This window comes from Echeneis naucrates, chromosome 7 (assembly GCF_900963305.1).
Source record: "Echeneis naucrates chromosome 7, fEcheNa1.1, whole genome shotgun sequence".
NCBI lineage: Eukaryota > Metazoa > Chordata > Actinopteri > Carangiformes > Echeneidae > Echeneis > Echeneis naucrates.
The window spans coordinates 17,518,019-17,662,197 of record NC_042517.1 but is presented as its reverse complement, the minus strand read 5'-3'; the positions used below and the strand labels follow the sequence as shown (position 1 = coordinate 17,662,197).

General features: G+C 39.9%; 4 protein-coding genes across 5 annotated transcripts in view; 1 reads left to right on the top strand and 3 right to left on the bottom strand.

Annotated features, from left to right (window-relative positions):
* opn7b (opsin 7, group member b) overlaps nt 1–4,376 on the bottom strand; it is a 13,986-nt gene extending 9,610 nt beyond the window's left edge. The window contains exons 1-3 of the mRNA XM_029507200.1: nt 4,289–4,376; nt 4,049–4,211; nt 3,063–3,190 (exon numbers count right to left, since the gene is read on the bottom strand). Coding sequence (XP_029363060.1) covers nt 3,063–3,190; nt 4,049–4,211; nt 4,289–4,376 — 379 coding nt within the window. The remainder of the gene's footprint in view (nt 1–3,062; nt 3,191–4,048; nt 4,212–4,288) is intronic.
* Nucleotides 4,377–74,234: 69,858 nt separating this feature from the next.
* Nucleotides 74,235–92,312, bottom strand: slc9a8 (solute carrier family 9 member 8). The gene is given in 17 exon segments (XM_029505772.1): nt 74,235–75,583; nt 76,263–76,409; nt 77,266–77,486; nt 77,818–77,929; nt 78,033–78,115; nt 78,228–78,344; nt 78,456–78,561; nt 78,667–78,808; nt 80,825–80,968; nt 83,408–83,442; nt 83,674–83,775; nt 84,131–84,214; nt 88,434–88,492; nt 89,315–89,334; nt 89,336–89,393; nt 90,759–90,937; nt 91,955–92,312. Coding segments are annotated over 17 exon segments (2,025 nt in total). The 5' UTR covers nt 92,257–92,312; the 3' UTR covers nt 74,235–75,469.
* A 1,056-nt stretch (nt 92,313–93,368) lies between these two features.
* Nucleotides 93,369–121,443, top strand: b4galt5 (UDP-Gal:betaGlcNAc beta 1,4- galactosyltransferase, polypeptide 5). 2 transcript variants are annotated; one of them, XM_029505774.1, is made up of 10 exons: nt 93,369–94,046; nt 113,654–113,783; nt 113,845–113,849; nt 113,970–114,083; nt 114,673–114,800; nt 116,114–116,230; nt 116,406–116,593; nt 116,678–116,800; nt 117,061–117,162; nt 117,715–121,443. In XM_029505774.1, the coding sequence occupies exons 1-10, from the start codon at nt 93,938–93,940 to the stop codon at nt 117,860–117,862; spliced, it is 1,164 nt and encodes a 387-aa protein (XP_029361634.1). In that variant the 5' UTR covers nt 93,369–93,937; the 3' UTR covers nt 117,863–121,443. The 2 variants fall into 2 exon arrangements, with proteins under 2 accessions (XP_029361634.1, XP_029361633.1); XM_029505773.1 differs by lacking the exon at nt 113,845–113,849 and having other exon boundaries at nt 113,654–113,773.
* A 5,030-nt stretch (nt 121,444–126,473) lies between these two features.
* On the bottom strand, nt 126,474–139,478 carry emilin3b (elastin microfibril interfacer 3b). Its single transcript, XM_029506870.1, has 6 exons — nt 138,828–139,478; nt 130,734–130,856; nt 129,581–129,903; nt 129,026–129,372; nt 128,569–128,919; nt 126,474–128,350 (listed from the first exon to the last, which is right to left on the bottom strand). Exons 1-6 carry the CDS (start codon nt 139,010–139,012, stop codon nt 127,208–127,210), a joined length of 2,472 nt encoding a protein of 823 aa, XP_029362730.1. The 5' UTR covers nt 139,013–139,478; the 3' UTR covers nt 126,474–127,207.
* Between the last annotated feature and the right edge of the window lie 4,701 nt (nt 139,479–144,179).

Genomic DNA, 144,179 nt, shown 5'->3' with positions numbered 1-144,179 from the left:
GCACATGTAAAATTTCAGCTATGTGCATGATGATGTTCGGATGGGAAGGTCTGCCGTGACCAGTGAAATGTCTTACTACGGTTTCAAGCTGCAGAGGCACCATCAGTGCCAGTATACTTTGTAGCAAGAGAGCCAGACAGAATGAATTATTACACAATTTAATCCGGAGTGGAAAGCAATCAAAACTCAATGATTACCTAACCATTTTAATGCCTATGAACAGCATTTGATTTCATTTGCATGTTAACACAGATGTCCACACGCAGCTGCTATTCAGTAGGAAATCTACAAAAACACAAATATCTACAGGGCAAGTCTAGATGACTTTAGAAAACATTTGGCTTGCTTCATTAGAGCTCGCTTAGTCTCTGTAGTCTACTACAGCTTCAACTACTGAACATTTGATTTAAATAAACACACAATCCTGTTAATTGGGAATAAAGAGGATTTCATTATATATCAAATGAAGGCCAAGCTAACATTAAATGCAAAGAAATAAACATGCTTTGACAGAATATTTACTGAGCACAAATTTTAGCTCCATGTGCGAACATGCAAACGACAATAAATAAACCTTGAACCTGATTCACACTTTGCATTGATTATTCAGTCTACTTCCTGCTACGACTATCCATGCAGGGTTGCAGGGGACTGGATCCGATTCCAGCTGACACTGGGTGATGGCGGCGCACCCTGACAGTTTGTCAACCTATTGCATGCCCAACGTATAGACAAACAGTCACATACAGAGTCATGAACTGACCTAATGTGCATGATTTTGGATGATGGAGGAATACAGAGTATCCAGAGTGAACCCAAACTGGAACAGGGCGAACAAACAAACTCTGTGCACTGAAGTCCAATCCCATATTTTACTCATATATATTTATATTTAACTTATTTTATTGTTTCCCTCTTTTGACCCGTGTATGTTGATCATTGCCCGTGGAATATAACTAATAACCGGTGAGTTTTGAAGTTGCATATATGAGCTGAGTAACTGCAAAGGAAATGTGCCTCTAGGGATTAATAAAGTTTGAAACCAAATGCCAACTCCACATTTATGTAATTGGTAAATGTCCGGCCCTTACAAGAGCATGATGCAAACAGCAATGTATTTAAACAGATCCATCTCTATAAAAGTGAGCAACCTGCGGCTCTTAGAAAAGCCTGCAATGGAGTTCAAAAGTCATAAAGAAAGTAGGTGGACCAGAAAATGCACGCTGAGATACAAATGGTTTGTTTTTCATCCTTTTGTTTTTCTTCATCAGGTGTAAAAAAAAAAAAAAAAAAAGCATTTCAGATTCTTCCCCTCTGTCATTGTACTGCTCACTCTGTGGAAGAAGCCTCTGCTGCTTCTATCCTTTGTGATAACGGCAGAGAAATTAGCTGCCACTCTCCGAGCATTTTCATTAATGCCAGGGTAAATTCTCAGCAATTTCACACCAGACAGTCATACAAAGGGACCATCGAATGCTTGAAGCAGTCCTTTGATCCCCCCATCAGTTCAATCACCAACTGATATGTTTGTGGAAGAAAGTGGTATAAAGGAGAGACATGAAGATGATAAATCTTTGTCTCATATTAGCCTGTTGTTGTCACTGTACTGTCTGTTTTTTTTAAAGTCCAAGTCAAGTTTCAAGTCTCTAAAAAATAAAAGTCTCATGTCTCTTCTGGTTGCAATGAGCGTTATATCATCTATCATCCAGTGTAATGCTAACCTGTAACATTAACGTTATGTGGTCAATAATAAACCTGGAACTATAACTATGTATTCTTATCCGTTTAACGTGTCAATTGTTTTACGTCAAGTCTACGCCACTCAATGCAAACAAGTGTGACAACTAAACACTCACTCATCTTCTCGAATATTCAGTTACAAAGCTACTAGCATGTTGCATAGCTGACGTTAAGCTAAACATGTTTGCTAACCGTTCATATATGCTAATGATTTTATGCAAGTTGCCGATCCGCGATGAGTTTTCAGGTGCCTGATAAAAGTATTTGATCCAGCATCCTTAATTTTGGTACTCTTTTGTTAATGCCCTCTTTTTTGAAGTTTGTAAAACCAAACGTAAATACAAAGGGTAGCGTTTCAGAAGCAGTCCCCATTTCTGCACGGAACTGCTTGAGTTTTACCAACATCTGGATTTGAGCCAACGAAAACCAACAACAACAATGGAAATGTGGGTATAAGTGGAAAAAGTGTTTCAAGACAATTAGAGTTCATCTGGCCTGAGACACTTAAAATGACAAGCTTTAAAACGGCCATAACCGTGCTTGATTTCATTTCTATTCTGATGACGTACAGTATTTGTAAACTGAGAACATCTTACCTCAAACTCCACCGGATGATAAAGAGAATGAAAAAGAACTCTTTCACTTTGACATCTCTGTGAACCCTTCAAACATCACATAGTATTCGCATAGAAAAAGAATTTGAGTTGTACAATATAGCTACTTTAGTTGTGCTTGACTTCTGAACACCAAATATAAACCGTACATTCAGCCACACTATGACCTCTTGTCAAATAGCATCACACCTCTTCCCTTGAAAGTGACCTAGATCACTATGAACAAATGCTGAAATTAGTCTTTAGATGCATACATAGATCTTATTCATAGTTCTTCTTAACGTGCTCAGTGTTGTTTCACTCTGGCCCTCTTTAAGAGAAATGGCACAAAATTCATTCCTAAACAGCCACAGTATGGTTCAAGCCAGAATGTGCAATCAGTTAATTGTGCAATCCCAAGAAATTGGATAGTTTGTGTGCTCTTCAAACTCCAGACCCTGCAAGGGGGATACATTAAAATGGGAAAGAAGCACACGAAAAGGCTTTCTAAACATTCCCTTATTTGGATGGGTTTTGTTTAAAGAGCTTTAAACGTTACAGATTACTGCAGCAGGACCACTTTTAGTTTATAGCAGAAACTGGCCACAAGCTGTAATATTTCTCCCTCTTAAAGGACAAAGGTGCATTCTAATTAACCACTATCAATAAACGAATATTCATATCACACAAAAACTAAGCTTAAAGTAGCTTATAAAATAGCTGTCTTACCGTAGTTTGGGCAGCAAACTTTGAGCCAGCAGACACAGGAGAGCACCGTAAGGTTGGTCAGACTGGACAGACCAAACAAAACGCCACAGAAGGCGTAGATGGTACAGGCCATCTTATTAAACAGCCACCTGGACAGAGTTTAAAAAATATATATATACACGATATAGCCTTGACAGAGAAAATTAAGATTTTGACTCAGACATCCATGATTCAAAAACACAGAAAGACCAACTAGTGCGAAAGTAACTGTTCAATAATGAAAGTATAATATAAAAGTTGAAATGTGAAATTGTGGTGTTGATATAAACTCATATTGTCCTGCCACAAAGAGAATGATCCTCCAAAATCCTCTACAATGACATTCAGTCACATCATTGAGACCATATTACTGTTACAGATGAGCTGGACATTTTTTTCAGCCATGAGAAGATTCTTCGTGGCAGCAATAAAACGTACCCACTTTATGATGCCTGAGAGGCAAAGCCTGGGTTAGAGACTAACGAAATTACTTAATGGTACTTGTAAATGTCACAGCAGCAATAACAGTTTTTTGTTTTTTTTTTTTTCCCACATAATGTATTCACTGACAATATAACTGGGTCATGCTCATGATGAACCTATGAGGGAACGTCACTGAAATAAACTGTTCCTTTCAGCTTTTCTGAATCTCATACTTTCTAGCTCATAGTTTGGCTGTCTGGCATGCTGCTGTTTAGGATTTTGACAATGAGAGGGAGGTGCGACATCTGATATGTATTTCTAATGGAATTTTCTTTTGTATGTATTCTTTCATTTATTAATTTCCAATGCAGTTCATTCATCCGGGTTATGGGGGTGTTGGGGTTCACCCTGGACAGGCCACCAGTCCATCACAGGGCCAACATATCGAGCTCAACAACCATTCGCACCTACCAGCAATTTCTCTCTTTGTCCTTCAGGAACTGATTTAACGTACACATAGCATAACAGATGAAATGGCCACTCACATGTGAGCGTAGGCTGAGGGGATGGCCAGTGGGAACAGGGTTATTGTCATGCTCAGGTCGCTGATGGCCAGGTTAACCACAAAGAACTCTGCTGGCTTTAGGGAGGACTTCTTTCTATAGGCCACAAACAGTAGGATCCCATTCCCCAGCACCGACAGGACACCTAGAGCAGCAGGGTGAACAGACTGACTCATGTAGTTGTAAGGTACGAACCGACAGGAAAAACAAAAAAACACTCACCAAAAATAGTGTACAGTGTTCCCATGAGGATGTCATTGTCTTTTGATATGCTGGACATAAGCAGAAATGTTTCCGAGGCATTTCCCATCTGTAACAAAATGAAGAGGCAGAGAAATCAGGAAGGGAAAAGTGAGGATAAGAAAAATTGCCTTCAAGCAGTGTAAAAAAAAAACAAAAAACAAAAAGCAAAACAGTAAGAACAAAACGAAAGTTGAAACATTTAGATAAGACATAACTGAAGGTGATGTTTGGATCAGCTAATGCCACAAAGCTCTGATATAAAGTTGTATTAACACACACACAAGCTTCACCAACTTAGCCTCGTAAATAATGTTTTGAAGAAGACCAGGACAAACCAGATTTATGCTCACAGAACTTCCTTTGTGCTACAGCATACATGAGCTCATGATTCAGGCCAGAGAAAAAACATCAAAGTCCAGCAGCATAGAGAGATGTACGCATCTTTCGTTCAGTTGTTTTTCTCTACGTAGTGTACAGAAGTTGTACACATGCAAAGAGCAGCTGGTTATTACCGCATACAGCACAACATGTTGTCACCGATGGCAACCATGACCGTGAGTTGCAGAGAAAATCTTTTTCCCAGTAATATATGGCCAGAAGTATCATGAAAATAGCCTCTCTATTTACTGAACGCCTCAGTGCGTCAAGAACATTGTCTGTTCACTGAGTTCGAGCTGTGTCTGTCCGGCCATCCGGCAATGTCCAACAGCAATAAACAAGTTCATAATGAAGTATTTTTCCATTAATTGTCAGTGTGTTACGTTTTGAATCAACACAGTTTAGTCATAAGTGGCACTTTGTTTTCACATTACAGTTACATTTGCCCTTCTGGGTACTGTGAGAATTAGCATCATAACAGCATTCTTTGAGTCATTTGATACATTGTGTTTTCCTTTTCCCTTTTCAAATGATCATACTGATTTTCAAATTGGTTGAGGTCTGGTGACTATTGCGGAAAGAAACTGGATGTGGTAGAGTTGTTAAGCCCCAAGTAAAGGCCAAGATGTCACATTAGCAGATGAGCACACAGATAAGATCTATGCACTGATGAAAGAAGCATTTGTTTTAAACAGAGAGTCCAAATAAGAGCATTAATTTTATGAGAACAACATTTAGCATGTACAAAAACGACATGAAAGCATCAGCTTAGCAGCTAATTTAATAAAATGCATATAATAAAGTAAAAACAGATAAAAAAAATACAGTTGTCAGATATTTCAAATACTTACAAATTAAAATATACAAAGCTTTGATCCGTGGTAGTGGATTTAGCCTTTTGATAATTTTGATAAATGACTCACACCCAGCAGCTCTTAGCCCTGCAGCAGCCCACGTCAATATACCAATACACTGTGTCTTTGTATACAAATATGTGGAAATACATTACCATGCAGACATTTCAAATGAATTTGCTCTATAAAAGCATCTTTATGTTTTTCAATCACGCACTGACGACGATTTAAACCGGTTTGAGACCTGAGCAACATTTTTTAAATCGCCTTGCCGTGCTTTCATGAGCCCACAAAACTCGGAGGACCATTTGTCAAAACACATCAGTTTAGTACCTCCAGATGTTGCAGTGTGCATCTGGCTGTCTGATGGCTGACATTATTATTCAAGTCGCTCACCTCGCAGCAGCATCAGTGCAAGGGGTGAGATTGGATTAACAGTCTGTCTGAGAGGCTGGAGTCAAGCGAGAGACAATGGAAATGAGACAGGCAAAAGAGGGAGGCAGAGGCAGGATAACAGGGGGAAACCCAGGTCCGCTCTCCTCCCATCAATGTCAAAGGGTGTTGAAAAGTCAAAAGCTGAGTTATCGTTCTGGAAGACACCAGTCATCCAACAGTCTACACCCACAAGATGCAAGATTTTTAATGCAAACTGTTTAATAGTATGGCAGCGTGGTTAGCGCTGTTGCCTCAGACACAGTTCTGGGTTTGTTTCCCAGGACTGGGGCCCCCGAGAAACATATCACTGCAGTCCTAGATATGAATGTGTCTGGGTGGGTTTCCTCCAAGTACTCCGGCGTCCTCCCGCCGTCCAAAGACACGTTTAGGTTAATTGGAGACAGTAAATTGCCTGTAGGCGTGAATGCGCGTGGTCGTTTGTCTCCCAGTGTCATTTATATGATAGGCTGGCGGCCTGTCCAGGGTGTACAGCGCCCTATCCCAATGTCAACTGGGATTGAGGTGCTGGAACCAATAAAACTGTGCTGAAAAGCCAGACACCAGAGACACACTGCAGAAATTGAAGTTGCATGCCTTTTTCATAATAACAACAACAACAATAATAATAATAATAATAATAATCATAATAATAAAAAGATGTTTGGTACATATACATACTGGGAAAACTAAAAAAGGGAGTCAGATTTCCTACAGTGATAAGAGCAGGACTGGGACAGCGTAGAACAGCAACTTGGAAACGGTTTATGGATGACAAATGAAACAGAAAAACACCTAATGAAAGCAATTCTGCAGATAATTCTGCTTTTTTTCCATTCATATTTCACTTTTGGTGTGACTCTGCCCTTTTCTATGTTCTTCAGTAGCGTTGCTGAGCATTGTGATGAGCGAGAGCAGCAATGGGCAATTTCTTTTCTTTCAGAAGAAGAATAATAAGCAGAAAGAGAACAGAAGCAAAGGAAACATCTTGAAGAGCTACAGTAAGAGCTGATGGAATCGTGGCTCAAAGAAAAGATACGGTGGGAGCCAATAATAATAAATAAGCATGGTTATGTAAAGAGGACATGAATGATTATCTTGTTTCTCCAGATATTACTGATGAGAACGATATGGAAGACAGAAAGCGCTTTTCCCCGTTCCTACTATCTCCTCCAACCTATTTTTCTCTTCCTCAGTATTGTCTTTTAGCTTTGCACGAGCAAAACTCACTCATCCTTCACTCCACAACCATAAAGAAAACGTGCTGGTGCATGTCTTTGCTGCCCTGTAGCAAAAAGAAAAGAAGCGATGACTCAGGCGCCTTTGACAGTGAGACACACAAAACGACCCAAACTGTGGGCAACATATTACAACAGCAACTGGAAAAAATGTCCCAGCACTAAATTAAATTTATGGGAAGTGTCTGGGTACCGTTTTAAGTCGTAACAGTGCTATTTATGTGTAGGCAGTTGTATTTTTAGCCTTGGCTCTGATTCAGATATTGTACTTAGTCTACATCACTTTTGGCAGCCCCACTTCATCAATACAGTGTCCTGTTTCAGTGATGAAGTGGAACATAAACTGTCCCAAATGGCCTCCATTGCAGCTTACTTCATTCTTCAGCTCCGCTCCTGCTGTCACTTCTTGCAAGTTGCTACTTGGTGAGCGCGAAAAATATTATTGAGGGGGGGGGTGCTTTCAGATCCACCCCGTCTTCTTTTTTTTTTTTTTGTCATCTTAAATCATGTCTCATGTCTCCATTTTTTATCCTTATGATCTCCATATGGGTCGTCATCTATCTCATCTCTCTGGACTCATTGCTTTAGCTGTGAAAGCAGATTTCCCTCAGGGGTTTACAAAAATACTTCTATAGGTCTTAATTCTGCCTCCCTGGGATGGCAATTATAGGTTTTTATTTTCAGTCGTTGAGCACCTGTTTGTATCTCAGAGAATGTTAGCTCAATAACTTGCAGCATGCTTTTATGTTAATATATAGTTTCATAAGCCATTGCCCTTCATGTACAATGTAGCTAATTCATGTTATATTTCTATTCAACTTAAATAATTCACCTTTCTCTTTATTTGTCTAAAAACCCTACATTGCAAATATCCAAAAGCCTTTATATTTTTCTGAACTTTGAACATCAATTTATTTGTTTCTTCAGATACAATCTCCTTATGAAAGCCAAACTATTCACGTCTCTCATTTGAATTCAGTGGAAATATATAAAATGAGAAAATAGAGCAGTTTTTCTGCGTATTCCATAGAACATATAAAATGAGGAATATCTTCCCATGCCGAAAAAAAAAAAAAAAAAGTAGACGTCTGCAGTGTGCAGTGAAATTTTGTTTAAAATTGACATGGAACAAGACAACATGACTTGATATAAGGCCACATTAAGCTGAAATGTACAGACCCGCATTACTTGGCTCTGTTTGTCAGGACTCATGTGAAAACTCAGATGAGTCCAGGAAGATCACTGGACCATCAAATTCCCTTGGACACTGGATATTCACTCTGATTGACACGTCCCCCAAGATTCACCTCAAGAGAAGAGGATCAAGCTCATGAATAGCAATGTTGAAAAATGAATCCCTTGTCTTGGAGGTTGAACAAGTAGACAATGACAAGACAAAAAGGTCTTAAATAATGGAAGAGCGTGGTGTCACTGCAGTCTCCTCTCCATTCAAATAAAGGCAGATGAGCGTTAGTTTATAACATCCTGAAGCCTCGCCTTTTCCCCCCTGGGCTTTGAATTGTGAATTGCGTTTCAAGTTTGAAATTATAATTGAATATCACAGTGATGTTTTGATTTAGTTTTCAAAGCAAAATTTCTCATTCTTTCTTTGTTTTCATTGTGTTTTCTATACCTATATATTCTCTCTGTCGCCGTCTTTATCTTACCTTACCTAGTTGTTCTTGTGCGCTTCTTTCTCTCATATTTCTGATGCTGCTGTAATGTGCAAATTTCCTCGCTGAGGAACGAATGAAGGATTATTATCTTATCTTATTTTGTGGCATGAGTGAAAACACTCTCAGACGTAAACAGTGACAGTGGCAAAAGGCCCAAAGGTGCATTTTTTGGATTGCATGTGACTAAACATACATTTTGCATCACGGCCATCCTCCCAGCCAGGTGGGAGGTATAGAGATTTAGGTCATGAATCATCTTGCTGTTCTTTATCTGTTAGCCAAAAACCCATTTTAGTCAGAACACTAACACCACTGTGTGCAAATTACACTTGATGCTGTGTGTCTCCTGCTTTCCCTCCATGGCCCATCCGTCCATCACAAACACCTCTAATGTTCACACTTTGGCATTTTCTTGGTGCAAGTTTGTCCACTCACTCAGCCCTACCGCTCGTATCTGTTCACTTCAAGCTGTCAACTCAGGCCTCAGACATTCACATAGTTTAGCCTTTGTTGTTTGGATGGGCTGATGCAGATGAGTGTGTATCAAAACAAAATCATTATTCAATATGCACTTACTCTGCAGCAGATTTTTCTAACTAAAAACAAAGCAACATTATGTAAGACTTGCAAATTTTGCCATGTTTGCTGAAGAGTTGGGAATGAAAGAAAACAAGTTTTGTTTCTCCCAACTCTTTCTGCACTGCGAATATGTTTAATTTATTCTTCACATTTGCTTTGTGGGCTGGGGTTTTGTGAAGCAGCATGTTTATTATGCCAATTATGTTATCCATTCATTGAGTCATACATTCAATGTTGATCGGGACAAAAGCAATAGGCACAGGGAAGCTTTATGAATGAAGGAATAACTTCCTGTATTTACATATAGATATGACAATTTAAATATGGAGGGTGGATAGCACTTCACTTTGATGGGAAATTCTCCAACCAGCCAACGCATCAGCATGTGTCACAAACCAGGCTGATGTTTGATAAATAACGACGCTCAGATCGGAATCGTATTACATGGTGGGAGACACACATACAGAGAATGCTAATGAGAAAGACATAAATGTCACAGGGGGAAGCAACCATAATGAATTCCTAGTTCTTAATCTGAAATTCTTACCATCATTGATGAGAGCCTAAGCTTCGCTCTTACTCAGATCCTGGTAGTGCTGCAAACTTAGTACCACGCAGCATTTAAGAGGTTATATTTTATGTTAAGTGTGTTTCTCTCGGAAACAGTCCGTCACATTATCCTTGTATCTCATTAAAATGCAAAGGTTGTGATATTTGTTGATTAACTGATTAACTCTTGATTGAAATTTTCACTCCTCCGATGTGCAGGGTGGTGTCAGATCCGAAAAGCTGTAATAGTAAATTACAATAATTATCTTGTTTATCTGAAAAACAAGAGGAGCATTAATATCAATGTTGCAAAAATCAATCTTTCAAAAAAAAAAAAAAAAGACGTATTACTTTTTTATTTACTCCAACGTGATTACCCACAATTACATGGGGTGCATTACTATAATTGAGCTTATGAAACTTTTGTCACTACCTGTTATCTTAGCGTAAGAATTACTGCAACGCTTGTTTTTCATTTTTTTTATTTTGTGGGGAGTAATGCAATAGCTACTTCTCCTGGTAACTTGTTATTTTAATGAGGCTGTAACTCAATGACACAATGACTAACTGTTATTTTTTGAGTTACTATAACTAGTAACTGTAACTAATTAGTTTTTAAACATACTGTGCCCAGCGCGGTCACAAACATAGTGAGGATAGAACAACTTGGTACATCAGAGTGTCCTCTGACGAGAACTACAAAGCAAGTATTTCCATTACATCTCGCATCACAGCATTGTCACACTGCATATATTCTTGATGGAGTCTTTTTTAGAAAAAAAGGTGAAGCTGAACATCATCCAACATTCATATTTGTGTGGGTGTCTTTGCACTGAAGAAAGTAAATGTACTGCACGTGTGTGTGTCTCTAATGAGGCTGCTAAGAAAAGTTCATAAAAAAAAAAAAAAAAAAAAAGTAGCAGGTTTGAAACAGAGGAAAAGATGCTCTGCTTGTTTCTTTTGCACATCTCTCTATAGTACAATCAAATGCTGACCTCACGCAGATCCAATTTACTTCTCCATGCCCTGCCTGAGAGCTCCCACGAGGCAAACAGACGGAGCATTCAATGTAGGAAACGAAGAGATTCATTACTTCGCCCAGGCCTTTACCATCTCCCCAGGACCTGCCTGCTGCTCACAGCAGGTTATGGCAGAAGTGAATGGATTACATGTGGGCAGAAAACCGGCTATATCTCATAGCAACATCGTAGCAACATGTCATAATTTATGTGCTGTGTTAGAAAGATGTGCCAAACACTTAAACTTGACATGAATTTTTCTTTGAAAAGGTCATATTTCAAAGACGGTTGAAAGATAAATGTAACTTATCTCAAACACAGGCATGTCTTAAGCAGTGATTTGAATGAGGTGAGGTCAGTGCGGTCACGGAGGGGTTTAGGGAGTGACTGCCAGGGGGTGGGGGGCAGTAAGTGAAAAGTCACTGTGCTTCCAGGTCTGGTGCTTGGCCCTGAGAGGGGCTCAAAGGAACTTAGGCTACGAGAGGGAGTGTACGGGTGGAGCAGAGATGTAGGTGGGGGTGACGTTGTTGTGCGATTTAAAGGTGAGGAGGAGCAGTTTTTATCGGATGCAGTGATGGATGAGGCGCCAGTGGAGTGGAGGTTCGGGAGGACAGAGGTTACGGGTTAGAGCAGGTATGAGTGAAGAGACGGGCAGCAGCATCTGGATGTATTGTAGCAGATGCAGATCCATGGATGTGGATCAAAAGAGGATGTTATTGGAGTAGTCCAGGCAGGATGTTTCAGTGGCTGGAAAGGGGAGAAATGGGCAGACACAAGCAATATTGTGGAGGTGGAAAAAAGCAGATTTGGTTAGTTGGTTGATGTGGAGTTCAAATGTCAAGTTGTTGACCAAAATCACATGGATGTGAGGGGAGGGAGACAGGGTGGAGCTTTCAATGATAATGGACAGGCGGGAAGATTTGGGGCCGATGAGGATCAGTTCACATTTGTTGCTGTTGAGTTTAAGATGAGTTTCATTCCGGCCAGGCATTCGATGGATCTGGTGGAGATGTAAAGTTAAATGTCATTGGCATTAAAAAAAAAAAAGAGAGAAAAAAAAAAAGAGAGTGCAGCGATTTCGATGTGGCATAAAAGAGCCTTCACTGTCTTGAGTGTAAATGGTTTTGAAATGACTTGCTGATGTATCTGGCCTCCTACCAATTCCTCCATTCTGGAATTATAGTCAGAAAATATTTGATGGACTTGAAGGCTTCATTTCTGGCGGGGCACTTGTGCCAGACGCCAGTCGGCTGTGACCCAGAGTCAAACCTGAGTGTTTGTTTGGGTCTTTACTCTTTTGCTGTCACTTTAGAATTGAGTTGCATAAAAAATACAACCACAGCATTGCAAACTTGTGTAAATCTATCCACAAAGGCAGGGGAGAGCAGCTGTTTGAGCAGTGATAATCTTTGAAATGATGGGTGTGGAAAATGATGTGGCATGTCTAATGAGGCATGGGGTTAGGGTTAGCTATGACTGAGATCGGTATCGGTGATTTTAGCAGCTCCACAGTAATTATATTCCCTTGCAGACAAACACATGGAGAGCTGCAGACACACACACACACACATGCTGTTAATCTTATATCACATGAAGGATGCATATGCAGCTTCTGCTGTGGTCTGGGGGATACACACAGATCACACATGTTTAGCTTCTGAAGAAATTTTCAATTCACTGTGTGAATGAATTTAAATGCGACAGAAGGAAACAACTGGCTGTCTGCGTGTGCGCTGTGCAAGTTGCTGGCAGTCACTCCGACAGGACTCTTTCTTTTGGAACTGGGTTCTGTTGGCCACATCATGTGCAGCGGCGAAACAGCCTGTCGTGGCAAAATTCACTTGGCAAGTTGAGCAGTTAGACGCAAGCGAGTCAAACCAAGCGACATGTGCAATGCTTCGGATGAACCGTCACACACATTGTTGGACTTATAATATCGCCTGTCTTCCACGGCGACGTATAGTCCTTACATTTCCTTTGGTTGATGCTGTTAGATAAACCCATTCTTTAATCCTGATAACGGGACTATAATATAGTGTACAAGTGGCAGGAAAGACTTTTAAGGGAAAAATTTTTAAATTGAAAAAACAAACAAACATCGCTTCAGTATTTTGTTTAGGGTAATTGCTTTCAATACTCCTTTTTACAGGCCCTGTTATTCTGACATTTCAGAACTTGAAACACGGAGATAAGGCAGATATAAATAATAAATAATAAAGCAGGTGGCACAGCTGATAACACTTTACAGCAAACTTAAATTTGATGTTATTCGCAGCATGCTGTTTGAGAGGAGCAGTGTTTTCTGCCTGCAGCTACTCTCTTTCTAATCACGCCCCCCGTCTGCAGTACATCCACTTCACTTTCATTGAAAGATTCTGTTCTTTAGGAGTTGTATACAATCTTTTACACCATATTAAGCTCTGTCACATGAACCTCATGTGCGTTTGTGAGTGTGCGTTTCAGAGTTTCTGCTGAGTTTCACCCACACTTTGGTTCTTCCATATAACATCTGACACTTCTTTAAACACACAAAAGAACTTTGCCTTTACTCCTGTGTACATGTCTGGGTTTGTAGTCTGTAGTGCCCTTGTACAAAATTCACTTGAACTGCTGTGAAAGGTGTGTCGGTCTGTGTGTGTCCTTGTAGATTAATCATTGACCACATCAAGGCAGCATTAACAAAAAGCTATATTTTGCTTTTACTATGTTTATAGACATTTGACAGCTTTTCATCTCAACAAATAGAAGTTAGCAGAACTAACAGTACTATAGAGGACAGTGATGAATATTTATTGTTCATACTGCTGAACAAATGTTGGATGGCTTTTCTCCCAGTATGACATTTTTCCCTATACGGACAAGAAAAGGCCTGCGGTAACATAGTATTGTTCTGAATGATTTGTCAAGGATATCTGTCTGTCTATCTATCTATCTATCTATCCATCACAGTGGTAGGACTTTCTGGGCTGCGTATGTGCTTTGCATGTGTGACGGAGCTCTTGTCTTCCATTGAGGGTCAAGCAGTTTACAAAGTCACAGAGCCTGACATTTTAAAGCCTCGAAAGATTAAAGGGGATTCAAAAATAATTCTGGATTTAATACACAATTGGAATTGATAACATGCTATTAAACCTCATCTCACCAAGTAATTCCTTTCTTGTGAGGAAAAAGGAATGGGATATTAAAACTGAATTAGTAATAAAAAAAAAATTATACATGACCACCTTAGTGAAAGACCTTCAGACTATGATGGCCATAATCCATCCATCATTTTTTGTGCTGAAAATCAAAAGCACTCTATGACCGACAAATGTACCTTTGAAGGTACCTTTGAGAAAGAGCACATACAGTACTTGTTTAAAAGAATTAGCATTTTAAAACACATGTATTATATTATATTGTGGGTTAAGGCAGGCACAGGCCTGGTTTTGCATGTTCTCCCTGTGCCTGCATGGGTTTGCGTTCAAAGACATCATGTTTGGTTTAACTGGTGACTCTAAATTGTCTGTAGGTCTGAGTGTGAGTGTGAGTGGTTGTTTGTCTGTCTCTGTGTGTCGAGCCTGTGATGGACTGGTGACCTGTCCAGGGTGTACCCCGCCCCCACCCAGTGTGAGCTGGGATTGGCTGGATGTATTGTAGCGGATGATTGAATATGAATGAATACATTTACAACCAGAGAACTGTGTTGAAGAATGGGAGTCTTATACAACTGTTAAGTCATATTATGTTGAAGACTTGGTTTGGTTTGGATTGGTTTTTCTCCACATGGCTGACATTGACTGAAGCTGACAACCAATGTAATGAACTAAATTGGAAAAAGCCACCACACTGGAATAATTTTACACAAGCTTCCCATACCCCAAGTGGGGCCGCAGGTGAGGTGATGAACTGTTCAAATCAATACAGTCTTCTAATCTCACGGAATCCACAAAATATTAAACATCTGAGCTGGCGCTCTGCACGAGGATGTCACTGAGAGCAAATAAAAAAAATACAAACAGTGGAGCTTTTGTTTCTCTTTTAATTGAGCTGCTGAACCGGCCAATGAGACAGGAGAAATAAAGCCAACTGTTTTAATGCTTCCATACAAGACCAGGGGCCATGGCCATAATGAATAAACTGTTACACTCAAACCAATTCTAACACTTTATTCCACTGATTAAGAAAAGTATAAATTTGAGTCAAAGTTTTTGTTAAATAAAAAGTAGAAATTTTCTTTGACAGTACTTTATGTTACCTGATGTCAAATAAGTTACGTAAGAATCACAGAGACTTGAAACCTCACCTTCATATGAGGTTTAAGCTTAGATTTTACAAATTATACAAAACACATTCATCCATTAAACTAGCCCTTTTTACATCCATATACTTTTAAATGAATCAACTGCATAATATAAGAAGGCAATGCTTGAAATGAACATATGTAAGATGTTGTAAGTTGTCAGAAAGGGATAGTAAAGTGTCAATTTGGGTAGCATTTTATTTTGAGTTTTTTTCTTTCACTGTATTGTATTTCATTTATAGTTGAACCACTAATTAGGGATGAGAAAGTTAACTTGTCTAACTTGGCAGCATTAATGGAAACCAGGCATTTCTTAAATTGCAAAACATGTTTAAGCTCAAGTCTCCTCCATTTAAACTCAAATCTGTGAAAAAGCCTAAATCAAAAATATCAAAACATGTCCTGACTGCCTGTGTGTGCGTTGTGTGAAAACACGCTTTAGTGCACACACAGGCTGTGGCGCTGCTGTGTGCTGTTCCTGCCTTTCACCGTGCTTTTGTACATTATGTATGACAAAAGCCGGCAAAAACAAGCAGGTTTCCACCATGGAGCAATTCGAGGCGCAATACACGGTCCAATCGATATGTCACAACTGTTATAAAATAAATTACTTTTATTACGTGCTGTTGAAACACACCGGACGTGATATGACATTGATATCCATTATGGATTATTGATGGTATTGTGTCTATATGACTCTGAACAGGTCAATACTTTGCACGCATTGCATACTGCTTTTCAAGTGTCTTCTTTCGAAACCCCGAAAAACGTCCACATCGCTGACATTGCTTCGGTTAAACATCCCACAATCTTGTTTTGCGTCACTGTCACGTGCCCAAACTAATTCCGCATGGCCAAATCCCCCTCCCCTTCCCGAAACCTACACACAGTCGCCAACTGCACAGAAATAGACATTGGTTGTTAATATCGGCCTAGTTCTACTCATCGGACCGATCCCGATATGTTAAAAAATGACCAAAATCAGCCGATACCAATAGTAATGCCGATATATCGTGTGTCCCTACCACTAATTTATCAACCACTGCTTCCTTTTCAGTTGGGAAAATTGTGCTTCTTCTTCAGTTACTTCTTTAATGAATCCACCATTTCTCCCCAAATCTAAGCTAAAATTGCCTCGTTTATCTGCAAACCAGGCAACTGGGGATGTCTTAAAAGCCATTTGTAGTCAATCGCCAGCCAGCAGATAAGACAAATAATAGGTAAATAAGTATATTTCAGATATTATGCGACAAAAGCCTCAGATGGGGGTATTATGCTACCTTGTTTGTGCCTAATAAAGATGATTTCAGATTAAATAAATAGATCTATATGATGCGGATTGCCCGCTTGTGTCAATGTGCAAAAGGTTTAGCAAAAACACTGAAATACCCTCCAGAAATCACAACACAACACAGAGAGAAGAGAATGAGGGGAAGAGAAAAATTCCCAACAGTGACAAACAGGTCATGGAGCCCCCCGCGGGATCAGCTCTAAACCCTGAGCATTTCGCACACACAAACTCAGAGTTAATAGCTTTTGTATTGAACTAGAGAATGACACAGGAAAATGAGCGATGAAAGATGTGTTTGACGTGTACCTTGAAGTGCTCTCTTTCTCTCTCTCTCGTTCTGCCTTAACAAACCTGTATGATGCATTTGTGTAACAGGCCAATTGTTTAACTCCCATGTGGGAGATGACAAACCTGCAGTGTCAAGTCAGTTCAGGTAAGCAAATACTCAAAGACATGTCGTGTAATAATTCAACTGATGTCATAAGACGAAGACAATCCTTTACAGTGTCCCGCTTCGGCATGTGGAATAGCTTTATTGGCAGCTTTGATTAGCTCAGTGTCTCATTTGGTGTTATACCAACATCACAGTGTTCAACCCTGGTGTGTACTGTACGTTAATGAACCCCAGGATATTTCATAAAAACGAAAAAAGAGGATTTTATCATATGAAAATCCTAATTAAATCGACTATTTCAAATTAAACAACAATTTCTTATCATTTTAATTTGTTTTTCAGGCTACCGAGCCTTTTTTCCTTCACTGAATGCTTCTGAGTTAACTAACCAGCTCCGGGGCTCATTAAACTGGATCAACAAACAAGCTAATTCTAATTCATTTCGCAAGAAAGAGAAGAGATGTGTGTTGGCCGACTGTTGAAAGGAACATCCCGGCTGTAGTAGTGAGCATGTGTTGAAGGATTGTGTTGGTGCTGGGCTGTAAATTACTGGGAGCAGACCTCTGTGAGTTTTCATATAGCTGACTTCAAGTCTGTAGTAATGAGCCTGTCAAACTGTATTGCGTCACATGGTGGGAAAGTGTGATCTCTGACCTTTACCTTGATTACCTTGATGAGAATGCTCAGGAGTCTTACATGAGCATCATTGTAATGCCATGATTTGTCCCCTATATATCTCCTTGAAGCTTTGGTGGAAGAAGACCGCTGTTCAAGATTGTTGGTCAACTTTTGACTGGTACTGAGTGTTGTTTTTTTGTTCGTTTTTCATTATTCTCCAGTTCACTGTGTTGTTCATTCTCTGTTGTTGTACATCTTAAAATAATAGTTGCGCAAGCGCGCTAGTGGCTGTGGGACTAAAACTGAATCACCGTACTAGAATGGCATGTCGATACTTTACAGGTATGATGTGCAGCCTCTTATAGTCGCAACTCACTTTGGACATGCCTTTAAAGTTGGCTGATTTATTTTACTGTGAAGAACATATGGACCAAAATTTAAAACATGGATGACTGAGGACATTTTAAATTTACCCCAATTTGCTTGTGAAGCAAATATCACATACATTTCTGTATCAGCTATAAGCGGTGAATAACACCTTTGCCCTGGACACCGAAGAGAGACTGATTATTAAATAATCCACAATAAATACAGTTACTTTCGAACCTCGATATAAAATGTAGTCTTTGTTTTTAGATTTATGAAGACACAGCCAACTGCAAACTTGGTTTTATTGTCTCACAGTTACGCTCAGACTAATGTTATGTTCTCAATAAATGTCAGTCAATGTGATGTACAGATATTACATTTGGGAAGAAGATAGTTCGGTACTGGACAGGAATTGTTGGCAGACAGCTTGAATTCAAACATCAAACTCACTAACAGGATCCATTTCCTTCACTGTGTGTTCTTAACCGTACCTCAATCCATATTGTAGTTGCTAGACCATGTGAGGATTACAAAAGAAGAGGGTGAAAAACGTGAGGAATAAACATAAAAAATCCAGTCAGTAAACATAATCCTGAGGTTCCCTGGTCCTCTCCACCCGTCTACATTTCCATTTGTAGCTGATAGTCTCGGTGAGATAGAGAACAGCATTGTGTTTGTTGAGTGGGTTACATTTTCAGCACGCTGCAGATTATTGTTTTGGCAGTTCATTTCCAGCGTGGGTGATACTGGAGTAAAATGAAATGGGACAGCCACGTCGTCCTTGTGGTGTGAAATGAAACAATTGTTTACGATTTTTCCCAGCAAGGCACAATTCTCCGGAGGAAGGCTTATTCTGAGGAAACTAAAGCCACCATTGGTTTGCTGGAAGAAAGATGAAAGACAACAGATTACACTGCCCTCCTGATAGTTTTTCTTTTCTCCAATTCCAGATCTCATTTACTTGCGACGCCTGTGAGATGAGCTACAGTGATGGATTATGAGCAGAAAAACATGCACATGCTAAAAGCTTGCAGGGCAGATTCCACTAGACTTAGGCAACATGCCAGTACCCATGAAAGCTTGCCCACTAAATTAATTTACATCCAGCTGTAATGAAGGTCACAACCGTCGAACAATATACTGTATTCGTATTCATACATATTCCATTCTAGTTTGTTTTTTTGTTTTTTTTTTCCCGAGCAGCGATCTGAATCAGGCTGCTCCAGACTGAAGAAAAGGTTTTATGTTTACTTACTCCGCTGACAGCACGAAGTAAATTTTCAATTTGGAAGGAGGATCAGGGAGAGGATAGGCTCATTAATTCTTGGATGGATTAGAAAAAAAGGTTCAGCCCTACAGCAAATAAATAATTTATTTCCGTGGCACCACTGTTAATGACCAAGAGGAGTAAAATACACTGTGGCATTTAATTTGTGGCATTGTTTACTCTGGAAATGTCCAGACAAGAGAAAAATATTACAATCCTACAGAGCCCCAGAGGAGTTTGTGTTATACAATTTTTCTGCCCAACCTGAACCAGTATAGAACTAATATACAAAGTTTTAGCTTACAGGTGGGTCAATATTCTTTGTACAGCTCTGTCATGGAAGCAAATTCATCCTATTTTCATCAACTAGGCTTAATGAAGCACCAAATCTTCAGGCTTAAGCCCTGTGATGAAGAGAGCACACTCGCAATCCTGATACATGTAGCCAAGCAAAGTTTCATGCAGTCAGACTGTGGCATGCTTGTCCGGTCTTACGAGAATAATCCCTTTAAGGCAGAGTTTTTCCATTCAGCTAGTTATTATCATATGGAAGCCTCCAGGCCCACAGAAACCAACAACACAAAACCAAAATTCAATTAATTTGTTCACCTTGTTTGGAATTTGTGTGCCTTCTGGCGTCAAGAAGGGCAGCACGGCGGCATAACCCCACAGCAAGAAGGCTGCAGGTTCAGTTCTCCCGGTACTCCGGTTTTTAATCCCACCGTCCAAAGACATCATGTTTGGGTTAACTAGTGACTCTAAATTGTCCGCAGGTCTGAGTGTGAGTGGTTGTCTGACGCAGTCTGTCGGCCCTGCGATGGACTGGCGACCTGTCCAGGCTGTGAGCTGGGATTGGCTCCAGCAACCCCCGCAACCAAGAAACGGATAAGCGGTATGAAGGTGTCAGCAGGTTCATGCTTGCTATTGAGAGTTTCAAACCACGTGAGTTGAGTGATTTTTCACAAACACTCAAACCAGAAGCTTCTTTTTACAATCCAGCTGCTACATTCGGAAAGGCCACTGAAAAGGCAGTAAAAATGCAATGCATGCATCATTAAAAATGACCTTACATTTAATAAGAACTCAAATGACGAGGCTGAGTAATGTGCGACATTTGCTGGAATAAAGCAGGTTTTTTGAGGGAACTGCAGAATCCTAATATCTTCCCATAAATTATGGCTGAATGGGTGAGCCTTTTAAAAACATTGTCAGTAGCCGATAGCAGCGTTATTAACTCCAGAGCGCTTGAAAGCAGCTCTTCAAATAGCTAATGTCACAGGTTTCATCTGTCCATATTTATTTACAGTCTATGAGTCAGACGCACCTCTCGTTGTTTTCCTAATTTGGTTGTTGAGGTCCTGTACGGTGGTTTAACTGAATTCAATTCTCCTATGAGAATAAGACCAAGGTAGTTTAATATTTGGAGAGAGATGAGTTTTAAGGTTTAAAGTAACCCATGATTTTTGTTTCTTTTGTCATAATTTTACACCTCACCTTAACCTAACAACTTTTGATCCAAGCATTGTTACCGTCAAAGCAGCCATTAGGATCTGGCAATCGTGGCCAGAAAGGGATGCACGTTGTCAGCAACAATACTCAGATAGGCGGTGGTATTTAATGCATGCCTCATTGGTGTTAATAGGCCCAAAGTGTCCCATAAGAACTGAAACACTGGGAAAAGCGTTACGGCACCGTCAGGACTGATCGTCTTTCCAAAGGACTGCTTCAATAGGGAACTGTGGGTTTGTTAGGCCAGTTTTGATGAGCCAGTACAAAATTGCAGTCTTGAATTTTTTGCTGTTGTTTCTCTGAATCTGATGCAGTCCGCTGAAGTTCAGGAACCTCAGGGTTTTTCATTTTCAGATGCTTCTCTGCTCGTTAAAGATTTTTCATACAATTCTGAGAAAAACTGTTTCTTGGAGGCATTTTTATGTACAATTAGAATGAAAACTTGTGGTTGTCTGTGAAAATTGAATTAGATCAGCATCAGAGTTATGATGCTCCCTTCTGTCGCCCTTCTCCTCCTTGGTCCCTCCTTTTATGAAACTGTTCCTCCTCCTTTCACGTGTAAATGGGCCCCGTTTATAGTTATAAACTCAATTATTGAATTTAATACACAAACACCCAGTTATTCATCCACACACACAATCATGCTCTACCCTTTTAAGACTTTGTACTTCAGTCTGTTGCTTACCCAGTTAAATTGTGTTGCATGCCAAAACGGTCTTCATTGTTATCTAGACAGCTTCAATCCATTTCCCATCAGCCACTGAGGATGTGGCACTTCATTCACCCGGCCGTTTGCTGAAGGACACTCTATCTCTTTTCTCTCTTTTGGCTTATTGTGCTGTCAAGCTTCTCTACACCCCCTCAGTTCATTCATCATCTGCATCCAGCCAAAGATGCCTCCTAAATCTGGCCCAACGACTTTCAGCACCACCACAGTCTTTCTTATCTCTCCATTATCTTTTTCCCTTTCATTATGATTATGATATTTAAGGTAATGACTTATACTGGCTTTGTATGGTGTTTAATCTTTATATAGATCATATATATTTGGATATGATGGCAACAACAACAACAACAACAAAAGGGGAAAAGAGGCAGTAGGGTGTTCACGACAAAAACATTCATCTCGGCTCATTAAGAAGTGATGCAACAATATGGTTAAAAGGATCAGTGCAGAGTGTGTGCGCCTTTATCATCAGACTCATCTAAAGTATCGACTGCCATTTAATTATTACGCTTATACATATTTATATTCAATGTTATGATTGCGTGTTTATTTACGATATCCTTACATCATTTTGAAATTCCTTTGTTTCAGCTCTTAAAAATAAGAGAGCACTGAAATGCTGAATGAAAGCTGTCAGCTCTCTTTCTAGGTTTAAGTGTTTCTTTCTATAAACCTATGCAATTTATAGGTTCCTGCAAGCTTTTACAATAATTACATTTATTTTATTTTCTTGACTATCGTAATTCATTTTTGCTGCACACACAACCGACCTGTCAAGATTTCTTCATAAAACTTGGCTGATGATGTATGACTCCACCGAACTGCAGGCGCCAGCGGGGCTCGTGTCTTATCCCGACGGTTTTTCCACTTAGGGTGAACATCAGACTTTCAGTATTTTGTGTAACTGCCTCTTTGACCCTTTTGTCGTTGCATTTTTCATTCCTTCTCAATTTGCAATTCAGTTGATGAGTTCTGAGCATCCTTCTTATTGCACCCCTTAAACAACTTGCTCTCTCAGCAGCTTGGGTCATGCTCAGAGCGGGCACAATGGCATTATTGTAGGTGTTCCAGTCGGGGTGTGGGAAAATATCTTAGGATCTGTCACACATGAGAGGCAAAAAGCTGTAGGCAGAGTATCACACTGTGTTAAAGCGATAAGAGGAAGTTGGGTCTTTAACAGACAAATAAAGTTGTGTTAGGAATAAAAGCAAGGAACAACAAGGGATGTAGTCTTGTCTTTTAACTCCAAGTTAAAATCTATAGAGATGCTTAAATTTTGGACTTAATGAGATTGGAGGGTTTTGATGCATAATGTGGTGTGACTGTACAATGTGTGAATGTGCAAAGATATTAATGTGTATATTTGTTGAAGCAAATGTGCGCTAAAAGTTGTTCAGTGACAATTGCATGCAGTTGTTTGAGATTTGTTATGGAGAGCTGAATGAAAATTCCAGGCTTTGTTGCCATGGATGCACCTTGGGACCATCTTCGGTGGCCGCAAATTGAATTCAATCAGTTACGTATTTCTTGATGACGGCAAAGTGTCCAGTATGATGCAGACGAGGAAGCAGCTAAACAATCATCACAGCAATATAGGATGGCAACAATCAGACAGACCACTTCAATTTCACTCACGCATTTAAATCTGTTTCCTCCACTATAAGGCTGCAAGCACCTGACATCACCTTATAGATTTCATGACCAACAGCAGCAAACACAAAGCAACATTAGAATTCGTTTTTCATTTAATATTACTGGCTAAAGGAGCTAAAGATGCAATGATGCTACATATTGGCTGTGCTGCAGAGATTTGTTTTCACTGTGATATGAAAGAGGTTTCCGTTTTTTAAATGCTTGTCCAAAGAAATGTTGACCATAACTTCATATAAAAGCAATAAAACGGGAAAACATCAGAGGAGGCAAATACTCTGAATAAGTATACCGAGCCATGGGCTGTTTATAGGAACTGTGGTGTTTGAAGCCGGTACGCTGCTCTCAGTACAGTCAACGTGTTTATTATTGTAACCATGAAATAACCGAGGTCCAGCACGCCTGCTGCTGCCATTGTGCCACTTTGATGGCTCGTGGAAAATAATGGTCTGTATAGTTCAGGTTGGAGAATATTGGAGAATATTTTGCCTATGTTGTTTTCACCATTGTAACTTACTAGCTAAAGCAGCTTAACAAGTCCACAGGAGATACATGGCATGGCATTTTTTGTTATAATATCCAACTAGACTGAAATGATTAGTCATTTTAAAATCATGAATTCAGATACAAATATGTGGAACTGTTTGGTCGTGAGAAAAGTGCTTTCTTCTTGCCTAGCCGGTCCGAAACCATGTAGACAAATAAAAGCTGGAAAAGGAAAAGAACACAGGAAAATAAGGTAACCAGGCACCCAGTTCACCGTCTTAAGAAAATGTCCGCGGCTCGGCATCCTCACTGCTGTCTACATATGGTAATTGGTGATTTTCAGTAAACAATTCAGTTGAATTTTGGCGTGTGGTACTGATCAGTGGTTGTGCTTCTTCTGTAGGATGTTTTGTGACTGACATGTCATACCTGTAGAGTGTCGGGGCGCCTCATAATGTTCAAATGGAGTTGACATATATAAACACTACATGATCCCTTCAACAATACCACCAACAGCAGGTGTAGTTTGTTCAGCCTGGAAAATAAGCAATTTTTCAACGGAGCACAACCAACTAACAGCGACACAGTACTGTTAGAAACACACTAATTTGATGGCAAGATGCATAAAAACTGTGTGTTTTTATGCATTTATTAACGCAGTGCCTGTGTGTAAGAGAATGTTCATGTTGTTCTTTCAGTAAGCTGGGAGTGACAGCCTCATACATATTGCATGTACTACGTGAGGATAAGCATAGCTGACATTTGGCTGCTTGTCATTCAGGATATATCTATCCTGGGGGAATGACCGCGCTCGCAGATAATCACACACGGGTATTTATACACAAACGCATGCATACACACTGTACAGAGGCTAAAGCGTATTTCTCTTAAGGGTGCTGTAAATGGCAGATGTCCGTGTCTGAGTAAGAGGCTCTGCTAACTTTATAGAACAATCTCTGTGTAGCATCATTAAACAATTGTTCAGCATTCTCAAAGTTATTATGCAATTCCCTGCACACTTGCATAACGGTTTTCAAACATTTCTCAGCTTGATATGCGGAAAAAAGAAAGGTAAATTCAACAAGCAATCTCATGGTAAAGCTGTTTGTACCATTCTAATGAGGAACAAATGCAGCAGACAGAGCACAGTCCTAATCCTTTTTGACCAAAGTACAGCCGCTGACTGCCATTTTAAATGACTACCTGAAGAACTGGCTGTTAACTGTGATGTACTGCACAGCTTTAGGTGTAGTTTCATTTTCAATTAATATGCTACCTCTCTGCCAAGACATTCAAAGAGCTCAAAAAAAAAAAAAAAAAAAATGCCATTGATGCGTTCATATTAATGTAACATCCACCCCTGATTTTTGTTCTGCCTTTGACTCGTTCAGAACACAGCAGCTCAACTTCTTAGTGGTTTTAACAGGCAGCTTTGCACTCACCAATCTTCGCTTCCTTCATTTTTAAGATTTTACCAATCACTTTAAAGCCGGCCAGGGCCTGAATTACAATTACATAACTGAACTACTGAGCCCTTATGAGCGAGTAAGCAAACTTATATCCTCGGGTGGAGCCCTTCTAGCCATTCCAAAATCGAGGCTTATATTTAGAGGTGACAGCGCTTTTTCCACCAGGGCCCCTCAATGAGGAAGATAAGGTGGGCAGAAACAGACGCTGCCTCTTCCCTTCTTCTGTACTTCTTTCTTTTCATTTTTTGCTGTTTACATTTTACTATTAAGTTGTTGATACAGTTGCACAAAGCACAACAATACCAGCCTATCTCACACATCCTGTGCAGAAACACACGCAGCATTTTCCATGCCCTGAGTTATGGAAAAAGCTGCTGCTCAGATTCGGCTAATCTTGTATAGTCATCTGATCCTTTTTCTTAATTATGTAGCTAGACTCAGCTTGAGCATATATTTGGTCTTCCCTACTGCTGTGCAAGCAGGAGGGAATTTTGTTTTGATAAAAATTGTGCTGGCAAAGACGTTGAGTTTGTTTTAGCTTGAACTAATACAGATTTAATGGGTCAGGATTTAATGAGCCCGAATGTTATACCACTTCCATATTACCAAGCAACTGTCAGCCTAATTACACTGAATAGGCAAATCATTCGCAAAAAAAAAAAATCCAGTCAAAGGCAGCAGCCATGAAATGTCTAATATAATGTTCGGTTTGGAAGCTACACTTTATCGGACTGTTTAAGTGCATTACATTACACTCTTCATATTCTTTGTATGATATAATACAAATGGTATCCTACAAGATGATCATACAATTTACAGACTGCCAATTGAGTGAATATCCACCATTTAGCAGAACCTGTCAAACCCATGTCACTTCTGAGAATGAGAATGTTGCTCCGTCCTTCTGAATACATTCAATTTCATTCAATTTTTCTTCGATAATATGTGTAACTACGACAACATGACAAGCTGTTAATTGCAAGGAGGCCTGGGGGGAGGGAGTTGGATGGATGGGCAGCAAATGACTGTGAACATATAGAGTTTTGTCATAATAAGAATGAACTGGTGCCCCTTTTGTCAGCCATATCTGTGGCATCCTCATTTAATATATGGCAAAAGGAAGAAGCATGAAAGTTATTGCTAAGTGGTTTTATACTGAGACTACTTTAAGTAGTTAATTTTACATAAAGAAATTCCAAAGTTATGGATGAAACCATGCGAATTAAAGTAACGTCCTTTTTTGTTAGCATGCTAGAAATTAATCCACACCTGCCACAACACAAATAGTTAGAGAGTGCAAGCAAAAGTGTGCGGTTGCAAAAACAACCATTTAGGAATAAAAGCATGAATTCCAGATTTCAATTATTTGTGACAATAAGACAATGTTAACACCTATTAGCGTTTAATGATAGACAAGCAAAATGTAAACACTTTTGATGTTGAATTGCTACACATCATAGACGTGGAGCAGAGTGCTGAAAAGTAACACACATCTCCGCTCATTTTGGACCACGGTAGTTTAAGTTATTGTGCGATTGGTCATCATAAACCTGGTTTTAGGTCACTGGCACAGTATTTAAGTGTTATTTTAAGATTGCATTATCAGGAAAGTAAAGTCAGCAGGCACATGACATTCACTCAGTCTGTCGGAGTCTGAGCTGAGTCTGCCCAAAATACACTTCAGGTGTTTCGAGGCGTAAGATACAGCCTGAGAGGGTCAGAGCATTCTTCGTGTCATGTTGCGTGGCCTACATCATTGCCATGCGTCCTTGATGTCATTTTGACATAAATAAAGACCTGCAGATGATTGTTCTTTCTCACTCCCCAGTAAATATGCCAGCGTTTCCCTTTAGTGAACTAAATTTGTCCATAACAGTGTCATTACAAACCCAAGATGGAGCCACACTTACTCTAACCGAACACATGAAATATTTCTACTGTGATTCTGTGTTTCTGTGGTGATTTGTGATGTTTCGTCCTGGGAGAACTGTGAGCAGAGCATTGATTCACTCTGCCCCTCTCTTGCCCCTCAGGGCAGGCAGAGCTGCTGCGTGGGTGTACCAGGTCTGGACCAATGGCTAGCCACAATATGTTATCAACTCGCCACAAATAGAAGCTCATTCTGTGAGTAACATTGCACCATTATAATAACAAGGCGAATGGGAGAAGCCAATATACTTCAACTATGTGTGTGTGTGTGTACAAGGATAGATAGATGCTCACCAACACACACGTATATATAAATATAAACATACATAGAGAGAGAGAGCAATAAATTGGAAATGTGAGTCCCAAAACATGCACCCAGTGGGCTCCCATGTGTACCCTCACCATTAAACACACACACACATAAAGCTGGTAACAGGACACACGTGAAATTATAAAAAAAAAAAAACCCAAAAAAACGCACTGCTCAAGTCAAGTCAGTCATCTGATCCTTCTTCAAAAGGCAGCAGATTTAATAATATATTTTTTTCATGATTGTCCCAAAGACCTTTAAATTTCACCATCAGAGCAGATAGTTGAATGTAAGGCATACCCCAGGATTAGTAATTAAATGTTTTTCCTCTCTCATGGAGGAAAAATTTTCAAAGGTTCCTGAGTCCAGATCCTTAGTCACAGCCAGGATTGTGGGAAAAGAGGCTGGAGAATATTTTAGGGTTCTAACCTACCCAGTAATATAAAAATATAATCTTCTAGCCATATTTCATTTTTTGCTTTAAGTAGTTTGACTAAATATTTTAAAGCTCTATGAACTATAATAATTTAATTTCAAATTTATCTTTCTACAACACACTAAAGTAGAGGATTGGACTGATTAAGACAGCTTTTTATACTCGCTTACTGGTCATAAGAATTTCATCTGACTCAGCAAAGACAATTTGATACAGTGACGAATTGATCCTATAAAGTAGCTTAAACTTTAATGATTAGTCATCTGTTTGGCAATCAACCAGTGCAAACAGACAGCCCTGATATAATTCCCATTAGCAAGATATTCTCACCGAAAGTCATTTATCAAATTTTTATCTTCAAATGGTACAGTTCATTGATTTTCTTAAAATGTTTCACACACGTGTTTAATGTGTTTTTTGTTATACATTCAGTAAGCATGAGAGTCCTTTTTTGTGTGTTACCTGTGTGTAAGTACAAAGTTACATAAGGTGTCCACAGCTTATAATTCACAACTGTCACTTGGATCACGAAATTATAGGACATTTTTTAGATTCGACTCACAGAAATGTCACATTTATTGGTATAAAAAGGGTTATTTTGTTTTGAAAGCTGAATAGTCTATTGTCAGTTATATAATGCTAATGGCAACAATTAGTCACATACAGTAGGCCCCTGTTGCTTAATGAGCCGAATATAAAACAAACCTCAAGACATTAAATCAAATTCAAACCAAATGTAGCTCAGCTGTTATTTTCCATTTGCCGTTTTTAATACCTTTGTTGCACAGTATTTTTTTGAAGGACAGACAGCACGCTGATCAAACTTGGCAGAAAAACTAAAACAAACTCCGGGGTCCTTTTCCTTGTTTTTTTTTTTTTTTCACTTTTTTCCTTTTCTCAATGTTCCCTCTAAGTTGAGAACAACACTGTTTCCCTCTCTAATGATTAAACAAACAATGTTTCAATCTAAGCAACACAAGCTGAAACTTTGCCGTTAATGTCCCAGTATACATACATATTCACACACACACACACACACACACACACACACACACACACACACACACACACATGCACGATGAAAGCTCTCCGTGCATGTGTGAATTCACCCAAGATGCATCAACACAAACACAGCCAAAGGTGGTCTGGGTTGCACATGTCCTAGTTCCTTTGACAGAGTACAGATGTTTGGTGATGGAGCGCATGCTCAGTTTGTTCCACCGATTTCATAATACACCCAGAATACTTTTTACATTTCTCACTCTGTTTCTCAATATATTCATTTATTTGCTTCAACGAAACATAAGATTAGCACATATTTTTTCCACCTCCCCGTCTCTGTGTATCTCTCTCTCGCCCCCATGGACAATGGACCTAACCTGGAGTAAAATGACATCTCACGGCTCCATCAGTGGAGGACTGTGCACGCTGTTAGCGATCACATGGGCCACTCAATTCAAAATGTACAAAAAAGGCCTGCAGATGAGACTCTGAGCTGTTGCCAGTTTTATTTATTGATCTGTGATTTCTTTGGGAAAATTACAGTAATTCTTGTCAGTGTTTTAAGGCCAGATAATTAAGAGGCTGCTCAAATTATAACTGACACTTTCAATTCTGTCAATTTCTCAATCACCAGATCAGCCAGTCTTCATATTGGGTGACATGCGAACTACCTCACCTCCCAACTGGGCGTACATTTTAACAGGTAAGATTGGAGTTGGCAAAGTCAATTTCAATTCATCTTTAGCAACAAGATCATTCTGAGTTAGCAGGTGCTTAAATTTACATTTTTGTAGTGATATTACTTCAACTACAGCTTCATTCTTTTATTTTAACTGGTCTTTTCATATCTAACATCTAACTCTAATCACCATGTTTTGAAATAATAACTGGTAACAAATGCCTGATTACACTGGCATCTACATGTTCATTTCATCCACACACACACACACACACACACATTCCAAGAACATCAGCCTTCAATTTTCCCCGCAGAATGTGACAAATTGGACAAGATGGAGATGAGTTAAAGTGGATGAATCAAAGGAAACCCAACTAGATCCACAGTGTGGGAAATGGATTGTTTCATGAGTCACCCGATAAATGACCTTGAAGTCGCAATGATAAAATCAATCATTTAATCATTGATCAAATCTGTATTGAGCTACTAGGTTTTTAGGTGTGATCTACCTTTATTGCCACTATAATGAATGATTAATCATTACTATGCAAGTGACCTTTTCCATTCATGTTTTGGTACAAAGATGGATAATTAAGTAAGTGAGTGTTGAGATGTGCTTGATTGCAGGTCCTCCTCAATGTAGAAGGTTTTTTTCCAAGCAAATTAGATGGATGGATGGACAGATGGATAGATAAACAGATACGTTATTTATCCTGACTGAAATTCAAATCTTAGTATATTTCAGCGGCACATGTTAAGATTTTGTTGATTTACTACAGCAGTGGATTGTTACTATTCTTTTTTTTTTTTTTTTCTCACATGCATATGACAAAAAGCAAAGAAAAGGGACAAGGATATTATCTGCAGCACAACGCAAACATGATGCAACCACCATAGATCAAGAACATGCACAGCCAGTGGACTTATCCAACATCACCATCCTACGCCACAGCCACAGAGGAGCTCCCCTTTGTCTGCTCCATAAACCTGATTAATTGTGAACTCAGCTTCTCATCCTCACTGACATCTCCCTGCAAAACGCCTTCCCTCCCACACGTATGTGGAAACTGCCGCTTACAGTATCCCCTCAACAGTGTCACACAGTAGGAGTAAGTGTGTTATGACACAAGCAGATGCAGGCAGGCAGTCATACATATGCACCAAACGTACGTGCACTATCTCAGTCGTATTCCATGCCGCTTGTTTTGCCAGACCAAGTATTTAGCAAGGATTCAAAAGAGAAAAGCAGAAAGTCCTCACATTTGCAAAACAGGAACCAACAAATGTTTAGCAATTTGGCATTTTCTGGCAAACATGGTCCAAGGTTCTGTGTTTAATCTTGAAACTAATTGATTAATTAGTTTTCTGTATTAGAAGTATGTGACAAACACCACACAACTGTAATGTTGCCATTTATAGCTCTACATGAATCCACTTTCATGCTTCTTAATGGTTTTGATGGCAAATAATCTAATGAAGGGTAAGACACACACACACACACACACACACACACACACAAACCCAGAATTAATTTCCAATACAGTACCTTATGCTGCTTCTATACCATTGATTTGATATATCATTTTGCCCGTCTTTGCTCCCGCTGCTAATTTATTAGACAGGGCTTTTGTGGACCTCATGTGAACGAAGAGGACATTTGGCAGAGAGCAGTGGACATTACAGATTTCCTCCAGCAATGCTGGCAGCAGAGCCTGCTCTCTTATGTTGCATATTGGACGTGGGCTGCTTAATTATTATTACGGCTGGTCTGGCCAGTGTAGAATATCAGCAGGATGTTTGTACTGTACGACTGGTCTTAAACCTAATAGGGGAATTAACCTCTTCTTCAAATAATCCAATGCCTTTGTATTCACAGTGTCGGTAAACTCTCCTCCTGTCACTTATTAGAACTACGCAAATTTTGTTGTTATTTGTTTTGTTTCGTTGTTTTTTTTTTTTTTTCCATTTAGAGCTTGAACACAAATCAACTTGGACAAATATTTATTTGTATTGAGACATAATCAGAGAGCCACCATCCTTAAAGGCAATTAGATAGAAATCTGATTTTGTAACTTGCGTGATAATCAACATGGTTTGTGGTTCACGCAGTTCTTCTTAGCAGCAATATGACTGAGCAGAACAGATCAGATAAATCAAATTAGCATTTGTTCAATTCAGGCAGCACTAATGTTAGCTAATCTACTAGAGTGCCTTTCTAAAATGAAATAAATATCCTTGTAATGACTAAAAGAGCACTCAAATGTTCAGAATCTGCTTCACACAAATTAGCTTGATGAGTCAAACACCACTCTAAATGGCATGTTCTTGTTTAGCAATTTGCTCATGTGACCCTTGGGTTCAAATAGTTTGTATGACCTAATATGTAGGTCACATGGACCAAAAGCTGACCCAGTCAGAAGACAGAGTGTTATCAGCCCTTCCAAGATTTTTTGGGCTTTTTTTTTTTGTGATTGCTGCGGGAGAAAAAAAAGTTGCACCTAGACTCAAACTCTGTTATTTTGGTAGCCGGTTAATCTAACGTTGTGATGTTCCTATCAGAAATCATGCATGGGACTCAAATACAGAATACTCTTGGTTGCTGTGCTACAGACCACAATGCATTTTTGTCTGTTAATTAATTAATTAAAAACTATAACTTTGGTTGGAAAATTTCTTATTGACTACTCATTTTCAGTGAAGTTGCAAATTTCTGAATTCCTGGAGGGACTGCACCATGGGGTATAGCATGTAGGACAGACACACAGACAGCATTTCATTTTCTTTGTTTGACTCATTTACAAAGACAACATTCATTAGAAACCTCCTGCTCGTCTTAGTGGCGGAGGAAAGGGCAAAAGCCGGTCACAAGCATGTGGAGCAAGAATCGCTAATTGCTTTGTGTTAACGTTTCAACTTTTTTTAGAACTTAAAAAACACCTCTGATGCCTCACACCTGAAATTAATTTGTACGGTACCATTAAAAAGACACCTTAAAGTCAATCGGATACCAGTTGAATGTATACTAGTGTATACTGTTGCAAAAGGACTGTTGTGTCTGAACTAACACAATCCACATGACAACTTCTAAAAACTTAAACGTACCATGTAGCATGCACAAACTGGCCCGATTCGTTTAACCTTCAGCACATGTGGGCTCAACAGATGTTGAGGCTTAAGGACTAATAAAAAACTCATTATCAGAATCTGTCATAGCCCTAAGAAAACAATCAGCCATCTGCTTTCTAGTGCTGTGAGAAACCGACAGATAGTGGAATAATGTTACATGGAGTAATTACACTGACACAAGAGCAGAGAAGAGATAGCATGGGGGTCAGCACTTAATATAGGCAAGTCCATCAGAGTGTTTATACACACAAAGCAGGTCAGACCAAACACAATAAACAATGAAACAAGATCCTGGGTAAAACACAATGTGAGCCACTGTGATATGCATTCATTTTCAAGCATGTTCTTCTCAAATAAACCAGCATGCCTAAATATTAAAACTTTTTTTTTTTTTTATATATATCCTCCATCCTACAAACAAGAGTCCTCTTTAGATACAGAGCAGAGTCAATGTAACACTTCATCTCCTTACCTTAATGAGAGGGTATGCCAGACTTGGCTGAGGATCATGGGTGTTGAGTGAAGTCCAGAGTGAAAATGGTCAAATCTTCAGTCGTGTGTGTGTGTGTGTGTGTGTGTCAGCAGCATAACCTGAATGGCTAAATGCAGATTGGTGCGTAGCCACTGGGAAACTCTGCTGTATACGGTGCGGACTCCGGCGCTTTGTCACACATGCAGCCACTCCACTCGCAGCCTGCCTGGCAACTGAACTCGGGGAGATCCAAGAGGCAACAGATAGAGACAGACATGCTGCTGCAGCTGGTCTCTGCTCTCCTCCTCTTCCTCTCTGCCTCGATCAGTCTGCAGATTGTACTCTCTCCCCCTCGTCCCTGCTCTGCCGCTCTGCTCTCTCCCTCTCAACTTAAATCTCCTTCTTGTACACACATGCATTCTCACTCTGATCCTCACTCTCTTCACCCTCGTTCCCCCTCTTCCCTCTGTCCCTAACGCGCGCGCGCACACACACACACACACACACACACACAAACACTCAAGCAGACACACCTCTGTCAGTATCAACCTTTTATGTTTCACATTTTTATCCTCCATTTTGCACTCAGGATAAGTCCCATGTGTTCGAAGGCTTCTATTCTCTCAACCCGCCTTTTCTTTCCATTGTTACACTTTTTTCAGGTGACCATCTAATAGACCACAGTCTTTTTTTTAATCCAAATTTTCACCTCCAACCCTGGACATAACACACTCTCCTCGTGTTCTCCACACTGCACACTTCTCCACATTCAAATGTTGGGTTAGATGAGATACAGTAGAAAGATAAAGGAACTAAAGAGGAAAACACCAAGATGGTGAGACAACAGAAGAATGGGACATCTGGACAGTGACATGGCATAAATGAGTATCTGAATGTGGAGTGTTCTCTGAGTTGGGTTGAGACCGGGGCAATGGCTTGGCTTTGAAGTGCAAGTGAAAGCAAAATGTCATGGTTAATCTTTTCAGTTTGTTGCCACCAGCAAAGACGCACTGGTGTGTGTGCCACAGCTCTCTAGTCTGTTTGAATGCATTTCAACAGTGAGCTGAAGGATCCACTTGTATCAATACAAAGTGGAAGCGAAAGTGGAATAAATGGGGGTGGGGGAAACGCAGCAGCCAATGATCATTCATATAACCCTGGCTGTTGTTTATCACATTTTCATAGCTCTAATATCAACCTAAAAAGTCCACATCAATATTGGTAACATAAGGAGTAATATATGGTTTATATATCTGGTAATATTACTAGTGAAGTCAACATTGTTTCATGCTTGTAATTGTCTTACAGATTGAAACTGAAAATAAATCAACATTGTTATTGGTGCCATGTGTGAAGGAGAAATAATTTATGGAGGATTTTGTGAAATTCAAAATCCATTACACACATCCAATTCTCTGTCTGCCTGTGATTCCTTTGTGTGCCTTCTGTTCCACAGGACCATCTGCTAAATCCTGGGCAGGATACGATGTTTACCTCATTCAGCAATAAATATGCCGAACAGCAACAAAGCCCACCTGGTGAACGGTCAGACTGCTGCCCAGCACCTGGTTCCAGTATCTCATTAAAAAGAAGGCAAGACAAGATAAAAAAGGTTGTGATCAGAAAACAACATCCAATTTAAATTTTCCTCAACTCTGACATAGATAAAATTGAACAGCGCCCAGAGAAAAGGGAAGAGATTTTGGTGTTTGGCAAAGACGCATTCTAGCTATACATGCCGTGTGTTATTAAAACAAACCTGGATTTTATCAGCTCATTTCTTAAATACGGATATCTTAATCAGGTTTTTCTGGCCCTGAACTTCAATGAGTCTTTAAACCTTAGAGGTCTGCCCTTTCCAATTCAGATTAATGAACACAATGCTAACATATAGCCAAATGCTGATCATCAACAAGGCACTGAACTAAAAGCTGTGACCAACAAAATTTGGCAGACCCTTTTATCAGACTAAAGCCACACATAAAGGTGCATGCAAAAACATTCACATTCACACAATCTAATCCATGAACCGAGTGCTTCATCGCAGAGGCTCTCTCTGAACAGCCATGTTTTCAGTGGACAATTTGATTTGGCCATTTTGCCCGCTGTATGTCACATTAAAAATTTTTAATGTGACAAGGGAACAGACCGTGGTTTCATTCACTTCAGTTGTGTCTCTATCTCTGCCCTGTTCGCTTTTCACCATAGAAGCAGTCACACGTAGATATTCATATGTGGGAGTCCCAAAATTTTCTTTTTGCATGTAGATTTTTAGAACTAATGCTGTTTCCAATATTAACAGCATATAAACAACTTCCTTATAGAAGTGATTATAGAATTGGACCATCCAATGCAGGACAACCTACTGTTGCCTTCAGGTAATGTAAAAACACAAAAAGCCCCTTCTGCAGGTGTTGGTGTGTTGGTGTGTTGGTGTGTTGGTGCTCTCAGAGGAGCTACTATATCATGGCAATGCACCATGACAGCCTCTGTGGCAGAGGAGCCACTCCATATAACATGAAGGGCTCACTCAGAGCTTGTGAGGACACAATGATTCATACTTTCAGGAGATTATACACCAGCGAAAACATAAATTACTACTACTTCATATATTTTCTTCCAATCGATGCCCTATTTTCTCGTCAAATTATTTGATTTACACGCATCATTCTCATAGCTGCACATTGTCAAGGTCATCATAATACAGATGCATGCAGAGGAAACACTAGTGACCACATCTAACATGAACCTCAGATGATGTATAACACATGACATTTTGTTACAGAATGCATGTAAGAGGAAGCTTAAATAGTATGGTAAGTAGTCTTTGCACATTGGACACATCTGGGCTCAATGGTTAATAAAAAAGTAATGATATACATAACATTTAGCATACGGACCATAAATACCTTGGTGGATACAATTTGAGCTGCTTTGGCTATATGACCCAGATTGGGGCATCTTTACAGTTGAATTGTAGTATGTACCATCTTTATCCTAAGTCCCAATAATAACACAAATACAGAATGAAGCTGTTTGTTTTTTTCATTGACTTATCGTTTTATCTTGATCTATGTGAGTGGGAAATGTCATTAAGACCAACTTAATAGCATTGTTATCATGGATTTATGCAAAAACTACAACATAGGCCAAGTTGCCAACTCTCATCAACTATCACAACTATCAAACTGTCTGAATTAGTGTTATTATTATTTTATTTGTCGTATTTCAAATTCACTCCTAGGAAGACTGTGATTTTGTTTTTCTTTAAGTCCAATTCTATACTGCTTCAACAAATAACCTGCATAAGGACTCCATTATTTTAAACTAAGGATATCAATAGGATATCAATAGTCAACCAGTGCTTGTAAGCCTCAGAATGAAACCGTTTATTTTAGTCTCCATAATGTCATAGAAGATCTAAGAAAAGAAAAAAAGAGGGAAATCACATGTTTGCCCATATTGTACTGTTACTAATCAGTCATCCTTGTCTAGCTGGTCCTCCAAGAATTCAGCAGGATACAAGCAGGGAGACTTCCTATGATATGATCATGAGGTTATTTAGTCGTCGCCGGGACTTCAAAGGGTTCTCAGATGATATATGTGAGAGCACAAGGTCCGAATGTACTGCACATCTGCACATATGGACAGATCAAAGCTTCTTTAAATCATTATTCAAATACGTCAGATGTGACTACATTTTTTCATTTCATGCCCATGTATATCTCAGGATTCAAATAATGAGAGCTAATCGTGAATGTGAGAAATTTTAATCTTTTTGATTTAATTGTATCCGGTGCCCTCTCTTCAATGACTACTGGAAAGCAATGATGTTGCTGATGAAGTGTCATGCATCACTTCAGCTGGGTCTACCTCTCCAATCACGCGGCTAAATCATACGATCGATTTCTCTCATCTACTTTCTCATTGTGGCATACCTTATGCGATAGTTAGTACTTCCTCTGTGTACAGCAGGTCACAGCACCACAAACTTGTAACCTGATTACCTTGGACAAGAATAACTTTCGAAATCAAAAAGCAGCCTTTTAGCATAACAGACATGCAGTGGAAATTTCAAACACTAAAAAAGTCGTCAGATCTTTCATTATAACGTAATAATGCAACCAAAACAGTTATCTTATGCTGCTATTTAAAGTGTAATAATGAACTGCTTCACTGTGTTCCCCTTTGAGAACTGTTACTTCCTCTCACATACCGTGCTGCTGCTGTCATTTTGTATTCTCTTTTACACTTTCATCTAACAGACAGCAGCAACTGTCACAGCACAGTATAAGTCTGCACTTACAGTGCAGACAGGTCTCAGAGTGGCGGCTTAAGCAGTTAACTTTTAACAATGGTTCTAAATTTAGGGAAATCTGGCACCAAATCCTGATTCTTGAGCATGGAGCTAGAAAGTGGACAGAGGGCAATAAGGAGCTTTACAACAAGTGACACATTTCAAACAGGCAATCTAATGGTTTGTAGCAAAAAAAGAATTTCAGAGTAAAGGGAAGGACCCCTGTCTGCATTGGAATGCTCCTAAACGCCTTTATAAAACAGCTGCAAAGAGCAGAACTGACGACAAAATTTCTTCACTGCTGCAGAACCTTGGCTTTTCATATGGTGACCTGAATGACTTTCCATCCTTATAGAGAATACATCAGAGAGATCAAGGCTCCAGGGAAAGTTAACAACTCCGCTTTAAACTCTGATTGTAGAGAAGTTTGGTGGAAAATATGTCAAAGGTCAGTGATTTGCCCGAAAATGCGTGTAATGTTTTCTCAAAGATATGGTCTCTGACTCAATCTTGTACTTAATGGCTGTAAATCCTGAGGTGAAACTTATGATACCATACTGCACACAAGGACAAAAAATGCTGTTAAGCCGCAGACTTCATTTATCTGTTGAACACAGTCAGCTCTCTGAATGCTAAGTGACGATTAATGCTGCTGTACACATAATAACAATAATAATAACAACAATAATAAATTATATTTGTAACTGCCTTTCAAAGCCCACAAGGATACCAAGGGTTAAAACAGATGTAGAGAGAACGGAAAGAAAGAAAGAAACAAATCAAAAAGGCAATAATACATCTGCTGAACTGATTTAAAAGTTAAAGAGGAGTCAATGTTTCAATGGTAGGAGGGCGTTCCAGAAGCCAAGGGCAGAGTGGCTGAAGGCTCTGGATCCAAAGGAGGACAGACTGGCAGAAGGAACACTTCTGAACTGAGGATGAAGTGCTGCGCATGTGGGAGTGTGCATTGATGTGAAGGAGCTCTGGGATGTATGAAGGAGCAAGGCTGAGGGTGAAGCGGGAAGCAATCTTAAAATCAATCTGGAAGTGGAATGGCGGAGTTCCTAAAGAACTGGGGTGGGGGGGGTGATTCATAGATGGAACTCTGGAGTTGACACGAGCAGCAGATTTCTGAAGTTTATGGAGGGAGTTGGATATTCCACGCAGTTTTCACCCAAATGTGCTGTGCATTCAGAGCGATTTATTCATCACTTAACATTTTCATTTTAAGGGCCAAAGAACTTGACTACAAATTGACTGTACTATGTACTATGGCTTTATTTGTCCCAAAGGTACTTGAGTTTTCATTTGGTTCAGCTATTCAATTGGCGTATTGCTCCTGACACACAGAACATGTTTTTTCTCTGTGATCAACTTTACATCCGATACATTATTCATTCTACAGCTGTGATTGCTATTGATGTCACTGCACCTGATACAGGCTGACATTAACCTCTTCAAAGTAAGCAGAAGAAATGGTGCGTCTATGCAAAGCCAGGAAAAGGAACTCTATCTCAACAGCACATCTGCTAGGACATCTCAAAAGGGAGGCTTGATTCCTGTAATCTATAAATCCAAAGTGCTTGCACATCATCAACAAAAAACATGAATTATGAATATACTTTATTTGCCGGAGTTGATGGGCTGTCCAACCCACTCAGCAGTAATAGCCCTTGAGCTCCACTCAACTGAAAAATGTGTGCGAATGTATATAATGTATGTGTCAGCACCACTACGCTACCACAACATAAATTCATTGTCATTGGGTCTATTGTGGACAGCATTGCAGCATAGTAGAATTACCATGTTCTCCCCGCACATATGAAGGTTTCCTCCCTCCATCCAAAGACATCATGTTTGGGTTAACTGGTGACTCTAAATTGTCCGTAGGTCAGAGTGTGAGTGGTTGCTGGTCTCTGCCTATCTTATATTTGACATCTGAATTGAAGGCCTTTATGAGAGCAGTCTGCTAAAACACTGTAGTCCTCTGTAGAAGCTGTACACCCACATCAAATCTACCCATTCAGAATTAATAGAAATGGGAAATGATTAGGGTTGTGCCGAAAAATCGATTCATATAAGAATTGCGATTCTCATTTACTACGATTCAGAATTGATTTAAAATGTCCCAAAATTAAAAAAAACTAATCCACAGGCTGTCTGCCTCCATTTTGTGTGGGGGACGTCCTGATGTCACCACAGAGCCAGTTCTGGAACATACTGCTTTTTTTTTTTTGGTTTTTAATTTTTGAGAATTCCGTTTTTAGCATTTTACGCAAATTTAACCCAGAGGCAGTGTTTTAGGTAATGACGTAGACAACTTCTTCAGTTATAACTGAAAACCTTAATGCTTCCACACATTTAAGCAAAAACATAACAATAAAACAATGAGACATACGTTCCACAACTTTGGTGGAAATATCAAATCCACTGTAAACTTTTTATTTTCTTCTACTCCCATGCTCTTTGGTTTTCCACCAATTACTGACATCTCCGTTGAAATACATGATAGTCAACCTCTTTGTGTTGAGCTCAGTGAGTGACTCTCGTTTGACTTAGTACTTAGCACTCAGACGGCTGCTTCACTGGTGGGGGGCGTGCATTATTAGTGAGCCCCACGGAGAATTTTCCCGACAGATACATTTCTTTTTTTTCTGAAAAAAAGACATGGGCAGTCTCTGGGGGGGAAGGTCCAGCGTCTCGTTTAGTCTGGTCTGCTCTCTGGAGGGGTCCAGTCTCTGGTCTGGTCTGGTCTGGTCTAGTCTCTGGTCGCTGTTCCTCACTAATTACCAACGAAATTAGCCAATTGGTAACCGATTGGTGTTCAGGTGCCCCAACATGGAATCAAACCACGGCCTTCTTGTTACGGGGCTACAGCATTAACCACTATGCCACTGTGCTGCTCAGGTCACCAAAAACATTTATATCAAGTCACCATTTAACCTAGAGATGTTCAGGCGCCCCCACCGGGAATAGAACTGCACCCACTACGCTCAAGTCACCACATTCATTCATCCATCCATTTATTTATTGATTTATTTATTCATTCATGGGTAGGGAGGCGTGCATTATTAGCAACCCACTCTGAGCATTTTCCAACAGATGCATTCCTTTTTATTTTGGGAAAAAAACAAACAATCAAACAAAAAAACAAAACAAAAAAAAAAAATATGTAAAATGTCAACCAGTTCCGTGTTTATAAAATATTGTTTATAATGAATTGTTTTTTATGTCTAATTCTGTGATTCCATGATCGCTGATTTTATAGGACCCTATTTACTGAATTCCCGGGAAGACCAAGCTTGACATGAGCTTTACAGTGTGCAAGGTTTGCAAAATGAGGAACCCATGTTGAACTGCACTATTTTATTTATTTTTTTATAAAGAGACACTTTTATTTTTGTTACTTAAGCAATATGTGATATTGCTTTTGTGCAACAGCTGCAGCAATTCCATCTAAGCATGGAAAAATCTTTCAAACTTATTAAATGTGAAAAAGACACTTTAATGTCTCCATTTGTCATTCTGTCTTGCAAAGCAGACTGGAGTAGATCATGAGGATCCTTTGCACGCCTATAGACTGAAGCAGGAATCATTATGAATCAAATCGTTTTGAATAGAATTGAAGCCCCAAAAATTGGACTGAAAGATTCCCACCCATAGAAATTATGTATACCAACAACTTCAACTACTCACATTCAGGTTGTACATTTGCAAATCTACCTATCTGCAAGCAAGCGTGACATCTATGAGTGCCCACTCGGCTGAATAACGCAAAAGAACATTGTTTAACACAACTATATGGATGACACTCATTTATAATCTGCCAACAAGCAATTAGTTATCAAAGTAATGTGCGGATGTGTAAAACCTTCCTCCTACTGAACAAGGCCAAAACAGATACCTGTTTTGCTTCACTAGATGGAGAGGTAAAATTTGTGGAACATTTAAATATTCCTTATCTCGTTCTTTATCATATCTGATTTTATGCTTCTGACATACTTTTATACTCTTTCATGATTATATTGCTTGAATTTAACGAACTGCTTATGATGAAGTAAAGAGTGACATTTACACGAATAAAGAAAGTAACAGCCACACAATGTAATGAGAATGTACAGACATGAGTGAAAAACAGCTTTTATAAAATATCCATATACGGTATATGATGCAACTGTGACCTTCTACTAATAACTGACTGAAGGAAGGAGATACACTGGGATTGTGGGGATTCTTCGCAAGGGGCTGATCGCGAGAGTGGAGCCAGATATCACGATCAGAGTTCGTGAACTGTCGCTGGAGTTGTATGCTGGTCAGGGAGACATAGTCTGGTCCAGAGCTCTGTAAACAATCTCTTTTACTATAGTCTATTTTGCTGTTAGATCTTTTAATAAAGCATGTGAAGCTGATTTGGACGTCTCCTGCATCCTTCATCAAACAAATGCGTGAGTTCACATAGGGAACTCAAGAGTTTAAACATCAGTCAGGGACTTGAATCCCATAGAAGCGGCTTATCTGCTCAGCCAACTGCACACCAACAAAGCGATTAACAGCTAATTAAGTTCTAAAAACGTACAAAATTGGCAACAGTGACTTTGGACTGTGGTGAACAGGCAGTACTCTGGCTCTGATGTGGACAAACAAATATACCTTATTTTTCGCACTATGTATGAGAATAGACCCGTTCATTGATATTGTACCTTATAATACGGTGCGCCTTATGGGCCGCAAAATACAGTACTTCAATACTCATCAACATGAAAGCACACACCTACAGCGCAAATATTACACAGTTCTATTGTTCAACACCTTTCAACATGAATGCATGTTTAAACTTCTCTTTCACTTTATTGCAATCGCTTTTCTCAGGGTTTCATATACTTGATAATTTAAATTAAACAGTTTGGATGGTAACTGATGTCACTGACTCAGTTTTTTCTTCATACAAATTTTAAAGAAAATTGCAGGCTGAAGTTTAAATGCTTAAATCTATACATGAGTTGGTTTAAACCTTTGGCGTGTGAGATTGATTTATCAAATTTTCATCTGAGTCAAGCTTTTATGAATAATTTTCTTTTATTGTGCGACTTAAAACCAGTTAGAAAAAACAACTGGATAAAACAAGAAAGAAAAGATTCACAGTTTTTCCTTCTGTGAAGACAACACACCATCCATTGTGTAGCTGCACAACTGTAATCTTCCCTCCATTTCATTTCATTTGACCATGTTTAATTTTTCAATTCTGCTGCACATGTAAATTCTCTTTTCACGGCTTGTCTTGCACCTCAGGCAGAGACTACTGCATCGTTTCATGCTTGCCATGTTCGCATGCTCAATATATTACTCCTCTCTCTTCTGCCCCTCATGTTTTATATCACTCAACTTTCAGTGAGAGAGTACAACTTTCATCATAGGATGGCTCAGTTCACACTTTGGCATCCTTTATCTCAGGATGTGACATATTAAAAGGAAGAAAATATGTGTGCGCGCGTTGGAATCTAACCTCTATGCTATTAAATTTGGGTTTTTTTGTATTTTACTATCCCATGTTACGCAAACTGTGTGACAGTGAACAATGGTCAAGTTTAAGTTTGGGTTCCAAACGAGTCGTCCCTGTCTCTTAGCTCTCTCTCTCTCTCTTATTGCTTATTTGACTAAATCTCTTGCTATCCTGTCATCCAGTTTTCCTACTGTTGAGGGAGTTAGCCATCCTCCTGAATGCCAATCTGTCAATGTCCTCCAGTTTTCAATCATTCTCCCCAGGAGGTGGGGTCCTTCCCAATAATCTGAACCTGCACTTTTCTTATCCTCCTGCTTTAGGACCCACAACCTTAATCTTCCCTGTCTGGCTGTCAGCCTGCCTTTCCAGACTCACCCCTTATGTGTGCACAATTTTGTTGCAGATTGTGTTTGTGTACATACTTACACCCCTTCACTTCTTAAAAGACTATTTTGTGGAGTACGCCTTGAACAATGTCCCACTTTCACACAAAGTCCTCTGCTCTTCAGAAATATCTGTTATCACCATTATCCCGTCCTGTGAAAATTATAGGCTGAACCCCAGGGAGCATTTACAAAGAGTGGCCTTTCCAAATTGGTCTCTCATTTGATTTTGTTTAAATTTTTCACATTCTGTCCTTCAATGTGTGATGGAGGTGTGTGCGTGTGTGTGTGTGTATGTACTGTTTGACCTTTATATTTGAAAACATGGTTTACACATCCTTTTAGTAGACTACATTTATGGACAGTTTCATTTGAGCTGTTTGCAAAAAAAATAATAATAAAATAAATAATCTGTAAGAGTCCTTATAGTTTCCTACGTTGCTGTGTACTGCCTATCTTCGCATTTTGTTAGAATTTTCTTCATAAATCATTATTGGTCCCTGATCTGAGATTACACAGACTTCTGAATTTTGGCTCAAAATTTTACCATCTCACACTAATAAAGATGGCATGTTTCTGAACTTGGAATAGTTGATCCCTGGTCTATGTAAAATGACATGTAGTCGTTGCAGGTCATAAACTGAAACAAAGTTTCCTGATCTTATTAATTTTAACCTTTTTGTCATTTAAAATAGAACAGACTTCTATCCACCCATCTTCTACCACTTTTCCCTTTCAGGGGCGCTTGAGCCAATCCCAGCTAACAGACAGTTACCCTAAACATGATGTCTTTGGACAGTGGGAGGAAACCAGAGTACCCGGAGGAAGCCCACGCAGACACGGGGAGAACATGCAAACTCCGCACAGAAAGGCCCCAGGCTGGGAACCGAACCCACGACTAACCACTACGTCACCGTGCTGCCCTACTGTAGAAAAGACTTATTTTTCTTTTTTTGTGTTGATTGAATGAGCAGTTACGTATTTTTCCAGTTGACAGCAGAGCCAGGGATCACTCATTCAGAGACCGAAGCGTGACCTTGCTTCAACTCTGCCTTTGTTATAAAGGTCAACCAATGCAAATGCCATCACAGGGCAGAGGGCTCATTTTATGGATCTTTTGTGAGACAGCTGAGCAACCTTCATGTCCACCTACATGCCCCTGCAAAGGTTAATGAGTCCATACTGTAATTACTCACTTTCCACTGAAGCAGCATCCTGTCTATAATGTATATTTATCCCCAGACTAGGTTTGAAGAAAAACGCAATGTAATATCAAACAGCAGTCTGCAGAGCTAATAGCTTACAGCTATTTCAATAAACCCTGAGATCCATCAGGAATAGTTATTCGACACTGTCAAAACACAGACAGATGTCCAGAGAAGATCTAAATTTTGCTTTATAAAAATAGCTGGCAGCTATTAGCTCTCCATGCAAATCGTATGATTATTCCTTGCAGTCAATTAGATTTTTGATCGGGCACCTATTTTTCTGGATTTGCATGCTTTACTGTAGTGAAGGAAGCAAAAGGATGTCTCCCCTGCCAACTCTTTTCTCCACTTGTATGAATGAACTAAACTTGGGACTTTCTAGTTCTAACAGAAAACCTGGGTGACCTAGATACAGTACCTAGTTGTTTTAAGAAGAGACTGAGGTAGGGAAGACATCATTTTCTATAGAATCTTAAAATTAGTGAATAGTCACAATAACACAATAACACTGAGCTTTGTCTCGTCTGCGTGATAGAGCTGGCCAAGATGATGTATATACTGTACTATACACTGCTAAAAATCCAAGATCACAGATTGGGCGATTATGTTTCCATCATTGTACCTATGCCTTGTGTTTCTACTATACATTTGTCACAGGCAGTCATCTTGCAAATCCATCTGCCTCAGAGGATATTGTTATTGGAGCAGCAGAATTGCCTGTCATTTTACAATGACAGCAATAATGGGTGGCAATAATGTACTACCAGGCTGGTTAGCTTAGTGGTGCATTAGAGACTGTAAATACAAAACAGGAGGCAATCCAACCAATACAACAGAGAAAAATCAATAATTTGAAAGGGTGTGACATCTGTCAGGTCAGTGGAGTTTGATTTGATCCAATTGTGTATATATGAATTTACAGCATTTATTTGTCATGTTTTTCTATTGGAAGATTTTGTTAATTAATACTGCACAACAACTAATAATGCTAATGCTAACTAATAATGCAATCTATCTTGGTGCTCATCATTGACATATTAGGGTTTGGAAGTGGACATTGCTGTCCTTTAACGATTTAAGAGGGGAGTGAATTTATACCAAGTGTGTTATTGAAATTTGGACTGCAGGCAGTGAAAATGTAATAATTCATGTTACTGATGACATGCAGTAAAATTTGTCAGATCTGAAAGTAGAACACAGCCTCAAGGAAAGGAACGGGCCCGTGCTGGCAGGGGTCAGAGTTCAGGGCAGGACAAAGCAGGGCATTCAGTTGTCAGGGAGTAACATTAAAACTGATGTTTGCATCATTTAAATATCACTTTTTATTCATCTTTGCAGATTTCTGCATATTAAAAACAAAAATGAAATTCAAAAGCTATACTTTTTCACTGTCTGCACAGTATTCAGTTGTCTGAGCTGTTTCACAGGCAGTCCTTGTTGCAAACTCAACTGTAAGATATCATCATACACATATGCTGTAAGAAGGAAAATCTGTGAGGAAACTATGGCTCTTTTCTTTTTTGCTCATAGCTTTAGCTGCGATATTGTTGCTGTGTTACTGATACAATGTTGTTACATTGTCCTAATACCACAATTTCAATTAAAAGTGACATCTTCCTTGTGCGATGCTTGTCAGAAAGAGTTTTGAGAGGTGGGGGGCGGCATACATTTTGCTGAAGCGTCTTAATTTGGTACGCAGGAAATCCCTGTTATCTCAAATGAATACACATTAAAATACAAGAGAAAAACTTAAAGATTGTATTCAATCAAACTTATGGCAAGTTCATATATTACTTGTAGGCATATGTGCATGTATCTACATTTCTATTTGCCAGATAAAGCTGTGACTACAAAGAATGATTTCCAATCTCCTGCAAATAGACTATTTGAGGACTTGCGTCTGTGTGATGGCCCACTTGCTGACTTGAATTGATACTCTTGATTTGATATCCAGTATTTACATTACAATGGGTATATATTTCAACGGCTGCAAACAAAACATTTCTCTATTTTCCATTCCTACCAATAGATACGTTTCCATACATCAAGAAAAGGTCTGCAGGATTCTTTCAGCAATAGCAGAATGTATTTACACAATGAAAAATATTGTCAGGACATATCACATAGGCCTGATGGGATAATTGGCTGATCCAATCATATTCATCACAGTAACAGGCATCAAAACTGACCCCACCGACACACTGTACTCTATAAGTGAAGGAGAAAACATACATACTGAGACATGAGCATGTGGAGAGCGCAAGCATTCGACCTATAGCCCATAAATGGTGCAAAACCAGCTGCACGAACTAAGTGATTAAGGCGATTAATATGAAGATTAGTGCACCTTACTCTCTAAAGGAGTTGAAATCTCTTGCATGTTGATGAAAATCCCACATTGTATTTGTTGGTTATAGTGTGGCATTGTAGATTACCATCTTCTTTGAGCGGCCTGGCTACTTAGTCACTGTGCAGTACGCAACAAACAGGAGAACAAGGTTGAGCAAATATATTGACAAATTAAACGATGAACTATAGACGTTCTCTTTGAATTTGACCTCACACAATATCCTTCTGTCACTGAAATACCTGATTCCAAAGATAATCCTTATAACCAATCAGAAACACACACCCGCCTTATTTCCATGTTGCATTGGATACAGTCTATATCCTTTTCTTAGGGCTCATATGTAAAATGCAGTCCATAGAACCTGCTATTTCTAGTCACACAGGAAGTCAGCAGTTATTGTAAGAAAGTACAATTTCGAATCGTCTGCTACAATGTACAAGAGCGCATACTGCTTCTGTTGTATACAACATGCAGAGCCAGCAGGTTGGCACTGGCACGTTTTCCTATCTGGCTGGTTGGATTCAAATGGAAAATGTGCTATAATTGAATTGGCTGTGCTATGAAAAGATCCTGTGAGCTGAAAGAGAATGGTGCAATTCCATCAAGTTTTTACTATATTTTTGTTTCATCTATTAGTCACAGCAGAGTCCTGCTTGGTGGCTAAAATGAATCCCTTGAGTCAATGCCTGACACAATTCATCTGGAGATGCATATGATAAAAATGCATACTAAATTTGTAAGCATGTTTTGAAAGCATCATAGTATTTGAGACAAAATGAGGAGGCCAATGAAATTTGTCAAACAAACGTATTCCCCAGCCAACACCTATACAGTTGCATGATTGACGTTGCTCTTCTGAGCAAACTTTCAAAGACTGCTAAATATGCATGACAGGACACCAGTCGTGTCTGGGCTTCACGTACACAAGGTTTTGATTTAAAAGCTCAAAAGTCACACACATAAAATTACCATATTTCAAAAACCTTGGGCAAATCCAATCTCTTCTCATTAAAATTACACTTAGCTTGTACAATACCCAATATGACACTTCATCAGCTTCAATCCACTATCTCACTTAGATTCTCCAGAGAACTATGAAATTAAGCATTCCCCACAGTGGTTGGAATACTATTTCCCTGGTTGATTTGTACTAATGCAAGTCATACCATCGTTCCCTCCAAGGAAGATAGACAATAAGATGTTTCCAAACGGTCGCAAATTATGATGCTGCTGGTGCAAAGCTCTCCTATGTGGACATGAAAAAGGTTTAGGGTATGAAGATGTTTGTGAAATTATTATAACTGTGGCATAGAAAGTCTCATATACAATATATTGTGTAATTTTTTTTTTTTCTTTTGTTACCCAAAGGCTTATTGGTATTATCACATTTCTCACTTTTCAAACCCTACAATAGCACAGTACATCTCTGTACCTCTCACTTAATTCACACCGCAAGCCTTTCTCTACCCAGTCAGTGAGGTTTATTAAAGAGAGTTACATCACCATGTTTATTAAATGTCTAAAAGTAAGCACAGGATGATGCATCACTGCATCGGTCACATTGGCTCTGATGCAACAATGCAAACCTATTACTTTTTATGCAACTAACCACATAATATCATATAGTGATCTTATCATACATAGATGGCATTTCATACACAGTATATGCTCTCACCCTGTTGGGTCAGATTACATGGTGTCAGTTCACATTTGCCACTGTCGCATTGATCATGCTAATGATGTCATTAAATAGAAGCTGGCAAACGCCATGGGGCAGATCTTTAGTAGTGCATCGTCTTTTTTTTAAAGTGTCTGAATGACTGACAAATAACATACACAAAGCAACAGTAAATAATGGTTAGATAATCATGTCTTTTCATCTTAGAATTGCGCAGTCATGCACAGATGATTAAAGATGCAGCATAGTCCTATGGCGTGATTGAGTTAGAAGCAGAAATTGCGGAGAAAATATTAATTCTTAAAGCTGAAGCAGTTTAGGTGTAACTTCATGCAGGAGACTCACAGCGGGATCTGCAGAATGTGCTCTTTACCTGGTGTAGCACACAACAACAATCCAATAATTAGTTGAAGCAAGGCTGTTTGTCCTTGTTGCAAACTCAACTGTAAAATATCATCCTACACATATGCTGTAAGAAGGAAAATCTGTGAGGAAACTGTGAGGATTACTGTTGTATATTGCTGTTGGCTGTTGTAACCGGCCAGACCCTCACCTGTTTATTTGGAGGCCCTTGTTCAGGTCAGCAGTGGCCTGTATACTGGTGTAAATATCACAGTGTGCTGTTGAAAGCTCCTTTTATGGTGGTGTGTATGTGGTACCGCAGGTTAGTGCCCATTGTCACAAAATCCACATCTTGGTAGAAGGTAAGGAAAACTTTATGTTTGCCCGCTTGAAAAAAGCTCATTTGGGATGAAATATTCTGATTAAGCCGTGAACTCAAAAACAGGAACGTTAACATATGTGGTAATATTTCAGAGACTAAAATTCAGCTCTGAGGATAAAATATATATACTGGAAATAAATATGGTGTTGCATCAATTGAAAGTATAACTTTGAAATATACATAACGAAAATTCAGAAAGATGGTTTTCAAAGATTTTAGTGAAATAAATTGGGGTACAGTGTTTATAATCATTTGAACTGTAGCCTATTGTTTGGGCTTATCACCCTTATCTGACATATTCCATTAATGATGTGCAACTACAATATGTAAAGTTGATGCACCAAGAGTGGAGTAATGCAAACTTTGCAAACAGAGTTCCTTTCACCATTTAACCCAATGTTTATACTGGACGTGGGTTTGTGTTGTGTTTCTGCATTCTAGTATGTCTGTTAATGTGTGAATATCCTCAGCAGGATGTCAGCACAGACCCTTTAGGGGGTCCTCTTAGTGCGAAACATCACAAAAAGGGCATTTATAATGCTTTCACCCTGAGGAAACTCAGAAAATATATCACAAATGGCTTGAGTGTTCCTCTGGTCACGGTCATCAAAGGCAACCATTTATGACTTAAAATTTTGGTAGATTAGGGAACAAGGGAATGTCTTTTTGAGGGACATGTGAAATGTACGCATGAGATCAGAGAGAGACTTCGAGACTGATGCGTGACTGGAGCGTAGTGGGCGTGGTCATATTCAATCTAACCAAAATCTAACGCTTTTGAGAAGTAATGCCAGCTGTAGCCACTCTAAGCTTTATAGTCAGTGTGATGAAACTCATAAAAGTACTGTGTTGTGATGTTGGAAGGAAGTAAAGAGCTGAATAAAGCTGGTCCATGTGTTCAACTCGCCTCTCCTCTTCTGTGTGTGCGAAATTTTGATAAATAAGTGAAACAGTCACTCACTGAGCTCAACACAAAGAGGCTGACTGTCATGCACTTCAATTCGTAGCCCCTAGCCCTCGTTACGCCCACTACCCTTATGTGAAAAAAGTAATTGGGACACCACTACCCTCACGGGAATGCGCAAAAATTTAGGGGTAGGGCTAAAAAGTAGGGGTAGGGGGTGTATTGGTAAAATAGGTGTTTTATTGTTATGTTTTTGCTTAAATGTGTGGAAGCATTAAAGTTTTCAGTTATAACCGAAGAAACTGTCTATATCTCAATACCTAAAACACTGTCTCAGGGTTAAATGTGCGCAAAATGCTAAAAACTGAATTCTCAAAAATTAAAAACCAAAATGAATAAATAGATAAATAAAACAGATTTTATAGGGCTCTGGGTAAAAACCAAAATGAGTCCAGATCTGTGCCTTCAACGAGGACAGGTTTTGGCGCTTACTGCACATGCGCATGTTGCAGAGCCAACTCTGTGGAGACGTCAGGATGTCCTCCATACAAAATGAAAGCAGACAGCCTGCGGGTTTCTTTTTTAAACAATTCTGAATCGTAGTAAATGAGAATCATGATATGAATGAATGAATGATTTTTTGCCGCACCCCTACTAATCAGTATATCCATAACATCAATAGTGTATCATGACTTGTACAGAGAGGTATGCAGAAACAAGCTGTCTAAATGATACAAAATTAAAATAAGATTTTCTGGAAGCTTTCTCACAATAAACTGCCATTTTGTAAATTGGTAAGTATGAAAATTTCTAGTCTGAAAAGTTTCTGGCAGGAAACAAAACACACTGTCCACACCAAGTCATTGTGAAAGAACAAACATCAATGGAGAACACTCCAAAGGCCAAACATTGGTTTAACTTCATCATTCAGTCAGTCGCAAACATGCAGTTTTGGGCTGACCTTGATGTTGTGGTTCAGGCGCCACACTGTTTGCAGACGAAAAGGAACAAAGTTTCATATTGAGGGAAACTTTAACTTCTGAGCTGTGTTCAAACTACTTAATTAGTCTGGTCAGGCGAAGGAGTGCGTCCTGCCTGAGGAGATGACCTCTTTGGAAAATAACATGAAGCATGCACCACTCAATTCATCCATTGTCTCCGTCTATCCCTCTGTGCTTCATTCCCATTTCTAAAATGCCACTTTTTCATGTATTTGTGTCTTTTCCTTCTCATTTTCAATCGCATTCCCTTTTTGAATATATTGATAGTACCAGATTATCACAGGCACAATATATGCGGCTATTTCAGGGTAATCACTATGTGATTATGATACAAAATGCAATACTTTTAACGTATTGAGGTAATATTGTTGTTCACACCAATAAAAAGCTTATCCTATGCCACAGAGGACAGTCAACTTAATCATATTACAATTTAAACAAAATTCAGATGGAGAAAAAAAAACCCAAATAGCAGTACAGTTTCTGTTTTCATGAGCCAAAGCCAAGGAAATATCTGACAACAATAAGCAAGCACTTTGTGCGAGACTATGTGTGTATCCCAGAACACACAAGCTGCATGTGAAAATGTATTCATGTGCATGCATATGTGTGTGCATTTTCTTGCATCTGTGCCTGTTACTGCAAGTCATATCTCTCTCTCTCTGTTCCTGTGAACATAGTTACATAATCAAAACACTGAGAGAGAAGAAGAAGAAGGAAAAAAAAAAAAAACAAAACGAGAAGACATTACAGAAGTCATTACAGTGAATGGGTTTGCTCTCCTCCTGCCTCACATGCTATGAGTTACTTAATATAGTCTCCTGTTCTGTTATCCAGTCAGCAGCCTGATGTGGGACATGAAAATTATTTGTGGTGCAATGTCTAACTGGAGAACTGCGGTATGGATAATGGATTAATGTCGGGCAGGACACTAATATGATATCATATATATTGTAAAATATTTGAATAGCGGTTTGTCACTGACTGAGGTTCACTACAGAGTGCTGCTGTCACTTCATTTAAGTAGAGCAAAGAGAGCAGAAAACAACAGGCTACGTCTGTGGATCATGTTGAACACCGCAGGCATGCAGCTAGTGCTCAGTAGTATTAGGCTTGGCTCAGAACAGTCACTTCCTCAAAGCCTTCCGTGCACTTAATTCGACACAGTGACACACCAACTTCTGATGGTCCTGAACTGGCAATCTAAGAAATACGTGCAATATCTCCCAGTATTGGTGCAATAATGCTTTTCAGGATGTTTTCATGTGTTTTTAATGATTTTAGATGTTTTAATGTATAATGTCTACCTGGTTTTTGTGTGAGTGATATTTCAGGTAATGAGTGAGTGACATTGAGTGCCATTTTTATTTGCTGTGATGAGCATTCGCTATTTTGTTGTGTCTGACAATAAAGGCTTCTAATCTAATCTAAAGTTGAACACCACAGGCAAGCAGCTCGTGCTCAGCAGTATGAGGCTCAGATGTGGGAAGTTTTTGCTGCTAAATGTTTACCTCTGACTGCAATTCAAATCTGACTGAGCGCGCTTCCAGAAGTCATAATAAAGCAGATTAAATAGTTGATAAAAGAAATTAGACTACTTCAGTGGTGTGCAGGAGCTGACTAGCAGCAGGAGCACATCAAATCTGTCCACCATCTGAAGCAGTTACCTCCATAAAGTAATATATATATATAATATATATATATATAATAATAAATATATACATTTAAGATAGCCTGTTACTAAAACATCATCACCACCACCTCTCATGTGTTTTTTATGTTACACAGTCTTTTTTTTCTGTATTCTGTGGCAACTTTGAGGAATTTTCATTCTCTTTATCATGGCTGATGCACTTTTGTTACAATCTATTTAAACAAGAATTAGATTATCTGCCTATTTTGCAGGGAGATTATTAAATTAGAGCAAACAATTGATTTCAGTACAAAATTTAGTGGCAATCCAGTCGATAATTGTTGCGGTGTTTCATTCTAGACTGGAGTGGCATCGTGGCTAAAATGTTGAACAAATGGATGTTTCTCAGCATAAGGTATTTAAAATATATTATTTTGATTCTTAGCCCTGACGATGAATATTACGGGGAAAAATTGGTGCAATAATGCCAGAAATAAAGCAATGCTAGCTCAGCAAGGGCACGGGAATAAAACAAGGATGTGAGGAGGTGAAGCCACAGGGAGGAGAGAGGGAGCAGAGTGCAGTCCTTGTTCTGTCTGATATCCTTCTCTGTGACACCTTCTCCCTCAGGGTATTCTGACATCCAGAGGACATGTCTAAGCAACTCTTATCAGCCTTTGCAACACACAGACACACACAAACAAACACAGGATGATCCTCACTCAGGTCCCAGTTTGAGGAAGGTGCGCACCGTGTAGGTGTGCAGTGACAAAACTTTTCTGAGAGATAACCTTTCAGCGCTGATCCATTTCTGTTATGGTCCTAGACACAAGCGCATGGCCGCTCTTCAATTCCAAGAGACAATTAAGTAACAAAGATAATGGCATTGATGTGAGTGCTACAAGAGTTGAGCAGACATGCGTATGTGCAAGGAGTCATTAGGAGGCCACTGTATTGTCAGACCTCCAGTACACCAGGCATTGTTCATGGTTCATTTAAAGGGGGACTATTTCTGTCCTGCATGTCATGCGGAAAGCTCTACACTAATATGTATGAGGTGACACTTCACACGTGTGGCTCATAAACTCCATCCGTATGACACTTACAGAACGTGGCACTATGAGGGCTAAAAAAGGATGAAGCTGCAGCACAGATATATTATATAATAGCACAGACAGATATACAGTTTTTTGTTTTTGTTTTTTTTAAATGCACATGGTCATGTTGAAGGAGAATCTATAAAATACTACACATATTTTGACCAAGAAACTACATGTATTGTCTTTTCTTTTATATGTGAAAAATAAAATTGCCAGTGCGCTCTTTTGATCATGAATGTATCATGTGTCTTTGGGATTTCTGTGTTTTGTTGTTGCTTATCAGCCAACACATGTGCTCATATTTATCAGTCAGGCTCAACCTGTGCTCAATGAATATATAATAACCCGTACTATATCCTGTAATGCTGGACAGTATTATTGACTGGTAGGATAAACTGCTTTATAAATTAAGAAATGGATCTGTTAACTCCCTCTAGAATAACACATCTGGGCAGATCAACCTAACAAGCTGCATCACGCAAACAAGACTGCAATGCTAGCTGTTATTCTGAACTAGACTGGCTGACCATGTCTGTACCCTCGATCACTTCAGGGGAAACGTTCATATCCTTTACTTGAGGCTGCGTTTACCAATGTTCTTTTTAAAGGGTGAAACACATTGCTTCTAGTGAAAAATCTGCATGGAAAAAACCTATTGCACATTCACCTTTTTATATGTCACAGCAGAAAAAAAGTTATGTAATTATTGTTATATTTATGATTGCATTTAATAACAATATTTATGATGCTCTGACATCCCTTTCAGCTGACTGAATTTCTGGGACAGTGGAATAAAACAGTCGCTCATCTCGTTGCTTTGGTTTTCCGGTCTTTATAAGAGAAATTCAGCCACTGATGAACCAAATATTTCCCACAGTATGACAACACAGAGCTAAGAGAGTTTATGTTTGACCTGCAGACTTATTTCTATTAATTACAATCCTCAGCGAAATAACAGGAAGAAAAACAGTTGCTCCTGATCACACAAAGTATCTTTAAAAGAGCGCACTTGACCAAATATACCAATTACTTTCTACAACTTTCCACAGCAAAATCATAATCACTGCTCATGCCCCTCCACTGCAATCCTCTGTTAATTGGAATGAGGATTCCTTCAGCGCCCTCAGGGCTTGACTTCTGAGCAGTGTCAAGTAAATAGAAATATACAAATACCAAAGACAATGATCTCATTATAAAAGTACATATTTACTTTGGTCTGAAAAGTTTACTTTGCATCTGCATTCATGCGTATTCTGCACACACATTCGTGCACACAGCTGCATTTGCAAATGCAACACCATCAGACTTTCTAGTGTCTGTGCATTAGTGAGATTACAACAGCTGGGGAGAGCAGATGCTTCATGGTGTCCTGGGGATAACAGAGGCCCCTGAACCAACTCACCCTCTTCCAGTGCTTTCACAGACACACTGGCTTAGGTTAAAGACTACAAGTTAAGACCTGCAGGGGGCCAGGGCTGAGAAACCCACTCGTCACTGATGTAAATTACTGTAAAATACTGTGGGAAGTACTCTCATACTTCAACTGCAGTTTAAAAATGCCTACCTTCTATTTGGTCTCATTTATCCTTTCTCTCTCAGGTAATTATCAACCTTTTAAACGTATTCGAAATGATCCTTCAAAAATGCCACGTCACATGCGTCATACTACGAACAACGAAGCATTTGACAGAGCATGCTAGCTGTAGATAGGGCTAGATCCTATACTCCATTTATGCATATGACTGCACGCCATCTCACTCCTCCAATAGCCATCTCTAACTTTGCTGATGCTGGTGGGATTCATAACAAAGGGTGCTGAGTGTGCCAACAGAGGTGAAGTACTGTGACTGACAGAGTGTTGTTCACTGGACAATCTCTCACTGGAAGTCCAACAGCACAGTCAAAAAGGCAAATCAGCAGCCCCACTTCTTAAGAAACCTCAGGAAAAAAAAAGAAAGATGCCTATGGCAATCGATTGCTTTGCAATAGATTCTATGGTAAAACTCATTCATTCGTTCAACATGGATGTTAACATTAAAAAAGGAAGCAGTAAATGCCACTGTGGAGACTGCTGCAGCTTTTCACAAATGCACTTCTCAGAACTCAAACAATATGTCTTTCTTTGTCTGTCAGTACTCTGTCATGTCCTACCCATCGGTCTGTTTAGACTGTGTAACGACGGGCCGCCGTTATGATCCAGTAAGAGGAAAGACATAACATATGACGCTAATTGTAACTTATTAAAGCATACAGGGATGTATGGTAAACACACGTAGCTATTTCTAAGTCGTTTATTGATTTATTTGAGTATTTATGTAAATTGATGTTACCCGAGCATAAAACTTACGTTTGTCACTTCTCTTCCTCTCAGGATGTCTGGACAAAAGAGACCCTGGGGGCCCGTGTACCTATTTATTAGTTCCGACTGATTAGAGGGAGGCACTAAGTGAGAAGTGGACAGAGGGGGGTTAATTGCTTATTTTAATAGTGTATATATTTGTAAATTATTAATGGTTATTTATGCGGGTGTTTTGCATTGGTGTATATTTATTGTATTTATATGGGATGTGATAGTTATAACATTTGTAGAGGTTTATGTGTCTATTTATGTATGTATTTATTAGATGCATATATTAGGCAGGTGTGTAGATAAATGGTATGGGCCAGGCATAAGGGACTGACTGTTGGAGGGGTAAACGTGGCATGTCATGTGTTGCTGAAAAATTAAACAAAGAAAGAAATCCCTTGCCAAGGATCACATCTGGGTTACCACCCAGTTAAAAAGTGGCGTCAGAAGAAAAGGTTTGACATATTGAGGAGGAAAATGACCAGAGGAAAGAAAGGGGAGGTAGAGCCAGATGATGCACCATGCTTTACAGCTGATCAGCATGGAGCAGCAGCAACCAGTAATCTGGACAAGCTGGAAGAATTGACACGCCTGGTAAAGCCCCTGGTAAAGTCACAGGCATCTAGAGACCAGCTGATGGAGAAAGAGTCTGCACGCCAAGACCCGAGATGGAAAAGCATGCAGCACCAGTTCCTGCGGATGCAAGCACAGGTGAAAGATTTGAAAGATGAAGCTGAGAACAGACTAGGAAATAATGATGGTGATGATGATGATGATGATGATGAGGAGGAGGAGGAGGACACTGATGGTGGAAACCAAAGGGGGATGGCCAGCCAAGCCAGCCAGCAGAATGAGCCGCAACCACCACCACTCAGGACGCCACACATCCATCACAAGGCTAAGCTGATGCCACTCTCTCCTGGTGATGACACTGAACATTATTTAACAACATTTGAAAGAATGGCTGCAGTCTGTCGTTGGCCAAAAGAAGAGTGGGCTATTCAGTTGATTCCTCTGCTCACAGGCAAAGGATTCATGTTCTCATGGACATTGCTGATGCAGAAAACGATGAATAAGTCAAAGAAGTAATATTGGCTAAATATGAAATCACAGCCGACACTTACAGAAGAAGGTTTCGTTCCCTCGACATCAACCAAGGTGAAACCCCATGTGAGCTGTATGTGCGCCTGAAAGACATGTTTAATAAATCGGTCAAAGCCCCATCATATTGGTTCCCTAGAAGGATGGTTCACTGTGGTTATGCATTGATTTTAGATATCTAAATGCAGTTTCAAAGTTTGAGTCCTATCCAATGCCCCACATCGATGAGTTGTTGGAGAGAGCCAGACCTGGAAGGAGCATGTGGTTCACCTCCGGAGGGTCCTCCAGCTGATCAAAAAGGCTAGGCTGACCATCAACTCACATAAGTGTGTGGAAGTGTGTAACAGACTGCTATGGGCAGTTTTCCATGACAAAAGAAATTTCTAATAGACAACTCATTTCTGTCATTCACAAATCTTATAATATGCATTTTACGTAAAATCTATATGTGGTGGAAATTTTCTATTTCCTAGGTGAGAGAATGAACGTGTTCAACGCGGCCAAGCTTGAGCGATTTAATACAAAAACCTTAAACAAAACGACACAGATTACAAAGAAAAAAGTCAGAAGCGAGAAACAAATCAGAGTCATATCTAACTATTCAGCTGAGTAAGGACAGAGATCTTCCTCCCAAATGGGATAGGCAAGTCTGACAATTACTCTGCTGCTTCAGTTTAATTTTATACATACAGTATCTGGAGAGATTAACGGGTCTTGGTAGGTGTTTGGAAAGTCATGTCCTGTGGTCATGTTTATGGCTTCCTGTGACAAATGCCACTTCCTGTCTATCTCCACAGAATCTTGAATAAATGGGCTCTTTAAAGACCAGGTAAATCAACTGAAGGAATCAGTCAGGAGCTGCATATCTCTTAACAAAACGGGGCATTTGTGGTCACGCAGTTAAGATTTCCCTCACGCTATACATAGCTGGGAATCTGTCACAGCCCTCTTTAAACACTCCATTTGTCTAATTAATCTTACAGTCCAAAACCATCTCACGCAGATGCTTAAGCAGCCTAATTAAAACAGTTGTAAGTCTAAACACGGTGCACTCATAAATCAAAACCCAACTCCTTAATACAGGGACTGCTCAAATATACATTGGGTAAAGCATTATGCAGACTATATGCAGAGTCCATACATTTTTATTAGACTGGATGACTAAGGCACAACCCATCCTTGTAATATATGAGCAGCGGCTCATTTCACACCAATTCTCGACACTTAGAGCATTTCAGTTCCAGAGTGCAATTCATAAACAAATCGTCTGTGCATTGCATGATGAATCGGAGTGCAACTACGACGGGAGAGGTACAACCACTTGACTCTCTGTTCACCTGAGTTGTAGCTCATTGTAAGTCACATCACACCTCAGAGTACTTTAGTGAGCCAGCACCCCGCACTCACGGTCAATTACGATTCCTGTTGTTTTATGGGGTGCTGTTTTGTAGAAATGCAAGGTGTGTTTATGTTCAAGGTCAAGTCCCTATAGAGTAAATGACCCATCCACCCCTTCCCCATCCTTCTTCAATGTCCTCCTCTTTTCCATGTTCATTCATCAACAGTAGAGAGAGCAAACAGCCCTTCTTATTCCTGTCTGTGTAGACTGAGAACATCCAGGTATAGTAAATTCTGTGGACGATGATTTGGCTTCAATGTTTATATGAGTCCTGTAATGGTCTATAAGAAATTTCAAAATGCATCAGAGCATAATTATCAATGTGCATGTTGCTGTAGAGATGACGAGAGCATACGCCACTTTGCAAATACCTGGCATGAGCTTTGATAAGTATTGTTTGCAAATTCACACAGCTGCTTTACTTTAAAAAGAAGCACTTCAACAGTTTTGCTCAGAAGTTTACATTCCCTTGGAAAATGCTTTCCATTTTTTAGAAAAGTCAAGTCAAATCAGGTCATCAGGCAAAACATATTTCATTTATTTTAACAGGGATTAAAATTGAATTATTAGCACAAACATTAAATAAAATAGAAGCATTAATAGTCAGAGCAGCACTGGATGAAATGTGCAGGGGTCTGTCAAAAGCCCTGAAACTCACTAACAGTTTATTCACAGACACAGATCACAGATGTGGACTGTTACCTTCAACAGCCATTTAGACCTGTGTGTGTGTAAACTTTTGATCATGGCCATTTTGGTTTCTCCAACAGTCATTAGGATTTTAAAAGAACAAATACAATTGTGTGATAATGAATAGCTTCCTTTGATCATTAAACAAGAAACAATGATAAGCTTCTTGCAAAGTCAATGATTTTCCAAAAATTGACAATTTTTCACAAATTCTGCCAGGGTATACAAACTGTGTAAATCTGTGCTTTTTGATATGCACAGACGTAGTCAGGCTTCTTACATCCATCACTTGCATCAAACTTTGCCTGTTTGCACACAGCTTTTCCAGGAAAAGCTATAAGACTGCAGTGATAACCATAGTCCTACCTACCTTTCTTTCATTGGGAGTCCTTTCTGTTACTTACAATCATTGCCTTAATATTATATTACAAAGCCACAGTACAAATCAAAGACATTAGGGTGACCTTGGAGAGAATTCATACCCTTGTTACTCCAAAAAGATTAAAGTTCAGTGCCATTGCCCCACTTCAACCACGTAACAATTTGGTTCTCCATCCCAAACGGGTCACTGCTTACACCTTACGACGGTTAATTTCCTTTGCATTTGGAGTGCAAAATAAAGGAAAACAATCCCAGAATGTGGCATCAGAATTCATGGTAAAGTCTGTTTCATTTCATAAAAGCCAGTGCCCTCTACATTCCACTTTCGTGTTCAGTGTCGTGCTCTTGAATGTAAGCAGTAACAAAGAAAAATGTGTTGCTCAGATGCATATTGTCACACGTTTTTCAGTAAAGAGAGGGCTAGCTGGGGCTTTTGCAGATTTTTATAGAATTGATCTACTATTCAGACCATGTCCATAAATACTTCTGAAAGCAGGGTGAGAACCTCATTCGGGAAAAAAAATGACTTGAGCTAACCAATCAATTCAATTCAATTCATTTCACGCTCTTCAAGTACCATGTAAAGTGCACCATCTTTTTGGCTGAAATATTGAGGACAACTGGTGAATTATTACTTTCCCTATTTGCAGGAAAATTTCAGTGAGATTGAAGCAGTGATCTTGTGGTGAATTATTACTTTCCATATTTGCAGGAAAATTTTTGTGAGATTGAAGCAGTGATCTTGTGGTGAATTATTACTTTCCCTATTTGCAGGAAAATTTTTGTGAGATTGAAGCAGTGATCTTGTGGTGAATTATTACTTTCCATATTTGCAGGAAAATTTTTGTGAGATTGAAGCAGTGATCTTGTGGTGAATTATTACTTTCCCTATTTGCAGGAAAATTTTTGTGAGATTGAAGCAGTGATCTTGTGGTGAATTATTACTTTCCATATTTACAGGAATATTTTAGTGAGATTGAACCAGTGATCTTGTGGTGAATTATTACTTTCCATATTTACAGGAAAATTTTAGTGAGATTGAACCAGTGATCTTGTGGTGAATTATTACTTTCCATATTTACAGGAATCTTTTAGTGAGATTGAAGCAGTGATCTTGTGGTGATATCTTGCAGTGCAGTGTGGCAAAGAACAATAAGACCATAGTTAAGGTTGCAGAAATTTCTCTGACACAACTGCATAGCTAATCAGGCAATAGATCAAAGATATAGTTTACTGATAAAGGTTCCCTGGATGTAAGGAGAAAATTGAACATATGCATACGTAAAACCTCTATAAACACTGAACAAATCCACAATGAATTTCTATACTTGATGTCAGTCGCCAAGGATCCCTTAGTGCAACCCACAACCATAAAAATCATTTATCGTTGACAGTATATAACACAGAAAATATAGTTTATGGGGAAATGATCTTGTGACTCCAGCAAAAAAAAAAAAAAGCTTAAAGTACAAATGAAGAATGAATGAATGAATGAATGAAATGAATAATTGAAGCCAAGCATGGAAGATGCTGTCTCCTCAAAATGCTTATTTCAACCCACAATCAGATCACACACACCATGTGCGGTGCGATATGCTCGACAGCCCTCTGGGGGATAGCTAGTCAACGTAAAGGCACAGACTTAACTTCAGAGCCATGGACACTGCCACCTTTGTATGATAGAGCGGTGGTTTGTGCATGTGAGCGGTTGTTTGTCTCAATATGCAAAGTGTATCATAGACTGATATCCACCCCTCCCTCACCCAACGTCATCTGGCACTGCTCCAGCCATCTTTGTACAACCAACATCACCTAAACCAGGTAGTCAGAGACGCCTAAACAGGGTTTCCCAAAACAAACTTGTACAAAATAATGCCTAGTGGTTTCTGTTAGAATAAATGTACATAAAATGATTATCACAATATTGCTAAACTCTTACTAACCCTGCAAGAATGCAGAAACTTGTGTTTTTCTCACAGGAGCTGAGATCATACCTCCGGAAGATAAGCAATGACCTTCGAAGAGGACCATGAAGACAGGGAGGAGACGGAAACCAGATTACTTCGGTTATGAACTAGCTTCTCAAAGTGTTTGGTGTGTCATGTTTCAGAGGTGTACCTTGAATATGATTATACAATAAGCATCTATCCACTACGTTGCAGCTGTGTGTTCCCCACCCTTTAGAGCTGCAACGTCATGTAACTAGGGACCACCCTAAGGAAATAAAGATGGGAGAACAGAGGAGATACGTCAGAGCAGGTAGAGAATGTAACTGAACATATCTCTGTCTGTTCTCCTTGCAAGTAAAATGAGCACTTATGTCCTTTGTCTTTCTTCCCTATGTGTTTAATAATGTTCTAGGTGGCTTAAACCTGACTGTTTCGTGTCTGGTATACTTATCTGCTTTACTTTAAACATACATTTTTCAACCAATAGAAAGTTTAGGATCTCTAGTCAGTGTACAACCCTTTGTGGCAGTCCACCTGCTGCTTTTTCACAGACAAACATCATTTGAGGTTCATAGGAATATCGCCTCGTCGGCATCATTAAATTCGACTGAAAACTGAATAACTTCAGAATTTTTACTGATCTGATGACCAGAATCTTTGGTTTTGGGAAAAGGCAATGGGTTCGCCGGTTTTTTCCCCATTTTATAGACCAAATAAACAAGTTAACATCAAAACCAAATTATGTACACATCACAGATATTTACTCTATTGCGCATCCTTGTATCCTAAACATACTCTGAACAAGGACACAGGTCCATACTGAGAATGTCAATGAAAAAACTACCAACACGAATTACAAGCAAAACAACACAAACGTGAAGAAATTTTCCAAGAAAGTACCATCCATGCCCCTAACCCAAGTTATCCCATGATACCCCACAGCATCACGGTCACAACGCAACCTTCACAACAACAACAACAACAACAAAAGCAAACATTTTGCTAACCCTTGGCAAACAGGAAACCACAGAGCTCAGAGTGAAACAAACAGAAGCACAGACGCCTGCTGACTTACTTTGTCCAAGATCATTTCTTCTTTTTCTTGTAATGTCCAGCTACACTTGTTATCTTTTTTTTTTTTTTTTTAATTTCTCGCTCTGTGGCTAGTTTTCGTCCGAAATGTTAGTTGTTACCATTAGCACCAGTCTGTTCCATTTGAATGAACTTTATTAGGAGCAGCAAAAAGGTGCAACACTTCTCACTCACTTTACTTTTGTTATAAAACACGAACGCGTTGGTGTCGCTCTTCAGGCTGTTCATTTAATCTGTTTTGTTTTGGGGTGCACAGCGCAGCATAGACTTGCCTGATAGTTGTCATTTATTTTCAGGAACTCAATTAAAAACAAGGAGTATGTGGAAACGGCAATTAAATGTCTAAATGGCAAATGTTAAGCAAATGTTGGCCTTATAATATATAACTAATTATTCTTTCCTTACCACCTACCAAAAGGCAATGGTCCACCACAATTCACGTAGATGATTATTGCAATAAATAGATAAAGTAACATTTTACTTGCAGTACTTATAATTGAGTATTTTCATTCTAATCTAGTTATGCTTTGTTCAAATAACTCTATTCTGGTTCTGAGACAAGAGACAAGAGCATTCAATCTCACTAGGCCACCGCCACTATGGATGTCATTTCCCTCTTTCTTTGGATGTGAACAGACAATCGAATCAGTGCCTGTAGCAGAGCACGTTTTCTTTGTCCTTGTGATTTGACAGCATACATCTATGAACTGTAAAGGCAAGGCTATGGTCATGGTCTCAGTTCAGTCTTCAGTGCCCGTTTTTAGTAGTGGGATGATGGGTGTTATGATTTTTAGCAGCAGGATGATGTGTGTTATGATTCATTACCAACGTACACTTCAGTCCGCACCACATGACAAGAGAAGAATATACTGGCTACAGAGCTGATTTATTGTTCTGAAAAGCAACAAATTCATCTCAATAACGTCGCTTGTAATTACAGCTATGAAGGCATCTGACACCTTGGCCTTCAGAAAAAGAAAATATCCTTCCCACTCAGTGTCGCGCTCTCTCTCTTTGTCTTATTGGATTTTTCTTTACTCCTCATTCTGTCACCCGTCATATTCCTCTCTTCCCCACCCCTGCCTCCCACTGACTCAGATAGTTCTGCTGTGATGCACACCACAGCACTTTGTCACCGTGTTGGATAAGGACAATTTGTTGATGATGCAAATTCCAAGGTTACTTTACCTCACCAGATGCATGTCAGAGAATAATTCAAATATTCAGCTGAGACGCCGCTCTGGTAAAATCGTGGATGCACACATCTCTTAATTTATTTACAGTGCAGTCATGCTGCATATTTACACTCACATTCTGCTTTATGTTGTGGATGTGAAGATAAACATGCAACCCCCAGCACTGCGAAACACAATATCTCAGAGGTGATGAAAGTTTAACATATATTGTAAATGTGTGGATGCATGATTATAAGTTTGTGCACAATCGCTCGGCCAGAGTTGCAGAAATTGTGTTGCTTTATTCATGTGCAACCATGTATGCTTTGCTGCTTATACTCACAGATGGGGGTCGATGACCTTTGGAGCAACCATGCATGCCGATAGTGGGTAGAAATTGCGTCCTAATCAATGCCTTATTTATCTGTTCATGCTTAGAGAAAGATACAATAAGGGAAATTTAATTAGAAACTGGAGATCTGGTGAGAGCTGGATTTCGAAATACAGACTCAATTAATGTTTTCTATCTGCCTTTATTTTTGATATCTGTGCATGTGTACAATAAGCCCCCAACTGCATCACCAACACAAACAGCACAAAACACACCAATCACTGCCACACCCATTGACCTGTGTTGTGTGTAGCATGTCTTCACCCAATGTAAACTGGGATTGGTTCTGGCCTCTCCGTACACTGATAGGCAGAGTAGATAATGGATGTTTTGGAATGGATAGAAAATTGCTGATGACACCATACAGTGGCCCAGATGTACTCCCTGAACTACCCTATATTTTGAAAATGAAATTGTGAATCATTTCTAAAATCACGTGTTCTCTGAAAGTAAGCTGCAGGAGCCCATGAGAAGCTCAACGTGTTGTGAGCTCATATTTTTCTATCCACTGTAAATTAAAAAGGATCATTTCTATATAACCCCCCCTGGAGTTTTTGAGAGTGCCTCGGGGGGGCTGTTGCTGTGTGTATATGTGTCTGTATTTGTCTGTGTGTCCTTCGTCATGTATAAACAAAGTGAGCAACATGGACTTTAACCCTGTCTGTGTGTGTGTGTCTGTGTTTGTGTAATAGTTGATAGACTATTTCCATATCAAGGGAGCCGCTCATTACATCATTACCTGTACTTACAACTCTCCCCTGAAGCTGTGGGGTAGCCACGGTGACCTCTGGGATTACCATGACGATGAGCTGATTTCTGGCTCAGCAGAGTCCTTACACGAGGGCTAGTTTTCATAAAACTGTAACTCATATCAGAAAATGATTGGACAGTTATGGCTTCAAGAAGTCCCTGAAGCTGTGGATGTCTTTTGGTGTTTTTTGAGCATAAAACATAGACAAAACAGCAATGTAAAAAAACCAGAGACAGTTCTACTTTTCACCTGAGAATTGGGATTGGGCCAGTGGATGATGGGCAGGTCCTATAGAGGCTCGCATAGCTAATTCTGTTCCGTCTCACTGTTAAAGTAGACACATTGTCTGAAACAGGACAAAAAATCTCTAACAATACGGAAAAAAATACTGTCTTGCACAAAGGACGTATCCATGAAGGCGATTTACACATTTTTTTCATATCAGCTCTCCACTCCGATGAAATCACCAACGTGACTCTGAACATTCACTGCCAAACACACATATAAGAACATTTCTGAAAATTCAAGAAACTCTAACAGTTACTGTTCAAAATCTATACAATTTCAAACAGATGAATGCCTTAATTAATAGATGAGACTTTCATCAACATTTTAAAGTTTGAATGGATTGAACTGGTAGTGTGCAGTATGTATTATGCTGCGACTATGCAGTATGAGTAGTGGCTTGAAAAGGCCCCAAAATCTCTGACTCGAACTGCACACAAATACAAAAACATAACAGACACCCTCAGTGCATTGCCCCATATGAAAGTGCAACTTAAAATAGGAGTCGAGGACCATATCATTTTCAGTATATGTTTAAACCTTCAGGATACTGTCCTATGTCCTTTTACATTGTCTGTTTTCCAGGTTTTGTTCAATTACAAAATAAACAAAGAATAAGCTAGGATTAATATAGTTCCATTCTTTAAATGTGGTTTTAATTGACTTTTTCCTCCATGCAATAAACAGTGGAAATGAAGGAAATAATTTTTTGTGTTGCATTATTTCTCAATAGTCTCTCTGAAAAATCGAATTATTCATGTGAATTTAATTGTTTAACTGTCTTTGTGTACTCAGACATCTACTCAACCGCACAGCCTTGGCTTCCTTAGAATCATATCCCTATGTTGATACTCAAAAAATGTATGGCATTGATATATACTCATAATCGTGCCTCTCGTTTACATACATATGTAAGCCATTGATTGGATACAACATTTATTCATCATTGGCATGTGGCATCAGTGGCTTTGAAGACAGTGACCCCTCTTTGAGAATAAAGTTAGGCGTTGCGCATCAAATCATTATGAGAAACAAATTTCTCTATGAATATAGAATTTTACTCACGCAAAACAACAGACAACACATAAATCCACTTTCTGTCTCACAGCCAATCAGTTGGAGGGGGTTTGGCTTGATATATTAATGCAATTCTCTTTAATTCTTGAGGGAATTCTTCTGAACTCCTGCCCTAAGGTTAGTACCACAAAGCAGATTTCAACTTGGCAAGGTCACTTCAGCTTTAAGTCTCTTACTGGGCTAAATCACCATGATAATTTATGCTGAACTCTTAACCTGCTCTGAAGCAGGTTAACCTCATAGGAATAGATTGAAGGTCCAGCTGCCTCAGATAGGAGTAAAAACTGAGTTATCATTTCTACAGGATCCTGATTGGAAATGTTTACCTGTATCAACTCTGGTTTTAAACAGCACTTCTAACACCAAACAGTGTTTTACTCCATTATCATAAGAACCATTTTTATGACTTTCATCATGTTGCATTTTTCACATATGCTATTTAGAAAACAGAACCAGCTGTTAACCACCTTCATACTACAGATTATACTGTTTAATTTTAGGCTAATTCAATCTCGATAGCAAAATAGTTTCCTGGTTACATTTTCATATTTTATAATTTCATTCATTCATTATGCAGGGATCTGACCTTTAAGTTGTATAATGGCTGCTTGCGGCGGTTTTTTCTTCAGAGAAGTACTCGTGGTATTTACTTCAAATCCTGTTTATCAGATAGACATCAGTTTGTTCATGCTAAAAAAATGCTCCTCCTCATGCACTGTAGCCAATTATGGAGTCCAACAGGGCTCGGTACTGGGACCAGTCCTCTTCATCCTATATCCGCTTCCTTTAGGCTACATTATCAGGAAATACACTGTTATGCAGACAATACTCAGCTGTATTTATCAATGAAGCCAAATGAAGTTACTCAGTTCCAAATGCCAAATGCTTGCTCATCTGAAGATCTGTTGGGTCTCTTAAAATAATTTTATGAAGAGTTTGGTCTAGACCTGCTCTCTATGTAAAGTGCCTTGATGTAACTTTGTTATGATTTGGCGCTATATAAATAAATCTGATTTAATTTAAATGAATCTGGTCCTGAATTTGATCTGGGAAATGACAGTTGTAATTTTTCCTAACCCATAACTCATAATTAAGACAGTTGATTTAACACAAATATGGGCCAATAAGGACTCTGCTGTTTTTTGAAATTAGTTAAATTGTGGTATTTTATTTATGTGTTAGAAGTAGACATCCTCATCTAGTGCATGTACTCACTATATTAAATTAGCTAATTAGGAAGAAGATTAATTATTTTGGGGTTTGTCTTTAACCAGGAGATATAAGTAGGCCCTATTAGCTGGGAGCTAAGCACAGACAGATGCACCCCAGTGAGCTTCATGACCAAACTTCAGAGACCCACAGGAGATGTCAGGGAGGCTACATCCATCTTTATTTACAATCTCTGGTGAATATGCTGACTTTTCCCATGTTCTTGCCGTGTGGTGACATTTTTCAGAACGTACAATTACCATGACAGACCTGTCACCTACCCAGCATGGGTGTGGTCAGCTGGAAACACAGCGGCTCCACTGAGCTAAGGGACACAAAGGGAGCACAATCCTGAAATGTTCTGTCTCTCACAAAGGCATGATCCCAGATGGAGGCCAGATTTTGTCTGCATGTCAGCTTATAGATAATTCTTTCTGCCGTATATGCACATGTCTCTATGTGCAATTCTCTATATGTGATGACTTGCTCCCTACAGTTTTGCAGTTTAAAACTGACTGAGGTTTATCTGCTTTTTAAAAAGCTGTTTATTAGTTATGATTTTGTTTTTAGAGAAAAACCTGCAAAAGCAGAACATCTGTTTTTTCTTGGCAATATAAAACTCTTTTTACAACTACATTTGTGTAAGAGCTTACATTTTTAAATCTATGCATGTATATGCTCTGTAACTGCATTTGATGATGTTTGTCCCTTAGTTGTGTGTGGCCTCTTCAAGAGAGAGAAGGCTCATGGGAGCCAAGTGATCATTTATTAGCAGGTTTACTTGTGTTTAGACTCTAAAGTCTCAGATCTAATTAGATCTTAATTTGTCTTAAATTTGTCTCACTCATTTAACCTATAAATATACATTTCTCCACAGATCCAAAGATTACATGAGTTACTTTACTGGTTTAACAAATGATCACAGACACCTTTCATTATAATGCAATGAAATGCTGAACAACAAACATTTCTGAAGATTTCTAACTGCATCTAATAATTTACCCTATTTATTCAGACTTGCTTATCACTCAGAGAAATAGAACATTAGATTTAAATAATAAGATTACGTCAACCAGTCCCACTAAACTATTTTATTTAAATTGGAAGTATAATAGATTACTAAATTTCAGCAAAACATCTTAAGTGCTACATCATAGTTATTTTGAATTCACTAAACATCATTGTGTTCAATTTATGAAACACCATTATGTTCCGTTTACTAAAATCAATTATGTTAAATATCCAAAACACAAATTAGTTGTATGTTGTTGTACTTGAAGAAATACCACTACAGTCAGTTCACATTATTCAGTTTATTCATTTAAAAAAACAAATTCAAATGACTGGCCAAAATGAGGCATGTGCCAAATGTGCTGAACAAAGGGCCCAAGTGCTTTGAGCATGTGTCTGTCCGTCTGTCTATTTTTGTGTCTGCCTGTGTCTCTGTCTGTCTTTCAAATAGTCAATTGTAAACAAATTAGAAATTGAAATTAAAAACTTAAAGTGCACCAGCAAGGTGTTATAGAACAACGAGCCACTAGATTGTGTAAATGATGGCATTAAGACACCCAAAAAATGGTAAACCCCTTTACTCATACAATATACCTTTGAGGACCTGTACCCTCCGTGACAGCTTCTGTCCATCCATATCCATCAACGCCTTCTGAATAAACTCGAAGGTGTATTTGAGGTCGCTGGGGTACTCCAGATTTAGGGAGTAGATGAGACCATGGAGAAGCGCTCATCCCTCCCTGCAGGACTTCTACCGCATCAGGATCAACATCCTAAAAACGGATTTGTGAAGATCTGTTTTAACAGTCAATGTCTCAGATTGTGTTACTGTAGCACTATTTTCAAAGATATTCATATTGGTATGGAAAGAAAGAGTAATTTATAAATATTTTGCTTTTTTTGTTGTTGTTGTTGTTGTTTTTGCTTCTTTATGTTTCCAAGGTAACTGCTCCACTGTGGCAAAACAGTATGGGTGCACAGGGGTTACTATTTTTTTTTTTTTTTTTTAAATTTAGGATGGACCACAAACATTGATATACTGGTCAAAACACTAATCTTAACAAACATCCCCATTTCAAGGTTAATTTCTACTTTGCCTTATAGCTAACATAGCTGATATACTAGCCCACATCGGACTAAAGCAATGACAGGAACTGCTTACCTGACACCGTCACAAAGTGGGAAGATGGGCCATTTCTAAGTTGTGTAACTCTGTCGGTCGACCGTACAACAGGAGGGGATTGCATACACTGGCGCATGCGCGGCCATAAATTAGCATGGAGCAGTTGCTACGCTAACGCTAACCGCTAGCCAGTAAAAACCGAGCTGAATTAAAATGGGAAACGCGGCCTTCATTCCGGGAAAACACTACCGCTTTTGTCTACAAACCCCAACTCAACGCAAAATGAAAGTCCTTTGAGGCTGCTTAAATATATGCAGACTGTTATTCATGAAGTGTTTTTATGAATGAAAAATTCCCGCAGTTTTTTGTTTTTTTCAAAATTGGACACTGTATAACACTGCAATTGACCGCAGACAAGTAACAATCACCATTTTATGTAGTTTATACATAGTTTTCATTTGTATGGCTATAATAATTGATGCACTTACCAGGTAATCGAAGAAACCTTACAGAGCAACAAGCAGACGAAGTAGACAGGAGAATCATTCAGAGCTGCCGCTCACTTCTTGCCACTGTTATGCAGTGCGCAAATGCTAGATGGACGGAAAAGGCGTTGGGACAAACTTAATTTTTTTAAAATAACTGTGTCGATAAATTTTATGAAACAATATTGAATATTCCCAAGAGTTCTGTTATTATTTAGATGCAACGCAACTCTCTTGTTTTTATTACTGAAATTGAATTCATTTATTTTCAGCATAAATTCATTATACGAGGTATACTACATCACTCTAGATTATGATACTTTTTCCGTAAGTAAAAATGTGCTTTCTGCTGAAACACACGGCAGACCAAAATTCCTTTTGTGCTTTTGCCAATGCTTGGCTCATTATGCAGACCTCACCCAGAGCTCGGTGAGAGGCATAGTGAAGCCTGGTGGTATGTTACTCTACCTTTCAGCATTAATGTGGCTTGAAATAGACCCGTTAACTCAACTCCTTACCTGCATTTCTGATAATGATCGAACAAGTGGCATTGTTCATAGTCATGGTAAAAACAGTGATGCACCTGGTCCACAGCTTTGGTCCAGATTGAAATCACTCTATTTGATGGTTTGCCATGAAATTTGGTACAGATATCTGTAGTATTTAGTTATTTATTTGGTGCTTTATTTGTGTGACTGACTGTAATTTTGTATTGTTTTCACTTAGTGGTGCTTTGAACAGATACTGGATCAGTCCTGATGCATAGTTTTTGTAAATGTTAACCAGCTAAAGAGAGGTTAGCTGTGCGAAAGCTAGCTACATGTCATCTCCAGGACAGGGGCCCACAGTCCACCAACCCTCGTCCCACTTCTAGGCGATACTGTCCCCCCCCAATGTCCGCCAGTCCCATAAACTGACCTGCCTCATTCCAAAGTCAACATGAAAACAAGTTCGCGAACAGTGTCGGAAGAGTTTCTATTATTGAACATTAATTTGTGCAGATTTGTTGGTTAGTTGGCTGGATTTCCTGGCTCAGCAGGGTGACAGCCAGAAAGTTGAAATGGCGGTGACCTGATTTTTGAATGAAGAGAGAGAGGGAGCACAGTGAGTGCACGCAACGTCACAGAGCAGCAGGCCTCCAATATCTGTGGATAATTTGTAATGACTTTGGTGATGCCCTGACTTTTCCTCCAGCGTCATCAGCAGATCGCGCCATTCACTTTCTCTGTGAAATACCTCAGCAGCTACCTAAATTGCCACAAAGACTGTATAAAGTCCAATGAATCTTTGACGCGCTTTTACTCTTTATGATCCTTTACCTTTTAAGCATGAACATGAGAATGTGGCTCTCACCCTGATACTCATAAAAACGCTTGAAGCAGCAAATAATGGTTCTAATAAGGAACCACACTGACAGAAATATAGATCCATGCCGGCGCACCTACAGGAAGTACCGCTCTACATGGAAAGCAGCATCATCAGTTATTCACACTGCGATCACCCACCTGGAGAGTAAAGACGCTTATGTCAGGCTGCTTTTTCTGGACTTTAGTTCTGAGTTTAATACGGTCATTAGTGTTGGTTATACGGGGGTTTCGATAAAAAACCAGAGACAGTCTTTCATTTGTCTTGACCCTAATGCCGTGATGCCCAGCCATTCCTAATAACCTAGTTTGGTCAGGAATAGCACAACCTGATTTGACCTGAGTCTGCTTGACAATTGTACAAATCAGATATTGTGTTAGTGACACAGACACTATTCATCTTTAAAGCTCTTTAGTTTATTATGTCAACAGTCATCAGTCAGGCTTAAAGCATAAAACGACTCATAAGATATTCACATGCTGCGTGTATGATTAACATCCATGAAACATAATTTTACAATATTTTACAACATGAATAAGTATTTGCAGTGAACTAAAATGTGTATTATATTACAGAATATTATAGTATTATAGAATATAGTTGTATACAGGAAATACTTGTACCTGAATGAAGTAAAAAAAAGTTTTATTTAGAATGTACATTGCATGATTCAGGGTTACGGAGTTACAGAGTTTTCTGCAAATCAGATGTTTTAAGCTCCAGGTTTAGCACAGCAAAAATATAAGCATCACAAATTTATATAAACCTCTTTCAGTTTGACCAGTAACTTCTGATTTCACACAGAGGTTTGGTTTCCAATCTCTGATCCGGGCATGCTCATCAGTGATCCACGACGGTAATCATGCAAGTACATATACTGTAAGTAAGTGGTATCATATTAATTAATCAACTGTGCAAACCAGAATGTTTTTCTCAATCTTTCATGTAATCTCTGAAAGGATATTGTAAATTTTGTAACATGCCACGATGTCGCAATTTTTGATTCTGGATTCCAGATTGGCAGAAGTGCATCAAACTATGAGTTCTTCTGTCAGTGTATTAACAAAGAAAGAAAAATCCCTGATCACAAAAAAAAAAAAAAAAAAAAAAGAGAGAAAATAGAAAATATACGGAGAAGAAATGGTATCGTGAACAAAAAAATGGAGAGAAGATGTGGAGTTTGTTCTGTGATATGCCACATTTGAACTTTTTTTTCTTGTTTGTTTTTGCTCTAAACGTGAATCTCTTTCCACCCATTTAATCAGAATAAGATAAATCAGAAGGCTTTCAGAGAAACGATTAAACAGTAGAAATTTTTACGTGTTCTTCGGCTGAAATGTATACTAGTACAAAGCAGAAACTTAAAAACAGTGAAATAAGTGAACAAAGTTTAGTTCACCATAGCTGGACAGAAATTACACTTGACGGTTTTACCTCTAGTGTGTTTACCTGCATTTCAAACAGTTTTAGTAGAAATATGTGTAGGATATAGTGAGGAATGTAGCAGTTACCTGCTGGCATTGTACATTTTTCATGGTCCAATGCTATGGATTTACACCCCCTCTGCTGGCTGCAAAGTCTTATTACAGAAATCTAATTGTCACAAGAATGCACTTTGAAGCAAGCTCGTCTAATTGTTCAGCGGTGCTAACATGACACCTTCTCATGTGGCAGCTGAGAGTGTGAGCACTGTTTTATGAAATAGCAATCATACTAAACGAATTTTTCACTTACCTGATGTTCACAGGAAAAAAAAAAAAAAAAACCCACCCTGGTATAAGCATGTAATTTGTCTACTGACCTTACATAGGCATGTGATGTCCTGAGTTACAGAGTGGAGCCTCTACTTATGTTAATTACATTCACACTGTCATATGACTTCTTCCTCCAGTTTAACTCTGTCGCCTCCTCCTCAAAATTCCTGATGAACTCTCAGGAGACATTTCAAGGGTGTGTCAGTCTGGTGTTGACTCTTCATGAGAGCCTTACCTGTCGGTAACAAGATATTTTCCTCAGCATGGCCACATATTAACCTTTATATATACTCTAATTACTCTGAGGACCGGTCAGGCTCCCTTTCTTGGCTGGAAACATAAAGACCTCCTGCTTCGCAATCCACAGACTAATTATCACATGCTGCTTTTGAAATAAGTTTCAAAAGGGAACTCCACCAAACCTCAGACTGAAACATGACAATGCTGTGTGAAATTGTTACCATTTATTTTCTTAAATATAATATTTAACGAGGTCAAAGCCTTTAATGCAGCTTTAGTGTATCTCTTGCATTTTTTTCCAGCTGCCTGTATCTATGTCTATTTTCTGCCATGCATGTATCATTTATAAAATGCTGCCTTTCTGTGCGGTTTCTGTTCAGTTCCTCTTCATTATAAAAGTAGTATTTCTATTTAAGTTTAACTGGAGTTCCTCTTCTATAAAAGCCCATAAAAATCGTTCCTGTGTGCCATTCAATCTTTATAATTTACGCTGCTTCTCCTTTTTCACAGGGAACCATAACCCTTTAGGGAAATTAATAAAGATACGCTTTGCCCATTAAAGTGGTGCTTGACATTGCATATAGGATATCAATAGAATTTATTATAGAGTCATTTGTTTTATTTCTGCAGTGCTCATAGAGCTTGTATAAAAGCTTGTATCCCACAAACAGCACATCTTATAAATAAATAGAAAAACATTAATATTCACAAGACCATATTACCAGCTCCACAAACATTCATTTGTGCCCATGTTAATTAGAAATCCACAGTGAAAAAGACAAAAGCAACATTTCTAGTTCTACTTTACACACAGTGTAGTGGCAATAATTCGGTATATGAACAGAGAAAATCAAATGAATGGATGCAATTTCCAGTTGGCCAATGATTATTCATAATTATTCTTCTGTAGCCTCAGCGTTAAATGTTTTGAAAATGGTTGGCTTTACTCAGTCCATTTCACTAGTTTTAAATCCTTCCTGCATTTTTCTTCAGTGCCTATATTTGCTGGGGGGCTAGTGGCAGCTTGCGCGTTATTTCTTCTGTTTTATCTTCATTGTGTAAATTAAGTGTACGTATTTTTGAACTCAGAACTTAGAGTAACTAATGCATACGCAATATGGAGACTCGTAGATAATTCAATTCACTTCCAACAGGAAGCTATTGAAAGCAAATTCAATTCAATTGCAGTTCACTTTGAAGGCTGAACCTGTAACATCATTATGTGATATCCCTCCCCCGACAAACACAGCTACCAGCAAAGCTGGTACACACTTTTATATAACACGCACAGCAAAGCTGGTGCCACATAAAAATGACAATATGAGAGTAATGGGGAAAAAGTGAACAGGTGCTCCAGTATTGTTTTACACTGCCAGTATCCCTCGTCACTGCCCTGCTGTTTTCTCTTCAGATCTTGACCTAGGAGAAGTTGGCCTGCATCAACAAAACATTTCATGCTGTTCAGCAGATCAGGGAACAGCAGTACTCAATTTTATATAACACACACATCCTTTCAGTTTCTCTAGCTTGTGTGTCTGATCTGTTTTGTTGTTGTTGTTGTTGTTGTTTTTTGTTTTTGCTTGATCCAGTGTTACGATTTTCAAATTATTTTTGACACATTCCAGCTCAGTGTGTGTTGAATCACCTCAATGGGCGGTGAGTAAAACTGTCACATGTATTTGTTAGCAGGTTATCAAACAAAATAAGCGCATGAGCAGAGAACAGCATTCATCTTCACACAAACATTAGCACACGCCCCAAGACACACATTCATTCATTGTTTTCATGACCTGAAAAGTCTTTTCTGTTTTTTAGTTCACAGAAGTTCTGCTTCATCTTCATCATCCTCAGAGCCTGAGGGTCCCTGGCGAACTTCTTCATACCATTTGTTGGTCAGTGTCTTCATCTGGATGCGGCCATGTAATAGGTCCTGTCAGACACACACACACAACACAAAGTTATATAAACTATCCACTACAACATCTATGTCCAATGGTCTATTTTAGAAAAAAGCAACAAGAAAGCAACAGTGAAAAAATGAGGTAATGTACACATATAAAGTACGATATAACAGGCTTAATACAAATTTGATTAAAGTCTCTGTAAAACATTTTGGTGTAAAAATAAGTTGAATCTGAAGTGGTATTTTTTATTTACATATCTACATACAACATATTTTGTCTTGTGTGGCTGAATGGACACTTAACCTTTATTTTCTTTCATGTTGTCCAACTAAATAGTATGAGAAACATTTGTTTTCCGAGATGTAGAGTCTCATTGTGCTTGAACCGCTTAAAATACATACTGTGGAAGTCCTAAGACACTGTTTTTCTATTTTAGAGTCTCAGTGTGACCATTCAGTCTGTAAGAGGCCAAAATGGAGCTGAAAATACTTTGTGAGCTTTAATACACACAGATAAAATCTAAATCAATCTAAAACTGCAGTAAAAGCAGTTACAAGCCACATTAGACTGTAATTTACTGGCTGTTGTATTATAAAGCATAGACATCAAAATCTATGACTGCAAAACAATGACATTTTTTAACAGAACATGGAGGACAACATGTGATAATCCAGATGTCTCTGAACTTTTCTGCTTCTCTCTCACCTCTTGGGTGAGTCTGCGAGTGAAGAAGGGGTTGAGGTACTTAGCATCAAGCCACATAAAGCCCTTAAGATCTTGTCTCTGGTAGATCTGAGCCTCATACTCTTCCTCTGTAAGTTCTGATAGGTGCTCCGCCTCAATGGTATTACCCTAGAGGGAGCGGGAGAGAGAGAGTTAGATTAATAGATAAAAAGAAATAAAATGAGAGGGCCAACAAATGAGATGGAGATGATAGACGCTGAAGAGGAGAGGGTGGATGCAGCGAAAAGTCAAAATGATGTCACTGTGGATGGTGGAATGGAGACCATACCCAGAAGGGTGAGGGAGAGCAGATGGGGGGAAAAGAGTGGGAACTACATCAAAGAGGAGCCATAAGGAAAAATGAAAAGTTGCTAGATCTAGTTGCTGCTACCCTGGGGTGTAACACTTGGCTTTGGAAACTATCAAACATACAAATACTAACTACACAAGTCAGGCACGCACACCACCAGAAGCCGTCAGTGACCTCAATGGTGGCATCCACTTCAAAAGAACAGGCCTATCATCTAAAGTTACAGCAACTGGAGCCACTGAAATATTCAACACAATAGCTCACATTTTAGTATGTCTGGGAAATTATATAAATGCCAGTTGTTTTTTTGTGCTTGTGTTTATAAGTATTCATCATTGTCATGAGAGCGGTTTTCTCCCTACTGATTTCGTTGGCGGAAACCCTTTGATGTTATTTTGATGCCAGTTGAAGAGAACATTAAGAGTCTGATGGCAGATAAGATGGCAACAAAGTGAGTGCCAACTAACTGTGTGCGTGAGCGTGTTAATTGGGAGGTGGCGTGCATATCTGAGGACAGAAAACTTTTTCAAAATTCAGAAAATGGTTTGACCGAGGCAAGAAACTGCATTTGGGTTCAGATGAGTCCCCCAGGAAAGGAAAGGAAGTCTTTGATGCTCTCAAAAGTGACCCATGGTAACATGTATATGTGAGAAATCAGAGTGATTCATTCATTACCATTTTCTCCGTCTTGCTGAGATTGATGTCTTTCTTGTTCTTACGACGCGACTGGCTATCCTCAATGTCCATAATGCGGATGAGTGGCATGGTCCCACCCCCAAGGAGGAGGATGGTAAAGAGCACGATAATGATGGTGGTGGTGCCAATTAGTTGCCGCTTCTCAATGGGCTCCAGACCCAAGTGAAGGCTCAAAGCATAGGGGATAGCTCCTCTTAGACCTAACAGACAGCCAAAGAGAGGAGTCAGGCTGTCAACTAATCATTTCAGAAATAAACGCATGTTCCCAGACTTCTCTGTAAATCTGTACATATGTAGAGCATGTTTCCCTGGTGAAATAAAGTACATGAAAATTCATGGTCAAAAATACAGTTTTTGAAATAAAATGTAATCAACTAAGTTGGCAGAGATCCTTTTCTCTCAGCAGTGACTGGGTCTGAAAAACTATGTGGTGGGAGAATAAATTTTGACCTTCATCCGTTTTGGGCTTCAACACTATCAAAGAGCCACTGTTGGAATAACCTGATCAAAATATGTATTGTGTCATCTTACCACTAAACCACATGATAAACATCATTTTGGGTGTGATCTTGTGGTCCCTGAAGAAGTTCAGCAGGAACGACAGAGGAAAGATGTTCACGGCTCGGCCCAGAAGAACCAGTACCTGACGATAGAGCGACAGCTGTAACACTGGCAGTCAAAGGATCAGGTTTAAGATCATATTTTCAATACCATTTTTTTTCTGATAATATTTTAAGAGCACTTACTATGCACCAGATGACAAAGGATATTTCAAAGTTATGAGGGAAGCTGAAGATGGAAAGACCGAGGAAAGCAAACACGCACGTCTCTGAAGGGAGAAGTTGAAACAATAAGTTTCTAAGTCAATGTAAAATGACAAAAGCTGGATATCAGGAGAGTTTATATAAATGAATTATATAGAAAATGAATAACTGACTGACCACACATGAAGGCCACTGTGCGCAGTGTTTGTTGCATGAGGATCTGGGTGACAGGAGATAAGTTGTGATGGGTGTAGTGAGACATCGCAATTCCCGCAAACAGGATGGACATGATTCCTACAGGCAGAAAATAATTCATGATAATTAAAATAGTCTTATTACCTTAGGTATGAAAAACTCTTCTTTATGATTCACAAAAGATTACTGTATGCCTATGCTTGCACTCACCAGAAAGTTTGATGCCCTCTGCCAGACCATAGGGGAGATACGCAAAAATGATCATCATACCAAACTCAAGGGAAGGAGTCTTCCTTAGATCAAAGTGTTTCAAAAACTGCCACAGCGTTAAGGAAATTTAGTAAAACCAGATGATGTACAGATGGAACACAAACAGGAATATCAGTCACACACCCACATAAACAAACATAAATCTGGATACAAGAGCGGAGATGAGTCCAGTGAGGGTTCCCAGGGCAGCAGATCCAAAAAACATTTTAAGAAAATAACCCAAAGCTTGTAAAAATGTCTCCCAGCCCGTTACCATGGAGTTGTCTGAGCGGGAAAAGAAGCCCTCGGCTGTGCTGAAAGATATCAAATAAAAAAAAAAAAAAGAAGCAAAAATGTCAAATCCAGCAACATTATTTGTTGTTATTTGTCCATCTAACCCTAGAGGGCAGAAATACTCCACCCCTGAATGCTACAAACCCACGCCTTAGAGTTAGGGACTTGGTTGTCTGTGTGCGTGGGTGTGTTAAGCGTCTATGCAGTTTATAATCCCAGCCAAATCCTGTTGGCTAAACACAAGTTGGCTATATTGTATCACCCCAAAGACTTCACAGCAATTAATACCTGACACAGAGTCATTTGTTTCTCATTGCTAATAAACATTTTATTACATCTACTGTGAGATCATTACTCTGAAATACAGCTATAAAGCACAAACAGCTGAAGCAATAGTAAAATATGATTTCGGATTAATGCTCAAGTATAGTATTTTGTTTACACCAGTGATGTAGCTCGCAGCAAATACAGTATGTAATGAATCAGTAAATTCTCTCTTGGAACTGAATGTATTTGGATGAAAAATATTTATCATCATGTCTGTATCCACAAAGGAATATTTTGGATTGAATTTCTGGTATATAACTGTAGTTTTTTTGTAGGAAAAAGCAACATTTATTTGTACAAGGATACAATTTTGTCGCTTTTTATAATTCACCAGTTACCAGTTAGTTAAATGGAGAGCACAGTCTAACTGATCATTAATAATAATAAACTAATTTCGCATGCTTGTTGACAACCTTCCAGGGAAAGGCATTAAGTGCGCAGCTGCAGTGAAACACCAGGCTAAACTGTATAGTAGCCTTCTAAGAAAGCCACACTGTGAAGTACAAACTGCCAGGCTTGTTCAGGCTATTTATTATTCATGCACTCATTTACTCTACAGGGGCATGAAGACACTTGATAACACTTTTTTTTTTTAAAAAACACATTTAGCTGATTGTGAGTAGAAGAGATAAAGCAACAATGCAGTGAGTACAGATGTGGCGGAAGATGAAGACATACAATCAAGGTATTCTTGCCAACTCCCTGGTGTCATCAAACTTGTCTGTCAAGACTTTCCATGTTATGTGCATGTGAGGCCAGCAGCCGGTGGATACAACACAGTGTTGTTAAAAACACTTCTGAGATAGTGAAGCCCAAAATAGATTGCTGTCTTACCCTATAGTCTATTGGGTGACAGATATGCAAAGATAAAAGAGAAAAGGACGCTGTTTATTTAGCATCATTCCTGGAAAGTCAATTTTCTGACATGATATAATAAAAATATTAGATTTTCTAGATTCAGAAATTTGCATTGCCCCGTTTCAATACTAGTGTGCAGGCTTTACTGCACACAGGCAAATAATTGGACCCTGTAGAAATAAACAAGAGCTCAAAGGAGTAGATGTTAAAATAAAGTTGCCAAATGAGTAATTTGTCCCAAAACATTAATGACCACTATGTGTGATTAAAAAAAAGTAGCAAACACATTGTGTCATATTGTACTTATATTTACTGTTTTTTGCTGTCACACTGCTGTATGAACGACAGTTGCATATGAAGGGCCTCATTGCTGTTGGTTTGACTTTCCTGCTTGTCTTGTGTTGCTAATGTGTAGCCACACCTTCACTGTGGAAGATCAAGTTTCAGGCCAGTTCATTTACGCAGGGACCTCATCAGTCATGCTTAAACCTCACCTGTATACAAACTGTCTGGTCTACTACTGTTTCTAACGCTGAGTGTTCAGGCCATGAAGTGACTCATAGCTGAAATGAGAGTCCTGTGTTAAATGATAAGAGTACTTAATGTGAGTGCCAGCATTTTTATCTAACTACCACATGTTGGTGCCTCTCAAAATCCTTCTTCAAATAGGGACATCACAGTCCGAGTGTGTGTTTCTGTCGCTGAAACATTTCGCAAGCAGTGTGTGTTAACTTCTGGAGACTGTGCATATCCTCTTTAGTCACGTGCCGATCATGCAGGTGGAAATATAAACAAGCCAATGGGTGCTCTTGAGTATAAACAAGCCAGGGAGGAGTGGATTTAACTCTTACTTGGTGAGTACGATGGAGACAGCGTCATTTAGGATGCTTTCACCGAACACCAGCATGTTGAGGACCGGGTCTACGTTGAGGGCGTTGAAGATGGCGATGGTAGCTACAGGGTCCACAGCTGAGATCAGCGAGCCAAAGGCGAAACTGCAGCAGGGCAGAAGGGAGACACAATTAGTGCAGGGTAAAATTCACTTTTACAGGCATGCACATACTTAAGGCAAGGGAAGGCAAGTTTATTTATAGAGCACAATTTGTACCCTGGGTAATTCAAAATTGCTTTACAGATATAGAAAAAAAATTACAAGAAGGCAGATAAAATCATTACATAAAATATAAAACAATCACTGAATGAATTAAAAGCACAGATAAAATACTTTCAATTGTCATATGCAGAGACAAACACACATGTGGGAGTGGGGTGGGGGGTGGTGAAACATCAATGTGGTCAATCAAGGCGGTAATTGTGTCCTGATCACATTCAGGAAATAATGCCACACAAATAGGAATATTGTGAACACTGTTCCCATAAGATATATCATCTGTCACATTGAAAGCATTGAAACTCTGTGCCAGAAATGGCCACATCACAATTCCGGGAAGTTCTTGTTTAACAGACAAAGTAATGAAAACATTCTAGTTGGTGAAGGAAATTAACAGGAAAAGTCCTGCTTGAGTGCACAACCCGTCTCACAATGTGGCTAAACAGTAAGCACCACAAAACATACACACTGGCGCACAAGAACAATGACAGGTTTCTCTTGACAACATATGGGCGTGCATGCTCCTTATGCATCTGTTACTCTGTGTCCAGTATCCTACTGCCAAACTCTTTACCTCTCAGGAGTTTTGTTCCATTAAACTAAAAAGTAGACTCAAGGTGTGAGGGGGCAATGCTGCTATTGAATACTTTCCCCTATGTTTATTCAAATGGGATACACTGGAGCTCCATGATCCTCCTGATGTCAGCGTGACGGCTTTTTCCTCCTCCACCGTGTCTCAAAGCTCGCCTGATATGAGCAAACGTCGTGGTGGTGTCAACATTTTGTAAGTCTGAAGTGGATTCCTATTTTGAGGTGTCTGAGTGCATGGCAGTGGCACTGAAGTGGCTGCCAGAGATTTGGCCACTTCTGCTGCAGTGTAAACAACATGGAAGATCACAGGAAGCAGTAACTGCTCTTCCTGTGGAAGACAGCTTAGTATATGATCTGAAATCTGCCACTCTGCCTGCATATGAACCCTGAAGGTCCCTGAAGCCTACAGGCAGAAATTTGGAAAGCACAGAAAAGCCCCTGATCATATTTGTGTTGGCTTTGGCAGGGAAGAGGGAATTCCTTTTGACAAGTAGAGTAACACATTTGTGGCCTATGATTTTGCTTCACGACGAGAGCAGATATTGATGGAGGAATTTCAAGTATTTGCCCGACTGAGTTGTGGTTTATTTCAATAACTTTTATTGCAGACTCCAGGTCCATTTTAAAAACACATACAACATGCGTATGAATAAAAAAAAAAAAAAAAGGCCATCACACCAGTGTTTCCTTAGTTGACTGGAATTGCACAGTAGTGAAAGCAGAAAATTGAGTAGAAGATGGAAACACTGAACAGCTGCAGTATTGGCCAATAAGTGCGTGCTGCCTCAGAAGACTGTTTTCCCATCAGTCTTTGCTGACAAGCCTCAGTAAACTCCAGGTTTGCCAGTAATTCCTCCAAGTTCAGTAATAAAAGGGGGAGGGGGGAGTGTTTTTACCACCACCAAACTGGACATGACGATGTCGACTGTCTCACCCTTAATCAGTAGCTCTGCTGTGGGAACTCCAACATTTTGAAATTTATATTGGCTCATAACCCATCTGTTTTCTTGTGTCACATGTATAATCACAACCAGCGCCTCATGCGGTGGGCTCTGATGGTGCAGGACGATTTGGAAATTCATCATAAAACGTGTTGGCCGACGCATTGTCCAGGACATAGCGGCACAGCCTAGCTGGACCGTGTGTGTGCATGCATTTGTTGTTCAACTCAGGTGGCTCCTCCCACACTCTGGGTTCAACGGCAGTGTTCCGGATTTGTGTGGTGTGATATCACTTGGTTTGTTGGTGCATTACACCTCTATATTATGTTACTGGGCCAGTACTAATTTCTTCTTGTTCACAGATTTCTCATTCACCTTTAGTGTCTATTGTTTGAAACAGCTATCGGGGTGCTGCTTCACAGGTTATTTTTTGTGCCATGAGACGTGGTCTAAGTGATGAGACATACCTATGTTACCTATGTTTGTTATTTTGAAGAGCATCCATCTGGCCTCCCACCCCCCCTTTTTTTTTGTTACTGTGTTTTTTAATTGTTGTACCTATTCCCACTTTTGGTAAACAGATAATTTTGTTTTCAAACCACGATCATCTGTTTTTATGTTGCTTCGCTCTAACCCTAACAGGCGGGGGCAAAACAAAGTTTTCAATGAGAGAGGCCTATGAGCACAACAGTTAAATCCCTGTCTGTGGTGCAGAGATATTCTGTTATGCTCATACAGGAATAAATAGAAATTATTAATCTTAGTTAGAGTAAAATACATCTAACACTCACCTGTCAGTCATGGTCATCTTATAGATAACATCAGCCTTAAAAAAACAAAACAAAACACAAAGACACACACACACATTAGATGTCATCAATGACAGATGCATTAATGGCTACACATGTGATTGTGTGCAACAGAATGTAATTTTATTTTTATTCAACTTTTAATACCTCACTCATTTCTGGCTATACAATACACAAACAGATGAACAAGTTAAAGCCTTTGAGAGTAGGCTCTGGCAAAACAAGGCCAATACTGCCAAAATTCTTACCTGGCCAAGAAAATAAATACCTCCCCCAACTATGAAGGCAGAGATTGCTGTGCCAATAACAGCAAAGAGGGTAATGGAGCCGATGTTCTGAAAGAAGTTCCCCTGAATGTACATGGACAGAGATCTTAAGTATTCATATCTTTATTAGGATGGCATTTGAAGTTGCATAGTTTTACATAATTTATAACCAGTATTATAATGAAAAGTGAAAGGACAGGACAGTTAGAAGAGAAAAGAGTGATAAATACATTGCAAGAAAAAGAGCAAAATGCAACTGAATGGGCTTTTGATAAACAAATGGCAATTAAGTTTATTAAAAAATAAAGTGAGCTACGTTTTGGCACTATATCTTTCTTTTGGAGACTTTCATTATTTCTGCTATTCCCATTGAGAGTTAGCTTTAAACGAAATATCTTCAGTGACATGTAAAATGCTTTTTGAACATATACTGCCATACCTTATGCAAAGAGTATCCAGATTCGAAGATGATAGGCGGCAGCAGCAACAGGAAGAACATGTTGGGCCTGAACATTTCCTCCTCCTTTTGAGAGAAAGAGTTACATACAGTCAAGATTTCAAGAGCACAAAAGGACAAAAGAAGAAACAGCACAGCACATGTGATTTAAAACTCAGTTTGGAGCTGCATGCTGGCCCATGGTAACAGACTGAGGAGGTGGAGGGGAAAGGTTAACACTTTCAATGTAAACTAAATTGAAAATTTATTGATTGAAATGAGTGACTTGACTCACTTTGTTACAACTGAATCAAAACTAATTAATGTAACTCATTTAAATTATATTAATGAAATGTCATATTTTAAATTGGATTATATTTGCAATATCAATTCATTTATTTCATCAAATTTAATTTCATCCATTGAATTAAAAAAAAAACCAGAATACTTTCAAGCAGGGGCTGTCACCTGTACCATGGCAGTGTAAATAAAATAAAATATTTTGCAATGCGAATGTTTGGTTGCTTCTACATTCTGTCAGGCCTTGCCAACTTGAAAACCTGGTCTTTAATCCAAACACAGTTGTCAACACCATTATATACAAGCCAATGTTCTGTGTGACTGGCTGATAAAACATGGGACCCATGTATCCTTGAAAAATACAACCTACTGTCCATCTGACTGATGATCGGTTGACATTACAGTTCATCAGCTGACATTCTTAGTCATTGAAGGGAGGGGGGTGGGTGGAGAGAAAGTGGAGAGAGGGCATACCTAAACTGTTAGTTACAGTCCTTAACCTGCCAAAACAGACTTGGATGCTGACTTCAGGATGATAAACACATAAATAAGCTCACACAGACACATACATAGTGGCCATCCGGATGGGAATGTTTGCCTGCCAGCCAATTCATGTATTTAAAGACTGCTCTCTCACATGTACAGTGAAAGGGGCATAAATAGCAACATACATCTGTTTTTTTTTTTTTTGTTGTTGTTTTTTTTTTTATCTCTTAGTCTCTGCCAAACACACAGATTCATACACACATGCAGAGAATAGTCCAGTAATCTCTGATCTCTGATTATTTCAGCAATATAATAAAATCATTGTTGCTTCTCAGCTAAGCAGGCCAACCTCCCAGATCAGGCGTAGGCATCATGTGCCTGTGCATTACGCTCTGTCAGCCAATGTGTCTGTGCATGATGTGCCATGTGCTTTGGTAAAAGCCAATATGGGGGCACGGGTGAGTGTGAGTATGTGTGTGTGTGTGTGTGTGTGTGTGTGTGTGTGTGTGTGTGTGTGTGTGTGTGTGTGTGTGTGTGTGTGTGTGCAGTTCATAATCTGTATTAATAATGTAAAAGTTGATATACTGTAACCATTAGTCATTGTTAATAGGGTAGATCTATTTTTGGGCTGTAGTGGACATGTCAGAGAGTGGAAAGAGAGCAGGCCCATTCAGTCAACAATTCTCTCATTGTAATACGGGAGGCAGTGTTGTCAGTTACAAGAAACTTAGCCTGAAGACAATCACTTCCACATTTGATGCGTGTTCAAATTTCTTTTATGATAATCGGACGCAACAGCTGTGACAGATAGTAATGCGATGACGATTCACATTCTCACGCTGTCCACAGTTTTCATTAACAATCATTTGACATGAATTACCAAAATTTGAACGCATCAAGTGCAATTGAAAGTACAAAAATAAGAAGGAAAAAAAATTCACTATAGCAATGAATTAAAAAAAGACATGGATGGCTTCATAAGCTTATCTTTTCAATGTATAATCTATTTCTTCCCATCTAATCAATTATCCAAGACCAAAAGACCGAAAAGACCATGAAATGATTGTCAAATAAGATGAGACAATATCACACCACTGTGTTTAATTAAAGACTATGCAATGTGCTGACTTTTGCTTGTCAAAAAGGCTTTGGCTCCAATGATAAATTTGGATGATACCAATCTACACGATTCTAGAAAAAAGCTCTTAAAAATTGGTCAGGCATCAAGCCTATAGAGGATACATGTTGGAGCAAAAAGCTAGAATCCTGCTTACTTTGTATATTTTCATGATAAATAACTTAATCCACGGATCAATCATCCAAAGCTCTGTTGACAGACTTATCCTGCAACCACAAGGAAAGTTGTGACATGTGACATGTGATAATGACATTTCAGGAACACCAATATTGCTTGACGTCAGAGAGAAGTGGATGGGCGTACTCTTGGGAAGTGCTGAGACAGAGATTGAACTAAATGAGAAAAGATGAAGGGAACATAGTTAAAAAAAGGGTTGAGAAATAGCAAAAATATGAGCGGGAAAGTTACAGAGACCTACGTTGAGCATAGAAGCTCCCTGGGGGCTCAGCTTTGACACACTGTGACATCACTACATGGGAAAAAGGCCCCTGAAACCACAATTAAAACTGCTCTCCTTGTGTCTCTCTCTCTCCGGCGTGGGAGAGAGCTATTAAAAGTATGCACTGCCCTTTGGGGCTTAAAACACACCACTGCAGTCACTGAGGAGAAATGATTAGCCCAGATTACACAGTGCTTGCCAGTATGCTAAAACGGTAAGAAAACTAAATTCTTAGTACACCAGAGATGAAAACACATTCCCTGATGTATGTGCTTTGCCGAAGAGACAAAGTGCTGCGAGCATGCTGCTTCGCACCAGCATGCTATTTCTTCTTCAATCTGTGTCAGAGCACAGGGGAGGGATGGGCAGACGAGAGAAAAGGAAAAGCAGCGAATACTACAAGAAAAGCTTTGAGAGGAGTGGAAATAGAAAAGGTTGGCAGGAAAAAGCCAAGAAAGCAGATTGGTGGTAAAAGGCAAGAGCAAAGCCAGTGATGACAGGATGCGGCTGCCTGGGGGGCGGGGGTGTGCACCCTTGGTGGCTTGGAAAGCATTCCTGGAGGCTCACTAGATTAGCCAAGTGGGCCAGCGTAAGAAACATGTTGGTTGGAGGAGGTAGCAACAAGCATTTGGTTTAAACCTGAAAAATGCAAAATGAGCCCAACTGTGACAGCGGTTGATTTGGGAAGCACAGACGCCTTCCATTTAAAAAAAAAAAAAAAAAAAAAAAAAAAAAAAGTTGACCTTTAGGTAAGTGCATTTTATGCACAATTTCAAATTGTTGCAGATGAAAAATGTGAAGCTGACAGAATCTCAGTTCTGCCGACAGCTGTGTTACTCACTGAACAGGTTGCATGGTGCACCCTGCTCATGGGGGCTCTCTGAAAAACAAATAGGTCAGGCATAATGGATTTGGTGAGGGTCTTTTGAAGGGTCCACTGGCCTATAAAGCACACATCCATGTTCCTGCAAATAAACTGCCCCACTCTGTGACCTGGTTAGTCATAATGCCACTGTGTGTGGACAGGTGAGCAGCTCTGCTTGCTAAAAGTTAAACACAAAGAAAGAAATAGCAGGTTAAAGATTCACAGGATAAGACAGGGAAGCAGCAAAATAGAGGCGGGGGGCAGTTTAGGGGTTCTGGTTACTGGTGCCAATGACTCAGCAACATTGCGGGGCCCTAAGGCCAAAAAACAATGGGCCCCTGTCTGAAAGAAACACTGACACGACCTGTCCCCCCCCCCCCGTCACTCTACATCTCTGTCTTTCTACCTCCCTTGTTCACTTGTTCTCTCATTCTCTGGCAGAGAACAAGGAATGTTAATTAAAGGCTGAGATCCAGGATTAAAAAAAAAAGGGAGAGCTCACAGGGACGCTGAAAGAGAGATACGAAGTAAAGGCTGGTGTGTGTCAGTACGGCTAGGTAACAGAGTAAAGATAGATAGCTGAGATTTGTAGCAAAAAACAAAGGCAACCAGGAAATGAATGTGGAAAAAGACAGGCACATAGGACAATAAAAAATGTTGGAAGACAGGAACGGCAGATGATTATTGCGTGGGGTGGGGTGAGTGGGGAATTCCAGGGAATTTGCTAAATGCCATCATACTGGTAAAAGTATGTTTTCAACAAGCCAACACATCAGCGAGGCTCACATTTCTCTGTGAGCTCAAACTTACATTTAAGATCAGGAGAGAGGGGGGGGGGGGTATTTTTTTAGTTCATAGATTTGAAAAACCTTGTATTTCACAGGGTTGCACTTAATTAGACTCAAATGAATTTGAATGTGATTGTTTTTCCTTCATGCTAAAGGAAATAAATGGAAAAAAAAAAACAAAGCATCATCATTTGCTTATTATGTGTTAATTGTGAAAAGCAATTCTAACCAGTGCAGTCTGGAAATAAGAAAAAAAATTGAGCTTGTTACAGACAATTCAAACACCATACCTTCCAGTTGGCTAGTTCCTGGAACTCAATAATCTTGATGAAGCCTCCCATTAGAATCCCTTTAAAGACAAAAAAAAAAAAAAACCCAAGACAATGCCACTTTTTAAATATTTTACACCTTCATATGAACATTTCCACACAGATGGCTCATAACCCTGAGGCAAATTGCTAATTGGATATGTGGCAAATATCCACTGTGGTTCAGTGATAAATCAGATACAAATAGTTAAAAAGGAGGCGGTAGTCTTAGCTTTTGTTCCCCCAGGCCTTTAGCTCTCTTGTTACACAGCCAAGCCTTGCATTAATTAAAAGGGCAAGTAAAACATGAAGACGGGTAAAGGGCAGATAGCGAGATAAGATGGAAGAAGAAATTGACAGAAAGCATCAAGGCTCTGCATAAGACCAGGCTATGGAGTGGGATAGTACAGGGGAAGATACTGACAATGACTAGATAAGAGAGAGGAAGTGATGAGGAAGGAAAAGCGGTCCTCCTTCATTCGTAAACAGCGCGTTATCTCAGTTCAGCAGAGTTCCCTGCTCTAAACACTAAGAGGTGACTACATCTCATATTCAGCATGCTGGGCATGCAGGAGGAAAAGGCCAGCAGAGTCGAGGCAGATGTGTGTCGCCGAGTTTGAACAAGTGGAAGAGAGACAATGGGAGGATATAGAGGAAGCAGAATCAACCCCAAGTGACCTCACACAATAAGCAAAACTGTATCTCCTAAAAGGATCCCCTTACACAAGCTTACCCACCCACTCCCCAAAAAACAACTAAATTAGGATATTACCTTTTGAGCTTTGCATGCTGAAACATTTTACATATGCCACAACCTGTTCTGCAACATTTCACACTTTTGCAAAAGTTTAAGAAATACTCACCAAGGGACACTACGGCCACACTCTGGAAGAAAATGTAGCTTGAACTTGATGAGCAAGTGCACCAATATGATGCAGATACCTGGTGTTGGTGAGAAGAGCAAAAATCAACAGTGATTTTTGCTGACCTTCAACTGCTTCATAAACAATTTAAATCAAGATATAAGAGCTTGATTTAAACAAAAATTATGTATGCTACCAATCTCATTATTCCATTATAACTGTCTTTCATTGATTTTTAAATGTTCAAAATCATATTCCTGTGACTCTGTTGCATTTGACTACGTTAATATGATTGAAATCATTCATGAAGCTAATCCCAATGGATTTTATGATTGTCAGATAGTCTATATGAGAAAATAAAGAACGAATAGTCAAATCTTCATAGTGAACAGCCAAATCCAATTCAACTGACATATTTATGAATCAGGAAGAGCCCTAGTTCTGAGACTGCACAATAAAAAGATATTTTGCCCAAATTAAAACATAAAATTCGCTTCTGACAGTACCATCGGCAACCATGTATATCAATATGTTAAGTCAGTGCTTACACATATTAACATAATTATGATGACAAACCCCAAGGCCACAATAAAATAAATGGCAACTCATACAAATTTGGAAGAATGCAGTGTAGCAAATTACGTAATCATGACAGAAAGCATATGTAATACTGAAGCTAGAATAGGTCCATTCATCAAAGTTGTACTGCTTTGTTTTAGCACAGAGAGATGTTACATTCAGGCCTAATTAATGTATGCACACTCATGAAGTGAAATCAAACATCACTTTCATATTGTTCACAGGAAGTGCCAATATGTATTTTCTAGATTGTATCTGAGATGTTTGCCATTAGTGACCTACTATGCCATATAAGTCAAACCACTGATGCGTTAGCATGACCTTCGAAAATCTAATGGTTATGATTTCCCGTGTGTTGCCCTTCTCAAAACGCAAAATCAATTAGGGTTAGGGTTTTTTTCACAATGAATGCTTCAAAACACATTAACAGTTTTATGTGTTTGAAAAGTGAATGGGCTTAACTGGTAATCTAATACATCATTTATGCATTTCCTTGTCAAGAACCCTGACAGTGATAAGAATGTGACTTAAACTACGGCCAACAAATGTGCATAAAAGGCACTTTGTGTGCATGCGGGATGATTTCATGACCTTACTCATATTAATGTCTAACCACATTCCTTTCCTTTATCTACTTCCTTTACCCTGAGTCACTATTCACACACTTGATCGGGAGACACTTTATTTAATGAACATTCAAGTGGCTCTACATTTGCAATCATTCATTGGCTGTGGGAGGTCTAATTTATCCATTTTGAATGAACCATGTTTGTTTAGTAACAGATTGAAACAGGTCGAAAAGAAAAGGCAGAAAAGACCAAATCAGGCTTCCATTCAGCATTGCCGTAACAGCAAAGCAACTTACCGATAACCAGCAGGCTAAAGAATATCGTCAACCCACTTGACTGCTCTTCTTCTTGGGCCTTGACCCCTGTTTGTACTGGCAGAATGGGCTTTGGTGTTGGGGGTGCCGGTGTTGTTGGCTTGACTGCAGGTGTTGTAGAGTGGAGGGTTTCATTGCTGTTATCAGTGTCATTGGACTTGCTGCAATTAGACAGTCCAGAAAAAAAGGATTATAAATGAAAGATATAAACAGACTATCGCACAACTGTGATATGGTTTTGAAAAACATTTCCAATAATTTTCTATACATTATTTATGGTGTTGGTCACTGTCTTAATGTCACTGTTGTCGCTCAGTCGTTTTCTGTATTCTGTCACAACTCAGAGTACTTTCTGACTTTAGCACTTCTGTTTCATCTGTTTACCCAAAAATAAGACAATTGTCCGATTTTTAAGATTAAAGATATTAATATTGACAAAGCCAAGGTTTTTGTTTATTTGTCATGTTTCTTGTTTGTATATGAAGGCTGAATACAAATAAAAAGGGAGCATTGATTTACCTGAAATATGAATATATCTGAAATATGATATAATTTATAGGATAAGATTTAATACACTTGGCAAACAAATTTTCAGAAGTTTGTAGGTCCAGACATCGTTGTAGGTGTTCTTCAGATCAAATCATGATACAACAATATGAATTTGGGCCATATGTGAATGTTCTTAAACATATAATTCTTGCAATGTAGTAACTTTAGGATGTTAAATAACATGAACGTGTGCATTGACTTAGAAATGCTAAAATGTCGAAACTCTGTTTTGAGTTATAAGTATCAATAACATGGCTGAAAAAACACGAAGTTTAAGGAAGCTGAACATACTAAAAATCCTTATCAAATGGATTATGTATTAAACATGTGAATGACATATTTTAGCAGACATAACCACATTCATGTGTAAATTACATGTAGGGTATTCACATGTCAATTTATGCTATTTAGTTCTGGTAGCTTTACATATACATATGTATGTCTGTGTAGCTGACAAGCTAGTATAAAAGTTATAACACAAACCCTAAATCAAATACATATACGTGGTAACATGTACATCCGGTTGTATCTAATAAGGATCGTTAGTGAATGACAGCTGTCAGTAAGCACTGCAGTACACTCTGTTGCAAATGAAGCTACAGCTGTCTTATGTACTTGTCGTTTCAGACCTGACAGACTGCTCGTTTTTCTGTGGTACAGTTGTACTGCCTCCTTGTTCTTTCTCAGGTTTGGTTTGTTGATCCTCAGCAGCCTCCGGTTTCACCTTTCCTCCGTCGTCATCTCTATCCCGTATGTCCAACGAGTTTTCTCTTTCAACTCGTTGTAACACGCAAGGATTGACGAGTAACAACAAAAGCGACAGCAGCAAAACTTTTCGGCAAACGCCTCTCATTCTCAAAACATTTAGTTTAATCCCAAAAGCAGCGTTTTGTAACACAAAACACGAGAAGATCCATTTCGACAGCTCCATGTAGCTTCTTACATCACGCCTCCACTTCCTGGTCAGCCTTTAGCTGGGAGTTGTAGTTTTTAGTTGCCCAAAGCGTTCTAAAATAGCAACGAAACAAACGGATGCAACGTGATCCAACCGCTGTCAAAAAACAACAACAAAAAAAAACACAGAAATATTTATTGATTTGTTTAGCATTTAACTTCCGTCTGTTTAAAACCAATGCCGACGTTGCCGGAAATTGTAGTACTCAATTTCCCATGAGCCACTATAATATGGCGGTAGACGCATAGCTGCAGTTTGTTGAGATTGTAGTTTTCCTGCGTCTGCAGGTGTAGGGGACACAATGTGCACCGGCTGCTTTCTAGTCAATCAAATTCAGTGGAAGTCATTTGAGAAAATAATCAGTATTTATAAATATAATTAATAAAGGTCCATACATATTTGTGTGAGCACAGTAGCTATAAAATGTATATATAAAAAAATAAATAAAGACAAACGCCCCGCAAAAAGTAGGAGCTTTTATATAGTATTCAGTTTTTACACACACTGTAAAATTATTCTCGTTAATTATTACATTATTTATATTCTGTGTGTTACAACCTTGATTAACACTGCAGAAAGGGCATCGAAGTAAGCTAGAATTTGCATGACTTGTTCATGTTACATTTTATAGTTGCATGAAATGACTTCATACTTCTTTGGATGATAAAAACAAACTCAATCATCAATAGCTATTGAATAAAACACTGCAATATCAAAACTGGTTGTGTGATGACAGGAAACAGATCCGTCATCAACCTTAATTAACAAACTACAAAGACCTGAGGCTTGGTTGAATCCAGAATGCATTGCACAATATCATACATTTCTATGTAATAAGCTAATGTCTGTTTTGTAATATAAACGTAAAAAATTATGTATATTCCTATTGGGCAATAACAAAAGCGGCATAGAAATCAAGCCGTTTGCAATGACTACCGGTCAAACATTTTTTTTTTTTTGACATAATCATCACGCTACCTCGCAACAGTTGCTATGGTCCTAATCTTCGGTCACCAGGTTACGCTGTTTTAACGTCGGTGAGCACGTTCTGTGTTAAAGAGCTGATAACGCCCACTTTCGGTGTTGCTGCTGCGGTGGGGCACTTCCCATTCATAGGCAAGGCGGGCAGATCTTAGGAGCGGACAAACACCACCACCACCACCACCGACGACGACGTAGTGTGTGAGCCAAATGATGGTCTCTCACTGAAAAACAAAAACAAAACAACAACAGAGGAAAAAAAAGCTGAAAAAACAACAACCCAGGGCCAGGTTGAACCGCGTTTGTCATTGCCATCTATTTCGACACTCGGAGCACGCCGAGCGATCGACAGACATCCGCCTCCCAGAAAATGGATTTTGAATCTCTTGATTGAAACACTCGGAGTCCTTTTCCTCTGCCGCGGAAACAGACCGACTTCCTCTTCTCCTCGCCCGCTTGCCGCAGACACACACAGCTCAGCTCGGCTCGGCTCATTAAACCCAGACTGAAGGCTCCGGCATCTGGACACATCGGACCCGTCTGTCGCCGTTGTCGATAAGCAAACGTGTGTGTGTGTGTGTGTGTGTGTGTGTTTGTTTGTTTGTTTGTTTGTTTGTTTGTGTGTTTGTGTGTGTGTGTGTGTGTGTGTTTATTTTTTATTTTTTTCGCTGCCTGTATGATGCCGACAAATTTGCGGTTCCGGAGAAGGTCATTCCTTGGGATTTTATTCCTGTTTTCACTGTCCACCTCCGCATTGTATTTCATCTACTCCGCCCCCGGAATCGGTAAGTCTCGCATCGACACTGACGGTTTTCTTTTAAATCCTTCAACATTAGATTGGAGAAGTGAGGCTGTTTTGTATGAGATTTGTGGGTCTGTGTGTGACAGCTTGGCTTGCCATTGGGAGTGTAGGTAAGCGACGGGGCCATGCGCCGCTGCTCAGCCTGGATCTCTTCCCTTCGATGAGGAGACTAAACTGGATGCTGGAGCTCAATCCCATAATTTCCATGCACCTTAACGTGGTAATAATGGAGCCACTAATGAGCACCATGGCGACTATAATCGTCATTGTAATACTGATAATAAGGATTGGGGGCACAAGCAAAATTTGCTATTTCCGAATTGATTGGGGCTCAAATCCAAATTCCCAATTCATAGACAGGTCAAAGTTAACCTAAACCAAACGTCTGCCTGGGTGTATGGCCTGTCACAGATCAGGTTAACAGGAATGCAATCATAGGCTCAAGTGACATTGATAGTAACAGCAGAGTTCTCTGATAAACATCTAATTTCCTACACCATTTGCTGCCTCTAAGTAGCATGCAGTTGTGTAATATTGTACTAATTTCGTCCCATTATTCATTCATTAATGTCCCTTATCATCATCTCCCCTCTCCGTTTTGTCATTCTTGATCTTGCTTGTTGAATGAATGGGGGACGCCTCATGTTTGGTATCTCAGTCATTTTGATCTGAAGGCCTTCTAGCCCAGGCTATGGTCCAGTCATCATATCAAGCTAGATATGAAAGGCCAGTAATGCTTGACTTTTGGTTAGCAACACCCTAGTGATACTCAAATCAATTTGTTTATTGTGATGAGGTGAGCTTACTTCGACTTTAACCTGACTCTTACCCTGGCTCTATCAAATCTGTTATGACTTTGCACTGGGTGGAGTTAAGATCACTAATGGATGTGCAGATGATTATAAAAGCAGCCAAGGAAATGTTTAAGGAAACAGGATGGGGCTACTCCGTCGTTTCTCAATATATAGCTTAAGCCACAGTTGGTTGGATATCCTGTTGTGCTGGCTTTTTGAGGTTGGACTTCCTTGAAACTTTTTGTTTTTATGAAACATTATCCTCTGAGGGTGCACCACCATCAGGGTGTCAGACGTAAGTCAAAAATATCTTCAATGCCTACACATTTACAACCAATAGGAAGGATCTTTTCACTCCCTAAAGTGAGAGTGTGTCATTGTTGGAATAGAGGGGGTGGCTGTATGGGTGAAATAGTGTCATACAGATGTAGCTGAAACATCAAAGAGAAAGCTGTTCCCTCTTACTCATCAAAATGGGTATTGATCCATTCGCGCTTTTTTCCCGCTGTGAACAACTTAATCAATAATTGAATCAATTCTCATATGAGGAACACATTACTGACAGGAATAGCCAGTATAAGTTTCAATAATGGACAACGATTCCTCTAAATGTGAAACAAATAACTAATTAAATTTGTGAGTACAAATAATCCTTCATTCATTTGATCACTATTTTACAGCTTAACTATTGATGAGCATGGCAGCAACGTGTCACTGTGTGACCATTACAGCCCTTTAACCGTGTCACCCCCATGGGTCACATGGTTTATAGGGGTTTCGTTCAGAAACAGAATAAAGACCAGCAGCACCATTCCATTAATTATAAATTGTAACCATGCACAAGGTGACTTCTGCTGCTGTTACTAAAAGCTACAGTTCGCACTTGGATGCAGGAGCACTGGGAGGAGGCCCAAACAAGGAAGGAGAAGGAAAGCATATCGATGCATGGACATAAGCTGAGGTTTCAGCTCCTGTGGTCAGAGTAGCAATGTAATGAGCCCGCAACTTGTCAGACAAACAGTAGTAAATGGGTCCAGTTAAAACAAAATCATTTAAAACCACTATACAGCAATTGCATTCAGTTTAACAATCCACAACAGAATGTCCCATCTCAAATGTCACTGCTTGAATCTCCACTCAGATTTATGGGAAATGTGGGCATATTCAAATAATAAAATGGGCAATCAGATGTTGAATTCTGTTGCGGGTGTTAAACATATTGATGTTAAACTTATGTATTATTTGAACTCTACTGTTAGCTTGAGAGAATGATTATATATATTAGTATTTCCTTCAATAAGTAAATCTGCTGGATTAAGAGCAGGTAGGGAAAAAATTAAATGTACATGTAAGAGATGCAGGTGGATCCCTTATTTTTCCAATGCTGTTGCTAAATTCTGTGTGTATTAATCCATCCAGATAGTAAGTGAAAAACTGTTCAGTATTCTCTATTACTTTTATTTTCCCACTGTGTAAAACTGCTTCTGTTATTAGACTATATGCACCTCTCATCAAATGGGAATTTAGGTAACTGTCGTACAGCAGCCACAATTGAATGTGAGTAGTTTTGCTGAACCAGGTCAAATATAACGCAGAGGACAACGCAGAATAATTCAGTGCAAAGAGAGAAAACGGAAACAATGGGTAAGGCAGTGAGGGCGGGGGGGGGGGGGGGGGGGGGGGGCGGGGACAAGCCTTCTGGTGGTTTGCACATCGGGGAACCCATCCTGAACACCTGAGCAGGACTTCCTATGATACCCAGGTGGCTTCAGTGTTAGAATGCCCCAATTTCACAGCTCAGTCCATTTCCCTCCTTTCCTCCCTGTCTGCCTCCCTCTATCGGTTTCACTGGCTTCGTGTACTTATAGGCAACAACACCCCAGCATCTATGTTGCCCCTGAGCACGGATGATGCAGGCTGGGGATGCAGGGCACAGCTGGGCCTGATTGCAGCAGTTTATTTAATTAAAACATGAGAGGATCCTACTGGAGCGAGAGCTAGGGAAGACACACGCTCTATTTTTAGGCTCGAACACACATGCAAGCACACACACACACACACACCTACACTTCCACCTCCACATCTGGGGCCAGCAAGGAAAACTAGAAGCCAGGTGCTTCCCTTTGTCTCAGAAGACAAGGCTCATGCCTTCATTTGAATGGCGTGGAAGGCTTGTTTATATCTGCCTGTAAATATCTCAGCGAGCGTGTGATATATTTCAAGGTGTGTCCTTCCTGACAGCAAGTACAGTCTTGATGATGTTTTTGCAGTTGCATCATAATGTGTAAAGATGCATAATGTGTAAGGAATGTTAACGTCTACTAGGATTTAAAAGTAGCTCTGAAGCAATGTGCATAGTTTGTCAGGACAAAGTCAGCTAAGGAATTGCCACACTGTATTGTATGCCACTGCACTGTTAGACTTTCATACATTTGGCAATTGCTTATTTGAAGCAACCGTGCCGCGCTATAGCTCATCCCCACAATGTTGACACACTCGCATCTCATACGTATTGCATTCAATCCACAGAAAACTATGACGAGAGTGGAGACTTTCAATAAGTGCATGTCTCATAAGAAAATGATAGTGTCTTTGGATATGAGCACACTCCCTTGTCTTGCAGACATGTGATAATTGTGGCTCTGTGGTTGTCATGTCTTCAGGTCTGCTCTGCAAACAACGTTTATGCTGAGAAAAACTAATGTTTAACATGATCTCTAATGCCCACTGCAATTTTTCTTGGCCTTTATTCTCAGACATTTGAGAATATTCATCTCTAATGGTAAGATAAGTTTGGAGGGAAAAAATTATGTGTGTGTGTAAAATATAAATATAGCGTTGCCGACAAAATTAGTATTTACTTGCACAGGTGGCTCAAGTAAGTATTTCACAAGCCACCAGAAAAACCCATGTAAAGCTCAGTCTTTGTCTGCTAAACTAAGGTATGCCATATTGTTCCTATGCTGCATTTATAACTATTTAATGTTTTTACCTGTATGCACAGTATATACCTTACCTGACAACTTAAAGATAAAGTAGTGTGGGTGTTTTCATTTCAGGGCCCCGCCCTTACTGGATTACCACAACAGTATGTGTTTCTAGACTAATAAATAAGAGGTTTAGTAGGGATTTTAGGGTTTCTCATCAATGTAGATATTACAACGGAACATATCTTTGAGTGTATTACAATTAGTCATGTCTGACCTGGCATCAGTTACCCTGTGGTGCTTGCTCCCACTGTCAAAGTTTTCCTTTCAACTCTATTTAGTTTGATCGTTTAATGTTAAATGCTGTGGCACACTTCCAACCCTTCATCAAAGGATTTCATTTGGGAGATTAACAGAAGGGACATGTTTTTGTTTTGCATTTACCTACCTTGCCCACTGTACCTTGTCTTCACCTTCATGCCAAACATATCACAGACTTGCTCTATGCTATCGCTCTCAAAAACATTATTTATAGAGCACACTCAAACGTAATTGCACTTTACTTCTTTCTCAGCAGCCCTGGGCCAGTATGTTTCAAACAATGCTGTTTTTTCCAGCTCACTTTTAACATATTCCCTGGTCACACCCACTAAACTGTGTACGAGTGTGTACAAATATGATTTGTCTATCCCTCTCTGTGTCATTTTGTTTGTGCAGCCACATCCTGGCGAGCTGACTTTCCATTTTAACAATGACTGGCCTTCTTACAGAAGGAACATTTGAATCCTAATTTGAGTAAAAACTGGCATGAGAGGCAGAGAGGCATTAAAGTGGGAATGTGCCTGTAAAGATCAGGCAGATTATGTTTGGTGCTATGCTGTTTGGTGCTTTGCATTTGACGAAAATAAAAAAGTCTGCATGTACCTAGGCACTGTAAGGGTGGGGCTGGGGGCCAGGGGGGAAATTAAAGGAAACAAAGTTGAATAGATAGGATATGTGAGTAAAACAAACAGAAATCAGTGATGCAGTTTTGTTTTTTTTTTTGTTTTTTTTTATCTCTCCCTGTCATCGTTAATAATTCCTCATCAGAGTTAATGATTCCATATCAGTGTTAATGATTTACATAAAAAAAAAAAATGCATGCCAGTTTGATAACCACTGGCCTACATTACCACGTGTTTGTGACAAAGGTGTTTAGAAAGGTGTTCAGCTTGATGGGGTAAATGATTAGCTTTGTTTAGGAGGGAGACACACTGCACAATTTACGGCACATTGAACTTTTGTTCCCTATGCTAGAAGGATTACCTGAATCTGCACTGTCAGATAGGAAAACACTACTTTTACTACCTGTAGTTAACTAAGTCCAATAAAGATGGCGTTCATCTCGGGTTTATAGGCATTGTGAATTATGGCATTTTTGATAAACATAGTGCTCAGGATTGGCCAGATGCCAGCACAGGTCCATTTGCTGTAGTAATGTCGGTGTCTGCTTTTGAGCTCTGCAATGGTGCTGACTGACTATGTTTTTGTGTTAAATGCATGTGTGTAGAATGGTTTACAGACATTACATGTTGGTGTCCAAGCCAAGTTTGTGTCAGTGTGTGCTTTGCGGGCCTGGTGCTTCAGTGCTGATGCAGATGGATTAATGCAGTCAGGTTTCTCTGGCACACTTAGTCATCCATCTCAAGTTCTGAAGCCCCACCCTCACTGCTTTCGCAGGTTAATTGATCCATCCATTTAGTCATGTACAGGCAGCCTCCTGAGGCTAATTTCCAGAGGCTGAATATTCAGGGTAAAATATTAACTTGTTGGCGAAGCTGGTTCAGATGGATTCCATTGTGAATAAACAAGCATGTTGTATAGTTAAACTTCAGTCAGACATCTCTGATTAAGATCTGAATAAAAAAAAAAAATAAAACATAGGAAGTTGGATGCCCAGCAGTGAAATTCCTCTGGCTAGAACTGTAGAGACTTTAAATCTGGCTTTTGACATTTTCACTGCAGTTGCTATGGTTCCCGAAGGGCTTGTTCCCATCCAGGACGGACTTCTTTTTATTGTCACGACAACCACAGAAACATGCCATCTTTGTTCCCGTGATGATCCGGGTGACAACAAACCCCAAAGGAAACAGTCATTACAGTTGTCTTGAGACCAAGCCATGGACTGCCTCTTTGTCTGGGACGCCTGTTCTCTGTGAACAGGTCATAGCAACCAGTATAAATAACTTCAAAGAAGGCCAGACTTTTTTGCTCTTTACCACTGAACACTCACCACTTTCCTTTTAAATAAACATGTCAAAGTTGTTATTTTTGCTTCCAGCTAGACCTTTTACACGAATATAACTCTTCCTGCCGGGGTAGTTTTGATGAGAACTTCCATTGTGAATGTGAGTGCACAGCCTGAAAACATGTGTGTCTAAAGACCTTATTAACACAGGAATTTAGTTAAACATCAATCGAGAGTTCATTGCACCTTGTGAGTCAGCCAGTCACGAGCAATTCTCTCAATGCTTTTCATTAACTGTGTAATACCTTACCTTCTATCCCGCTATGGCACACGCACACACACACCTACTATACACTCCAAATATGGTTTACTGGAATATGCAGACACACTGAATGTCTTCCTCAAAAGGACATGGATTGTGTGACTGTTTTTAATAGTGACACTAAAAAATCTCAACCATTCTTTCTACTGTGACTCCAGCATACAGGAGACCACATTCTTACGTTTGTCTGTATACCTGGCTTATGGAGGAAACTGCTTTAGATAATTCACTGAATACTTGTTGATATTTGTGATTGTCTCATGTGATAACATGTTATGCACAGGTACGATGAGGATTAGTTGTATACCAATAATTTTAACCAGTTGGTGTAACTGCATGATAACACTAGGGTAACACTAAGGTCTTATTCAAAGCGAGCAGCTTTGCATCACTGCTGTCTTCCACAGAGTAGCAGAACAAGTTAAAGATTTCTGAAACCATGAACAAAAACAAACATTTACTTTAAATTTAATTGAATAATTTTCAATTTTAAAATGTAATTTTAATTTTAAATTTAAACCAACCATTAAATCTGTCACTCTACCACTTTACTCTTTTAATATCATAAACATTATATCATATCATAATTATACCGGTCACTGGTTCTCTTTTTTGGAAAAAAAAAAAAAAAGTTTGTTTTAACTTGCTTATTGGTGCATTAATTTAAAATTTCTTCACAAGTGAGATTCTGAATCTACAGTTTTTTCTGTAAACCCTAGGTAGTATTTCATATGTAGTCTCACATGCTTAATAACTAGTTATTCTATTTGCACTACCCACAGTATTACATAACAGCCATATGTGATCAGGAGGTGATCATTAGACAAAGAGCAACCCTCCTCTTATGCTTTATACTGCTGTTTGTAAGATGACCCATATCCAGCTCCTGTATTCTGGATGTTTGACCATAGACAGATGGTAGAGCTGAGTGCCGTGAGTTGAGGGGGGTGGAAGTGTCCTTGTATGTAGACAGAGAGTTGTGAGTCATTTCAGAGGCAGACTGAAGGCCTTGTGTTTAGACACTAATCATTTATGTAACCTAATCGCCCATCAGGAGAATCCCAGTCTTTGTTGACCTGGTCTGGGCCTCCCTTTTGTTATTGCTCCTGTTACCGTAGTTACTTTGGTCATGTGTGTGCGGGCAGTCAAACTCTAACTTGTGACAAGCTGCTGCACAGCAGTGATAATGCCAGAGAGGTTTAATCCAAAAGGCAATGTTTTTTACAACGAGTCGGGTGTTGCTGATTATGATGGCTGCGCCTGTTTTAAAATTTACCCATACTAAATGTTTATTGATAGAAGTTATACTCTGTCTAAACCTTACTGCTGGACAGGGGTACAAAGCCTGTTGTCTACCCACACTAATTACATTAATTTTTGTGTTCTTTAATTAATTGTATGAAAATATACAGCACATTCAGAAAGACTCTGACCTTTTTCACATTTTGTGATGTTGCAGCCTTATGCAAAATATTTTCAGCATGTCCATCTAATTTCATAAATGCAAAAACAGCACATTAGAAAGGGAAGTATGTAATATCACATTCTCTCAACTATTAGAACATACAACTGTAACATAACATAACTGTAGAGCCTTAATAGCTCTACAGCTGAAATTTAAGAAACCTGACATCTTTCCAATGTTTCGACATCTTAATTTGAGTCCAACTGTGGTCTGTTCAGCTGATCTGAAATACCTAAGGCGTCACAGCTGACGATGCACATCAGAGTAAAATCCAAACCATAAGGTGGAAGGAACTTCCTGCAGAGACAGAATTGTGTCAAGGGAGGGATCAGAGGAAGCCTGACAAAAAAATCTTTTTGGAGAAGTTGAAGGTTCCCTCATTTTATAATGAAAAAAGTTTGGAAGAACCAACACTACTTAAAGCTGATTTTCCCCACCACACTGAACAACTGCAGAGAAGAGAGAAGCGCTTGAAGGTGAATCTGGCAGAAATCTAGAAAGCCTGTGTGAACAGGAGAAAAAAACTAGTAGTCATGTCACTTAGAAACAGTAAAAACAAAAAACAATATTTTATTGGTTTTATCCAGGATCTTGTTTTCATCAAATCTTGTTTAGTTGTTAGTAGTCTTCTTTATTTGCACATTCCCAGCAGCTTTCACGTGTGTTTCTCTGAGAAGAGGCACCCTGATATAGAGCTCAGTTTGGCACAGTTTTGCAGTGAAAATTGCCAGATTAACCACCAGATTCTTGGTCTCTTACCATGGCTTTGGATCTCTTGACCATGGCCTGCTTAATCCCCTGATCGCACAAAGCTGGAGCAAAACAAACTGAGAAAAAAATGAACTAGCCTGAATACTTTCCAAATTGACTGTATATTCCTTTGAAGAGCATTTTTAAAGCAGGGCAGTGAATGATTCCAAATGTGATTTAGTGTAAGCAATGGGGGACAAAATATGCACTCCTTTTTTCCATGGAAAAATACATTTTGAAACAAAGTTTCACTAATGAGCTTCAGCTGTCTCAATTCTCCAAATCTAATTGGGATCTCCAGAGTTACTTTCTCTTTTAGGCTGTAGTAATTCCCTTGTCATGGACAAGGTTTCCTGTCCAAGCCACAGAGGAGGGAGTGTAACCACACAGGAATTTCCTACTCACTATGCGAAGTCCCTTTAATTTGGCAAAATCCGTTTTGTATTCAGTTTCTATAGCTGTCCAGCTTTAGTAGAGCTTTCTTCAGGCCACTAAGGAAAATAGGAATGATTACAGTGGTGCATGACAATTTCATTGTGGATATGTTTCCCTTCAGCATTAAACTATATATTCCCAACTTTTGTAACAAAATTCGAGTGCCGGTTTGATTGTGATGGAATAGAATGCAATGTTATTTATTTTTGTTAAGATGTAACAAGGATTCATTAAATATATTCAGGCACTGATGTACTTGCAGCATAATTAAAGGGATTTGTTTACATGATACAATATACCAAGTGTTTGGCAGGAAAGTTTCATGAAAGTGTATCATTTGAATATTTAGCCTTCTTTGTTTTACTTTGATGTTTTAGGAGATACAGTGGACTTTACTCTATTTAGGCAGGGTTTTTAAATGCACAATGCTGGTAGATGCTGAGGTGTCCTACCTACAATGCAAACTTGTACCTATTTGACTGGGCACTGAGTGTTCTGCTGGAGGCCATTCATGTTTTTTGCTGTATCTTCAGCTTCAGTGGTTTCCTGAACACCTCGGTCCAGTGGCCCTATTTCAATTACCGCATACATTTTAAGCACTATTTCCAACATGCACTATGAACTCTCTAATACACACCTGCCTTATTCCCAGGTATCCAAAGCAACGCTTCAGCTCGTCCATAGCACTCAACCTATGCTACAGCTTTGGCAGAGGACTCCTCTAATAGAACCTCAGGAGAGCAGCTTAGCTGATTAACAAAGCATAGTGTGGAGGTGATTTACAGGTGCTGCATAATGATAGTGCAAATTCAATGAGTGTTAATAACCATCTTCTTTTGTATTATAAATAATATTTCTAGAGGAAGGTACATGGTGAGGTGACAAGATAAGATTCCTTTCATTACATTTGCAGATAGGTAGCTCAAACTGCACAAAAGATTTTTGTGATAAACTTAATTAACCATCAGGTTTAGAGAAACCTTAATTCATTTCTACAGGCTTGCAGTGGCTTAACTGTAAGTGTAACTGCTCTCAAAATCAAAAGCTACCATTACCTCTGTGGTTGTATGCACATCAAATTTAACTTAAAGATAGAGCAACCTTTTATTAGTAGTAGTATTTTAGATATTATAATTATCAATATAATATATAAATAATGTCACTGCCTGAATTGAGATCAACGGAATTTAATTGTTTTGCGGCTTAAAATGGCCTCCTTCGTCTATTTCATACCCTCAATCTTGTCTTTGCTTTATTGGCCCATGAGGACAGGTCAAGTACTGCAATCAACAAATGTCATATGGTGGTCATTTAAGACCTTACAAATTCTCTGTAGGGACGGGCATGTGGGAAATTTCTGCATCTTGCTCAACTACATATGCAGCAACAGTGGCATTGTGGTGTACTGGCTGCCTGCTCTGGCGCATTTATACAGCCAACAGGAGTAACCTCTAGCTGTGAGGAGAGCGCGTCTTTTTGCTGTAGGCAGGGACCAGAAAATAAAGAAAGCAGGAGAGAAGAAATAACAGTTTTGTTTGCAGTTTGACTTGTATGACTATGTGTGGTGGGGGTGGGGGGGGGGGATCACTACTCAACACCCATCACTTACTGGAAGCTTGCTGGCTGGTTCCGTTTTGCAATGCCGGTTACACTGTTCTTGGAAGAGGGTTCACTGGTTTCAAAACTATTGTACATATGCAAGTGTCCAGCAGAAATGAATAACATTCATGTAGCAATAACAGGTTGTGTGAGACTGGACTGAGTTAGCAAAATAAGGCACAGAGATAATGAAGAGGACAAGAGACTGAAGGGAATCTTGAGTTGATTTAAACACCTACAGCATAAATTCAAACTCTTCGGAGTGACATGGTAATAAAACCTACGGATTCCTTCCCTCACCAATCTCTCCACAAAAAATATATATATGAATAAATAAATTCAAGAGGCAAGTGGAGTAACAGTGCGACAGAGAGGGGGAATCAGAGGCAGTTGGGAGTTCACTGCCACCTGTGCAGCAGCCAAGAGTCGCTGGGAAAAAAACCAAACCAGAGAGTTTCTAAATTTATTGCTCCCTGTCTGTGTTCCTCTATCCACCTGTGTCTCTACTTTTTAAGGTTTTAACGCTGAAGATTTGAGTTTTTATCCACATCCATTTTCTTTTAGAAGCTGCAGATTATTCCAAAAGAAAACATAAAGCCATGGCCCTTTTCAGAGTAGTGATTCTTTTCACTATTGGATTTACTCATCTAAGCAGAACTGGCACTGCGAATGCTATTACAGGACTTGAAAAGGGAAATATTCACCTCTTAGTTAATAAATGCTCCATTGCATTCACCAGCTAGTTGCCGATTGTGTTTGTCTGTTGTGTGGTGCTATGCAGGTAGTGCGTGCTTCTTCTTAAAAGATTGAATGTAAATGAGCAAGTGTTGTTAGTTGGATGGGTAGCACAGCTTTTTGCTCAACAAGTTCAGTTCCCGACCTGGGGCCATTCTGTGTGGAGCTTGCATGTTCTCCCCATGCTTGTGTGGGTTTCCTCCCACCATCCAAAGACATCATGTTTGGGTTAACTGGTGACTCTAAGTTACCTGAGTGTGACTAGTTGTGGGTCTCTATCTGTCTCTGTGTGTTGGCCCAGCAATGGACTGGTGACTTGTCCAGGGTGTACCCCGCCCTCACCCAGTGTGAGCTGGGATTGGCTCCAGCAGCCCTGGCGACCTGGAATAAGTGTTTAGAAGATGAGTGAGTGAATGAGTCTCAGTTGGATCCATATTCGCAGGTGTAACATTATATAACGTGCTATTGTGGCAGATGACCCTGATAGTACCTATGTAGCACCTTGGCCAAAAATATGTTCTACTTTATTCAATATTCATTCATTCAATATTCAATATTTGGCGTGTTCATAATGGCATCAACTCCCCTACCTGGTTAAATTTTTTTCAAAATGCTTGGAGGGTAGGTTGTTCCAGACAGATTTAATGATACATTACGTATACATCACATCTGTGTGAGGAATCCCTGTTCCTCTTTTTGGTGGCGGTAGTTTTACGTGACTTGAGCTGTATGTTTGAGGACCACCTTCACGCAGTAGAATGAATCTCTCTTGAGCTCTCTCACACACACACACACACACACACACACACACAACCATACACATACAATTTGTCTCTCTCCCACTCTTCATCTCTCAGGGTGTCACACATATACAGAAACAGACGCTTGTGCGCACACACTTGGGATAACAGAGCAGATGCAAGGGCAGAGTGACTAGTGCAAGACCGAAAAATTAACTCAGACTAGACCTCCTGCAGTTCTTCCTGGTATGTGTTTGTGTGATATTCTGTTATCTTTCAGTATGTAATTTCCATTAGGTGTAGTTTCCAATTACGCTGCACATTGAGGTATATTGTATCTCATTCTAAATGTTATCAGCTTCCATCTGTCTGTGTCTAATGGGGGTGTCAGTGTTAACAGTACCAAGTGCATCACTGCATTTTCTGAGCTCACAACACGTCAGTCTGTTTTCTCTCTATCTAGAGGTTAATCAATTGATCAGTGTTATTGATTAACATGGGCACTTCAAAACAACCTTAAAGCGGAGAGGTTAAGGAAGGTGCAAATCTCTGTAAGCAGGCTGACTTAAACATTGATAGTACACTGCTGAAGGTGATGTGCTTAATAATTGGGTGAAGGGGAACATGTATAATGCTGCTGAGCAGTTGTAACCACGTAGTCATTACCACAACACCATGATTACACCACATTTAACATTTAAATTAATGTTATCAATCAAGCTGATCTAAAGCAGCTTATGTTTCCATTTGACCTTCACATGCAAGTGGCTGTATCTATTTTGGGTTTTCTAATTTGATCTCATCATATATTATCATTTGGTGTCACTATCATCAGAATTAGATGTAGGCCTCAAACAGAGAATAGCCTCAGGCCATTTCTTGGGCCACACCACAGCACCTGGCATCTCAGTTGTATTTTTACATGTCAAGATTATTATATTACGATTATTATAATTAGTATTACTATTTGATCGGACTGTTTTGACTATCCCGTAGAATTTCCATAGGCTCAGTGGCTGCAACTAAAATTTCAGATTTTGCATTGAAATTCTTCATACCCTATAAAGTATTAAGTTAGTTTTTCCCAACAGTGTTGGAGTTGTGTTGCAAATCACTGTGTTTTTGACACCATAAATTATGACTGAAAATATGACTAAGGTTCAGCCTTCTTCTCCATGGTGAGGCACCCAGTGCTAATGTTGACCTTTGGGAGTGGAAAAGTTGAAAGAATGTGACCCCAGGTTACATAATCATTGTAATCAATTCATCATCTGAAGTCTCACCCATGTAAATGAATAAAAGTAGACTATCTTAGGGCAACATGTTGTGTTTGTTGGTGTCTTTGTGTTTTGGGAAGTGCAGACTTTTTTAATGGCCAATTTATTGATTTTGGGGGGGGGGGGGGGGGGGGGACTGAAATCTCTCATACAAAAGTATTGTAACCTTTATGTCAGCACATTGTTGAATCCCCTGTGCTGGCAATTACAGCTGCTGCTTGTTTGTAAGTGTGTTGGTGTATGCACACCTGGATTTTTGCAGTGTATCACATTCTTTTGGGCAGATCCCCTCAGGTGTATGTGAGCTGAAGGTCTGAAACTTCCCCCAAAGACACTGCAGTGTTGTCTTGACTTTTTGCTGCCTGTTCGGGTCGTGCTTTAAGGTGAACTGTCACCCCTGACTCAGGCCATGTGCATTCTGGAATGTATTTTTGAAATGGTAGAGTGTGAATTTCAGCTGTGAGGAAATTTGAACTTGTGTTGACTTGGTTCCCTTCATAACAGGAATTACAATATTGTGCATGAAACAGTAGCTAACAAAGTGAAGCACAGGTTATGCCGTATAAAGGGAAGTATCTACATTTCCACATTAGATTTTGTTATTTCAATCTTCTCCCCTTTGGCTGCACAGGAACTTTAAATAACATTCTCTTATGTTTGCCCCCCTGACAAGTCACACACATTTTTGTAGCATCACATGATCACTTTTTTTTTTTTTTTTTTTTTTTTGTCTATTTCAGCTTTTTTTTTTTTTTTTAAGTAAAATAAATAAATCAAAGAAAATAAATGCATGGGTCATGAGCCACTTACTATGAAAAACCTTTTTGTTGTTGTTGTTGTTATACTTGGAGGTGATTTTTTTTTTTTTTTTTTTTTTTATAAACCATCTGCTCTCACAAGCAGGCCAGAGTAGGGAGAAAGTAAGGAAGAGTGAGATTTGGGGGCGAGATAACAGCTTGATACATGAGAGAATGAAAATGACTGGAGTGTGATGAAGGGAATAGATGTGACTTAGCTGCTCTCAGGAAATCGGCAGCATGCCAAGGACTGTGATGACTGCTTACGTCATTTCTTTTGCAGTAAATGAGGAGTACTCAACCTGTCAAAGAGACATCTGGTCTAAGGGGCTTTTTTTAAGTTTCCTTTTTGCTTTCCATGGATTCTTGCTTCCCCAATCTTCTGAATGTCAGCCAGTCAGGCTGTTTTCTTTTGTCCAATCAAGAAATGTAGCTCCTGGGAACATTCCCGAACTCCTGTGCACCTGACGAGGATTCTGGTTAATGCAGTCATGATGGTTTACCTGGAACTGTAGTTTGTAGTTAAGAAGAAAACCCTTTGTGGTATTAAAAGGGGCTGTGTGTGTGTGTGTTTGTGTTTGCATGTGGTTGCAGAGCTCTTTAAATGACTGAATGAAGTCTTGTGATCTACTTGTGTTTTGGTGTCATGCGATCACAGCTAGTACTGGAGAAATACTCTCATTATCAGCAACTGCTTGACAATGTAGGTGTGCTTCTGTAGGTTAAAATTTAGACAAATCAAAAATTGTGCGCCAGCCCACTCTTCACCAGCCTTCAGTTTGCTGCCTCCATCTTTCCTCATTTCTTGCTGTTGACCTCTTTTCCGTCCTTCCTGTGGAAGGAAAGTAGTGTGGCCAGATTTTGACAGATGATCTGATTCTGGTTTGAAATAATAAGCCAATCCCTAGTAAGTGATAGTGTGACCTTACCATCGACTAATTAGGAATATCATATGACAAACAGCACGCAAGAGAGACTTTCCATCTGTTGTAAAAAAACAAAAACAAAACTTGCAGGCTATGCAGTTAGTTGGCAATTAAGCGACAGTCAGCCAAAACAAATGCTGTGCAGTTTAACAGACCTGCGATAACACTTACCTTCATGAAGGTTATGAAGGCCTGTCTGTATTAAAACTGTATTAAAGAAAATTTCATTTAACATAATGTCTTTCTGGAGCCTATTCACTGCAATAGGCCTATCATTTACAGTAAAGCGCATCTGCAATCTTTTACCTGAATCTTTGATATAAATTTTTTTCCCATGTGATCTAATTTGATCTAATTTTTCTTAATTATTAATAATTCATCTACAATGTGGTAACAATCTGGCACTATCTAAGCTTTGACAAGAGGTACACAGCTTTTGAAAAGTTAGCACAGATGTTCAAACATGCAACATCGCAGTACTTCATATCCTTCATATCCAATCATATCCTCGACAACTAATTAGGATTCATGAAATTTGTGCTGTTTTATGACTGCACGTATGTGTCTCCTGAGGTTGACACATAATGGCTTACATAACCTTAAGTTACCCATGACAACCAACAGGAGTGGATCAGGGAGGGCGTTGTGAGCCAGCAAGATAAAAAGAGAAGAGAGAGGGATAAAGGAAGACGAAGATAAGAGACAATGAGTGGGACAGAACACTGAACAGAAAAACAAAATTGAAAATGTTAACCTTTTCCATGACAGAGCATGAAGCAAAAAACAAAGCAATTTGCCTTATACTCACTCCTCTTCCAGTAACACTAAATACTCCAGAATACCACATCCTCCATGTTACCAAAACAATACAGGAAATGGCAATGAATTAGTGACTCAGATGCTTAATAATATTTAGAACAGCTTTGCTATGTTTGCTGTTCCAGGCGAGGTCAAGGTTTTTACAAAGATATACGCAAAATTGCCCAGAAGTGCAATGAAATGATCAGGTCCAGACAACATAAGCTTGTATTTGTTTAAGTACTAAAAAGTAAAGAATAAAAGAGCATGAAGTCAGATGAGGTAGCAATAGGCAATGCATTTAAAAACCACATGGTACTTACAATTTCTATTACATCATAATACAACTCTGTTTTCTGGAGAGGGATTCTATTAACAGTCGTTTGGGTTTACACAGAGCACTGGCCTTTGTCTGAATACTGAACTCAGACTGCCTGTGGTTCTGTTCAATATTTAAACTGAATTATCCCCCGAGGATGAGGATTGGATTAGCTTCTGAGCATTACTGGTAAAATACTCGAATAAACTCCAACAGTCTTCAAGGATCAGTGTTTGACTCCAAAATGCTCTACATGCTCAGTGTGAAATGTGTCAGTGGTGGTTTTTGAAGATCTGTACACATGTGTGTAGCATAACTTGAATGGTCTTGGAATTTAGTAATGAATATCACGCTAACACACTCAAAGAGAAGGAGACAACTGCAAATGATATTCAAATGTCTGACAATAGCAGTTTATTCAGTGGCTAAAGATAGCACATATCTTAGATAGGGTGAAATGGCAATACATTAATTTGCGTGTGTGAGTGTTGATCCACAATAGCCTCAGAGCTTCTCAGCATCACTTTCAGAGGGTCATTGGAGGTATTAGTACACATCAGTTGAGGTTCCATAATCATTCAAAAATAACACTTGTTTAATATGTTTAGGGGAAAAAATCTGCCTGCATCAAGTCAGACATCTATAACCTTTATCCCCCTCTCATCCTAAACATCCTCATTAGATCAATACACTCAGATTACAGCATTTTATTATGCTGGATTTAGAGCTATCGTTTTCAGTAATTGCCTGTTAACTTTCCAATAAGGTGTTGCAGGTGGTTCATAAATCATGTATGGCCAATTTAAAGCATTGCATTACTGATATTGTCCTTACTAAGCTTTTATAGTCACATTCTGTTTGGAAAAACGGTAGAACGTTCAGGACCATATTGTGTTGCAGTAATCACGTGAATATTGCACAGTAGCTGCATCCATCATACCCTCTTTCGTGGAGTCTGTGTGTGTTACTAATATGAAATGGCAGCAAAAATGACCCTTCCTGAGAGTGACAGTTTGAAACCCTGAGAGCAATGGTTCCATGTATTGTATGTGTGGTGTGTCTTTTCACACAGAAGCCATTTCTGCTGGCATGGGGGAAGAAAATGCTTTGCTGCTCTTATCAGGATGCTAGCAGAACGCGACCAATCACCTCCCACTGCTGAGCTATCAATGTGCGGTTAATTGCCTTTCTGTGTGTGCTTGGGGGTGGGCGTATGGTTGCTTGCTTGCTTGCTTTTGTGTGTGTGTGTGTTTTTTTTTTTTTTTTTTTGTGGCTTTTTTTTTTTTTTTTTTTTTTTTTTTTTAATAAACATGTGGGGTGCCTTTTTCCTATTTAACTCAGTTATAGGGGAGTATGGTGGAGGATGTGTGTTTGGAATTGTCCCAGTGAGCCTGTGATCCATCATTCAGGTTGTTTACTTCAATGAAAAACAAACGCAGGTGACATAAAGTGATTCAAACCACAGTACTCAGAGATAGCAGCAGAGAGATGAAGGGGGAGATCGAAGGAAGGGCAGATAAGTGGACAGATAGAGAGATGTGCAGAGGGGAGGAGAGAGAGGGAGAGAGAGAGAGAGGTGGGCTGTACTTGGCATGCAGACAGTGAGAGCTATAGAGGACAAGGTCGTTCAAGGTCCTGTGTCATGCTTCATGGGTTACAGTGGGGGTTTGTGATAGGATGAGGAGTGGGTGTGCACATGATACACAACTACATGTGTATCATGTACTTGTGTCTCAATGTAAATCTGTGTGTGTGTGTGTGTGTGTGCGCGCGCGTGTGTTCAGCACTAATGGCCTTGTGTTGTAGCTTCAGCTTCCTCTAAACTCCACATCTCTCGTGTCTAATTGCATTTGTCACAGTTTGTAGCTGTGAATACCTCAACACTAACCACAACTCCAGTCCATCCTTTTTTTTTTGATGAAAGAGGAACTGGAACTGTATGCCTGCCACTTTGTGTAGCGCCCATCTCTGTGCTTGAAAAATATCATCCCTGTGACCCTTAATAATTGATTCAGAAGTATCTCATAGAAAGGACAAGGAGCTGAAGAGGCTCAGTGGAATACTATACACATTATTTACACAGTAGAGCTATACATTTGAAAGACTTGAAGGGAAGATGCCAACTTCGGAAAATATGTTTCTGATGCAGGACTGGATCATACACCAGAAGCCCTCCAACATTTTTCCATCATATGGCCCCTCTTGAATGCATCTGTGTTGATTGATTGATTGATTGATGAGTGTAGGTTAAAGTTCCCACATAGCTACTAGTCTCTATTTCTGCAAGCCAGGCAGTTTGTATAAAACAAGATGAATGTGATGGGAACTGTAATACAATTACGAGAGACAAATCGCATCCTTGATGTTTCTAGCTCAGCAGTATTGCACACGCATACGCCCAGTAATGCACACACTGGCAGAAGGTGTGTGGATCATATTGGCATCGCTTTAAGATAGATGTTGATTGGATTAATAGCCAGAGATTGTGCCGTTGAATTTATTTTTCCCCAGGCAGTGGTCCTCATTCGGGCTCCATTGTGCCAGAACATTTCTCCCAATAAAGAAGCAATCTGTGATTCTCTCAGTGACCCTGCAAGTTAATCCAGGAGTTATGGACAAATGGTCCCCCAAGTAAAGCAACAAAACAGTCCTTTATTTAGAGGTCACTCCATGCATTTGCAAAGTAAGAGTGCAGTTGTGTTCATGTGCAGAAATGTGAACCACATCCTTTCTGTTTTCTGTTCTGCAACACCACAATTCACTTTCTGTGATTTGAGTGGCAAAAGCAACAAGCTGTGGAGGTGTACAACTCTATCACATAAAATACAAGCACTCACCAACATGATGTGAAGGCGTACTCATTTCTTGTGCATGATGTTGGCGTTGCTGATCATCATATGAAATGCACAAAATAGCACATTCCAATAACCACAGTGATTCGTTTCCATAAAATGGCATTGTGGTTGAAAGTTCTCATGCTTTTCTTCCAAGGCTCTGCTGCATTCACACGCTCACTTCACCATTACTGAAGACATTAAAGAAACTATATTCTCAACATAATGCATATTAGATAATGGCTGAAAATGCAACAAAAGATTAGCATGCACAGAAGAAAGATTCATATCAGATTTATTATTTCAGTCTCTTTAAATAAGTTGGAGCTTCATCATTCTTCTTCTACCCCCCTAATCATACATTAACTATTCAATAGTTGGCTCTTTTGAATTATCTCCCTTGGTGTTGGGGGAAATCCCCTGCAGTGACTCACCAAGGTGGATAATCACTTCGGGACAGATGAGGCTGCCTACTCTAGAGTTAGTCAAAGGTTAACTTCCATGAACATCAGGATATTTACGATTTTATTTTATTTTATTTATTTATATTTTTAAACAAGGAGGAGAATGCTGGTCATGAGAGATGGCAAAAATGGAAACAGAAATAAAGCTCTATCTCTGTGTGTTTCTTCCCTCTGCCCACAGTGAATGAATATGTGTTCATGGTCCAAGCCAGAGGGATCCAGATCAGAGAGAACGTGAGGAACATCGGGGCTCAGGTCCTGGAGCAGGTGGTGAGAGGGGCTTACAGCATCAATGGCACAGGTGAAGACACGTGTGTGCCAGCCTCACTTTTGGTCTTAACCTTGTGAACAGAGATTATGTAGTTAAGATAGTAGTGGTGCACAAGAGGGGAAAAGATAGGAAACAAGGATAGGAAAACAGTGGAGACCACCTTGGTCCCACAGGTAAAGCAGCTTTTGATTGTGGTGTTGATTGTTGTTTATTTGTGTAATTCCAGATTATGCCTATGACTTCAATTTGAGTGAGAGCGATGCTCCCCCCACCACATACCTTCCTGAGGGCTTCACCTACCTCCCGTCACAGGTTTGCCCTGAAAAGCTGCCCTCCATGAGTGAGTACAATCTTTAAGTAATGACTGAAAGTTTTGATTTTGTGCTTTGCTTTGATCCCGACTCCATATTTAAGCACAAGTTGATTAAAATATCTTCTTGGTTAACATTTGATCATTCTAAGTAATGCTGCTCTGGTTTTCTTGGCCCAGTGAAATGTTTCTCTCACTGAGTTTCATTGTGCCTATGTACATATTTGAGCTAATGAATGGTGAAATGGGTGAGTTACTGTTTTTCTTTCAGCCTTGATTGATGAAGCATGCAAATGTGTTCTAATAGCAAAAAAGCATTCCTCAGAAATTTTAGACTTTGACAAATGTTGTTTCTTCTCCTCCTCCCTCTCTTTACACGCCTCTTCCTATTTGACTTGGCACTCTCCTTATCGAAATCTCATTATCATTTCCTTTCCTTTTTTATCTAAACTGTCATCTTACTCAAATGGATTTGATCTCTTTTTCTCTCTTTATCTTTCTTCCTCACTGCCATTGCTCTTTGTACCTCATACCCCCCCCCCACACTCCCACCCATCATACACATACAATCTGCACCATACATGTACACATGCACATACACACATATATACACACACAGAGGGCAGGTTGGAGGTGAACATGAGCGAGGTATCCCTGGAGGAGGTGGAGAGATCCTTGTTGGAGGAAGACCTTGGAATGGCCCTGGGAGGATACTGGAAGCCAAAAGACTGTTTACCTCGCTGGAAGGTAAGTGTGACATTGTTAAAATGAGCGTTCACTGAAAAGCAAGGTTGAATATGTGGATGGATGGGTCAAGGACTCGATCAAAATTTGGGAGTAATATGTTTATGAGCACTTTCCATCATCATCAACGAACACTAAAACAGAACGAATTATATGTAAATATGTGTATTATTATTATTATATGTATGACTGTTGTTGTTTACAGAGGCAGTTGCATATATGTGCTTTATTTGCACTGTGTATTGCACAGGAGGTCTTTATGTTATTAGGCCACGTTTAATCAGCTAAAATGGCCTGATTTAAAAGCTATTTGAAGGCCAGATAGCGGAAGGAGGACTGAAGAATCACATATTTGTTGTATTTATTGTAAATATCTCACTGGAAAACTGCTTTTACTGATGGAGTCCAAACAGTTCTATAACCAAGGAGGAAAAATAAGATGAATATCTGTGTTTCTGTTTGGAAACAAACATTCCTGTAAAGGTTTCATTATGTAATCAAATGACACCTGATTATTGCTTTGAGCTTCACAGTGTGCTACAGCTAAAATCTGTAAACTCTAGCAAATCCCAGTGACTCTTCAGAGATAATTGCATTGCAAACTACAGGAGTGTTTTTAACTGTAACACCAGAAACATAATATCCCGGTGAGTCTCTTTTGGTTCACCAGCTTCCTCTGCCATGTCCCCCAATTTTATCACTCTCTGTTTTTTGTCCAACGGTGAAATCATGCCTGCCATCTGTCTGTCTGCCTCCCACACCCATTTGCCTAGGGTGGCTGTGTACATTCTGACAACTCCATCTCTCTCTTTCTCTCACTAACCAGTAATATCTCTCTGTTACTAACATTAGTCCACTCACCTCTTTTCAGTTCCTTTTGCTTTTTGTTGCTTCATGTGACACATTTGCCTTTTATTGAGCTTCAAAAGATTTCCTTTAAAAGGGGAAAAAACCATCAGAGCTACCACTCTGTTTGGGGAAAAAATAAATGCCTTTCGCAGACATTTAGGGCTGCTGTGCCTCAGTGATTGATGAATGTCAGATCTCATCGTAAAAATAACATTTCAAGAACCTGCCTCCAAAAATGAATCTACCACAACTCATGGTACTTAGTGTTTTTTGTATTTTGGTGCCTTGCGTCACGCTCCCAATTGACCTGCGCTGAGAAATCATGACATTCACGGACAATTTGTACAAATTGTTCAGTTAATGTACTCTGTGTGTCCTTCATGATGTAAAAATAGAGTATATACAACTCATTTCTTTGGGTGACATTTTTATATATTTATTTGTCCTACTCCAATTTTTGTTTCTAGGTGGCAATCCTAGTCCCATTCAGGAACCGACATGAACATTTACCCATCCTCATGAGACACCTGGTGCCAGTGCTGCAGAAACAGAAACTCCAGTTTGCCTTCTATGTGATAGAGCAGGTATGCACTCACACACATTTTGAATCATTTGCAGGGATGAATGGATTCACCTTGGTGAATGCAGTTGCAGGAAGGGCATCTTGCTCTCAGGTGGTAATGTTGTTAGCACTTTGCTGTAGATCTAAGCATTTTTTTTTTCCTTATTTATTTATTTATTTTTTTTTTTTTACTCCAGGGGGGCACAGAGCCATTTAACCGAGCCATGCTGTTCAACGTGGGCTACAAGGAGGCGATGAAGGACCTTGACTGGGACTGTCTGGTGTTCCATGACGTGGATCACCTCATGGAGAATGACAGGAACTACTATGGCTGTACAGACATGCCCCGGCACTTTGCCGTCAAGCTTGACAAGTACTCATACATGTGAGTCTTGACTCTGTCTCCAGGGGTACATACAGTAAATATATTCCTTACTTAAAAATTAATATGTATAACTGTCCCTCGAAGGCTGCCGTATAATGAGTTCTTCGGCGGCGTCAGTGGCCTGACGGTGAAGCAGTTCCAAAAGATTAATGGATTTCCTAATGCATTCTGGGGCTGGGGAGGAGAGGACGATGACCTCTGGAACAGGTTAGGAGAGCTTTTGTTTCTGTGTTTTTCTTCCCCCTCCACCTTTGCCACCCACCACCTCTGCAGCTCAGCTTTACACACTCGGGGCATCCAGTATGCTCTATATCTCTGATAGTGTTGTGGCTCTTGTGGCTTTTAATATTTTGTACAGTCTGTAAATCTCTCTCCTCCATTTGCACAGTTTTGTAACAGAATGTAAAACAGAATATCTGTGAATATACTGTGGATATTGTGAATTAATGAGATAAAAATTTGTGTAGGGTGCAGTATGCCAATTTCTCAGTCAGTAGACCACACGGAGAGCAAGGACGCTATATGTCAATACCACATCACCATCGTGGGGAAGTCCAGTTCCTTGGGAGGTTAGTGTCTACGTGTGAAGTGCTCATTCACACACAAAAACGCACTCTCACACACACTTAAAGGCTGAAGCTGATAATTGGAGGGAGGCTTAGGCTCATGTGATGTAAGCCAGTCACATGAAAAGCCAGAGCAGTGACTTTGAGAGAATTGAAACTCTTTTAAAGACTTTGCATGTGATATGCTTGTATGCTTCAGGGCTGAATTCCACTCATGCTCTCCCTGCTCATATTTGAAGTTACTCAAACAGCCCAGGGAGGTGGTGCTCTGCAAAATCAATGTGCTTACGTAAATCTTATTTGAAATAGTCATGATTAATGCAGTTTAGTGATCTGCTGGTGAACCCATGAGTCCCAGTGTCATTCCCTTTTTGAAAGACTGTCAGATATGCTGTCAATGTTAGTCTTAGCATGTAGTAAAACTGACAAAACGTGTTCCTCATATGACCTCATCATGAATTAATGCTTTGGTGCCGCTTAAAAACTCCTCTCTCCCTCCCTCTCTGCTGTTTACGTCTCTTCCTTCATTTACCAACTGATTGTTCTTTCCTGCAGGTATAGTCTACTACGCCACTCAAAGGAAAGGCAGAAAGTGGATGGTCTTAACAACCTGAACTACTCCCCCATAGTGTCCAGGAGGCCTCTCTACACCAACATCACAGTCAGCTTGAGCAGAAAGCTTGCGCCCATAGCTGACTACTGATGCAGCCACAGCTGGACTGCAGGCCACCAGGGAATCAAAGTCCTCTGGGACATCAGCCATATCTCACCAGTTGCAGCACTGCTTAGGACTTTTTGGTTGATTAATTCTTCGCTTTGTTTCTTTTGTTTGTATGCAAAAAAACAACAAAGACTCAAATAAGTGTGTTGGATAAATCATATAAAAGAAATTAGGGATAAATGTTGCACATGCTTGTGCTACAGTCCATCACTCCTCTCATCTGGGCTTATCTAGTCTTTAGTCTCCACATGCCTTTTGCACCATTTTGGCCTTCAGCATCCATTCATTCATCTTCATCTTAATTCAAGTTCAGCCCTACACTATTGTGCTTTTTAAAATAATATATATATCAGTATAGACCGTGATACACACACATACATGCAGTCACAACAGTTTGACCTACATGTGCTGACGTGGTCACTGAGGCTTTGATTTTACTTTGCTTTTGCACTTACTATTGTCACAAAATGCAGTTAGCATGTGAAAACATTTGCACACAATTCCCCTCCTCTCTCTCCCCCCCCCCCCACACACACACACACACACACACACACACACACCAAAAAGCAACTTGCAACTTTAAGCGAGCTAATTCTTGCAGCGGGTTCTGCAGAAGGTATGCCAAATCTATCTATGTAAGAGAAGCGAGCAAGAGAAATTAAATAGACAAATGTTTTCATATATATATACGTGTGTGTGTGTGTGTGTATATATATATATATATATATATATATATATACACATATATACATATATATACGTGAAATAGTGTGTCCTAAGTTTGGAGAATATTAAGTCCTTAATCATCTCTTGCCAACTATATTTGTCCCGTGAACATACCACTTTAAAGACTGTGATGTTTGTGTTTGCATAGTTGCAGTTGATGGTCTGTCTGCCTGCAAGTGGCTATATGTAGGAGAGCAATGCTCACTCTGTTAGCAATAAGCTGTGGTATCAGACAGCAGAACTTAGACCTGACTTCCTCACCATACAGATGCAGTAGCCCAGGTGCTAGCATACCCTTATAGGACAAGGGAGGAGGAGTGACTGTGTATGCAAACTTCACATTCAGCACACCTTTGCTTAGGAAAACATGCCACCCTTTCGAAACGTGTGTGTGTGTGTGCCCGTTTGTGTCCATATTTGTGTGTATATAAGGGAGGGAGAGCTATGCAAATAGCCCATGCGTATTTTCTTGTTAGAGCAAGGTCTACGGGATGAACTCCAGGAGACACCCCTGGAACTGTGACTGAACTGACCGTAGACCTCACTTTGTGTGCATTGCGTAAGTCCAGGCTGGGGGAAGATAAGTAGTCGCCATTTTTTATTTTTTGGTCCCGTATCCTTATTGTTTACTCACCTTCATTTTCACACACAAGAATTGGAGGTCGAAAATACTTGATTGCTGTCACTGTCACTGGTGTTTACAGAAGCTTTTGCTTTGTTATTTTGCAGATGGTCTAGTGTTTGTAATCGTGTTAGACAGCCTTCCCTCACTGTGGGTGCTGTGAAATCTCACAACAACCACCTATCTATGGCTGCCTTTAATTTTTTTTTTAAGTGACACTTCTTTATCTAGACTTGGATAGAGAAAAAACAGATTTCAATGTTTATCTGAAATGTCAGGTGATAAACTGCAGATCACCTCTGTTAGCTTGTAGCCAGGTTTTGACCAGAGCATTTCTTTGTGCGAATCAGACTACATTTTTGATCACAGCTGCGTTTTTGTTTGACAGCATGCAGCCCAACTGTGCATCAACATGGACTCAGCATTCTAGCAGTTCCCTTGCTAATTTGTGTTTGATAATGTTGAGTAAAACATCCCAATACTGTAAACCTAGATCCTATCAAAAAACACACATACACACACACACACACACACTACCCCCCCAAAAAGAGAAAAAAAATCAACAGAAAAAAAATTTAAATAACAACACATACACATACAGACACTTTCTCCCCACTGGGTGTCCTCTAGTAATGCAGCTGCATCATTTCACACAAATCGCCTTGTATACATTTCTTAAGATGTATCTTTTGGGGAAAAGTGGGTGGTTGACAAACTGTTGTGTTCCCACAAAGAAATAGAAAGTAAAGAGGCTGGACCTCATTTTATTTATTTGATCTTTTATGAATTATTTTCTGAAATTATTTCTTCTTTATTTTTCTCGCAGTTGAAATGATGAATTAGTGGGAGAAATATGACAGGCTGTGTTAGATGCACTGAAACTTGTGGTTATGTGTATTTGTGTGGGTTTGTGAGACTCAAGCCTGTGCAAGTGGGGAGCTACCCCATCTCATCTACAGACTTTCTCCTTTGAGATGATAGAAAGCTTTGTTTCGATGAAATGGAACGGGACCCGAAGCCCAGTGTATGTATTAATCTGCTGAAACATACGTGTTGGAGGATGCCATTTTGTGTGACGACCACAGGAAGAGCAAGACGGCTAATCAGAAAATGCTAGCGCTCACCGTCTTTCACTGAGCACCTCCTTTTATTCTAATTGATAATCAATGGTGCTGACCTTCCAGAGCTCCTTTTGAGGGAGTTTCTTCATACGTGCTTGCTAGAACCAGTAATGACATCATAAAAGCTGGTATCGACAAGCGAGAAATCCGTTCAGCTCTCATTCACCTCCTATCTGTACATAAGCAGCAAAGCTATTCAGTTGTTTTCTTTCTATATCCGCTCATTTGTCAACCCGATGCCTTCTCATCCTGCCAGTTATTTTTAATATGTATTTGGTGTTCTGGTTCGTAGCAGCAAGCAGAAGCACGTGTTTACCTCCTAGACAGTCGCTCAGGAGGTGCTCATTGAAAGTCATGGACAGTAGCAGCGTTTATCTTAAGTTTTCTTTTCCATGTGCGTTTGAGTGAAATGGCTAAACCTTACAGAGGTCTAACTGTCCTCCATCTGGATTTTGACTTTTTTTTTTTTTTTTTTTTCATTTTGTTTTCCAGCACTGATAAGAACATGATTTATATCAACCTAGCCATGAACAACTCGCTGGTTCTTTTCTAGTTCTTGACACTTACATGATTACACTGTATTTATCTTTTTTCTTTTCATTGCTTAAAATTAAAAGCTAGATGGACATATACCAAAAGCCAAATGCTTTTAGTCATCAGGTGAAGATTCAGACCACAAGGGACCTCTCTATTATGAGACCCTCCTACCACTGATCTGAGGGTCGGTGTTCGGCTCCAGACCCCAACAATGTTGAACGAGCAGCTTCATCACAACAAATTCAAAAAATTCAAAAAATGTGTTTTCCATGACATCTTTGTACACTAGAAGATTCAGTAACAGGGACAAATCAGTCTATTGCTTTTATCTGAAAGAGGAAATCTTGTGTTTTCAGTGAGCTCGTCCTGTTTCTGTTTCTGTTTATTTTTAACACCCATTCAGACCAAGCCTGCTGCTCACTGAGAGGCTTCCTTGTACCATAATCTCATCAACTCTGATCCATTCTGTGCCAGTTTAAATGAAGGGACCATCTTTTGGGCATCTGACAAGACTGGCAGCCTTAAAGCTTCTTAATTTATTGCTGTGATTTTTCACTCAAGGTTATATATATATATATATAATATATATATATATATATATATATATATATATATATATATATATATATATATATATATATATATATATGCTTATATATATATATATATATATATATATATATATATATATATATATATATATATATATATATATATATATATATATAAGCAAAAACATTTAAATAAAGAAATGCATATCAACCTATTGATCATGGTAAATGTTGTGTGTAGTGTTTTAGAAATTCTATAAGGTCTTAAATTACTACAGATGCTAGCATTACGAACAAGGCTTTGGAGGAGTTTGACTGGCGGGGGGGGCGGTTATCTGGTGCCATTTGAAGTGCTAGTGAAGCTTACACAGCAACATCAATGTTTTTACATCACTGCTTCCCAGCACAGCCTTTTTTTAAAAATTAAAATGATTCTTATCTTATAAATTTTAGATTCCTCTCACAATCTCAGAGGCGTTGTGCATTCCAGAGGCCTCCCTGTACTCCCTAATATGCTGTAGCTGTAGGAGAGAGGTACCACAGCAGACATGGGCAACCCTCTTTAGACGAACTTCAGTGTCACCTTCTCTGCCTGTATTGTCTCTCTGATACCGACAGCAGTTGGGATTAAGGTGCAGGTCAGAGGAAAGCACTGCAGGATAGCGACGTGTCAGCCAAAAACACCATATGCTTACAATGCAATGAAACAGGCACCCAAACCAGCGACACAATCCACTCCAAAATTTACACGATTACTTTTTTTTTTTTTTTTTTTTTTTATGAAATCAAACTACTTTAAAAAAAAAATAAATAAAAAAAAATGGATTACAGATTGCTAAATTAGAAAAATCTATCTTCTCTGATTGTAAGGAGAGAAATTCTCCCTGAATTGAAGCCATGTGAAGCCACTTGTCAAAACTTGATGTCAGCCTTACGTGGATCTGTTTGTGTATCGGCATATTATCTTTTGATTATTGAAATTTGTATGATGGAGATTTTCTTTTATACCATCATTGTTATTGTCAAAGTACACCAATAAAACTTGTAAACATACGCTACCTCTCTCCTGTTTGTGTGTGCATTTAAAACTTCTACGATTTCTGAATTAGCTGTTTCTGCCAATACGCTTTTCTCAGATTGGTTTGTGACTGTTTTTAGAAGATTCGTTAAGGTTTATCTATCAACACTATTTCTGCACTCAAAGGGAAGCAGGTGCACGCTGGCATGTTTTCCGTAAAAAGACGGTTTACACTTTAACATAACGTTGGGTACAAATTGGCACCAGAGCGTAGGGCTGCCAGTGCAGGATCATACTGTGGTTTCAACTGCTCTCAATCTCTGTAGCCCTCATATGCTTTAAAAGGGAATTGCAGTAGACTGGGAGATGGGAGGTGGGTGTGTCCAAATGGATGTTATGGAAACATTTCTCTTCTTTCTTTTTTGTTATTCTCATTGACTTTATACTACGACCTAACTTGCTGTAGTTCTCCATTGGTATCAGAGTTAGGAATATCAATATATACTCTTAGTCATGGGAGTGAATCAGTGCATGTGCGGTCATGGAGTTTTTGCATAGCAGGCAGGGATATAGACAGCATCACATCCCCCTCTTCAACACTCCACTCAGACAAAGGGTCATTGTCTGCGCTTTTGCCTCACACACCAAGGCCATGGCTCTTGTGATCCACAACTGGTGACAAAATCCCTGCATCTGGACAACAGATCCTTCAGTTTTAGTACAGTCCTTTCAATCGGCCAACTTTCCACGCTCACATCCGGATCTCGAGACAAAGATGATGCTTGTTGTGACTGTCCAACTTGTGAGGGGGGGAAAAAATTATTGAGTAGAGTGAGATGCCTTGACCCTCACAGAGTAAAGCCAGCTCCGACCCAGTGGCAATTAGCACAGCAACTGATAATATCATTATGCTCTGCATATTTTACAGGGTTTGTCCACATGTTTCCATTTTGTTTTCCTCCAAAAAGAAAAATAAAAGGAGAAAGCTGGTCATGGCTGTAATTAATTTGATGGATCATTCTTGAAAACGTCCCCCTTTTATTCTGACTGAAATCACCCCCCCTGCTCCTGGCTTGTCTAGCGAGTGTGTGTGTGTGTGTGTGTGTGTGTGTGTGTGTGTGTGTGAAAGAGAAAGAGAGAGAGACTTGGCAGCAGCACAGAGCCTGGCTGTAGTAGCCACATCTTAATGGAGTCTAGGAAACAGAAGGCTTTGGTATGCTAACACCAGTGTCACATAGCACACAGAGGGCAGCTCTCAAGATCTCAAGAGTAGTCTTGGCATGTGTATACAACACATGCCAAACAGCACAAACACACATTTAGACGTCCGCTGTTAATTCATCCTCTTTCACCCTCTTGAGTATTGTGCTACTCCGAAGCTTTGATGTCATCCGTGGCGCCCTTGCCTTGATGCTTGTGCGTCTGCTTCAGTGTGTTGCTCCCAACTGAGGTCATTAAACGCAACAGGAAATGGATGAATAGCTGAATGTGTCTTCGAATGGCACAGAAAGGTGTCACACTCGACATCCGCCCATCTTAAATGGTCTAAAAAAATCACTGTGTTTGTGTGTACCCCCAGCTGAAAACACTGAAACACAACTATGCCCTTCATCTGAACACACATCTACGTGGTATCTGTATTAGCGTCATGGATTCGGCTTTCATTTGCAGTTAAATAAGATACATAGAGGACAACAGTGCCTCACAGGATGTTTTGTGTATTTGTGTGTGCATGTGTGCGGGGGGGGTGTGTGTGTGTTGCTTCATGTCCGTGAATGTCAGATGCAACATGGCTCAGTATTATGTAAGTATTAACACGGTTTCATGTGCAATATTACAGAAACCAGCTCCCTTTCGTCACGTTCCCTCTTTCTGCTCTGCCTTCCTGGGCTCACTGACAGGACTGTCCTCTGAGTGGTGCTGCTTCCCGGCTGCTGTCCGGGGGGGGGGGGGGGCGGGGGCGTGCGTAGGGTTCATGTACAGGCTGCCGCCGTTGGACCTTTTCTACTGAGCACTGTATTTGTCGTGTGCCTGCACATATGTATCTGTCAACACATCTGCTTCCTCTGCTGTGTGACTCCGTGTCACTGCTGATGTGTTGCTCTCCTGCCTGCCCTGCCCTTGTCACATTGGACTCTATCAGCCTGACTATTCCTCTTCGGTGGGCTGAGCTCATCATCTCAGTTCGCCATTCAACACTGACTGTCACTCATTGGAAGGAAGAGGGATTGGAGAAGATGGGACACTAAAAAAAACTGAATATTTATGGTTGTACATTTGTTGTTTATATATTTCAAACTGTGTGCTTTCTTTTACTGTTCTTGTCGGTGCTGTACCTGCTGGAACAACAATTTCCCTGACGGAGACCTCCCAAGGGATTAATAAAGTCTATCTTATCTTATCTTATCTTATCATTGAATATCTAGTCTCCTTTTTCTCTCCGAAAGCTTATTATTGTAACTTTTTTCTTTTTTTTTTTTTTTATTTCTCATCTATCCTACTGTATTTCTCCTTTCTCATGCTCATGGTCACCACCCTTCATCCTACAGCCAACTCATGCATCCGTATTTGCCTTCACCTGTGACCTTCTCTATCCACTCTGTATTGCCGTTCCAGCTTTTTTATTTGTCGGTCTAACCTCTGGTTTTCATTATGCTTTGACTGCTTCATCCTGTTCTGGTTACTGAGTGATGTTGTCTTTACAAACTATGTGCTGATGCTGTACAGAAGACCTGCTGACATGGCTTCAGTGCTGCAAAGTCAACCAATTTTTTCCGCTCTTTTCACCCAGTTTCATTTGTTATCATGGAGTCTCACCTAAGCTTGTTCTGTAAACACTTTAATATCCTGCACACTTTCCTCTAATGAACTCATCCTGCAACTTCATGTGACCATGGTTTTGTAAGCTTGTATATTTTTTGCACCATTCATATTCAAGTCATTTCAAAGCCTGTTCAAATATTTGTACACTTTTGGCTCTCTGGGGAAAGAATGGGGAAATGAAAATCACTGCCTCAAAAATTGATTACACTGCAGTCAGACCTCAGATTCCTCTTGCTGATTTGCTGTGTAGTGTGTATGAACATCACATTTCTGGACCCCATTACAGTGTGACAGCTATTTAATCAGTGAGAGATGTTGCTGTCTCAAACTATGTGCTGATATTCTGTGAAACCTGCAGACTACAGCCGCAGTCATAATTCAAAATCTGTTTGCTGTTCGTCCTAATTCTGTGGAACTGGTGTGGGAGTTTCTGTGGTTTCCCACATTAACTTCTTACTGTCAATAGCGTGGTGCACTTTTTCCGTCCTCATTTATAGTATTATATTGCATCCTTATATTAACACTAGTTTATTTCCAGTTCCCTCAGAAGAAAAGTAATGGCTTTTAGTCTGCCAAAAAAAAAAATAAAAAAAAAAATCATCCTGCTTTGTACATTGCGACCTAGTATTGGTACTTTATTTTTTTGATTGCTCTTACCAGACATGGTAAGTTTTGACAGAACTGGTACTCTTATATATGCTACAATTTGAATGAATGACACCTATAGGTGTTCCTGCTTTCACTTCTGTAATTGTACAGCTATAAAACTAACTGCTAATTCATGCTTTCAAAATATTTGGCCTAAACGTTGTGGAGGTGGAAGCATTCTACCTTACACCCTTAGGCATAGCACCAGCGCCTCCACCGCTGTGGTTAACAGTTTTGCTATATGTGTTTTTGTTGACAGTAAATGAGCAAGGGAAAAAATATATAATTTTCTGTATTAATAACACAAAGAAATGCAGGATTGTTAACCTTTCATTAATAACAACTCCAATTAATAAACTGAAAGCTAATGATGCAGACTAGCTGCTGCCCATGATTCCTTTCCTGGAAAGAACTGAATTGGATTTAATAAACTGTCTCTGTCTGATCATAATCCATAAGCCTTATATATTTTTTAAAAAAGGCCGACTGAGAATCGTTTGTTAACAAACAAACAATCAAAAAAGCACTATATTTGAACACAGTCCTTGGGTATTTTATATTTAAATTTTATTTCTTTCTCAACTACCATGTAACATGTCACTGATCCCCAATTGTGAATTTCGGAACTTGTCTGCAACTTGGAGTGTTGTAGCAGGAAAAAAACAAAACTGTCAAAGCAAAAATACAGAAATCATTTTAAAGATGTGTAAAACAGGAGCTTACAAAAATGTAAATAGCACCGAGTTGACATACAGTATTCTTTAAAAAGACCACACGAGTGTCCATACAGGGGATGCCGAGTGTGCTGGTCAGTAGAAACCCATAGCAGCGTATTAGTTCCATATCATTCACTTTGTTTTGTTATTATTTCTCTAACGTGAACTGTTTAACATCATAACAAGTCACATCATATAAGTTAAAAAAAAAGGTAAAATATGAAAACAGAACAATCACAATCAGAAAAAAAACAAACAAAACAAAAAACAAATGCCCTACAGAATAAAATCTCAAGGGAAAATACTGTCCAGTTATGCAACCATGGATGTGTTTTCGTATTTTGTGTCTGCTTCTCCTTACTTCACTAAACTAAAGACCCAGGACATCTGCAGAAGTGAGCTGGGAAACTCATGGGAAATGATTTCTTTCTGTTCACCAGTTAACCGGTCCACTTACTTTGCCCCTTTGCAGATGGGATTGAAAAAGAGAAGTGGAGTGAGTCACTTGATCCTAATTAGAAGTCTCTCGCTCTCTTTTTTCATTTGTTATATTATAGCTCAGATGCTACTCGTCTGCTTTTTGGTTGCCAGCTTCCGCGGCCAGTCTTTGGCCTTCTCCTTTGAGCTCAGCCAGCTTCTCTGAATGGGCGGCCAGGGTGCCATTCACCTGGGCCAGGTATGAGTCTGAGTGTCTCTCCAGCTCTGCTCTGATCCTTTCCAGGTGCTCTGCCAGCTCCCCCAGGCTGCTGCACTGACCCTCTACCTGGCTGACTCTGCTGTTAAAGTCCTTCACCTCTCTCTGTACTTCTATTGCTGTGCTCCTGCAGCCCTGCAGCTCCCCGGCCAGACGTCTCTTCAGAGCCACTAGTTCTCCCTTCAGCTGGGCTAACCGCCTCTCCCCTGCCCCAAGGAGGGAAGCTTGGTGGTCCACTAATTTAGTGATTCCTTGCACCTGATTGACTAGCTGGTGCTCTCTCTGCTCCCAGGTGGCATTTGCATGACCCACTTCACTTGCAATGAAGCTAATGGAGTCCTTCAGGCCCTTCAGAGTGCGGTTCACAGAGTTGATGTTGACTTTTAGCAGAGTAATCTCTCCCTGGACGGAGCCCTCTGCTTCCTCCTGTGCGATCCTCAGGAGCAGGTTCTGCAGGGTATTGTTGAGGCGGTCCAGCTGGTTGGAATGGGTGTCCAAACGGCCTGTGATCTTCTTCTCCATCTTGTCGCACTCCTCTTCTACTTCAGTGACACTTACACCCCCTGCTGGTGGTGTGGAGGCAGAGCAGGAGGAGGTGCAGAGGAGCTCCAGGTCTACTAGCTGTTTCTGAATGCCATCCAGGTCGCCCTCCACTCTCCTCCTCACGGACTCAATCTCCGTCTCCAGCGCCGGGACCACCTGTCCCTCCAGGAGTGCAGGGGCCGTGGCATTGCTCAGCTCCTCCACAGCCACGAACACTCTCTCCTCCAGAGTCTTCAACTTGTCCTCCAGCAGGGTCTTGAAGCCATCCAGACCTCCAGGGAGCTCTCCTACTCCATCAGGTCCTGCCTCAGTGGCATTGAGGCGACCCTCTATGTCCACCAGGCGGGTCTCAATCAGTGTCTCCACATGGATGCTTTGGTCAGCGAGGGCAGTCTGGAGCTGTCTCTGAGATTCTGTCAGACCTTTGACTGAGTCCTCCAGCAGCAGCACACGCTGGGACAGGCTGTTTACCTGCAATAACCAATAACTAGTGAGTTCAATCACGCGTCATTATAGTGTGGCGCTGTTGGCCTTTCAATAGTAGAGGCTGAAATGTGCAGAATTGACTTATTTACTTTCTGTTATTTGCTAATTTAATGTCCAGGTTACCTTTAGACAGACTGTGCTTCGAAATCCAACATATAACTCTATTTATTTGACAAATTGGATGCATCGCATCTTTATCATACCTGTCCACAACAGCTCTCAGTCAGAGTTAGGCCCTGGATCTGAGCCTGTAAGGAACCCAACTCCTCCCTGAGTCCGGTCTCTCTTCCGTCCAGCGACTGCTGCATCTGTTCCTGGCCATCCATGTGCTCCCTGTGACATTGCTTCTGCACCTCCCCGATCTTCTTGTCACAGTGGTTCTCCAGGCCGGTCAGGCGACGTTCAAAGCCATCCAGAATCTCAGCACGCATGTCAGCCAGCTTGGTGTCAACAACCTGGTCAATATGAACGGTGGTGCCGGGGTCAGCGATTGGCACACCCGTAGCTCCCTCCAGCAGCCTCTTTAGCTGGCCGTCGTGATCCAGGACCATTCCCTGATGACAAGCAAGTGAAAAGGGGAACAAAGAGTGGCGTTCAATCAAGGAGAGAGCAGCCGAGGCCTGATTTGGTCAAGTTATGCAGATATACTGAACACAGTACCTGAACCTTCTCGAGGATGTGTGTTTTGGCTTGGAGTTCATCTTTCACTTCTGTTACTCTCCCAGCTAAATCTCCAAATCCAGGGAATCTTTCTCCTCCATCGAGCCCATCAGGAGTCCCATCTGGGATCACCCCAAATCCCACACTGGAGTCAGGCACACGGGGGCTGTTGGGTAAAAGCGATACCAGGATTTTGTTGGTATCTTCTCTGAAGGATGTACGTAGTCGCTCCTCAAGGCCGGCCACCACCCCATTAAGAGTGTCTAGACCCTGTGTGAGGCGACGAAGATCATCCTCCATACGGTCCAAACGTTCCCCAGTCACTCCAGAAATCCCAAATTTGTTTCCTGTATTTCAAAAGATAAAGAGGAGTAAAAGAGAAATGAAAGCTATTTGTATTTCGAAAGTCTGCCAGCACAGCAGAGAAAGTGATTCAGCGCTGTAGCAGAGTTACAGTTCAGTTGAAAATACTTCCCTTTATTTACACAAACTTTCACAAATGCAGACCGAGAGCAGTAGTGACGGTTTAACAGTCCAGTGGAAATTTATTCTCACCATAGTTTGGTTTGCCGCCTCCAGCGGGCAGTTGTCCTGTGGGTATTGGTCTGTGGTCAGGTACACTGGGGAACGGTTTGACTGGCTCCAGTTGGCCTCCTTCAGGCTTTTGGTCCACAGGAGGCCGAGGGCCATGGGGGAAACCCTTCATTCCTGGGCGATGGGGAAAACCGGCACCCTTGAAAGGTGGCATCACGCCATCAGGCGATGGTGTGGGTCCGTCATAACAGCTGTCTCCAGAGTAGCCAGGACAACATCGCCACTCCAGTTCAGTCACTGTCTTAAAACCAACCTTGTACTTTGGTTTGTAGAAGGTCCTGTACCTGAAGGAAAGGATAAAAAAAACTTGGTTACTCTCAGAGGTCAACAGTGTGGTTCAACATCCACAAGTCTCTCAGAAGATCAGTAGTTGTTTTTAATTAAGAGCAGAGGATGGGAAGACAGGACGTGGTGGGCAGAAATAAAGCGATGAACTTGTTCTCTTTAGAATTAAACATGGATTAGAGGGAGATTGGGGGATTAAGATAAAGTGTAGTGTAAATGAAACAGCGTCAGGGGATTGAACACTGAACTCTGGTTTTATCTTGTATAAGCCGAATTTCGATTATGAATCAAATTCTCCATCTCTCTCAAACAGACAATGAGTCTTTTGTTTTGAGGAGAAAGTCTTCTCCTTTAATTTCCCCTGTGTGGCAACTTTAGAGAGGCACATTAGAATGAATTATAAACTCGCCCACAGTCGTTTCAGGATCTGTCATTACTAAGTATTACGATACATCCCTGACATTATTCTAATTTTCTCCTCTGTTGTATTGCTTTCACAAAGGTAGGTGGGCAGGTAAGAAAAAAGGATAACTACTTCTAAATCTGAATATTCAATTAATCAGGAGGGGCTTTTCATATTTTAACACTGAATGTACAAATAGTGGTCATATGTTGCACTAATGTCATTCAGATTAATAAACATCCAGGCATCACTGAAAACAGACACGGAGGTGCAGGTTTTTGAGGACCTGGACATCACACACACTAGAGGGCAGCATTGATATATTAGAGAATGTATTGTACAATATTCTCCGTGTACATTTCTCGAGGGGTGCAGGCTGAATGGTGAAAGCATGCAAACATGTATTTTTCTGTTGGGGAATCTTACATGACCACAGGACACTTCTGACCCCAGATGCACTTGGTGGTGTACTCAGCCTTCACAAAGGTAGACACTCCGTCCTGCATGGTGCATGTGATGTTCTTCTGGACCACGTAAGCGCAGTGGTTTCTGTGGGAAGGGCAGATTTGAATAACTTAAAAAATAAATAAATAAATCAAAAATAAATGCTCCGTTACCAATTTCATCAATGACAGCGCCCCTTCTTTTTTTTTTTTTGTATCCGTGGCTTTAAGCGAACTGCAACCAATTCAACTGGCTCCATGTGGCAGTGGTACTAAAATGTGGCGTTATGGATGTAAAGACGGTTCAACAGCTCTTCCCGACCAACATGTTGCTGGAGTTTTCTTTGGGCTCAGCTGGTGTTAAAGCTTTTACTTTACTGTTATGTGTCCTGCACACTCTAACTGTCTTTATTAGAGCCTTGGTTGCTTGATTTTTGTTCCCTTAAACTCTTATCAAAATATTATCCAAAGACACATTCTGCAATCTTGACATAGCAAGTAAAACAGGTGAAATCGTTTTATTTTAAAACAGAAATGATTGCATACCACTGGCATTATCCTCAGGATGATGATGGAAGATAGCTGCTGGGTGCTTTTCAACCGTCTTTTGCTTTGTTTTATTTGAGGAAAATATTACTGAGACCGTTTTCAGATGTGTGCAGGCCCTTAAAAATGCAGCACTTAATAAAATTACTATTAGTAACTACTTTGATCAGTTGTTGCATCATGTTAAAGCTGGACATTCGCTCTCCTCTTTCCTCATTGCCTGTGCAGCTACAGCAACTGTAATATGTTCCCCTGGCCCCTGTGCAACACAGGAAATGATAATCTGGGTTCTTTAGGCTCACATGTGAAGCATTTCTTACATCCAGAGGGGAGCATTTAGCAGCACATGCAGTACTTAACGTTGCTGCACAGCTGTTTCAGGACAAATAGAAATGTTTTGCGGAGCAGGAAGGGACATGGGGGCTGAGGAGGGTGCACAAGCCAAGGACTAACAGGCTGCACAGCCTGTCAGGGTCTGAGAAACCACGGCACTGCTGCAGCTTTCTGTGAACCGCCGACTGTGTTGACGGTGTTTGCGTGTGCGTGCCTCTACTCTGGCTGTGTTGACATATGCTAATAGCAATGGAAGCAAAAGGGCAGAAGTCAGAATGACAGAGCTTCTTTCATACCAGCCTGACAACATGCTGCCAGGTGAGATGTTGAGGAAGTTGTGGTTATGACCAGAACTGACGTCATATGATCAGCCAGAAAATTAAAACTCATACAAGCTGGTTTGGATTATTTATTTATTTATTTATATATATATATATATATTTTTTTGTGTGTATATAAAAAAAATAAAACAAAATCAGGCAACAAAAATTGTTTTAAGTTTGTTATACTGTGAATATACTGTGCACTTCCACATTGAAAGCTGCACGATTTACTGGATAACACAAATCATCATTTTTGGTGTATTTTCATTCTTCTAAAACACTGTAATAAATAGATGAGTTAATGTTCTGTTACATTACTTCCAATTATTTGGGAGTTCACCTTCAAAAACATTTGTTTATCATCCCTGAGAGATGTTAAAACTGATCAACTGCTTTTCACAGAAATCCTTTGGCATAACAATACATTTTTGTTTTGTTTTTAACATGCAAGATCCCATTATCATCGAGATTGGCAAAAGATATTGGCTGAAAAAGTGAAAAAGTGACACTATATGGCCATCCGGAGAATATTAATACTTGACCAAGAGCTTCATGACTTGTTTCTGTGTTTGGAGGAGTGAAGAAAAAGTTTTTGTGGGCAAACAAGGATTAGTGACAGCTGATAGAAAGCAAACAGAGTGCATGAGCATTCACGGCTATACAGCACAGCAAGTGTGCGATCCTTCTCATGTTCCACGCAGGGCCGATAAACAAAGGGAAAAGTGACCATGTTCACCGATTTGTTTGTCAGGTGCACATCTGGGACGAGACAGTGACCTTCAGACTCACACATAATGGCTGAAAAGTGCAGGAATCCAGATGTACAGAGAGAAGGGCGTGGGGGGGGGGGGGGGGGGGGGGACTTCTCCAGGTCTCTGTTTCTGTCTTTTTTTTTTTTTTTTCCCCCGCAGTCCGCTCTTTGACCGTTTTCGCAGATCTGTCAATGTCATTTAGACTTGTGAGTGATATTTTATCCCTGGTGTCTCACAGACAGAGGGGCTCTGGCTTTGTGTGAATCAAAGTTGAGTGCTGAGATAAATCCCATCCCTCTGCGCTGCCGAGTCTGTCGGGGGAACAGCAGGTCACCTCCTCTGCTGCATAAAAACCGATCCCTATGGGACAAATGTTGAGTTTCAACTTAAGAGATAGCGATGTTGTGTTTGAGCCGTACAGGCACTGACACATGGTCACACACTCATGTGCATTTTATGCATGCACAGTGGAGCTCTTGGCCCTTTCATCTCCCATCCACAGAGACCACACAGCTCTGCAGAATGAGGATTATGCAAGCTTTATCGCCAGATATATGAAACCATGTGTGAGCGGTCATACGTGAGAAAAAATGTCCATCTTTAGTGTTTATTATGGTCTCCACCAGGCCCAGCTGCTAGAGGGTAGGTGAGAACGTTGTTTGGGTTGATTGTGTGGGAGGACCCTCAGCCTGCAAAAGGCAGCACTAATATGGACTCATGGGGGAAAATGGATGAGTTCTGATCCAATATGATCTAATATCAGGGGGATAATGAGGGGAGGGGAAGGAGAAGAGGAGAAATAAGAGGGCTGGCCAACTCTGAGCTATTTTAACACCTCATCTCTTAACTAATGTGGGACAAGGACATTCTGATGTTTGTTTTAGCTCTCCTGGGTGACAGGTGGAAGGGCCACACAGAATATCCCAGCAAGTGCCAGATGGGAAAAGCCACTTAGGTGACCTCAACTTTATTTATGACTCACATTAAAAATGCTACAATGCTAAATAATGCTACACAGTCACAGCTGTGGAACAGCACCGGCGGAGGAATGAACCTTCAACTTTCGACACTCCCTCAAAGATCTTAGGGACTCAGAGGTGGAATAGCGAAGGAGGTCAGAAGAATATGAAGTGGCAAACATGCCTCAGGAGTCCTGACACAAAGAGGCTGCAGCCACGCTAGAGGCTCTGTGAGGCTGCAATTACGTACAACTGCGTTACATGGCAGCATCAGCATGCAAACACGCTCACAATGAAAATGCAATGCTTATTATGTCACATAAGCTTTGTCTAGAGCTTTAGCTTGGTAACATTTGCAAACATGTAAAATGCTGGATGTCAATGTTGTTAGTTTTCCAAATAGTGTGATAGTTGGAAAAATTTAAACTATGGCATGATGATGATGATGAAAGAATAAGAGGATGAGCAGAACATCTGATCGTTTTCAGGTTTTAAAATGTTCCCCAATGAGTGTCAGAATAAACCAAAAATACCTATCCAAGATCAACTGCATTTCACTCAGCGTACCATCTGATGTGATTACATTCCACGCGTGTGGTTAGCATTTTGAAAACAAATGAAGCCTTGACGACAGCTCATTAATGGCTGAAGCTAATCTAAGTCAAATATTATTTATCGTCTTTTGACGCCATCACAATTCAAATTCCTGAAATCCTCTTTCTGCCACCAAAATGCAAAGGATGGTTTTGTTGGATGGCTGCTGTTGCTATAAGAAACTCACAAGTTGTATCAAATGTCTCCCAACCCCACCAAACTCATCTCTCCTGTGCACATCCCACCTTCACCTCTTCCTTCCTGCTCAATATCGGCACAGTCTGCAGCTCCTTTGGCGACACCAGGACAGCCACACTCTCTCCTCACACACCTCCCCCCTTGACGCCAAAATATTGTCTTTTTTCTGTCACTGGACCATGACACTTCTTGACTGCTAGTATGGTCCCACTGTAAATATTTCCAGTATAGCGTTACACTTTCTAAATCACTTCGCAGCTTCCCAGGGGGAAAGCAGAATTCCCATCTCAGATTCTTATGTGGAGCGTTTTCAGCAAATATTATTGCTCCTAGACCTCCGCCCTCTGGTGGGACCAAAACAATTCACCTTTCCATTCCCCCTTTTCTGCTAACCCTTGCTGCCTTTTTCTCCTCTTACAAAATCTGCAAACTGCAGCTTATCTCTGTTTGATTATCTAAGCATACCATCCCGCTCTCGCCTTTGTTCCTAATATCGTCTTTCTTCGTCTGATTTCTGCTTTGCATGAGGCCTCTGTGTGCCACCCAATCACACCGATGACATCTCCAGCAGTTTAACCTGCCATTTTCCCAACTGTCGCCCTGCTTGCTTTGACATTATAGCTCTAAAGGGCTCACCTTCCTCATTTCTAACCACACTCTCACCTGCAGGGATCTGGACTGTTTGAACTCAGGTCACTGCTGTTGCCTCTGACAGATTTATGACCAGAGCAGGCCAGATAGAAAACCATGCAATCTTTAATAGGACTTTTAACAACCCTGTCTGTGAGCTAACAGCTCTCCTCCAGGGCCCATCTCTCTCCATATATGCTTTTAATGAATCCTATTTCGGGCCAACTGGCAGGTCTTGAAGGTCCCACGGTGCATGTTTGATTGACGTTACTCATGTGGCTACTGATTAAAGTTAAGGGAAAGCTGTGATACTTCAAGCTCTAGGACCAAGGGGATCGTTCTTTCATTCAGACAGGGCCAGATCTAAGCCAGCTCTGGTTGCCATTCTTTAGAGATGGACTATTACTTTTATGTGGTTAACTTTAGGATAACAAAAAAATCACAGAAGTTGTTTTATTGAGCTCTGCTGCGTTTTTCTTAAAGAAAAGAAAATATCTTGCCTTTGCCTTTTGGAAAACAGTAATGAGCTCAAACACCGGTAGTGAAAAAAAAAAAAAAAAAACAACACACACACACACACACCAATGACTTACAGTCAGGCATTCCCCAAAGAACATAATCCTCTTTAAGTAAGAATAGCGCTCTGTACTTTTTAAATAAAAGCCTTTTCAGATTTATGGAACTCACTGTGCCGTACATGCAAGTAAGTGAAATCAGTAGCAGTATGTTGTGATGCCTTACAAAGACGTGTGACCTATAGTTGTTGAACAAACCATATTAACACTGAGGTGCTTTGAGGGAATGACGAGGAAACGTGATCTTCTGTATCAAGCTTTCATTTATCATGTATCATGATCTGCAGAATTTATTGAAAAACACATCGTTGCAAAACCACATGTTGCAAAATGCAATAAGAAGGTGTTCTCTGTTATATTTTACATTATATTCTGTACATGTATTTATATCTGTTACATGACAAAAACCTACAGTTTTACCATTGTAAGTGATACATTGCTATGCTTTACTGTGAGGTTCAAATGAGAAGACTGGCACTGCTCTTGTCTGCATGTGAGCTAAATTTGACAATATGGACAGATTCATTTATTATGTCTTAACTTAAGCTTTATCGCCCAATTTAAGGGCAGATGTGAGAATTGTGTCAATCAATGATATGATGATGAATTTGGATAATGAAATATCGTAAACAATACTGCATGAAATTCTTAACATTCAGCAGAAAGGTCAGTGAAAGCACGAGCAAATTAAATGTGTGTTTGTAGCAGAAGCTTGAGAGCTGACCTGACTCTGTGACTCTTAGCAGGAGACTGGCTCCCCTCATGTCCTCCACTGGACACTCAACACAAACTTACTACAGCAGCCCATAACCTCTAACCTTGGCCAACTCACTGACCTTTCTCCCTTGATCCCTGTCCCATACATCATTGAAAAAGCCTCAGATATGTCTCTAATCTGATCATTGAAACATGTGACATCTGCTGGGATGTTAATTGATTTATACTGCGCCAATTTCACAGTAATGGGTAAACAACCCTCTCACCTGCTGGTGTGGTGTGGCTTAAGGTTACATATTATAGTGAAAAATGGAGAGAGGTGATTGAAGTTGAACGCATATCTCACAATTGGTTGTTTTCCCTTTTGATGGATAGTTATGATGTCAAAAATGGCCAAAGACACACTTCAAGAAATCCGAAGACTCCAGGCCACCCGTGCACAGTTTTAGCTACGGCAAACTTCATAGAGAAGCTATTAGAGTTGTGTAACTGTAGATATACACGAAGCAGTCAGTCCCTGCAGGCTCTTACTGCAAGTCGTTCTACTAAATGAAAGGAATGACTGTGAAATCAATTCCCTTGCTGTTCTGCCAAAGTAGAGATAATAATTCAATGCAAAGAGAAAAACTCTTTGGTACATCAGCAGCTGAGAATTTTTTTAAATGTCTCACTAAAAACAGGCGTGTATTGTCCATGTGACAGTGTGGTCAGCAGAGAACAACGAATAAGCATTTACAAGCTGTGAAAGTCTTTACAAAAATAAAAATACATATAAGTAATACACACCCACATATATGTACCGCACACACACATACGTCATAACAAATGTTATTTTTAAGTCTCTATTTCCACTGACCAGTCAGGCAGACAACAACTGAGCTCATATATCTGTAGTGACACGTCCCTTGAGCCCACTGTGACCAAGACGGGCCAGCAGCTCTTGGATAAATACTATACTTGGACCCACAGACACATGTGCAGGACCATCACCAGCTACCAGCAACAAGCAATCGCAAACCATCTGCTATTCTTCTCCATCAGCTCGTTTTGGTCTGTAACATATTGCTCCTCGCAGGAGTCAGGTTTAAAAGTTGTATCCAGCACAAATTAGCTTGTGCTGTGTGAGGATGTGGTTGAGATTAGGCTGGTTATGGTCAATAAATATATTTAAAACAAATGCTTACTGCTTTTACTGTTCATTATATAATTTAGTTTTGATATGTGTCTAATAAAGCAAAATATGTGTGGGGTTGTGAAGTCGTTAAAATGCGTATTTAATACAACTGTACTGAATAAAAAATAGAGCTGTGCAATAAATAATGATTAATTGATAACAGTTTTCGAGCAACTTGCTTGACTCAGAAGTGGGATAAAAACTGGCTTCAGAGCAAGACTGGGCTTAGTCGTGTTCATGATGAAATATTGACTGGAAAAGGATGTAAGGAGAAGGACGGATGGAATTTGGTGAGAAAGTTAATGCTGAAGACTGAATGTGTCCGCTGCATTGAGGGTGAAGGATGCAGAGGAGTCTTTTCCCTGGAGGTGAAGGTACATGGCAGACTAAACGGGGCTGGATGATCACCGGTCTTCTTTGGCAGTTTGAGAGAAGCAGCAGGTAGCTGGGGAGCTGTCCAAAGATATAACAGTTCTCAGGGGAAGCCAAGCAAAAGAAGGAAAATAGGAGAAAAAACTGAAAGAGCTCTCCAGGCTAAAAGTCCGCCATCTCAATCCAGACAAAATAATACATCCACACAGGCCTCTGTGTCATCTCACTGCTTCATGACTTTCATGAATAGTGTGGCTTTATTATTCCTCTCAGTTCATGTGGTCACACTGTACCGACCGACACTCCAGTGTATTTACATCCATCACAACTCACTGATTAAAAACAGGAGATGATACTGGGAGAAACAAATGTAATTCAGAAAGACCAATGGAGGATTAGTTGTGCCACTCCCTTCTGGCAGAGGGTGCCCAGCTGTACGACTTGCCTCTAATTGAGCCCCCCTCCCTGACGCACACACACACACACGTTGACCGCAATATATCAATACCCTTGTCATCAACTCAACACTGGCTTCTCTGCACCATAAAGGCCATAATGATGGCTTTGTTTTCATAATAACACGACATGTCATAGCTGCTCTACGATGTTTATCCCCGGCCACAGATGCTTTTAGGTGTGAACCGCAGAAAAGGGCTGATGCTGAGTAAGAGAGGAACAGAGGGTCAATTCAGGGATCTGTTACTGAGCTGATGCCCTAACTAAAACCACATTTCTGCAACTCGCCGGTGACATGCATTTCTCATGGGAAGTACAGTATGAGGTGGATCCTGCTTGCAGGCTCTTTAGATATTTGGAATTCTTTTTGAATTCATTTCTCTGCAGAGTAGGATGGGAAATGAAACACACATTAGAGCCTGTGACATGTCCAAAACAGAGCACTTACTTGTGACGGGTCATCGGCTTGTTTGGTGAATGGTGAGGGTTGAGTCCAGCCTTGAACAGGTTGTATCTGTTTCCATAGAAAGGGCTGACATGGCCTCCGTAGAAGGTTCCTTTACTATCCCCCAAAGATAACAAAACCCCTAAAAGAAAGATCTGTGCAACCAGCTGACGCAAGTTCTTCTTCATTGTTCTTTTCTTTTCTTAAAAATAAAAAAATAATTGGCTGATGAGAAAAAGAGGATGAAAAGTGGTAGTTGTAGGCTCCTCAGGGTGTTGTGTGGAAGCACCCCAGCACACGTGCAGTCTCAACTTCTTCAGCGGGCCCTGAAGGAGACATGGAGTCCAAACTGCTGTAGCATCAGCAGCATCTTGCCCTGTAAGCCTTCAGCTCGCAAAATAACCACTCTCTGAGCACATAGGACAGAGCAGGGAGAAAACTAGTGAGGCTGGAGAGGGAGGGGAGAGGAAGAGGGCAAGCAAAAACAACACAAAGGTGTGCTGGAGGAGGGGAGAGGGGAAAGAGGAGAGCAGGACAGAGGAAAAGAAGGAGGGAAGAGAACATGTGAGTATGTCTCCAGGAAAGTTTTAGCTCCATATACACACATGCATGCACACACGCATGCACGCACGCATACACACACACACACACACACACACACACACACGCACAAACTAGTGCGAGACCTGCTGGCTAGACTCGGCCCTCCAAGTCCTCTGCACTGTGCATGAGTGAGGGTGTGTGTACAAGAAGCAGTGTGCTGCTCTGCCGGCTCTGAGTGGGCAGGCAGACAGACAGCCTGCATTTGCATATCCCACCCGAACTCCAGCCTGGCTGCTCTGCAAAAGTGAGCCTGGGTTCGGGGGGGGGGGGCTGCTAGCTGCTAATATGACTTGCGGACTTTTTTCCTCTTTTTCTCACATACACACAAAAAGAAACAAAAATGAAGCAAATTTTCATCAAATCAGATTCCAAAAAAAAAAAAAGAAAAAAAAGAAATAAAAAGCTCTGTTATCTCTTTCTATAATCTCTCTATAATTTCCATCCAATATGCAATAATCCAAATATTTGTTCCCTTAATCCCTTAACAGTTTTATTTCTCTTCCTTTCTCCTTTTCTTTTTTTCCATCTGCTTTGGGAGCAGCTGTACATCAATGCATGGACCTTGAGTTCATTCAGGGCCCTGTGTATGGCTGCAGATCGAGACACAATGGACCTCCTCCTTGCTTCACCGCAGTCACTCATTAAAAATCCCAGCCGAAGCTTCAGTCGCAGTCCACACCCTGACCCCCTGCCTACGTCTCCCCACGCTTCTGCTGTAGCTCTTGAATGTATGCTTAGCTGCTTCATGTGTCATTCAAACAGTTTGCTGTGGGAATTACGTAAATCAGTTCAGTTCCTTCAATAACACAGTTTCAGCATTTAGTCGGTGTCTGAATGAATGCTTGGGGAGCCCCAAAGGATTTCTCTAAGCCTTCTTCCCCAAACACATTTTTAAAAAGAAGCCAAATGGACAAAAGCAAATTATAGCAACAACAACATTTACGCCACCTCGGGAAAATCCTTTCAGCTGTCTTTGGAACTCCAAAAATCCCCCAGCATTTCTTTAGTTGAGTTTAGTGCTATTAGTGCCCAATAAGTGTGACTGAGAAATACGTTGGTGTGTCTGAAACAGGTAGAGCTGATCGCTTTGGAACATAACGACTTAGTATTGCATCTTCAAAAATTTGTATTCCATTGTTAAACACTGGCTGGATTGCACCACTCAGTTCTTATGACCAGATAGTGGCCCCGACATAATGGCGTGACAGATGACTTTCAAAGCAGCCTGCGAGGGAAGAGCTGCTGGCGGAGGAAGGTGTGTGAATGGTCCTCATTGTTTAGTCGGCTCTCCTCACTTGTGTGTGGACTATGCATCATTTACTCTTCCCTGTTTACTCTTCATTCAAAGGTAAGTGCGAAAGAACAACATAAAGCTTTGTGGTCTACAAAGAGACACTTCACATAAGTGGCAAAGTTCCTAACTATAGACCCAACAGCACTGAAATATCCAAGGAAATATCCAAGGAAACTATAAGGGTGGCTTATAGTTAAAAATGAATAAAAACTCTTTTGTGGATATGCATTCATTCATCTTCTACCGCTTATCTGTTTCCGGGTCATGGGGGGTGCTGGAACCAATCCCAGCTGGCATCTTTGGCGAGGGCGGGGTACACCTGGACTGGTCGCTGGTTTATCACAGGACCAACATGTGGACATAATGAGACAAACAAATATTCACATTCACAGGTCATTTAGAGTCACCATTTCACCTGGACATGCACATCTTTGGATTACCAATGCAGGCACAGTACAGAAAGGCCTCGGGAATCGAGCCCAGAACCTTCTTGGTGTAGGAAAACAGTGCCAACCGATGTGCTGCTGTCCCCCCTTGTAGATGAGTTCATTGTTCTTTATATACTTCAATATCACCTATGTATAGTGTGGAATCATTTTTCACGCCTTTGGCATCTTTTAAGTTTGAAGCTAAAGCGTTTTACTTACTGCTGAAGGTTAATTCTACCTGCTCAAGAAACTGTCCTCTTACATAAGAGGTTAGGCAGTGAAAAGGAAACTTTAAATCTTTGTCTATTCTGGCGGACAACTCTACTCTGAAATACTATTTTTCACAGAAACCAATGGCACAATTTTAAACAGATGTCTGTCCCAGCACACTGTCCAGATGTTGAGGAAAATAAATTGATATTAGCGAATCTCTGACTTATTCTAGTTTATGATATTTTATGACATTTAATTGAATCACATTCACTTTGAATTATTAATTGGTGAACCAAAACTCTTTTCTTGGCAATTAGCTCAATCAGTCAGGTTTTCTTTTTTTTAACCATTAATTAACCATTTCCTCTTTGACTTTTTTGTTTTCTATGAATAAACGATGGTCATTCTGCCAGTATTGGACTTGGAACTAGCTCTGTGAGCAGTTTCAGATAAATATTCTTATCTGTTGTCCGTGTCTAATTCCATATGCTGAATGGAAACTGAAAAGAAATGTTTGCACCTTTTAAAAAACGTCCACAGCATTCAGCTTACATAATGAAGTCTGTGACAGTGACCAAAAATAATAAATCATACAATGTGCATTTCTGTCATCTTTATGTGGTTTGGACTAAATTGCTGTCAAATTTTATTGTATTACAAGAAGTGTGTCTTCTCCTTGAGCTTAAATGGACAAAATTATAAGAACTTGTGTCAACAAAAGATAATTCGGCACAAATGTCAAAGTCAAAAATCGCCACATCAACACCTCTTTTATATTATAGAGCGCGCAAAGATGAATCTTCCCATGGGGACAGGAAGGGCTAATGTCCAGAGGCCAGCCTTCACGAAGCGCTATTATTTTACACCACTGTTTTACTAGACTTTATTATGTTAGCTGTGAGTTCCTAATAAGTCACGGTCAGTTTGTGTCCAGTTCTCCTCTGCAACCCTAAATGTCTCATAGGAGCCATCAGTATGTGGAGTCTCTATGGCCCAGCAGTGATAAGACATGAAGTTAATGGATCCACTTTAGCGAAACAAGACACCACTCAATTAGTGTCATTGCTCTGACCCCCTCCATGAACCGTCCCATCAGGTTTTTCACAGGACACACTTCTATTAGATTTGGCCACAGGGGCACAGACATGGTGAAGGAAAAGGGAAGAAAATGGATGAATTCCAGCTCAGTGACATCAGCTACTTAGCAATGAAGAAGACACTTGATCCTTCCTTACAGTAGTAACCTGAGAAGCAGCCCAAATTCTGTAGAAGAAGCACCGACAAGAAGATTTTTGTATCCCAAGAGAGTTGTTGCAAACAAACATGAAAAAAAAAAAAACCAAACAAACAACAAAAACACTTTCCTGAATATCCAGGAGCTACAGCTTCTGTCGAAAGGAATTTTATGCTTTTGGCATTTATGTAAAAACTGCCTACCTTCTTCGAAAAGAAATTTACGTGCAGTTAAGCCTCTTTGTGTGTTGACACCAAGGTGGTGTGACCCTCCATCACTTCAGCTGTGAAACTTACTTGTTAATATGTGACACCAGCTGTAAAATCAAGCCTCTCTCTACACCAGCTCAAGATGGTAAGTGATAAATCGCCTGCCCTTTAGCTCAGTGAACAGTAAAGACCCAACCAAGAGCAGTATTCTGTATTGGTCTGAGGATGGTGAAGTTTCACGTGTATTGTGACAATAAAGTTTCACAGCTCCAAAAACATGAGCTTTAGCTTTTAAGAAAAATGGGAACTTCATTTCAACCTTTGTGATTTAAGCCTGAGAGAAAAGGCTTTGATTTTCGAATAAACAATTCCTTATTTGAGGGGAATCCACGGCAAATCATTTTAGAGTGCAGTCCTTTAAAAAAAAACCCACCAAAGAGCAACCACTGTGGACTGAGCCATTACAGGCTCAATGCTTTGGGGGGCAAACAACATACGTTTTTCACAGGGGTCAAAAGGGGCCCAGCTGTGATGGAAACGGCTTCTTTTTCCACAATAACACAACGAGGATATGAACTCACAAAATGGCACACCAATAAAAGAAAAATACTCGCCAATCCACCAGTCACTTTTTCCTCTTGTCTTTGCGTTCACATGAGCCCCAAAGCATCTCCTACTGTCATCTAGTGTCATTTGGTTCTCCAGATCAGAGCAGAAATAGCTGAAAGAGAGAGAGAGAGATGGGGACATATGTGTATGACCTCTTTGAAACTCTGGTGCCAGCAATGTCTTGGCAGTGAGAACATGAAGTGTTGCTGCTGAAACTGGGGCTCAATGTGAGCTGCAGATGACCAACCCTGCTGCATGTTTCATCAGGAAAGGATGAAGAGGCTGGTCTCGGTCTTCTGCAGCTCTTTGTTTGAACTCTTCATTTTCATTCTTGGCACTGGCTAGCAAAGGAGCACAAGATGTTGATGCTAATGAAGTCACAAAGGTCCTGTTCTTTTTCAATCTTTGAACAAAATTTTGCACCAACCATGTGACCTTTTTCTTTTTTTTTAAGCATTCTATGCCATGTTTAAACATTTGAATCATTTGGAACATTAAAATAACACAACAAGTTGCAAACTTTGCACTTTTGTGCTCTTGCGCTAATTATGAATTCATTTGTTGTTGTGAGCAGAAATTTTCCAAGATGGAAAATCAAATGGAGTGAGCTGCTGCTCTGAGCCCGACATCAAGGTGGCTTTTCGTTTTTCTTTTCTATTGTTTGACAGCTGCCTTATGATGCATTGTGATCATTTTCATTGAGAATCTGAGGCAGTGAAATATGAATATAAATATTTGCACACGTGTTGAACTGATGAAGGGCAA

Coding starts and splice junctions, on each gene's coding strand:
- b4galt5 (XM_029505774.1), top strand. CDS start 93,938: ATGATGCCGACAAATTTGCGGTTCCGGAGAAGGTCATTCCTTGGGATT. Junction 114,801..116,113: donor ACTGTTTACCTCGCTGGAAG/GTAAGTGTGACA, acceptor TTTTGTTTCTAG/GTGGCAATCCTAGTCCCATT. Junction 116,594..116,677: donor CTTGACAAGTACTCATACAT/GTGAGTCTTGAC, acceptor TGTCCCTCGAAG/GCTGCCGTATAATGAGTTCT.
- emilin3b (XM_029506870.1), bottom strand. CDS start 139,012: ATGAAGAAGAACTTGCGTCAGCTGGTTGCACAGATCTTTCTTTTAGGG. Junction 130,857..138,827: donor AAGCCGATGACCCGTCACAA/GTAAGTGCTCTG, acceptor CCCTTCCCACAG/AAACCACTGCGCTTACGTGG. Junction 128,351..128,568: donor CTGAGAGCTGTTGTGGACAG/GTATGATAAAGA, acceptor TGGTTATTGCAG/GTAAACAGCCTGTCCCAGCG.